The following is a 143,450-nucleotide window of genomic DNA, read 5'->3' on the forward strand; positions in this document are numbered from 1 at the left end:
TCACTTTCCTTGTTGCCTTGTGATTTAAATGTAGTGATTTCTGAAGGACTCTATGGATCATCTGGGAAATCGGGCTTCTGTGTGGCGAAATTAGTGTGTCTAGTGGGGGGAAGGGAGTAGGTATTTGTGGCAAATGCTGTGAATTTGTTCTGCTGTGAAGTTTCAAAGGGGTGGTAATGATGTGCAGTTGAACGTGCAGGGAGCTACTTTGCGTCAAGACATTCTTTGGGAATGTGTATCAACTGGAGCTGTCTGAGTTGACTCACTTACCTACAAGCAGTTTTACAGACTAGAGCTTACTAGCTTTGGCACTGCACTGCATGAATGTGGGTTTTTGCATCAGTTCTAGACTGTTCCATCTGCTTGGCAGTGTGTTGTGTGGAATTGTTGGCTCAGACTGGTTTTAGCTTTATTCTTCACAGAAGTGTCCCCTCAGTAGACTAATGTAAAGAATGGTGAATTCACACTGTACTGCATCACCACACAGATATTTTTGAATCTGGCTGGTTCCAGAGGAGTTATCTGTCTCTACAGCTTGCATAACCTGGCAGCACATGTGGGTGTGGTTAATTGCCACTATGAACTACTCACAGTCCCCAATGACATAGGGTGTTTATTTAGAGGGAAATTAATTTCCTGAGTCATGGACAGTCTGTATTTTCATGGTAGCATAAGGCTTTATGTATTGCACTGCAGACTCAAATCTTAAGCTGCAGTTGAGACTCAAACTAACAGTTCCTCGATACTTGGTGAAAAGAGAAATCAGGAGACTCACAAAATATCTGTTAAAGATATCAAATTCTTATGGTGGCTGATAAGTTTCTGTTGCAATGCCTTGCAACAGCATTGCTCTAGGTAAAAAAAAAAAAAAAAAGTATTGGGAAATATAACAATTTAAAATAAACATATAAAAGATAATTTCCCATTTTTGTAAGGAATGGAACCACTCTTCCCAAATACTCTGCCCATATGGAGTACATAGATACTATAATTCAGATTTTTAGTCTTCAGCAAAAAGGTTTCCATGCATAGCTCAGCTAAAGCAGACTCTGCAGTTGTAAGTTGTTTCTCTACAGGTAGGTCTGCTCTCTTATTACTGTGTAGGTTTAGGACTGGGATACTGAAAGTGATGTATCAGTAATGGAATTTATGGTACCAGCTCAAGTCGTTGATTGGTCAGATCTGAATGTGATGCCTTTATTTTGTAATAATGTACTGGTTCTGTGTAAAAGCAATTTTGCAGACTACCCATTCAAATGTTTATTTAAAGTAATTTAATAGAATATTTTACTAATTTCTTGCATTAGCCATTACTAACAGACTAACATAGAGACACTTGTCAAATTCAAAACACAGAGTGGGCAAGTTCTGTCACTCAACCCAGAGATTGATTTACACCTGAACATACATGTTGCAACACTTAAATTTAATGAGGATGTGTAATAAATGCAGAATAAAGTTGTAGGAGCATAATACAAAATATGCATTGTCATAATTTTCATTTTACCATTTGCTTTCATTTGATGTGAAAAATTGCAGTTTGGTTGCAGAGCTCTTACTCAGCTGATGACTGTTGAGGAAAACTATGTATAGACATTATTAATAATTTCTTCTAGGGAAGGGGAGCAATGGCTAAAAATGAGAAGTGTACTGAGGCAAAAAATTCTGAAACCCAAAGATGTGGCTGTTTACTCTGAAGGAGTCAATGAAGTTATCACAGACTTAATTAAAAGAATCCACACCCTCAGAAGTCAAGAGGAGGATGGGGAAACAGTGACCAATGTTAACAACCTTTTCTTCAAGTATTCAATGGAAGGTAAGCCCAGGTTGGATGTGTAAAGAAAATGGGTGTAAATAAAATGGGTGTAAAGCAGTGTGCTTCTGGTTAGGCATGTTTGCCAAATGACTATGCCCTGTTGTGATTAATCTGAAAAGGGAAGTTTGATATTCTGCCTTCATGTATCTTTCTAGTTAGAGCAGTGGCTATCAGTAGAATTTCTTTGCAAAGTCCAAAGACCTGGTACCTTGTATTAAGGAGCAATTCCCATGGAAATGTTGATGGATAGGTAAAATGTTCAATCAAAGCCTTGAACAGTCTCAGTACTCAGTATTTCTGTGTTAATTTCTCAAGAATAAGGGTGCTGACCCTCTAACAGGTGGCTTCTAAGACTAATTTCACAATATACCAGCCAAGTTCCAATGAGGAATTCTCATGTGATGCATCTAAATTCAGTTCATAGCTTAATGTGGAAAAAGATACTGCTTTTCCCTGCCTACAGATGTCAAGTATGGGATTGTCATGCTTGCCTTATGATCATCTGCCACTGGCTACCATTAATGAGGCAATGCTGAATGGAACCCTGGCCTGAGCCTGTATGACATTTCCTGTGTTCTTACAGAAATCTCATGGTGATACATATGTAATGTATTTCTTCTGACTGCATACAACCCCATCTTGTTATATGTAATGCCTTTTAAAAACATTGATACTCTTTGCTGACAGGCAGCTGAGTAATTTGGGATTTGAAGAATTTCCAAATTGCTCACTTATGAAGATGTTGTGTCAAATTGCTGGCTGCCTGCTTGGTCTGTTTCACATTAATAATGTCTAAAAATGGCATTTAACTACCAGTTTATAGAATTTCAAACTGTGAGCTTACAGATTCACTATAATTGCTGGGTTAGTTTAAATTCTTCACATTCTTTTCATTTTTAATTTATAACTTGTGCCTGGCACACACTTATTTTCTATACGACTTGCTCTTTATATAACTTACAGTGTAACTGTTCAGGGAACCAAGTAAGATGTAAGATTTCTTTGAAGGGACCATGTAAACAGCAAGAAGGTGTAAAAGAACTAGCAGTTTCTGAAAGAGGCACTAAAGAAAGAAAAGACACAGAAAAACATCTTCCCAGAAAGGAAAATTAGGAAAGGAAGAGTGAGTTGAAAATAACAAAGTTTTAAAATTATTTTTCTCAGTAAAGATAATTTCTAGTGAGGGGCCTGCAGAACTGCAGAAAAACATCTGTGAAAAATTACATCAAGTCAGAACAAGAGACAGTCAGCTTTGTCACTTACAAGAGTGTCACACTTGATGTTTTTCAGTGCTGGGTCTAGCATGGTGTGTGTAGTAAGAGCACTGTCTGGAGTGCAAGATTCTTATCCGTTTATACAGACTCAGCATTCATTTGTTACCAGCTGGTGACAGACACAGCCTCTGGTAGAAACTCCTGCATTTTATCAGAAATGTCTTTGGACTTGTGTGTCCCTGTGTGTTCAGAGGCCAACAGAGCAGGCTCAGGATTCTTAGTGCAGTGCAAAACGCAGCGAACAGGCTGGAGGCTGCTCTACTCCTGGCGGAATTGCTGGCTGTCTTCTCATGTTGAGCATTATTGACATAGCAACTACTCTCTTGCTGCTATTTCACTGTGCTTTGAATTTCTCTTTTTTTTCTGTTCCCCAACTGAAGTAACAATAATAATAATTTCTTATAAGGTAATTCCAATTTATGTTAGTTAATTCCTTAAATTATTAATATGTATTGTGTGTGTATAGATGTGTATAGACTTTTCTTTAATTTTTTTATGTGCAGGTGTGGCGACTATTCTGTACGAATGCCGGTTGGGCTGCCTGGAAAACAACATCCCACAGCAGACTGTGGAATACATTGAGGCTCTGGAATTGATGTTTAGCATGTTTAAGACCACTATGTATGCAGGTGCTATTCCCAAATGGCTTCGTCCACTTATTCCAAAACCCTGGAGAGAGTTCTGCAGATCCTGGGATGGACTCTTCAAATTTAGTAAGATTTAGTAGTAGAAAAGTTCAGCTGTATTTCTGCAGGTTCTGTGTGTATTTGAACGGGACAAGCTGCATTTCTCTTCTAAAATTATAAGAAGACATTGTGGCAGAAGTAAGTTTCATATTAAATGCAGACTGGCCAGGGGAACTGTTTTAAAAAATATTCTACTGAAAACAAATTTTACCAGTACGTTTCAAAACTCCTCTATTTTATACTGCTCTTGATTTATCTTCATCTGTTTCAGCACCCACTTGTCACTCCAGGTCCAAGTACTTTGCCAAGGTTTTATCTTAAGCCACTTCAATTTTAATGCCACTTCAGCATAATTTTAATTAAGCACCCTGACAAATAATCGTCACTAAAACTGACTAGAAAGTTAATAAACTAAACTCTGGCAATTAATTAAACACTTTGTAAAGTTGATTTATATATATACAAGTGTATAAGTTGACATCAAAGTACATCGATGTACTACAATATGGGGTCTTTTTGTAAATAAAACATTCTGGGCTACTTTATGAATCAGTTTTCATGTAAGTAGCAAGAAGGAGTTGTCTTTGCAATTTTATTTTTTTAATGTTCTTGAGTGCTAAAAAAACTTGAACACTTTTTCTCTCTCAAACACTAGAAAACTGCATGCATTTCCTTTTTTTTTCTAAGCTCATTCTGTGAGCCATTACCTTTCAGAGGAATTTTTCTCTTCTTAAATCCCTTGTTTGACCAAGGATGCTGTTTGCAGTCGCTGGGGTATACATGGAACTGTGGGTGAAATTACTCAGCGTGCCATTCACAGAAGTTCTTGAATTTTTGTTGTTACTTGATGCTCCTCATCTTTGTCTTCAGAGTAATTATATTCTGTGTCTTTGACTTTGTGGTTGCTGCTAGCACCTTGTAGCAGCCTCTCTGTGCTGAGTTGCAGCATGCTCTGCAGAGTTCACCCCTTCTTGCAGTCATCAGGAGACAAGCCAGGTGGGCATAAAAACTTGGCCTCGAGCTTCCCTTGGGGAAGGGAACTGAAATCTCTTGTGCCCTTTCTTTGTGCTCAGCATTCTCATGCTGTGAGCTACCAAGGTTCCTGTCAGCTCAATCTTTCCTTGCCATGAGTACCCAAGGACTTCCACCACCACTCTAGGATTTTTCTGTAAGAAAAAAAAATTTCCCTGAATGTGCAGTGTGGTGTAAATGAGAAATGTGATTACTGAATGGAACCAGCAGAAAAATCAAAATGGAGGCTTAACAATTTTTTTGAATCCCAAAGGTCAAATCCATGTTGACAACAAATTGAAGGCTATTCAGTCTCAGCTGGACCAAGGAGAAGTAGTGAATGGTGGGCTACTTACACACCTCCTAGTGAGTAAGGAACTTACTTTGGAAGAGATCTATGCCAATATGACTGAAATGCTTCTGGCAGGAGTGGACACAGTAAGCTTGTTACCATTTTTCTTGTGCATAGTTGTTTTTGTAAACCAGTGTCACTGGCAGCTTTCTTTAGAAGGATTACATTGTTTATGAGGATGTAATTTTAATACATTTAAGCCATGACACCTTTAAAGTGATAGAAAATACTTCCTGTACTGTGTAATCTCTCCGTTGGAATGAAATCAATGTTCTGATCTAGCTGTGGTTTTCAAGAACTCATCATTTGGGAGTCTGTTCCACAGTTTATTAAACAGATAAAATAGCAATTGTCTTTCCATTCTGCTTGTATTTCACACATTCGCTTTTTAGTAATTTGCTTATCAGGTTGGTGTTTGTGCTGCTTCAGGTACACCACAATAGAAAAGCTAGCTGAGAGTTAGCCTGAAAAAAACTGATCAATAAACTCATGTGTAGAGTTTGGTAAAGGATTTTCATGTGTGGCTAATTAAATCAACTGGGACACACATTATGGATCAGATACCTGCTTTCTGCTGGAATCCATTAGGATGCTGGGCCAGTGATGATGTGGATAAGGCATAAGTTGACTCTACCCCTTTTTGTTCTGGCAACATAGGGTCAGGCTGAGGCAAAGAGCTGTAGTAAAGACTCAGGATTAATGGGGCTGGTGTATCCAGTATGTTAACACCTAGGAACCCATTTCAAGGGTCTCTCATTCTTCATTCTTCTGATTTGCCATTCAGACCATTTGAAGAAACATTAATGTCATGTGTGTTTCTTCCCTCTCATTCCTATATGTAATGATATGTAGCTCAGTGTAACTCAGTACTGGCTGCAGCATGACAATTGGAAGAGCAAGGAAAAAGAAATATGAGTAATTTTTTGCACAGTGTATACAGAGTTATTTAGAATATCAATGAACACAGCTACTATAAATGATTGTTACTGAAAATATTATTTTGAAGAAATTATATTAATTTAATAAAGAAGTGCTATGTAGTACTTAAATAGTCTCACAGTAGAAAAGTATAAAATAAGTAAAAAAGTAAAATGGTCTTAAAGGAAAGAAAAACTCTCTGGATAACTGAATTCAGATTTTTTTTGGCTTAAGAAAGTTTGTAAGGTTTCTAAATAAAAAAAAAAAAAACCAAAACAAAACAAAAAAACCCAAAACAAAACAAAAAAACCAAAAACAACAACAAAAAAAAACCCAACAGCAATCACTTTTGAATTCCAAAATAAGGAGCATATATAAAACTTCTTTATGTGCTGAATATTACTCCACTGGTTAAATGTCCCAAGGGCTTATGAGTTTGCAGAGCTTTTTGATGTTTGGTCCTTAAGCAAAACACAGTTATTCATCCCATTCATTTTCTAATCTTTCAGACCATTAATTTTCCATTTTTAGTGTGTGACATTTTTCAATAAAATAAAATTACAATGTTCATGCCAACAAGAATTTCCCTTTCCATTTGGCTCAGCTTTCTCGGCTGGCAACAGACTTTTTCTGAGAGGATGATTCTTCTGACTTCCTCATTTTCAAGTACAAAACAAAAATTGAAGGAATCTTTTTTCCTCTAGCGCTGTCAATTCAGATCTCATTTTTTCATAGAAACTGAAAGAGGTTTAGAGGATTATAAAAGTATTCAACAGACTTGTGAGTCAGTTGTTGGCTACAAGCATTTTGTCAGTTGCTGGAACAGCCCTAATTTTTAAGAAGTTATGAAGGAACTGGGAAGCTGGGAAGGAACACTGTTTGTACCAGAGAAGTTCTGTACACAGCTGGCAGAATTGCCAGCTCCTCTGAGTGGAATAGAACTGGGTTGCATTGTAGAAGGCACAACCATTCAATATTGCAAGAAAAACAAGAAAAGCTTATGCAAATGGTACTTCTAGCATTATACCCCAGTTTGAAGACAAGACATAAAAGGTCACCATCATTATGAATTTGCATTCTAAATTGATCTTAAGACCAAAATAAGACATTTCCACAAGCTGATTTTTTTCCAGCTGTGGTGAAAAAGGATTAGATGATGAGTTTCTTAAAATCCTCTTATGCTCAAAGCTGAACTATGTCCTGCCTCGTGTTCTGTTTCTTCTTCACATAAAATATTTTTAAATGATAGTGGTGTAGCATTGCTTAAGGATAAAGCATAATCTTAGCAGTGATTATATCAATTCTGTTGTGTGGATGTTATGAGGGGACCACCATATGCTTAAAAGGGATTGGAAATGTTCTGAGCAGTATTTTCTTATCTTGTTTCCTGTGAAGTGTTTTTGTTGGAAGGAAAGGTGAAATGCATATTGAAAACTAAAAGCTAACTAAATCCATCGCTGTTTAGAGTGTTTATGTTTCAATATTGCTTACATAGTTGGGTTTGCATTTGGTTTGTCTGTTGCTTTTTATATTTCACTGGGAAAATATCAACATGGATTGTTTTGATATGCAGTGGACTTCTAGAGGGAAAAGGGATGAAGGAGGGGATGGCAAAGTCTGGCAACCTCCCATTGAATCCAGATGTGAATCATTGCCAGCTTCTTTCATAACTTTAAACTTATAAAACACATAGTTGAAAGCTGATTGTTTTTCTTGGCTTGAAATTATTTTTAACGTAATCTTGTTGGGCTTGATGATTGTCGTTTTTTCCTTAGACTTCTTTTACTTTGTCCTGGGCAATATACTTGTTGGCAAAACACCCAGAGGTGCAGCAACGTGTTTATGAGGAAATAGTCAATAAGCTGAGGAAAGATCAAGTTCCAGTTGCTCACGATGTCCCAAAATTGCCTTTGATTAGAGCTGTCTTGAAAGAAACCTTGAGGTAAGTGGCAGACAACTAAAAAATATAATTCCGTTTTATTCTAATGAATTTTGAGTCCATTTTAGCCTTTGTAGTTTATTGTTGCTACTGCTATTTGCTGTTTCCACTGTTATTTATTTCACCAGTATTGTGTCCAAGGATGCTCAAGCAATGAATAAGGTAGATTATATAATGTTTGATGTTTCTAAATATGGTAGAAGTGGTATCACATATGTAGGACATGTCTGTTAAGGTAAGAAATGGAAAGCTTGAATTTCCCTTTAGTCTGTATGATAAAATATAACAATCTCCTCCCCTACACTGATACTTTGCAGTACTGCTTCAATAATTTCAAGCTTTTTGATTTAAATTAAAGGCATGTGACATACTTTAAAAAAATATGTTTATACTAAACATTCATGATGTGAAGAGAGTTAAAGGATTTTAGAGAAGGCATCAATAAGGCTTTTTCAGCTTTAGCAAGCTAAAATGTCTCCAGCTTGACCACCTTCATGATTGTACATGTGTAAAGTGAATAAATGCATGGACCAAATAGCTCAACCTTCAGTTGCTAATAAATAACTTTTCTCAGATGATGGTCATATTCTCACAGATGATTCAAGGTCTTTTGAAGCTCCTAGGTGTTCTGTACTCCTGAAAAACACTTTTGGTGTGAATGAATATGGCATTCATCCTGCATATTTGTGAATACAATTTGGAATCTAAACATTTTTAAATTGTATTAGTTATTACTGTTGAACTTCAGATAAATATTTCTCACTAGGTTATATCCAGTATTGCCAGGAAATGGAAGAGTGACCCAAAAAGACTTGATCATTGGAGGATACTTGATACCTAAAGGGGTAGGTTCTGTTGCAGTCCTCTGCAGAGAACAGTTTAATTTTTTGCAAATGAAATATGATCTGCTACAACATATATACACTTCATTGATTTTAAAATATTTTACCACACTAGAACATTAAGAGGAAAGTATTTCAGTAATACCAATTTATATGCCACGAATAGATTTTATGATTGACTTGTTGCTGTTGTTTTGATATTTTTTTATTTGGGTCCTCACCTGGAAATGAAATTTGTCATCATGGCTTCTTAATATTCTTGAGAGTGGAGCCTGTTAAAAACATATCTGTGTAATGGTACAATTCAATTAGAAAAGCATGAATTTCATTATTCTTGCAGTTTTCTAATTCTTTGTCTGTTAATTCACTTTATACAAAGTTTCTCCCTTTTTCTCATAGCAACTTCATGAAACAATTCCTAATACCTGTGACTTGTTCCCATTTCCTTCCCCACTGCATCTTCTCTAATATATCCAGCAACTCTGAAAATAATTTGAAGATTATTTCATTTGACCAACTGAGAAAAGATTTGATTTTTGAGGTGTCCTTTTGTCTTTGGAATTACTCAGAGTTGCTTAATTTCTGTCACCTCTTATTGCAGAAATTACAGTAATTGCAAATGCTTTTAAATTTTGCTTAGTGCATTGGAGTTAGCTGAATATAAATATCATTTATTTCCTCAGACCCAGCTGGCACTTTGTCATTATACTACTTCATACAGTGAAGAAAATTTCTCAGTGGCAAATGAGTTCCGACCTGAGCGCTGGCTGAGGAAAGATAATTTGGACAGAGTAGACAACTTTGGCTCCATCCCCTTTGGTTATGGCATTCGAAGTTGTATAGGAAAAAGAATTGCAGAGCTGGAAATTCATCTTGCACTGATTCAGGTTAGAACTGTCTGACAGCATTACAAGAAGAAAAGTGAATTTATATATTTTTTTTTATTAATGCCATTTCTGGGTATCCTACAGTGCTCAAAACCTTTGTATTGGGGTGTTTTCTAACTTGCTCATGCTGCAAAGACTTAAAAAATTGAAAATAATCAAGCTTCAAGTGTAGCATAGTACTTAAACTACATTGCAGATGGTATGGTACACATGATGTAAAACTAAAGGTAAATTTGTTAAGGAAATATACAGATTTGGCACAGAAGGCTTTTGTAAGCAAATCAGAAATCTTTCTTAATGTATATTAGAATGGCTACCTAATCAGTTTCTGTGCTTTATTTAGAAGAATTCAGAACTTAGAAAGATCTAAAATAGATTTTATATCCATGTACTGACCACAGTGTGATGACAAACAGTATAATTTTTCTATGTTCTGGGCTTTTCTGTCTCTTCTTGTTCTTTCTTCTAACTCATCATCAGTTTAGCTATACATAATTTATAGTTATATAAATAGTACATATTGAGATACATTGTTTTTGATTAGTTCATATCATAAAGAAAATGTTCTCAACAGCTGCTACCTTTTTTGTCATTTACAAAACAGCCTATAGCTCAGATAATGAGTCCAGATTGTGCAATCAAATAATGAAGATTTGGTAACTATAGTTACTTAACTATAAAAATATTTAGATCCATTTTATGTAGTTAAAGGAAAGCTTGATTGAATTTGTCTTTGAATTTCCTTCAGTAAACTTCTAGAGCAATCTCTGAACAGTTAGAGCCTGTCTTTTGGAACTGAGAGTCAGAAAGCACCTGGGAGCCTGGTAAAAAAAAATCACACTTCCATCTTTTTGAAAAGGAGACTCAAGGAAGCAATAGAGAACCTGCTTTGTTTTCTGGAAAGAAACTAGAACAAAATAGGACACAACCTATTTACAAACATAGAGGTGATATTTAAGTGAGTTAAAATTAGAAACACACAGAGCTTTTCAAAGAGAAATTCAGACAGGTCTGATTTCTTTCTTTGACTTGATCACTCACCTCATGTGGGAGTGTAAAGTAAGTCATACACTCTGACTTCAGGAAGTATTTTCACACGTCTTTTATGTTTTTCTCTCTAAATTAATAAAATTTGTTCCAGATGGAAGTGCCCATAAAATGCATGCACAGCTGGTTGGAAAAAGGAAATAGCTGGAGGCACTAGCTATCAAATATTTGCTGTTGCACTGGGAAAGCATTTAATTAAAATTCTATAAAAGTCTGTCCTGCTTTTGATTTAAGCTGTTATTTTCATTAACAATGTAACTAATGGATTAGAGAATACTTTTACAGTTTGCATGGGATACCAAGCTGATGTCAATTAAATTAAAATCAGGGGATGTGAATATAGAATTCTGAAAAAAATGAGAAATGTTCCAAAAGCAACACAAAATTATTCCCTAATGACAGTTGCAAGTTAGTCCCCTTGAGAAGAAATAAATGCATAAATACAAATTTATTAACAACTGTCTGGGTAATATTAATACCATAGGGACAGATTGGAGGGATATAGTAAAAAAATAGTCAATTCTGACAAAGCAATGTGATTCTTACATAATCTTAGGAGCATTAACAAGCATTTTGTTCGTCAGAAAGAGGAGCTAAATTACTGTCTTGCCAAACACTGAGTCCTCACCAAGTAATGATAAACAGCCATCCTCATGCACTGCATTTTAAGGACAAAATAGCCAAATTCAAGGAAATATGGAAGATAAAGATAATAGCAGGAGGGATTTTAAAAAGAGAAAAATTAGATTAAAGTTTTGTCAGATATCAGACACTGAAAAATGTAGTTACATATAGGAAATTAATGCCTTGGTCATCAGTCATACTAGGAGAAGGATAAGAGATAATTACTTAATTTATAGAAAAAAGTGAGATTTATTATTAGGTAAAATTGAGGATGTAGCAGTACTTCTCTCTCAAAAGTGTAAAAGTAGATAGCTGAGGTATTCTTCATTCAGAAAAATGTGTCTGATGGGATTGAGATTCCTATAGCTTTCTTAATAATTTCACGTATTGATTGATATTAAAAGAAGTGAGACAAAAAACATAGAGGAGAACCTCACAAAGTCAAAGACCTTTGTTTCCTTGACAGTTCAGACAGTTTAAGCTGGTTATGTGGAAGTTCTTCAGAAGGGACTTGCTCAGTCCTCCCTCCATCAGAGGAGGAAGATTTCCTGGATGGGAATCATAGCACTTAAACTCTGCCTGATGGGCAACACGAATTTTGCTTGTGATAGTCTGTTATGTTCTCTTCTTTAAAGGCTACTCTTCATTGGTAATTTTGCAGTTTTTCTAATACTTATCCTGCTTATGTTCACAGCTACTTCAGAATTTTGAAATAAAAATTTCTCCCAAAACTGAACCAGTTCATGCCAAAACTCATGGACTTTTGACTCCTGGAAACTCCATCAATGTCAGATTTTCTGACAGGAAGTGAAACTCAAATGTTTTGGAAGTACTTATACAATTTTCATGGAAACAGGTTTGCATTTTGTGGAAATTTAGAACATGCTTGTTCTCTGGTTTGTAGGTTTTGACAATATCATGAAGTATTATGTTCTGCCTTGATTCTAGCAGTACATAAGAGCAATTACCTCTCCTGTAACAGTTAATAACACATATGAAAATATATACCAAAAAAATTCCTTCTTGCACTGAGAATCTCCTTTCATCTAGGAGAATTCCTAGTAATAACAACACATGCATTGAGAAAAGCCAACCAAAAGTAAATTCAGACACGTCAGTATCATTCAGTGGTTTTGTTACGCTGCTACTCGGTGAGTGCATTTGAGAGCAAGGGGATTATTATATAATATGTGGAAATCAGCTGCATGTATAAGTTTGTATTTTCCTGTTTCTCATCCTCCAGTGTTTTTTAAAAGTTTCCATGTAACAATGAAATTATGAGATCATTTTTTAATATGTAAAAACATTTATTCTACATGTATTAAAAAAAAAAATCCAGTAATATGAAAAGTAAGGATAGAAAAAATACAACTTACGTCATGTTTGTTTAGACTTGAAATACAGAACATATACAAATTTATCTAAACTTAATCCCCATAAAATGTTTCTAGATAGCTTAAAAAAATAAAAATCTTAAAAATGAAAGTTTAAATGTCACAATGGAGAGTTTGAAGCCACGCATTGTTCTCATCACCAAAGCACAAGCCACTTTCATTGTTCTAGCTAATATGCCAAACCCAAATGTAAATACTAAAAAGAAGTAGTTGTTACATTTTTATCACTTAATTAAAATACTACTTTTAACTTTATTCCAAGTTCTTCAACAGTAAGAACTGGAAATTTCCCATTTTAACTTGCTGAAACCATAGCCAAATACAGAGTTCTGTAGGATGGAAATGTGACTACTGAAGTATTCAGAGAGGTTTTTTTGCTATCTGGTGCCTAACAGAAAGAGTGGACACCTGGAAATTTGGGCTTTGGGGGTTGTTTTGTTTGTTTGTTTGGTGTTTTTATTATTATTATTATTATTATTACTTTTCCTATGACAGCAAACAGAAAACTCTCTCTTGCATGATACTTTGGATAACTTTAGTATCACTGCAGTAACCTTCCATTCTTATTTTTGAGAGCAACCTTGTACCCTGTATCCACCTTATGCCTTGAACAATGTTGAAACTTGCATATCCTAATATGATACATATGTAATTATATACAGTTAACTGTTTACATGTCAGGCTCTGACTGGTTTGGTGAGGTAGTTTACATACTGACAATCATAAGTATTTCAGCTAAATAAACTTTAAAATTTTGCAACTTAGTTCTTAAAATTACAAAATTTTTCTTTGGTTGTCTTCCCTTTGTCTAGGAAGTCAAAGACAAGTTAGAAATTAAATAATACTGTTGTTTAATGGTGTACACGAAATTTCACATTGCTAGCTAGCTGTTGCAGTCACATGGTTATAGTATTTTGATACCTTTTTGTGGTGTCTTTTCAAGGTTTATACAAAAGAAAAACAAAATTTCCTTTGTATGGATCTCATATAAAAAATAATAACACTAAACAAAATTGATCTGATCTATGAGAGGATTAAATGCTTGTCATAAGGACTTTCAAATGTTCTTCTTGTATTGAGCACATATGTCTATTTTAAGAAAACTAGGTATTCTGCTAGGAGTATTTTCCTTGAACAAGACTGCCTTCTGATTTTTCTGGGTCTTCCAATTCCATCTTTCTTATTTTTTCTTTTTTTCCCATTGATATTTTCAATTGTCTCCATCTTAAATCAAATTAAGAGATTTGTATTTGCCAGAGCCAGCTGACTTCCCAAAGGAGATGTTTTGCAAAATCTGTTTAAAAGTCTATGGACTGAGTATTTGACTCCATAACTCTGCCTGGTTTTGTTGACTTGGAGACAAAGAACTGCTGCCTCGAATCCAAATTTGGATGCCATATGGTGCCTTCCTTTTGCTTTGTCATAGCATCATTAGAAACATCAACCACTGATATGTTGCAGTACATTTGCTGCTTGGTATGAGTCCCTAAGTAACACATCATTGCAGAAGATGGAAGAGACATCCTAAAATGCTTTTTATAGCATTTGAATCTTTTCATGAAAACAGCCAGTATTTTGTTCTAATAGAGCACCTATCCATGTAAGTTGTCTTTTATACATTATAAAATATTTATACAGAATTTACAAGTCTTGGTTCTTATTTTAATGACTATTTATATTTGCATTTTTCTTTAGCAGCTTAAAGTCTTTAACTTCTTGTATTGAACTGAAAGATTCACTACTCCATGGGAAATTAATAGTTCAGCTAGAAAATGTGAGGATTCTTACAAGAATTTAAGGTGTGTAATGACTTGGCAGAAGTGGAGACAACATTATATTAAGAATACTGTCGTTGTGGAGGAAAGGTACTGGCAAAGCTATCAAAGAATTACCCAAGGACAAACCATGCTATGTTGTCACATAATGTTTATAACTTTAAAACATGCTGTCATATAATTTGATATAATTACAAGAGATTTATGTCTTTGTTAATGCCAAACTTTGCCAGTGCATGCCCAGAGAAAGACTGGGAAGGGCTGTAACAAACCACTGATTCTCAGTGTTCAAAACAATGTTAGTTTGCACTGGCAGGCTCCCAAGGTGGCAGATGCATAGGAGGGTTTTTCACTTCCTGAAGTGTCACAGAAGTGTCAATAGAGGATTTACAGGGGCAAGTGAAAAGCAGATGGTAGGATGATTTAAAATGCTGTCAAGTGATGCCAAGTTCACCCAGTACTGTACAACCTCTGAGCATAGATTAGATATAAGTACACATGCCAGTACCATCACTGGGGAGGGCAACTGGTCTTACACATTGGAGCCTTCTGATGTTTGCAGTGAGCACCTCTGTCAGGGACTATATTTATTGAAGCAAGGTAAACTACAGTTCCCTGGAATGTGTGTTGGAAAATATTTGGGAAGTGGTCCAAAGTTGCTAGATATTTCTTATTTGTGTGTAGGTTTTCATCTAAACCTTACATGTGCAGTAGTAAATAATAAAGTTGGATGAAAAGGTGTGAATAGTAATTATTTTGGTACCTTATAGTTTAAAAATATTCTACATATATGTACAAATATTTGAATATATTGTACATGTATATCTGTACAATAAAAAGAAAAATATCTGCTGTGATTAATGCACATATTCACTTCACTTTTTCCCTTTCAGAGGGTACTTACAATAGAAAGTAAATATATACATATATATATGTACGCTAAGAGCTTGCAAATATCTATTCATGTTCTTGCTGGAGAAAAAAAAAAAGATCAAAACATGTAAATGTTATGTGGATATTTCAAAAATAATTTCAGCTCTGTTTCCCCTGGGTTTCCAATCGGATTTTCTTCAGGAAACCACTGAAAATACTTCACTGTGGTTTTGGTACCACTAGGTGGTGCTGCCTTTATAGTATTCCTTAGTGAACGTCTGATCATGTATTTATGGAAAAAAAAATTATATAGCTAAGAGCAATGCACTTATTATGGCTTCTTAAGGATAGAGGAGTTTGGTTGCACCTGTTTCACAAGGACTCTTAGCCCCTGTACATGTAAACGTTCTGAATTTCTGTTCATCTTTTGCATACCCTTGCTCAAAATGGGAATTTGAATGTGGGAAAAAGTACAGTATATCCAAAGTTTCACATGGGAAAAGTTTTGTTAGAGAAAATCCAGCATTTGTAGTGCTGTATGGCTTCTGCTGAGATTTATCTTTAACAGTTTGTTAATCATTGAGCTTTGACACTCTACCTGTTATCATGCAAAAATTCAAAATAAAGCCAGTTTTTCTCAGAAGAGATCACAGTCTAGGTGAGATACTAGTAAAGGAGACAGGAAACAATTAAGGGGGATATTTGTGTGGTTCAGACACTATTGCAGTAAACATTGCGGTAAACAGGAGATCATCTGACATCATTTAGAGGGTGTTGCATCAATCTTGGCAATGTTTGAAACACAGTGTTTGCTGTCAAATGTTTATCTAGTTGGGAAACAATTACATTGAAGTGTAAACTCACTGAAGCAGCCCACTTTACTCAGACAAAAGGAAGGCTGGAGTCAGGGATTTTGGAAAGAGCGCCCAAGGGATAAAGGACTGCAAGAGAATGTTTGCCACCACAGTTAAGTATGGAACACGAAACATTCAGACAAGCCTTTCTTACTTTCAGCAACTAACTTGTGAAGCTCTTTGTCTCCTTTATGCAGACAGGGTGAACATTTGAATTTGCTTGAAGTTTCCCACACAATGCAAAGACAGTCTCATCCCAGATGCAAAAAAGAAACATTAAGTCTAATTGATTGGAGAATCAGAAAGGTATGCAGGGAATCATTTACACATATCTGGAAGGACTTGGCAAAAAATCTTCATTTAAGAAGATACCACTGAAAAGGCAATCAGTATTTCAGTATCACATTTATAGATGCTTTCTTATGGTCACAAATTCATAAATAACAAAGGCATAGTAATCATGATAATTCCACCAAACGCCTGTTATTTTCAGATGAAGTTGTATGAAATTATATGCATTTCTTTTCACAAAGAATGAAGGCACTAAATTTATCCAAGAAATATTCATTCACTGGTTGCTAATCAGCTTAATTTTGCAATATAAATAGATATGAGCTGCAGAAAGTGTGGGCAGCCATTCATTTCACCGCTATCCTACGTTTTATTTTTAAAATGGTTACAAAACATCCCAACTTTGCAGATATCCGAGACATAAATCTCAGCTGGCAAAGCTTTCTAACTCATCCTGTGATGCAGAGATCAATCATCACCTCTGCAGGGAATGGCTACACTTACCCATCCACTGGCTATGTCAGATTAAATTGTGGCAGGAAATATCTAATACAGCCATGCTGCTCTATCAAAGCAGATGTCTATGTTGTTTGCATGTTTTCAAGGCTGTAAATTTTAGGCCCATGCTGAACAGTTTCATTGTGTTGAATTCCTCTTTCTGCATCTTCTGGGACTGGGTCATCTTGATTGACAGTGCTTCATTTGGCAAATGCACAGAGATTAATGTTTTGATCTGTCACGATTCTGGGTCACATTGGAATGTGAGAGTACTACTTGTAATTACTGCAATTGTGTTGATGTATAAATTGGCATTAAGTACTTTCATTATTATTTTTGATGTTGGCATTTCACCACACAATACTATAGGCAAGACCAAATGGAATTTATGCTATTATTTGGCTAGTAAATAATTACAAATAGCACATTGTCCTTTTTCTACTGGAACAGAAAATAGCGGGCTACTAATGAGTTTCTGCCATGAGAAGTAATGAAATATTTATTGTGCAATTCATGTAAAATTAAAATTAATTAAATGACAGAAAAACATATAGTGGATGGGGGATAACCTTACATTTCCCAAATGCTGGGTTAAGTCAGGGGCCTCAGGCTTTTTCACTGAATTGGCTACTTCTCAGAGGAGAAAACCTTCCTAGGCCTTTCTTTGCTTTGTTTCTATGACAATTATGTAACTGCATAGTGGTAAGAAAAAAGAGAGGAGAAAAGAGTTTATTATTTTTAGATGTCTTGAGGCAACAAATGGAAGCATTCCTTTTATTGGTTATCATCATGTACTGACATCTAAAGTTTGGAAGTTTAATGTTGAACAATTTGACTGGAAAGAGGGATGTTTAGCGTTAGCACAAGGGAGCAATGAAAATCCATTATTTATTTCTCCAGGATCTGTAAAGAAGGACTAAAACAAGGAAGGCTTGTCATGCTTTAATGTTTTATGAAGTATTTTTTAAGGAGATGGCAACTCATAAAAGGTAAAGAACTGCTGGCTAGAAGATACTTCCTTTGGGTGGTTTTTGTGATTGTGATTGGGTTTTTTAGTGACTAGTGGTTGTAACCAGGGGCCCAGAGAAATACATCAAAGACAGCAGTGAGTCAATAAAGTCTTTGTGATCAGCTTGGCATTCCTGTGAGATGAACAGCAACCTCTAATTGCAAGATAATGTGGGACTAGTATCTAAACAACTGCCTCTAATGTTACCTATTAACAAACAGGAACCCGTAAAACATTTTTTTATAAAGAGAGCATAACTGATCTGATTAGCTGTATCAAGACAGTTCCATCCTATACAGTATAAAGCACAAACTGTGTGCATTTCCATTTATATATTCTGATATTTATATAAAAAGATGAAGACTTGTTTGCTGTGATAATGGATAGGATAGGATATAGGCTAGGATAGGATAGGGTAGGATAGGATAGGATAGGATAGGATAATGAATAATTAAATATCTCCAGGAAGCATTTCATTAATGGCAAGGTCAAACCTTCTTGTTCTCTCCCATAAATAAAAGCTTTCTAAATACAATAGAAATGTGTAATTTCAGCATGAAAGAACTTTGTGCTTTCTAGGATTACTGCACCCTTATGAGGCTGTGAGTTGGTGTAGTGTTGGTAGGATTTGCAAGTGGATTGTACCTATTTGTTGCTCTGTCTAGCAAATGTGGGGTTGTTCACCATTCTAAATGTTTATTGTGTAAGTCTTGGTAAATCTGGATCATGCTGGCATGCTAGGAGGGGATATTTTTGCTTGTTTGGTTGATTGTTTTAAATCTAGGATCTCAGAAGATCTGACAGCACACATACAGCCAGAGGATAATGCTGTGCAAGATTATTCTTATCCAGGCACTTTGCTTTGTTTTGCTGTGATGCAGCTCACTGCTGTTATGTAGACCAAAAATACTGTTCTCTTCTGGTAGCTGCCTTTTGGGTTTCTATTTGCTACTAGTTTCTGAAAGCTTGTTTTACAAGCAGCACATTTCTGCAATATATATAATAAATTGATCTTTACCTCCATGTCCAAGAGATAAGCATCACATTTGCTTCTTCCTCAGTTTGTGACTCAAGGCTGTGGATACCTTAAAATATATGAAAATGTTGAAGTGGTGGCTTAATTCTCCCAGTCCTTCTTTGGTCTCCAGTTTTTGTGATTCAGATTTCTACTTTTTTTTTTTTTTTTTTTTTTTTCCCCTGTCTGGACCCCTATTCATGTGTCCTATTCACCTGTTCACCCCCACCAAAAGGTGGGGTTTTGAGGGAACATCCTCTATTGAAAAACTCCTAGTAAAGATGTTCATATGCTGCAACATTTCCAGACTTGTGCTTTGGCTTGTAGAGTACAGTAGTAGAAATAAAATATATATCCTTCACTTGTGCAGTGACATGTTAAGAAAAATTTTCACAATTTATTATGTTCGGTTCATTTATCTGGTAGTGTTGTCTTGTTTCAAAATATGGTTCCAAACAAAGCAGAAATTTAGCTTGATATTTATCTATATTCTTCTACCATGCTGATGACCCTGATATCTGTATACACATGGCTTTTTGACTCATTAAACTGTAGAGGGTGCTTGCTTTAGGACTCTGAATGTTCTCTGCTAAATTTGGCAGGGAGACTTGAAGATGTCACAGCACTGAATGATTCATTAAGATGTCACATAATTTGGGAAGAGAAATATATTAATTCTAACTAATTCTAGCTATTTGAGGTGTTCACTGGTTTTTTTGCTGAATCTTTATGAAAGCCTTTTTATAGAGTCGATAGAGTTGTTACAGATAAGAATAATTTTGCAGTTTTCTGTCTTGCGTTTTCTCCAGTTCAGTCCTGATCCAGGTCAAGGAAAATGTTATTATAAATGTCAGTAATTATTAAATAGAATAGATTGTATGATTAAATTGTATCCAATGTTTTATTATGTATGTCCAGAAAAACAGGATTTGCCCAGACTGGACAGTTACCATCCTTATTTTCTGAAAAATCAAATCCCACACCTCAAAATTAAAGAGTTGGATAATTTTGAAAACTGCAAAGATTTGAATTGATAGTAAGCTTGCAGTAATTGAAGGAGAAATGGCTCTTGGAAGTAATGCACAGTGAATAAGTCACTCTATTTCGTTGCCAAGGAAATAAAATGGGGCTCTTGGTAAAGAGAAGCAAGGAGGAAGGCATTGCAACTGGGACAACTGTTACCATTACATAATCCACCTGGCATGGTTTTCACAAGTGTGGAACCTTGTGGTTGTATGTTTGACAGAAAATATCAAATACCTCCTGCATTTCAGTGACAGTTTGTGCTGTTGATATGGTATCCTGGTAAAATGATATCCTTTGTGTGATTCCACCTGCCGGGCCATGTGTTCTACTGTAGATATAGATGGGGATAAAGTGGTCTGTCCATTTGAGTACATAATTATTTCTGGTTTTTTAGATATTTCAATAAATAGTTGAAGGCTTCCAGAATTCTCAGAATATTTTGCAAAGAAAGAACATGATTCACTTGCCTGTTCCTTGGTGATTGGTGATAATTAAAAAGTAAAACCAAAATTATTTCATATTTGCCAGATCCCTTAATTTCCTGCACAATAGGGTACACAGAAATTTTGATAAGCTTCTTGGAAATATATTTGTGCAAAGCTTACAGACCATTTCAATTCTTTACTCACTTCATTTAATAGCGAAGTGTTGCTAATCTGTCACAATTTCAGGGCCAAAGATCACTTTGTGATGGCTAAATCCACACAGGCAGAGAAAAAAAAAGTTACATGCAGATGTATCAAGCGTCCAAACAGGTATGTGGATGGAAGAGAAATATGATCTGAATTTTGAAGTTGTGAAAAATCTGCCAAAGTTTGGAGGTCCCGGTAAGACACATCATGAATACCACATAATTCCCTGGAATTCAAGCAAGCTTGCAATCATGGAACAGTCTTCAGTGAGACATGAGACAAAGTTTTAATGCCATTTTATTTCCTCCCTCTTCCTGATTCTGAACAGATGAGTCTAGACTACACAGGCAAAGCTCTCAGCTTTGGAGCCTTCCCAGCGCTATAGTATTAGGTTTTTTGGTGGGTTTTTCGTGTGTTTAGAGCATGAGAAGAGTAACTTAGGTATCATCATCTTCTGTTCCTCTTAAAAGATAATGGAAAGATCCAACAGGAATTGAGTGTTTGAGATGTGTGGGAGGAAACACCTTCGGACACTATTTTTAAATCAAGGTTCTTTCATGTTGCTCTTGTTTTAAAGGACAGAACATGTAATCAGCAAGTTCTTATCTATTATTTTTAATGCAGAAACTTCCTGATTCTTCCCTGCACCTTTCTGTGGGAGAACAAAGGGAGAGAATACAGTCAGTAAGAAAGGAATTCTAAGGCAAACCAGATAATTGATAACCAAATTATCCCTGACAATGTTATCAGGTTAAAAGAAAAGGCAGAAGTCACCTTTGCAAGCTCCTCTGGAATGCTGTCCCAGAAGAATGCATGATCTGCAATGGAAAGAAAAAGGCAGGGAAGGTTTGAGTTAGAACTTGATTAGGTTTTGCTACGTAATATATTTAGTGCAATTTGTTGTTCTCAAGATGTTGGATTTACTGTCTCAAATTAGTCCTTCAACTGCCATCACTGAAGCAGGAGAGTGGTGCTGAAAGGGAGTGAGGCAAACTGACCTGTACTGTTAGAACCAGAATTAGTCAGAACAAAACTACAGATCCAAACAAACAGGTTGTTTAATATCTGAACTTCAGCTTTGACTACTACAAGAAATTGAAATAGACCCGTCTTGCATTATACAAGTACTTGGGGTGAAGGGCTTTAGAGTTCTTCAAACGGCTTACTGCAAATATTATTTAGTACAAATATAACATTTAAAGAATTAAATAATTCCATTGACATTTAATTAACTGAACTCTACTAAATATTTTCTAAAAACTGTAATTATACACTTAAAATCAGAACTCCTTGCTGAAAAGAAACAAAAATCAATTTAACTAGCTTTTAATCTTCTTTGTAACTGGACTAGAAAACATATACTTCTGGTTCCATGAATGGTAGAAACCATTACTACTGTTATTTTAGATTTATTTTATTTAAATTAATTGGATTATATATGAAAGAATTTGCCATCAGTAGCAGGGAAGATAGTTTTAAACATATGTATGACAATGAATAGGTTCAAGTCAGAAAAAAATAAAAATAATAATGGATAAATTGCTGAAATCACTCTCTGAAAAATAAATTTTTATACAATTTAAATTACTACAAATGAAGAAAATATCCTGCTCCCAGATGGACAAAACTGGCAGAACAGGAGTACTAACAATAATGAAAAAAAGAGCTGGAACAACAATTTGTGCAATGAAGGGAACAAATTGTACCTAAGCTACAAAATAATGGACTCCAAGCCAGTGAGCATTTAAGCATATGTTTAATTGTAAACAGGTGAACAGTTTATCTCCTTTTAATGAGACAACTGAGAAGTGAAATGCACTTACGGGGCTGAGGCCTAACATAGCTATTATTGACTAGAGTATTAATCAATTAAGAAAACCATAAAAAAGCAGTGGTGGGTATGTACATGTTAAATATGCCTGTTTGTGCTAGAGCGTTTGACAGATTTGCTTCTTCCCTCTGAACTGTGGAAATGAGTCATCCTGTCACCAAGGAGATGGACTACAGGTGGGTTTCATAACCCATCTGGCTTTCTTAACTTTAGCTATTTAAACTATTCAGCTAATCTCCCTCTGTAGCTAAGGGGGAAGGGAGACATTTCTGGTTTACCTTTTATCAGCTTTGGAGATAAGGATTTCTCTCTTTTGACTATAAAAGGAGTCAAGGTGACTCAGCTTAAATTAAGTATGTTTAGCTGGTTACAGTAAGGTGAAATGAACTGTTCAGGAGCCCAGTGTTACAATAGATTAGACAACTATGTACATATTGAATTTAAATGAATCTCATTGCAGGAGATACTCATAAGCATTAAGTTTGATTTCTTTTAACTCCAGTTGTGCAGAATCTGTCACAAGTGGCTCCCAAAAGGTTTGACATCTCTGTCTCATGATGCCACAAAGCATAAACCAAGCACTATGTTGGTAGCCTGTATATTCATTACTACATAATTGCACTGCAGACCAATTGAAATAATTTACATTTATGAGCTTTTAAAACACAGTAAACTTGAAATAGAAAAATGGTGGATAGATACGAGACTGAAGCCACTCTTGTTCACAAAGCAACAACCTCCTCCATGTATTATCTGACTGAAATGGCTTATAGGGTCATTCAGTTGCGTGACCACTCACAATACATGGGTCATGCCAGGGAAATACCTTTTGCAACACACCTGGAGCCCAGCAAATGCTTTGCAGCTTTGGTGCTGATCCAATCAAGCACAGAAATAACTGGGAAATGACTCATGCTGAGATGTGGATGCTTGCTGTTAATCCCAGCTTTTAAAGCATACACAGTTTGTCATCATTTTTCATTGTTGTGAACATGCATGTCTGGCTGCTTTTGTTCATGACTGTCTGATGTTTGCTGTGGACTCTCTTTTCAGCTCATGTGCTGCAATCATTTGCTTTTCACTTGAAGGGATGTAATCAGACAAAAATCCCTTCAAAACCAGTTCCACTGAAGAAAAGACTTAAGCAGGAGAAGCAAATATATGAGGTAGGTTGGAGAGGAATGTGTTCTGACCCTGCAACATCTGCTCTTTTGAAAGTGATGTTACAAATGTTTAACCACATGTGCATCTTTCAACCTTATAAACTCAGCTAAGGCAGGGGAGGTTGGGGTGAGAGAAAAATCATAGATTATACCCAAGAAGAATGGTAATATAAAAATAACTATTAAGGCTGAAATTATGGAAAAAATCAGATGCATTTGGGACAAATACTACAGAAAACAAATGCTAAACTAATAGTAAACACTCATCATACAGATAGATAAATACTAAGTGTAAAGCCAGGAAGGAATTGAATAAATCTGCAGTTTGCAATACAGGTTGGCAAAATGGGTACTCACACAGTGAATATATCTTGTATCATTGTACTTTTCTCATACGCAACTGAAACATATGCCCTAGTATTTTATTAAATGGGCATAGTATTTCTAATAACATAATTGAAGTATACCATGGATTTAAACTGGATTCTGAATGAAGGTTCTGTCATTAAAAAAAAAGCCATTGTCAACACAGGCAAGAAATGCACAGGCACTGTCTCATGAAGCCTTACAAAGAGGTGTTGGCAGGTTCTCTGCCCATAGTTTCTAAGGGCTCTGGCAAGACAATTGTTTTAATTGTTTTTATATTTATTTTCTGTTCGGAATGAACAGAAATAGTACTGAAGCAGAAATGGAAAACAATAAATGACATATAAATTGGAAGACCTGCCCTAACTCTCTTAAGTTATCACCTTCAGCATTATCTATTGCCTTACACTGCAGTAGTGCATGCTATACTATTACCTGTGTGTGTGAAACTGGACATAACAGTCTTCACCCGGAAAAGCAATGATTGTGTGAAATGGTCTGGGGACACAGGGAGGTTTTGGTCCCATCGTTTAATTAAAATGGGTGTTGCCATCTTAAACAAAGGTAAATGCAGGTTATATATCTCAATTTTCTGCAGAGCACTGGATTGGTTGGTAGTGTACAGGATAGTGAGGGCACATAGTCCCAAGCTCCCACAGAGATCTGGGATGAGTGCAGAAGCAGGATAGGAAGGAAGGAAGCTTCCCCACCACTCACCCAAGCCCTGGTGTGTGGCACTGACGGAAGCCTGGGGGCCGAGTATTAGGATGTGAATGACAGCACTGAGGTGACTTCCTGTATTCCAGGAAGCAGAACATTGTCCTGACGTGTAAAGGAATAAAGTTTCACAAAAGGTATTTGCCCAGTAAATCTAGCAAAGCAAAAACAAGGCCAGGTGGCCAGGAAGGCCAGTGGCATCGTGGCTAATGGCATCAGAAATGGAATCAGTGTGGCCAGTACCTGGCACTGGTGAGACCACAGCCCAAATCCTGTGCTCAGTTTCTTGGCTGCTCAGTTCAGGAAAGACATTGAGGTACTGGAGTGTGTTCACAGAAGGGTAACAAGGCTGGTGAAAGGTCTGGAGCACAAGTCCCATGAGGAACAGCTGAAGGTGCTGGGAAGATTCAGGCCTGAGAAAAGGAGTCTCAGGGGAGACCTCATCACACCCTCTACTCACCTGAAAGGGGATTGTAGCAAGGGGGAGGTCGTTCTCTTTTCCCAGGTAACAATTGACAGAACTAGAAGAATTGGCTTCAGGATGTGCTGTGGGAGGTTTAGATTGGATATTGGGAGAAATGTCTTCACTGAAAGGGTGGTCAGGCATCGGAACACGCTGCCCAGGGAAATGGTGAAATCGCCACCTCTGGAAGTGTTCGAAGGGTATGATGAATGTGGCACTTGGGGATATGGTTTAGTGGCGAACACAGTGATGCTGATGTAATGGTTGGATTCAATTACCTGGGAGGTCTTTTCCAACCTTAATAATTTTCTGATTAAAGGATGGAATCTTCTGACATTTCACGTCCCCTTTTAAAATCAAGCGTTTGATTCGCTTCCAGGTACCCTTCCTTAAGGAATTAAATTTCCCCTTTGTGCTTGTGAAGACCCAGGAGTAATTTAAGAAGTACCTTTGTCCTATGAATTTGGACAGTCAGAGATAATTAGCGGTACAGATTTCTTAAAACAAGAGTGCCGTTTTGCTGCGGGATGAACGACGACAGCAAACCGATTTCACTACCTAAGATGAATCCCTTGCGATGCTTCCCACACTTTCCCACCGCGTTGGCTTTCTCTGGGACAGGCGGCGGCGGGGGCCCCGGAGGAGGCAGGAGGCAGGCAGGGTGGGGGAAATGCGTCCAGAACCGGCCCCCGTCGCTGTCCCTGTAAGGCAGCACTATCCCTTTAAAAGGCGGCCGGCGGCGGCCGGCGGGCGGGAGCGGCGGTGACGGCCGGGGCCATCGCCTGCCCGCCGGGTTTTCCCCCCCTTCCTGCCGGTCCGTCGCTCGCAGCCCGTTAAAAAAGAGGAGGCAAGATGGCCGAGCTGGGCAGCAAGGGGGTCACGGCCGGGAAAATCGCCAGCAACGTCCAGAAGAAGCTGACCCGGGCGCAGGAGAAGGTAGGGGAGAAGGGGGGCATCCCCGGGATGCGGGGCTGGCGGGGGAAACGCGGGTACCGGCGATGACAGCCCTCCCCGGAGCAAGGGATGCTTGCGGGGGGTGGCAGCCGCCTTCCCTGCCCGCGGAATTAGGGCTCCTGTGCACCCTGAGAATGCCGAGAATCCCTGTCGGAGCGGTGAGGGTTCACCGTCCGCCCGCGGAAACATGGATTCGGCCGGGAGCGGCGGGGAGACGGAGCGCCGCACGGCTGTGTGGATCCGCAGATGCTTATTGTTTCAACAGGAGGAGACCTTCCCGTTGTGGCATTTAGGTTGTGCTTTATGCAGCATTTTCGAGAGCAGTTCTGTGTTTTGTGGTAGCGCTAAATGCGTAACCTCAAAGATGGTGAGGGAGAGGAGATGGACACTTGGCCCTTATCTTCTGATAGCATCGCGTGATAGTCGCTACTTGCTGTGCTGACCTTGAGCTCCTCATTTTGGGATGGTGGTTAAGCCAGAGCCATAGGGCCTTTAAAGACTGTGCCGATCTGCTGAGAGAGGGGGGGAGTTTTGAATCCCGGGAGCCCTTTCGCTGCTCTCCGCCCACCGCTGTGCCAGCAGAAGGTGCCAGGAATATGCAATGGATACTTTTCCTGTTCATCTCTCTGGCATGCTGCAGCTGATGCCAGATGCCTGCTCTGTGTAGGGATTATCGGGCGTTTTACGCAGGGACATTGATCAGCTGCTTTTAATGCAGGCACGCTCGTCTTGGTTTTCGGTGGTTTGCTGTGAGATGACATTGACTGAATAAGGACTGGTGCATCTTTGAAGGAGGGCGGGCGAGCAGATCTGCCCACTGCTGCTCGTATTCCCTGGGAGTTATCTTTAGCAGCTAGATTTAATCTAGGAGGGTTGGGATTAAATGCAGTGCAATCTCTGACACTGCTCAAAAACGCTGCTGGGTCAGAATGGCAGCCCAAGCCACTTGGATTTAATGTTGTACATGCTGCATCCACTACTTTTAGCTCAGTTACTGAGACTAGGAGCATCCCTTGAACGTGTCGGACAGCTTGGAAAAACCCCAATGACTGCCAGATCCAGTATGGAGCTGCAGCAGCAAGGTCCTGGCTTCACTCTGTGCACAAGAGTGAGCATGGCCACATCTGTGGTTTTCTCTACCCTCCTGTTGTTCCAGAGGGGACAGGACAGGGAATCTGGTCCACCTTGAACTCATCACAGATGCTAACTTCACTCAGGGTTAGCCACCAGATGGCAACCATATTTGTAGTTCGTATTGGGGTGGGTGTAGAGGCTGAGCTCCTGGGCCTGCCGGTGAAGTTACTGTATTTAGTGGTGCAGCTTGGAACCAAGGATGTCCTGCCAAGCCCTGCCATGTCTCTTATCGAACATACACAGGTTCTTTTCCTAGGGAGGATTTCCCACAAATTTCTGTCAACTGTTGATCTAGCTCATTTCCTTGCTCACGCCCTGGTGGTGTTTGGGGATGTGGGAATGACAATAATAATCGAGAGTTAGCTGTGTATTGCGGGTGATTTGCACGATCTGAAAACACTTGTTTCTGTCTTTGGGAAGAGAAAAGCATTGCTTGTTTTCCTCTGAGGAGAAAAGGAAAACAAATCCAAAGCACTTGCTAGCACAAATTCTAGACTCTTCACTGTTGTTATCCTGATGCAAACAGTACGACTTTAATCTTTGGGCTCTCATAAAAAGAAAAAAATGGCATTCTTTGCTTCATTGTCTTACTTGCCTCTACGTACTGCTACAGGATTGTCTGTAACAATTTCTCTTTTGTGGAGCATTCAGTATTTTACCCATAAGGGACAGACTTTCACTAAGGAATATACATTAGTGTTAACTTTCAGGTGGTGAGGAGAGATACAGCTGAATATGAAGTGATGTGGGAGCACCAGTGGTTATGACACTCTACACTTGTGGTATTTAGTTATAAACTGAGATACTGTGTTTAGCAGGAAGGGTCAACCATGTGTCAGGAGATAAAGATCAGGTGTTGAATAATTTTAAAAAACCGGTAAGCAGAAGTGTGCAGAGTTGGATCTGGTAACAACTTAAAAACATGTTAGATTTTTGTGAATATATTTTGGCTAGGGTTGAACTTTTCCTTTTTGAGCCTTAAACAAGCTGACTGTTCCTTTTCCATATTGTATTTTGATTTGAATCAAGGATAAAAAAGTTTTTCTCTTGAGAATATCTCCCTCTCAACTTGAGCCTTGCAGCTTTCGCCTCAGCAGTTCTCTTCATGGTGAATTTCAGCCTTGTGTTAAGGAAAGAATGATGTCTTTTTGTTCAGTGCAGAATTTACAGTGAAACACTGTGCACATCCTTTTCCCCTTCTGAGATGCCTATTATGTAAACTATGTAAGATATTCCTTCAGAAGTGCTATTTGTTTTGAGCCTTTCAGCAAAACTATTGGCTATTTTTGGAAGGCGCTTGAGCAACTCCACAGGAAATATACGATGGAATGGTTGGCTGTGCTTTTTACAGATGGGATGGACACCCATTTAACCTCCCTATCTATTCAGAAGTAGTCTCAAGTACAGTACTTGGCAATAATTTGCCAATTGTCCAGTGAAATGTGTCAAATAAGTTGATGCTGCTATCCAGAGAAGCACACCTTACAGAAGGAACTCATGCAACTGTTTCTAACTCATATCACCTTTTTCAGCTAATTAGGATATTTCAGCTGGAAGTAGTGATCTGTTAATCCTAAATTTAGATGAAGGATTTTCAGACTGAGATGGTGAGCTTCTGGGCTTTTTGTAATTCTAGACTTCTTAAATATGAATGAAAATGTAATGTATCTTAGAGGCAGCCTAGTGTTTGCAGCTGTTTTAAACTTTTCCAGTGGGGCTGTGAAGTTTTTTTACTCTTTATGTCTGTAATCCATCATCTTGGTTAAAGTTTCTGTTTCTGCTTTGTGATCAAGTTTTATCTTCACACTTTGGAAAATTTTAAAAATCTCCCCAGTTTCCACAATTCCCATTTTCCACTAATAATATTCTGTTTCTGAAGGTGTCTATCTGCACATGCACGTCTCTGCTTTGAACAAATTCAAACAGCATTTTGGTGACTGGACGCAATCCTGGTGTGAGGGTAACTCCTCCGTGAAGTTCCAGCAGGGAGCTGAGCTCGGTGAGGAAATGACTTGGGGTTTAGTAGCTTGGCTGACAGTCAGGCTCCTTGTCACAGGATCAGGCTCTTTGCTTTTCTTCAGCATGTTAAGTTCAGTGTGGAAAGATGTTTTTGGTTGTACAGGCACCAACTCTTCAATTAAGTTGCATACAGATTAATAGCTTTGTCTGAAGAGATGAACTGTGAAATTGACATCAGAAAGAAAGATTTTATTTTTTTTTCCTTTGGGAGCTTTTTTTGTGTGGAAAGGAATGAACTTATTTTTGTTTAGACTGAGAGTGGGAAGTTCTTATCCCATAGTAGTGATGGTCTCTCTCTTTTTGTTCAAAGCAGGGCAAAATGAGGAGTCTGTGTTCTATGACACGAACAAACTGTTGTATTTTTGTTGTTGTATTTTGTTTGTATTTTGTCATGGGTTTCTTCTGATGTGCCAACAAACCAAGGCATCCCCTTTTATCCCTCTCCATCCCTAACCAAAGGGGAAGGCTTTGTTTTCCACACAGGACCTGGCAAAGTTTAGTTTGGACATCCAAACTCCCTTGTGTTAGAGGGTAACATTTAGGTCATAGACTTCCATTTATAGTCATAGACCTTGACTTGTTGTGTTGCCATGAAATGTCACTTGTGCTTTCTGCTCTTGGTTTGTTAATTCCACTGAGATTTACCCACATTTGTTTGAAGTTTTCCTGGTTAAACTATCTGTGAGAGCTAAGTTCTGCTCTCTGGCTGCACAGTCCAAGGAGGCCGGGCTGTAGTCTTGGTCCCACAGATTGTGGTTTGGGTGGAACAGGGTTTGCAGGAGGCATGGTTTGCATTTTGAGTTTGCCCTGATAAGACATTTTTCCTCCTTATAAGTCAAGCTCCAATAGGTGGAGCATTGCAGAAGGAGACACCTGGAATGAAATTTCAGCCCTGTTGAAGCAGGGGAGAGTCCATACTAATGAGCAGTACCCAAGAACCTTAAAGCAAATTTAAATACAGCTGTTATCAGGATTCACCTGTCAGAGGCTCCCTGCTCTGTAGAAACTGCAGACAGGAGGGAACCTTTCTATAAAAATGGTAGAGGCAGAAAGCTTTCTTACTGAGAATTATTAGGTCTGCCTGCTTGACAGAAGTTCCTAGTTGGTTTTCCTTCAGGATCCTTCTGTCTCTTCAAAGCTTCTATGTTTTTTTCTTGTCTTTGCATAGGCAAAGGGTAGGATGGTTTGGTGGCAGTCTGCCTTGTGCCAGTGAAGAACAAATAGCCTAAAGAGCTACAAGTATTGTTTGCCTACTGATCTGGCAGGAAAATTGATGTTTTGTTTTTTTCTGGGGACTCCCCAGATGACAAAGACAGGGCTTTTTACTTTATGTCTGTTAGCTTGCTTTCTTAAGAATGCAGGGCTTAGGGGATGAGTAGAGTCTCAAAAGGACTTCGTACCTAAAGGTTGCTGGAAAACAGGCACTGGATACAGGGGGAAGATCTGAATTAATGTCCCTAACGTTCAGATGATTCCAGTATGAGCTCAGACTGTATTACTGGTATCAGATAATCTGCATGGTACAGGGAGGAGGTGAAATAGGAAACCAGGCTCCACATGTCTCCTTGCCCATGGAATGGTTTGATTGGCAGAGCACTTACAGTGCCGTGCTGAAGGTGCCCTTCTGTCTGACTATTGGCAACAGATTTCTTATATGAAGGAGAATCTCATGGATGGATGAGTTTTCTGATTGGAAAAGGCCCAGCCCTCTTCCTTGTCAGTTTGTCTTCCCTTTGAGTTCTAGTCTTGCAAACAGTCCTCTTCAGTGCAGTTCTTGTGAGATCAGGTTTGTACTGCAGGATGTGGAAGATCTCTTTTCACTGCAGACTTTTAAGGAGGCCATACAGAGTTAGTGTTACAGACCTCATCTCTCAGGAGTTGACATCAAAGCTTGTCTGGCCTCTCCCTCCATTCTGCGTGCTGTTAGGCAAGGTTTGTATTTCCAGACACAGATGTTTCTTTCTAACATCATGATTGCTCTTTGCACATGACATGGCTCTAGCCAAGCCGTTGAGGAAAGCTGGGTGCAGCCTGAGATGTTCAGCATCTAACTGGACTAGGGTCTTTGGGAATAACACAAGTTTTCTTTTGTTCATGACTGTTTAGACAGAGACACAAGACCCTATTGCTTGGGGTCAGATGTATAATAAAGCTCTGGTTCTAGAAATGTCTGGAATAACAAGAGGGTCCCTTAGGCTAACAGGTATTGAAAGTGGCTATTTTTTCCACTGTTATGATGGTGGCCAGACACCTGAGCTGCCTGTTGTGCGAGTTCTGCAACTTTGGAAGGATTGTCTCACAGTCCTGGCTGTCTACCTGTACACAGAGGGATCAGCCTGTCTTCCCAGAAGTTCTGTGCTGGCAACCTGACATGATCACAAAGCCAGAGCCAATCTGCCAAGCAGAACAGGCAGGTCTGTCACCCTGGGCTGGCCACAGCTCAGCCCCGTAAGTGGGCTGGCCCATTCAGGGTGTGCAGACCAGCAGTTTCTAATGAGGGATAAGACTGTATTAATATTGACAAGGAGACTGTGCATTCTCTACCCCGGAGCAATGAGATGGGAACAAATATTAAAATACGAGTAAAGCCTCCTTGGAGCACTGCTGGCAGGTAGAATAGTGCAACAAGGTCCATTCTGACTTCAGGCTGTGTTTTAGCCTTCTCTTGAGGGACTGTGTATTTGAGTTTCTCCAGCAGCTGCAATATTGAATGCACGAGTGCCAGCAAACCTGTACCATTCTGGCATTCCTACTGCTGAGCTAAAGGGGAACATTTCTCACAGGAGGGGGTTGGGAGAGACAAGAAAGTAATTTCCGTTGTCTCACTAGTCAAAATCAATTTTAAATATGCTATTTGTTGAGTAGTTAACACTGTCAGAACATGAGAGAGGAACCTCTGCAGATTTGCCTGAACTATTGGCATAAGGGATGAATAAATCTTGTCAGGTGTCTTTTCAGCAGGTGCATCCAAGTGGCTGGTGGACCTCAGACAGTTCAGGTTTCCCTGGGCACTTTCCTAGCCTCTGGAGCCGTTTGATCTTCACAAAGTTGGCAAGGACTGCAGGGTAGGTCCTGTGCAGCATTTCTGAAGAAAAACTTGAAATGTATTTATTAGCAGAAGATAGGATTGATGACCATTTTTTGTTTGTTTTGGGTTATATTTTCATCACGCCAGCTTGCTTGCATAGCTTTGTTTTGGCTGCTACTCAGAAAGTACCTCTCTTTAGATTTGTAGTTCTCTTTAGATTTGTAGATTTGTGATCTGAAGGAACAAAAGGGAATATAAATTCTTCAACCTGCTGAAGTTGTACAGTTGTTTATTTTCTTCTCCCTTTTCTCTCTTTTTTTCCCCCCTGGGTTTCTCCTTTATTATGTTGGGAGCTTGCATTCAGGAATGGTTTGCCAGAGCAGAGAGTTGCTTTTTGTGAAAAACTTGGAACCCAGACCTTGGGGCATTCACAGACCTAGACAGAGGTCTCACAAAATCATTATGAAGCAGCTTTATGAAATGAGAAATAGGTACAGTGTTTGGTCAGAACTCTGCTAGTACACATGTGCAGCACAGAACTTTCTGCTGTTTAGGCTGGGTTGGAGTGAACCTTGTTCAGACCTGTGGCTGGGAGGCTGAAGTTTCTCAAAGTCGGCTTTTCTGCAGAAGTGCTGTTGGGAGAGTCATGAAAGCCAGACAGTGTCGCCTTTCTTTTTGTCCCATTCTTTACAAGAAAAGAGAAGTCTGGGTGTCAGTGTGTTCTTAATATAGGCTGCCAGGCAGGATGGAGAGTGCAAACTTCACCAATAAGGAGGAGAGCAGCATTTAACAGCCACTAATCCCTCTGTGAAAACCATGGGCTGTATTTAATCTCTTGATAAGAAGTGCTGCCCTCTCTGCAAAGATTTGACAGGCATTTTCAGAAAGCTGGTAACCTGTTCTGAAATTCTTTAATTTTTTTTGTAATTCTGCATTGATCGTGTATGGTTTGTTTATTTTAAATAGGTTTAGAACTTTTTGTTAAACTTGGCTTAAGACCCATATTAGTTTCTCAGTTGTTTTTGAAATTAGCTCTTCAGGAGGGAGATTATAGGTTGATACAGCTGAAGAACAAACATTTTTTCACTGGGCTATTGCTAATACTCTGCTTTGGAACTGTATTAAACAGAGCTGAATGCTTGTTTGCCAGCAGGGATGGAAGGGGAACTTCAATGGTACAGAAACTACAGTGTTTGAAAACACAGCTAAAAGTGTTTACGCTTTTGGTTTTTTTTCCTTTGTACTACTTGGCTTGACTGCACATTTTATCAGGCCAGAAACAATGTGTGACTTAACCAACTCAAAACTGACTTGGATGGTATTTGCTGAGTGAAATAGCAGTTCTTCCCATTGGATTTACTTGGAATGGTGCCAGCAACAGATGTAAACTTATACTGAGGAGGTATAAAGACTGACATTTGAAGAAAATTTAGATCTCTGCATCTTTTTATTTAACAGATATGCTGGTCTTGTAGCTCTCCAATACCCTTGTAGGTGAGGTTAACCATTCCTGTAAATTGTTATAAGTTCTTTAGTCTTGATCTGGTGAACTCCATGAGTCTTGAGTGTGGAAGGACTAACCTTATTTCCATTCCTTCTTCAGTCATTGGGGAAAAAATGGGCAAAACCTTGAGGGAAAAAAAAAAAAAAAGGATGTTTTAAAAAAATGCAGGAAATTCCTTTACTGGAATTTGAACGTTCAGCTCATTAATTTTGAATTTTCAGGCAGTAAAGTGTTGTCTTGAAGAACTACTTTCTTTCCCCACTGTGGGTACAACATGACCCCTTGGTCCAAGTGTTGAGTCTGACACATGAGACACAAAAGGGGATTTGAGTTATTGTATGGAGGGGCAGCATATTTCAAAGGTTGCTTGAAAACATGTTTTTGGAAAAATGCTCTTGAGAGAAATGGCAGCTTCTGTAATAGGAACAGTGCTCAAAGAGAGTGTAAAATTATTCAGATGGAGAAATACACTTGCGTTCTGTACTGAACCCCTCCTTTAGGTACAGTTTCCTCAGCAGAGGAGTGAAATGGCTATTCTTCAGTGTATTGAACTGACCTCTGCAGTAGAAGAATACTAGGGATTTTTCTTTTTTTGTCTGTTTAGACTGGACAGCCATTGTGAAAGGCCAAGCTTAACTCTGTGTTTATAAACTTGAGCTATTACAAGGATGTACTCACTCTGATAATGCCTCCTACATCATGCATGCAGTCAGTATGATTATTTGTTAGTATCTGCAGTGTAATTGCATTACGTATTGCCAAAAAAGGCCATTCCGTCTTCTGAAACAATTCCAATATAAATATTGGACAGTCCCAGTTAATAAAGATAATTCTGGTTTGTTTCAGTAAAAGTGTATTCCAAAAGGCTTAAAAGGGTTTTCAGCTATTTTTACAGAAGTTTGTTATGGATTGTTTTGTAGGCAAAGGTGCAGGACTGTTTTTGAACAGTAAAGTAAAAATTTTGTAAAAATCGCTGAAGAAAGTGGAAAAAGAGGTTATCTTTCTTTGGAGAGGAAGAACAGTTTATGTGCAGGGCTGGGAGGGGAGGGTTTGCAGACCTGACTGTGGTGGGAGTCAGAAGGTCAGAGAAGTGATGTGATCCATCAGTCGTGGAGCTCTGGAATGATGTGCTGCACCCAATTGCTCATGGTCTGGGACTTCTCTATGAATGGATATCAGAGTCAGTTGCCAGACTAGAACTTTTTGCCAAGCTAAAGGATTTTGCTCTCCTTATTCCATGACCCTTGGTGGCCATAAATAATTCAGAGAGGAAGTGTGCGTTATCAGGGCTGGATGCCCTTACCATGAGGCTGTGGAGAGAGTAGGTTAAAAGAGCTGCTTTGTCATGCTGGATGAAGGTGACTTAGAGCTGGGGTGTTGTAGCTGGAATGTCTTCTGTCCCAAGTCTCCAGCTGAGGAGGCTTTTGGGGAGCACTTTGTGGTGATTTTTTTTCTCCAAAACTAGTGTGGCCCAGATTCTTAACAAGTGCTCTGTCGAGAAGGTGATGGACTTAACACTCATTCACAGCCAGAGGACTCGCCCTATCAAGCCTGGTTCTCTAATTTGCTGTTCCTCACCCTTCAGCTCTGCTGAAGGAGAAACAGACCTTTTGAGTGGAAAGGAGAAGAGCTGTTCAAAAGCTGCTACGAAAGAGCTAAGAGATCTGTTGATCCATATGTTTGCACTTTGATGGGACAAACCACGTTCTTTAACTCAACCTGGCCCTGGAGGGCACTCTTCCTAAATCCCCTATGGCATAATCTCTTGCAGCTATTGCCTTCCAGTTCAGGGAGTTCCAATAGCTGATCCAAATGCTCGTGTCTTTTCTTTGCCCCATTGTGCGTGCCAAATCTGTCCTGCATCTGAGAAACTCTCATCGTTGTTCAGGAAGGTGGTGGTGAACCTGTGAAGGAGCTTTCCTGGCCTCTTAAGGGCTCTGCATCCAACCTGTCCCTGCTGGAGTTCCCCTCTAGCGTTGTTTCGCCTTGTTAAGAGCTCTTTGGCCCCTCTCCCTCTGAAGCATGCACCTGCTCCTTTGTCTCTTTCTCCAGCTCAGTCATGGCCTCAAATGCCTTTTATGTTTTATTCCTGATTTGGTTGCTTCATTTTGCATCAGGGCCTGTGTAAAAATAAAAATACTTCTTGCAAAAGTATCAGCATTTAAAATGAGTGTGGCAGAGGAGGAGGCAGAGGAATTGAGAAGGGGAATTTGTACAAACAACACTATTTATACTATCTATTCCTCTTGCTACTGTTACTGTTGGCTATAGATAGGGTTTAATTAAGCTATGTTAAATGCCCACCCAAGTAATCGACATTGATGTTGTTGAAGTCCTGTTGCCTGGAATGTCACATTGATGCCAACTGAATTAAATGATGCCATTTGGCTTTATTAACAGCAGAGCTATAATGCAGTAACTATCCAGCTATCTAGCTCCACAGTTGTGCCACTTTTTTTGGCCTCTGTTTGGTGTCTGCTTAAGGCTGGGGCAGACAGGAGGGAGGCTGGAAATTTACCTGCTTTGTCGAGACTGAAATTTCCTCCTCCTTTATTTTCAGGCTGTTATTAGATACATATTCTCTCCAGTTTCTGCTTTTTGAATAGCATGAACTCGGGAATACAGTGTTTTTAGCTGCCTGCTTTGAATAAGAGCAAACTAAGTAGGAAAAAATTGCCCCCAAAGTTATGAATTAGGTGTACAATTGCATATGGTTAAGATGGGCAGGTGTGAGCAGCACACTTGAGAGCTGGGAGGTCAGTGGTCTGTCTCTGGGGTAGTTATGGGGCAGAGTAATGGTAGAGTAGTACCTATGTGCAGTTTGGCACCCCAGACTTGCCAGACTGAAGCTGACCCTAGCAGAGCCTGTGTCTCCTGGTGAAGCTGTATTTGCAGCACCTCAGGATCTGGGCCATCTGCTTAAGGTGTCAAGATTAAAGCATTCAAAGTCTGAAAACTGTGGCTTAAGCTCTTAAGATACTTTATCTCCCACGCTTCTTGAGGCAGGTGCCTGCTCCTGGCAGGGGATTTGTTCTGGTGGGAGAAGTGACTACTTCTGAATGGTTATCTTGCTGCCCTGTCTTCTGCTCTGTGCAGCAGCTGCTGGAGCACTTTCTATGTGTCTCCATCGGCTTGCCTTAGATAAAGTCTTTACAGACTGAAGTTTAAACCGACCCAGCTACTGCTGAGACAGCTGATTCACATCACTCTTAAACCACCACTGTCACCGAGATGTGTCATCTCTAGCTGCACCCTTTTCCTCCTCTATTCTGCATTCTGCTGCTCCATTATCAGCCCTCTGGTTGTGCTGCTTTACCTATTTTTCTTTCAAGTCGCTCCTCTCATAGGTGGATTTGGTGGTAAATTCTGGATGGGGGACTAGAGGGCAGCAAAAATATGGGAACAGGGAAAAGACTAGCAATCCACAGGACCACAGGGCAGTGGCATGGTGCCTGAGCTGGCCCATTGGCCTCTGTCCCAGCTCAGCTCAACTAGACCTGTAGCTAGCACCCAGCTTCTTAATTTTATGTTCTCTTTAGCTTATGTTTTGACTGCCTGAAACCCCTAACTGAAGGCTATAATACAGATGAGGAAAAAATTGGAAGTCAAGTTTAAATCACATTTGCCAGGATTTGTTTTTGTTCTCAAAAGCTTGATTGGTGAAAAAGCAGGACATTTTCATGTCCCTAAAGATAAATGGGGGGCTGTGAAGAGTAAAGTGTAGAAGAAGAGGGAAATACCTATGCTTTCTTTTTAACTGCTAAAAGCTGTAAGGAAAAAAAAAACACACCATTTTTTTCCTAATAAGTTTTCTATTTATCAAGGCAAGCTCGTGCATTTTTAGAAGGGAGGAAAAAAGTCCACTAAATAACACAGTGAAATAGACTGGAGAGAAGATGATGTATCAGTCGAATATTTGGGGATGCATGGGGGGATGGGAACACAGATATATTTAAGAAAGAAAAAAGCAAGGAAAAAAAGCATGTTTCAGTTTGTTTTATAATATTGGTTATAACTGAGAACCAACCCTTGAATTCATCCTAGAGTACAAGCACAGTGCTTGGGCTGTACCTACAGGGCAGGCATAATGCAAAATGACCTAAAGAAATGAGAGAGAGGAGTAACATAACAAGATAAATCAACTAACGTAGGAGGAGCCTTTAAAAGGAACCTGCTTTTGAAGGTGCTTGGATGGCCTCGGGGTAAGCAGACACTGAACTGCATTGCAAGTGTGTGTGTAGCACAGTGTGACTGCAGAGACCAAGCATCCTTCCAGGGAGGAAGAGAATTGCTTTTCCGTGCTGTCTGTCACAGCACCACTCCTGCTGTAGCATCACTTAATTTAGACTTGGCTGACGATAGGAGCTGAACTGCAAAAACTGTGGGTGAAGAGGGAGGGAGGGACAACCTAAAATGTTGATCAGGGTGAAGGGACTAAAATCTTCATATGAAAAAATCCAGGAATGTCAGGACTTGTCAGTGCTAGGTGCACACCAGGGGTCCCCAGCCAGTTCTGCATCTCGAGGCTCATCTTGTTTCTAAGTGCCCTCTGTGGGAGAGGAGATGCTTGGTTTGAGCCTGTGGTTATGTGGGTAAAAGAACCTTTCATCTTAACTGATTGGCCATGTGCAAAGGGTGCTTGCAAAACATCCGGAGAACCGGGGATTTATTTGTATCTTTTTGTAAACATGCTGTAGATTGCTTTGAAGCAAATAACTGTTGCATCCTGGAGATCTGTTCTTGTGTTTTCCTAAACTGCCAGAATGGCTGTTTTCTAGAGGAAAGTGATCCTTACAAAGGCTGATATTAGGCATATAGAAGGTGCATTAATTTTCTCTTACAACAGTGAATACAGACTTTTAAGATAGGTCTTTGCTTCTACTCAGATTTCAGTTTAGGTCAAACAACTACTGTTCACCTATTTGCAAGGCTGGCTTTTTGTTGTAGTGCTGTTGGGCCCATCTCCCACTTGTACTGGCCTTTTTGTTGTTGCTGCAGCAGTTTCAGAGGTTAGTGCTACATCTCAGTAATTTCTGAAAGTCACTTGAGGGATTTTAGGTAAGAAGCCACATCCTTAATGTTAGTGTCCTCACCTAATTCGTTTTGGTTTGTTTTTAATGTTAAGTGGCAGCAAAAATCAATTTTTACTGTCCGATGAAAGACTTTTTCTTTGTCCTTGGTTGTTGAATTCACCGAGTCTGAGCTCCTCAGGCTGGCAGGAATGGGTGAAAAAGCTGCCCTGCTTTCCAGCCTGTTCATGTACAGGGTGAGCTGACTGTGACTTACTGCACAGAAGGGAGAATGAGGGATGAGGATACAGCTGCACCAATTAGTGAAATTTAACTGGCTCTTGTCTTGGGACAAAAGAGAGAATTAAATGTTACAGTTCCTTGCCGCCTTAATTTCAAGGTATTTGATAGGTGCTAACAGCAGCTTTCCATTTCTGCTGGTTCGTGGTGCACCAGTTTGGTTTCTCCTGCAGTGGGTACCAAAGCCTCCTTTTCAGTTCCTGCTCCAAAGTCAGTGCTACCAGGGAGTCAGAAAAGCAGATTGTTGTGATGGTGAAGATTCCCAGTGTCTTCTCTTTTGGTGTTCCAATGCACTGACTTTCTGACAGCTGCTGTATAGTATGGATGCTAATGACCTGGACAGTTTACCAGGAATGAGGGGAAAATCGTGCTGCTAGCTCTTCTCGAGATGATTTTCTTTCACACAGACAGAAATGATTCATCCAATGTCACTCTTAAATCAGGTGAGATGTCGTCCAGGAGGTTGGAGGAGGGGAGGGAACACTTTGATTTAGGACTGCAGTAAGTTGCTGTCTAGCCAGGTGTATTTGAGTGTGCCAGGACACTCAGCAAAAGTGCCTCTTCTGCAGTACTCATGTCCTGCTCTGGGGACTCCTTTCCATAAATGGATTATTTGGAGGATCTGGAGCATAATATTCCCCGTCACGTTACCTACAGGGTCACCATGCCCTCTACCACACCTTGCAGAGAGAGAGTGGCTTTGCCCTGTGTTTTGTGTTTAAAGAGCATTACTCTGATTATCCAGGAGGGTGGATTAATGGGAGTTAATGGATACTTGAGGAAGGAAGGAAGGGAGAGGTGCTCAGGAGGTGAATTTGAGCTGGCAGACTTGTTAGCAAAACAGTGCAGCCTGCTTGGGAAAAAAATCAACCAAAGGAGCAGCTCTGGGGGAACTGCTCTGCCCTGAAGAACTTGAGGAGACAGATAGTAAGTAGGGTGCTTGTATGGGGAGTTGGGTCATTAAAACTGTCACTAGTGAGTTGTGGTGATGTTTGAGGCACCTGGTAAAGTCTTCTGGAATAAAACAGGAGAAAAAGAAAAGATCCTTCTGTCATGCCAAATCTTGGCAGCTAAACTGTAATTTCTCTAAAACCTAAAATGTTTCCTAGCTCCAGCCCTCTCTCCCATGGTGTGAGGAGCAGAGTCCCACCTGGTGGGACACTAGGATCTCGATGGAGGCAGTTGGATGCTGCACAGATCTCTGCCATCCCTGAGTGGGCAGGCTTGGTGAGGAGCTGCCCGTGGCTGTGGTGGGCAGAGAAGGCCCTGGGGCAGAAGGGGGTGAAGGAGTGACCTGGCCATCAGAAACCTTTTGACGTTCCATGTCTGAGAGCAGGACACTGTGCTGGGAGGAAGGGAATGGAAATGTGCTCCCTGTCACAGGAGAAGATCTGATCGTGTGAAAGGAACAAATGTTTTAGGGAGCTGAATTGAAGAACAGGGTCCAACAGCACCAGGAATAATGAAGAACAGGAGAGAGTGAGGGCTGGAGTGGGGCTTCCAGGGGAGGAAATGAGGCTTTTTTCTTTAGGGAAATGCACTAGTGCCGGCTCTTATCTAAAGAAGTGCTACTTTAGAAGGACAGGAAAGAAAGGGATTGCCAAAGAAATCCCTTGAGCGTGATGGTCTGCCTTTCTTTTCTGCAGCAGGTGTTGATGGGGGCTGAATCGTGCTCTGAACGGGTTGTTAACATCACTGCTGCCCTTGGCAGAGGCTGCCTGTGCAGTGTCCCCGTGCCTATCCTCACAGCCCTGCAGACACAGATGCTGGGCACCACACTCAGCAAGGAACAGCAACACAGTTTGGTTGCCTGGGTGAGTTAAGGTTTACCCATCATGAATGGAGCTGTGAATGAAAACCAGGATGGGACAGTGGAAATAAAGCCCTCCCTGAGAGCCTGCAGTATCTGCCTGCCAGTCTGCAGTGATGGGCAGTGGGAAGGAAAGGGACAGCTGCCCTCTGTGTTGAGGGAGGATCCCTGCAGCACATTCTTGGAGCCCAGGGATGGTGTGGGCCCAGAGCCAGTCATGCTCTAGGTATGGAAGGGCATCAAAAGCATTGATGGATATTTTTAGCCAGAACAAGTAGGGGCAAGGGTTGAAGGGGCTAGAAAAAAAAACAAATCCTGCCTTTTAAGTCTGCTGATGCTGAGGAACCAGGTGTCCTTTTAAAGGGATGACTAATTCCTTGTTTCGTGGAATGGAGAACAGAAAGAAAAACATTTTTTTTCCTCATCAGATGAAACAAGTACTTGTTTTTGGAGGTGAATTTGTCATGTTTGGAACCTGCTGCCTTCAGAGCTTCCTCCTCTGTTCTTCCTTGAGCTGTTGGTGGGTCTGTGTCACTAAGACATGTCTTTATAATGTGAACATCAGCTACCTCCCACATGGAAAATCAAAAGACTTGAGTGATGTCCCTTTCGTTTTTTTTAAAAAGTAGGGTTAGAGTTGGAGGGAAGGCTGTTGAAGCAGACAGCATTGTTCATTTGCTCTGATCTGTTATTGTAGGGTTGGGCTGTGCATAAGTCCCAAGTCTTTCCTGTTCCCTTGCTGACTTGTCCCCCCCTGTTCCTTCCTCCCATCCCTAAGTTTTTTTCTGTGGTGAAGCTATTGGGGAAGATGCAAAAAGGGGAAACCTGGGGTCTGAAAGATGTGCAGACTCCTGTGCCATGCTCAAAGCACTGACCTGTAAGGAGTATCTGGATGGTGGGAGATAAAAATGTGGAAAAGAAGGTGTGTGTTGAGACAACTACCTCTTTAATTTCTTCCTCCTGTGGCTGCCTCTCTTAGTTTCCTGACTATAGTAGCCTTCTGATGATATTTTTATTCGCAGGATATTGTCTCCAGTAATCATGGTAGGCCTGCTGCTCTAACCCCATGTGCATGTACCAACCCAGACAGACTTTTAGTGTGTCGTCCTGAAACTGTGGCTAGGATAAACAGGGATGTTAACAAGTGGTTGGAAACATGATGAAAATGTATGAAAACAGAATCTGTTTTCATGGTGACGGGCTGAGGCATGAAAATTCATGTATAGTGCTTTCTGCTGCTATAGTGCTTTCTGCTGCCTTTGCTGTCTGGCTCTACGGCTTCCTTACCAAAGTCCATTGATCTGCTTTCTGTTTGTTGCCGTCATTCTCTCTAGTGTTCCTTCTAGTTGTCAGTCATGCTTCAGTTAGTTTTGCCATTTTTGTAAAGAAAAAAAAGGTACAAGTCAGGATATCCTCTGTTCAATTGACTGTGACTGCTCTGGGAGGTCTTGCTGGAGTGAGAAGAGGAGGAGGAGGAGATGTTGTGAGGTCAGTCAATTCCCCTGTTCTTGTGCTTTGTCCTTGGGGCATGTGCAACTCATTTCTTTGGGCTTCAGAACTAGTTCTTGCTAGTAACATGTGGCTGCAGGAAAAAAAGAGGAAAAAACCAGCTACTCCAACCTATTTACCTGTGTTAGTATATCTTGGGACCAATATCTGGATGCTTCAATCCCTTCTTACCCAAGCAGTAAATCTCACCATGAGCATGACCATTTCAGAATGTTCTTTTGAACCCTTTAGACTAGTGTTTTTTTTTTTTTTTTTTCACTTGATGTCCTTGCTTTTTACAAGGAAAAAACCCTGTGTGGCTGAGATGTAGCCTATGCAAAGCTGACTCAAGGTTGCAGAAGTAAATAGTTTTTTGTCCCGCCCTCAACATTAAAACCCAGAAGGCTGAAAGAGAGCCAGGAACTTAATCAACGTCTTTATCTCCTTCAGCAGTAGCTGAAGAAGCCAACTGGACTTGCCTACCTGTCAGAAATCTTACCTTGCAAGAGTATAGTGCTACTATACGAAATGGCGCTGGCAGTGGTAAGGGAAAATGCTCAGAGTTGTTAAATTAAGCACCTGATTTTTTTATATTGTGCTTCCTCAGGGGCTATTAAGAATACTCACCCCATTGTGATAGAAAGGAATGGTAATGATACAGAAGGACATCATGGTTTGTACAAAACCAAACAGTTTTGTACAACCAGTGCCAATTTTGCTGGGTGTGAAGGGAACTGTGGCAGTTTCTCCATTCCTTCTGTAATAAATGTTACTGTTTATTATTCACCTACAAGTAATTTACGGTCGTTTTGTACCGTACTCCTTGTGCATACTCCTTGTATAGCTATGGCCATGTTGCTTGTTCTCTAGAGGTCTCATTCTGACATCTTCAAATAATGAAGAGGAAGTGGTTCTGTGTTGGGGTGAAAAAAGTCTTTGAGCACACGTGTGTGCCAAGCCTTTGCACATAACCTGCTCTCCTCCTGGCCGTGCTGCTGTGGTGTGGGTGAGACTGCCGTGCTCTCTGTAGCAGAAATGCACTGAGTTTGTGTTGTCTGTGCTGGTGAGGATTGGCAGAGACAGACTGCCTGCTTTCAGTGAGCGTCTTTGGTTTATTTGTGTCCCTGCTCTGAAGTCAGAGAGGAGAAAGAAAGTATTTTGTGCTTGCACTGGGGCAGTACCAGTGCTTTTCTGTGATGTGCTTGTTTCTTTTCATACAGAAGGAGGTTCTGTGTTTGTTTCAGAGGAAGATGTCCAAGCATTTTATGCTTGCCTGTAGGTGCATGTGGAAAAAATTGCTGCAGCTGGTTCTTCCCCTTCACAAGAAACTGGTGGTCAGCACTGATTCTGCGTTTATTCCTTCCTTTCATCTGCTTAGCAAAGCACCTAGGGCCTAGATAGCATCAGCTGTGCATCGTTGAAGTTCCTACTTCCACTCCCACCTTCCTTTCAATCCCACATGGTAATCCCCAGCCATCCCCATCCTTGGCAGACAGCCAAGTGCTTAAGGCCCGGGTACCCTCCTCAGCTACTGAGAAGGGCTTTCCCCAGAGAGATCCAAGGGAAGCCCTGGGAGCCTGGTCCTGTCTCTGCTCCCAGCTCCTTTTTGCTGTCAGAAATAGTGTCCCTGATTTGACTGCATTTTCTTGCTTTTGGAAAACCTGGAGCTGTCACATCAAGCAACTCTTAGAGCTTTCTGTCCTCTAATCATAGACCAGCCAAAACACAGGCAGCCCTTCCTCTTCCAAGTTAAGACTTCTTTCTCAGGACCTGTGGTGTTCCATAATAATATCTATTTAGTTGTTGTTCTAGATCCTCCTTGTTCTATTTTTTTCTTTATCTTTCTGTCATCTTCAGCCTTTGCCTGTGGCAGCTGTGCAATCAGACCAGGACGCTGCCTCTGATTCTAGCCTGCATTTAATAATATAGGGCTTTGGTTTTTACTGAGGAAATAACATTGCAAGGTGCATTGGCTCTTCTTTCATTCAAAAGTTTAATTAATGATTCGGGAAATATAAGGTTATTTTAAGCTCTTAACTGCCTTCTGAAGTTCATCCTGAGGGTAGCTACCACAATTGCAGAATGGTTTCATCAGCCTGAAAAATGTCTGCAAAAAGCTACATAATTTTAAGAACAGTTTAGATATAAAAATAATTTTGTAGTACTTTAGATGGTATCTCTCTAAAAATCTGATAGTAATGAAGTCTCAGAAACCCAGGATTCAGTTTCTTGGAAGGTTTGTCCTGAATGGACAGCAACACCTACCCCAGAAGTTACATGAACTGTGAAGATATGTGGTAAAGTTGGTTTGGAACTTTGCCATTACAGTTTTATCTCCATAATACTGGGTCATACTCTGTGTGGCTTAGAACAGTAGATTCACCTTTTTTTTTTTTTTTTTTTTTTTTTAAACACTGGAATCAGTGAGAGCTTCAAGTGTTATAGAAGGTGTGTAAATATTGAGGTTTGGAAATTACTCTTGGTGAGCAAATCCAAAGTTTTCAGTCAATAAACTAGCTGCTAAACCACTGAATTTGAATGGGTTTGTCTCATATTGTGGCTTATCTACATCTCCCTTGTATAATTAAGAGCTTAAAAAATTTTGAAACGCTGAGACCGGAATTCAATATCTTATCTTGAAAAAGAAAAAGGCTTGGCAGTGATTCTCCCTCTTTAGGAATGGGTGGAAAATTTTTAGTGTTGAAATACAGGTTTATACAAGTTTAGCAAGTCTAAAGCTTGGTGTTTTCCAGAGTGGCATAAACAGGAGACATTGTGCTGAAATAGCCCAGCCTTCCTAGTCCTTTAGCTCAAAATCCACCCTCACTGGGGTGACTTAGTGAAAACAATGGCCCAAAAATTTACAATAGGGCCTAAATTCATCAGTGGCGCTTGGAAAATCACTTCCAGCCCTTGTGAGCCAGGCCGGGACATCAGAAACTATTGGTTACTTTCAACCCAACCTGTATTGCTATTTTTAATTGCGGTTTGTTTTTCAATCCTGTTTCAGCATTTAGCCCCTCCCATTCTGGGGTTAGCACAAGGAGGCACAGTGATACAGAGGCAGGAGAGAGAGTGGGAAATGAGGGTTTTTCAGTGGCCTTCTTGGGAAAGCTTTTAAGTATTCATGAAACTGTGGCCTCTGCAAAGACTCCTCTGTGCTTTGGGAATTTCTCCAGTCCAAAGCAGATTTTCTCTCCATACCCTGAGCAGGATAGTTCCATTCTGGAATGAGGGTGGAGGGGCTCCTGTATCCATCTGTGCTGGAGAATGTACTTCAAAGGAAGATGCTACTGTTTCTTGCAGGAGATGCATTAAAGCACATCTTTCACTCTGGAAACTGCTACCATCAGGTCTCCTGGAAGTGATTAGGTGGCAGTACTTTTGAATGATTTGTATATTTAAGCTGTCTACAGAAGATGGATCCCACGTCCCGCCTGGAGGTTTTTAGGATGGTACTTCTTAAAAGCCAGGTCCCTTTGATATGCAGCCCCCCGCAGTGCGAGTCAGAGGTGCGCAGAAGGTGGGAACAGCCCAGCCTATTCTTTCCTGCCCCATCCTGTTTCCTAGCGCTGCTGGAATCGATCCCTGTTGATTCTGGCACCGTGGTGCGAAAGCCACCAGGGGACAAAGGCTCCTTTTGTTGGGAGCTGCTGCCCGAGGCAAGGACGTGCTTCTCAGCACTTGCCTCTTGCTGGGGCACCACGCTGCGATTCCAGTGCGATTTCGGAGCCTCCTGGGATACGTGTGTGTCTCGGCTTACAGTCGCCACACTGACCAGAGAGTGTTCCCTGTTATCCTGTCCTGGGAGAGGAAGAGGATAAAAGGCATGGGCGAGGTCGAGGTTTGCACAGAAGGAAGCTAAATATTGGGTGAATGTGACCCTTTGTGGCCAGGCGCAGGTAACAGTGAATCAACAGACAACAGACGTCGTTCCCTGTTCTCTTCTACTTTCACTCTTAAAGATACTTTATGCAGTTAATCTCAGCTGCATGTTTGTTTTGGGGTTTTGTTTTGTTTTTTTCGTAAACCCCGTGTTTGTTCAGTACTAGCATTTAACACCATCGAAACTCTGCAGGCTGCACATCACTGAAACTAATGTGTGATGGCTGGTGGGGAGAGGTGTTGGAGGAGCAGGTTGGGACTCCCGGACGAGCTGGGGAGCACCCACCTGTTAAGAGAAGTTCTCCTCCCTTCTCAGGTTTCTGTTCCCCTCCATGGGAGCACTCCAGTTCCTGTCCTTGCTTGGCTCTGGTCGCACAGAGCTGTTTAAGGAGTGGGAAGTGAAACCTGTGGAAGGATAGGATCCATCAGGAAGGTTTTGTTCTGTGCCCGTGACTGATGAGGAAGAGTCAGCAGAACACCTCTCTTGCCAGAGAGAGCTCAAAGGCTCATGTTTAATCTTTGCCGCAGATACCTGATGGGCACGAAACACTCTTTTATTGTCCAGTGTGGTGGGGAATGGAGCAGCTGCTGACAGCAGCCTCAATGCCTACCCTCAGTCTGGCGGGTGATAGCAGAAGTATTTAGGTGATGGCACTTGCCTCATGGGCGTGAAGGCGCAGAGATGTGCGCACATGCCGTTTTTGTTTTCCTGAGCCATCAGTGTGGGCAACCGCAGCCACAGAACATTTGCTGGTTGCTGTCATGACTCACTTTTTATTAAAACCGTGCTGAGCGAAAATTAGTGTGCAGGAGCTGCCCAGGAGGCTGGTGTGACTGTGCTGGAAGGACAGCCGTGTGAGCCAGCAGGCGCTGCCGCCTGCAGCAGCCGGGGCTGAGGTGCCGCGGCCGCAGCCATGACACTGCTGTGGCTGAGGCGGGGGCCTGCCTGGGTGTGTGACTTCGGACAGCTCTGCTGGCAGGCCTGGCACGGCTCTGTGTGTAAACACCAAGAAAGTGATATTAGTTAGTTCTCCTTTCTTCTGTTTGGGAATTACAGAAAAAAGAGAAGCCATTATAAGGTTTTTAGCAAGGAATTTTATCGCTATTGTTCTTTTGTTTCAGGCCCCCCCCCTCCCCCCCGCTGACTCCAGGTCTTAGTCTTTATTCATAATTAGAGTAGACTGTGTTGTGTTAGTCTTAATGAGGTGCTCATTCTTTTGTCAGACACACCAGGTACTGGCTCCTGTTGGAGGGGTTAGACCTGGAAGACTGAATAGTGCCTAAGGTGAAGGAGGTGTTTTCTGTTCCCATAGCTGAGTTGTATATGAACGTGTCAGTGGTGTTGGAGGAGGTTTACTTAAAACCATGGGGAGGAATGTACCTTATGAAAAAAATCTCAACCATGTTCTAGATGAACTAGACCAGAGCTTCAAACCTTTTCTTGGGTCATGGGGCCTTAATTTTCTTCTCTAGGGATTTGGCCTTCTCTGTACATGCCAGATATACAGCTCGCTTTCCATACTTGCTCTTCATTGGCCTTGAAGTCTGCAGACCACATGCTGAAAATCACGCGACATTCTTTTGTGTTTATTGCCAGATCTGTAATTTCAACCCAGTATCTTCTGGCCTTGCTGTCTGCTTAACTCCCTGTGCTCTTACAGTTGGGGAAAAAAAGTTGAACCACTATCCCGCAATCTAGCATGACTGTTGCAGAGTGAGCGCAGACATTTTTTTTTTCCCCTGGTCTCCTTTATCTGGAATCCTATGTTGATGTAACAAATTTGACTGTGGAGATGGTCTGAAAACTCACTGGGGTTTTCTGTCCATTCTGAAGAAGCTGGATGAATGACAGTGTGCCTTTCATGTGTCCTTTGTATTCTTGGGTTACTTTTTAAGTAAGCCCTGGCAACCCCCACTCATGCTGTGTTGAACCACTAGAAGCACAGTGTGTTGGTGGGAGCTGGACTCTCCCATCCAAACATGAACAAAGCAAAATTGCCTGCTCAGATGTGGCTCCCAGAATGGTGAGATGGCTTTGCACTGAGTGCCTCCCTCATTGGTCCCCTTGTCTCTTCTGAGAATGATGATTTTTGGTAATTTATGGTGGATGTTGGTTGGCTGATGCCTGAGTTTGCCTGGCTGTCACTGTTCATCTCACTTCCTGACTGACAATTGCTTTCTTTCATGGATATTCAGAGAAGCAGTAACTTCTATGGCAGCTCCCATGTATCGTCTGTGGCTGCGTTTTGAAGTTTCCTACGGTGCCAGATCATCTGTTGTGATTTCTGCCTTATTTCGTATATTGAACCTTTGCCCTTTCTCTTCCCCTTGGGCACAAATCTAGACTCTCCTTTGCAGGGTTTGTTCCCTGGGAATTTCATTTTCTGTGTAGGTGAACAAAACCTTTCATTTTCTGTGTAGGTGAACAAAACCTCTGGTCACTGAAATCTTAGCTCCCTTCTTTTGCTGGTTCTTGCTCTTCCCTGACTTCAGCAGCAGCAAGAACAGAAGCAGGCTTGGGAACCACCTGGATAAGGGGGTCTATGTAAAAACAAAAGTTGATCTTAGGTTACCTATGGAAAAAGTCCACTGCAAGGAACTGGGCAAATGGAAAAAGCCTCTGTTGTATTTCATGTGTGGGATTAAGAAGGGCAAAATTGCTTGCATGTGATTATCTGGAATAAAAATGCTTTAAATGTTGACTTTGTAGTAAAGATTCAAACATGTCTCTGTTCCAGTGATAAGCTTTTCAAAAAGCTGCTTGAGAGACTGATCATTACACTGGACTGTACATGACTGTCTGGAGACAGTTAATGTTTAAATGAGGCAGGTTTTAGAATAGGTAACTTGCCCTGTTTGTTGTAACAAAGCATTTAAATGTATCCAGTGGGACAGAAGTAGGAAAGCTTGTTTGGTCCTTCTTTTTATTTGGCTTTCATGGTAAATTTTGTGCAACAAAATGAGTTGAATGGAGTGCTGGCATTTAAGTACTCCTGCAGTGGTGAATCTACCTGAAGGTCACAGCTTGATGCTTTTATCACTGTGGTGGTGACCTGTACTGACAGTAAAACTCAGAACACAGCCTGGCTGGTTACTGGACAGGGTTGTAATGCATCAAAGTTAGTGAGTTAGAAAGTATATTATGCTGAGTTTGCGCTTGTTCCAGTGTGTGCAGTCTGCTCTTTGTGTCATTTTACAGTGCCATTGAGTCTTGCAGCAGCATTGCACAGCCAGCAGTGAACAGAAGACGAGTCTGCCCACTCTGCTCTGAGGGCAGAGTTGGTGCAAGGCTGGGACATACGTGTCTGTACTGCTGCAGAGTGAGTCCAGGACTAGACATGTTTTAGGAGGCTCTTCGGTCCAACTTCTTAAGTGGATTGTGCACTTGAGTCCTTCCTGCTCATCCACTGTAGTGCAAGGGTGTCTATTACATGTCAATTCAACATGTTGAACATGAAATGTAGTGTAAGAGGATGTCAATGCTCTTAGATACTGACAGGTGCTTCTCTGGTCTCTGTGTGTGACTTGAAGTGTGTAAGGTGGGGTTTCAAGAGACTGGCCCTTGGTACTGCAGAGGGAATCCAGAAAAAGTTTGTGGAATACAGAAATCTTGGTATAGAAGATTTAGTGGCTTTAGACATAAAGATGTCCTGATGGTGTTCTTGCAGCCCATGTTGAATATTAGAGGGGACTTTACACAGCTGTGCAGTTGGTGGTGGCATAACCAAAGGTGGACAGCAGTGAATGTACATGAGATGTAAGCAGGAATGATGTGGTTAAAGAAGCTTGCTGTCACCCAGAGACAGCTTGAGTTGTAGCTGGACTTGCTGGCTCCTGGGAACCCTTACCAAATAAGCTCTTGGCTAAGAGGAGATAAAAGCAACTAGATACAGTTCTAGCCTTCCTTTTCTGAGTGCTGCTGGCAATGGAATAAGTGTGCTTTAACCACAGAAGGTCAGTGAGGCCTTCGGGCTCCAGACAGACATGATTTTATTGTTAGGCTGTATAACAAGATTAGCACCAAACGACTTGCAGAACAAGCCAGGTGGTCTTTAATCTTCTGTATCTGGGTTGGTATGAAGATGTTTTCATTATCATGACAAATGTTGTGGCTGAAAACTTTGACAATATCAGGTCTTCAGTGACAAGTGTTTTCTGTGGGAACTCTCAGCTTTAATAAACAAAACGTTGAAAGAGTGGTTGAGTTTATTTTTTTAATTTTTTTTTTTTTTTAATATGAAAATTCCCATTGAGAACCCATGAGGTTTTTGAATTTTGTGCTGGGAGAGAAATCTCTGTGGTGAATCCAGAGGTGGTGCTGAACTTCCTGACTGAGGGGGCAGTGGATATCACATCTGAAGCTACAAGTTAAATGAGATTTCCTTCGGGAGTGCAGATTCCTTTCTGATTCCTGGGATGCTTTCACTTCTGTACCTACAGATTGCAAGCTCCTAGTGATTGCTCCAACATGAGGATGTAATATTCATAGTATTAAAAAGCAGGTGAATCTTCATAATAAATGAAGTCTATGCTAAATAAAGTTTGTGCTTTAACAACGCAAATATTCCGCTTCCTATTAACCGTTCCTGTGATCATGGCTGACCTTTATGGTGCAAGACCACAGGGCACAGCAGCTTGCTCCCATGCAGGAGTGAGCTCAGATCTAGACTAGAATATCTTTATTTTGTCTCCATTTCAAGCCTCCTGTCAACAACACAATTGACTAAGTCAAAGGAATAAATCAGAACCACCCTGAAAATATCAGTTTGTATGTCATGATGAAACCATTCTGGAGTTTTCCTTATGTCGAAGTGAAGCTAATCTAATTCTCTTTAGAATGAGGAACATTAATCTATGTAAATACTGGGTGGGTTTTGCTTATCAAATACTGTGATGGCATGGGGAAAGGAGTTGTATTTTAAAAGCTGAGATCCTGGGTTGATAATGAAAATGCAATTTGAGTTAATAATTTCTGGCAAGATGACTTGTCCTCCTTGTAACTTCACATCTTTCCCCTTTTGCTTATTATCTGGGCACGGTAATTTTATGGTTCTTCATTGTAACTGCTCAAGAAGTTTGCAAAGGACTTTGATTTGCACAACTTTTGTGGGAGTGAACAGAGAAGCCCAGACTCTGACCCCTGAATTTCCAAGAGGCCCCTTAAACACCTTTTGAAAGTGTGCTGAGAGGAAGTGAGGTGTGCAGGAAGGGTGAGAACTGTGTGCTGGACTCTTCTGGCAGGAGTTGGTGCCATTTGTACCAGATGTACCAGATGTATACAAAAACCATGTGAAGATGAACAGAAGAATGAGAGCAAGAAGAGAGGCCAGGACAGAGTAGCAGGGTCAAATATCTGACCGATGTTTGTATCATTTTAGTTATGACTGAGGATTGAAGGAATGGTGATGATGTTTGTAGACATACTGGTGCTTTTTAGTGGATAAACAGAAAGAGAAGTAATGTGGTGGGCAGGGAGTGCTCAGGCACTGGTGGCTGTATTTCCAGTGATACACATGCCTAGGGACCAAGGTGAGGGATGTAAATCCCCTCCCTTAGGTACAGCCCAGCTTTGCTCCATGCAGAAAACCACAAATCATATCTTCCTTCTGGTTACTCTGCTTTTCCTATAGGTATTGTCTCTGCTCTGCTTTAAAAGGTCTGTACTGGAAATGTCAAGTCTGTTGTGTGTAACATGACATCCCCTTCTTTACACCCTTTCATGTCCTAGATGCAAAACAAAATGAGTGGGCCCACTTCTGTGCACAAGCACTGCCACAAAGCTGGAGTCAAATAAAAGCAAGGGGGTTTGCTCCAGGTTACTGAGTATCCATCCACATGTTTCCCAGATAATCTTACATTCTCAGTGAGCCTTTTTTGAGAGATGAGAGACTGCAAGTACCAGGCTGCCTCCGTGTCACTCTGTAAGGGGATGTGAATGGGATGGTTCTTTGTGACGCCTCCCTGAGTGATGAGGCAGGTAAACTGAACATGTGCTTGGCTCAGTCCACTTGTGTGCTGCTCTGCAAACCAGGGGCAGCTGCATTGAGTTATATATAAAACACTTATTTTCTATGAATCCACTTGAAATTTCAGGCCTTTCCAAGTGAGGCTGTAACATGAAGTGGCGGCTGGGCTTTGGGAGAGCTGGAGGTTGTTGACAGTTCCCCTGGTTATTAATGGCCACAGCAAGGGCTCGCAGATTCTGAGAATAGACCCTGTGTTTGCTTTGGGGGAGACAGCTGACAATGATGTTTGATACAGCAATATGTCTCTGCCTGTCCTTTGATTGACAGTAACACAAACTTGTTCTCCTCCCAGCCATGGCTTAAACCTGGTGACATTTACAGCAGAGTTAACTTCTCTGGTCTAAGTTTAGATGGTGATTTTGTGTTTGTCTGCATGGGTGTGCTTAATAAGATAGAAAAACAGGGGAGGCCTTCTGCAAATGAAAATGTAACAGGAATTTAAAACATGCTGAATGTGAAAGAAGGAGGTGTTAAACCTTCATGGATTTTCATGGACTAATTGCTGTAGATTCTCATTTAAGATACTGGAGTGTTGAAAGGTTATTACCTATTTTGGCACTTTGGGTTTGCTTTCATTAAATGTGTGGTAAATATTCATAACTGTGGGACTGTCAGTATGACTGGGAGGTTTTGGGTTTTCTGGGCAAGCTGAACTAAGAATTGGCTGGTAGCCTTAGCCCCACCTGTGCACAGCTAATGACGTGTTTCGTGGGTGTATGTCTGTAAGCCATCTGGAAATAGCATGTGGTCTTAGCTGACTGCTGAGGTTTCATTTCTTGCCTTCCATCCCTCTTACTCTTTAAGAAGAGTCTCCTCTTAATGAACCTTGTTGCAAGAAATTCTTGCCTCCCACAGGAGGCTAGACTGAAAGAACAGGACTGGCCTTGAAGGATGAAGAAACCTGTTCTATTTGAATCTTCAAGCAGATTGTGCTGAGGCACAGTGAGAGAGGAGCAGATCCTTGTCCAGTGATAGCTGAGGCAGAAATGTCCTGAGCTTATACGTAATTTGACACTGTTAAATGGTGCTTGAGTTGAGAGTACCTTTTGGTCACTATCGCTTAGAAGGCTATTTCAGATGAATTACCCTAAGATGAATGGTTTTGCTTTCCTTTACAGACCTTTGTTAAGCTTCCATTCTTTCAGGAACATGACTTTCTTCGAATGCTGTCTTCTCCAAGGCCTGGTCTGGCAGCAAGTGTTTAACCCAAATAGAAATATCTGTCTCTTTGACTAGGCCCTGATGCTCTATATCCTCCACTAGATGTGTGAAGGATTTGCACCAATGTTCCCCTGACATTATGGTGAAAAATGTATTATAAAAGCTGGTGGAACTCCTCAACCCTTTGTGAACATTGTGAACAATTTACTGGCCTCATGTTTCTGGAGAGTTGACCTGTCACTTCAGGCAGCGCAAACTTGGGCAGAAAGGTGTGGTTTCAAGTGGTGTCCAGAGAAGCCATATGCATAAACCACATGAACTGAGAACAATGCCAGCATTTAGAGAAGTGATTTCATCCATTCTTTATAAGACAGGAAAGCTCCTGGGTTTGGCTCCTTTTTTGTCTAAAATGAGGGTGCAAATGTACAATCAGGGTAGAGGGACTGGGTTGCATCAACCCCCTTTAGAACTCCTCTATAATGTTTGCAGTCCACATGTCTTTGTATCCACCTTACCTCACTTCTGTGTTCCTGGTCAGAAACAATTGGACGCTTAGGACAGGTGGCAAAAATTTGCTGGAAAGGGTTTCTTATCATTCCTTTTCCCCTCTGTTTCCACTTCTTTCAGTCCTTGCTCTTCAAGTTTGCAAAACTACGCTTACGTAAGCAGTGCTAGCAGTGTTACCCATTGTCACTTGATATTTCTGGAGTGAACTGCATCTTTTATCTGTAGGAGACTTAAGGATTTTCAGTTACATGTGCTTTGCAACCCTTCTGCCCTTTGCTAAGCTGGACACATGGTCCAGTTTCATTCTTGTTAGTGTGATAGTGCATTAGTACTGCAGCACTTCTGAAGAGTAAAACTCCAGGGTTGGGATCCCACTGTAAACAAAGCTGGAACAGGAAAGGCCTTTTGCCTTGAGGTCACATCTGATGAACGATGATGGAAACAGACCACGCTTTTGCAGCTGCACTGATGCTGTAACCAGCAATCTTGGTTGCCTGGATTTGGGATTTTCTAGGGCATAGAGTACCAGGTGAGAGAGAAGAGCTGGTCCGTCAGCACTCCTGTGAATGAAAGGTACTGAGTTCTGCTGATTGAGGAATCCTGTTATTTCAGTAACTTAGTATGGGATAATACCAAAATCCCATGGCATTCCATGTGGCGTCTATAAAGATATGAGTGAAAAGGTATCTAGATCTATAGATACAGATATCTACACTATCTATCTATGTGTCTATCTGTAAAGGTGTCTACAATTGGTACTGCCTTTCTTGGACAAGAAAAGAAGAGGAAATACTTTTTCTTTCCACCGCACTTCATCAAATAAAGAGATGTTTTGAGCCATTTCTAGCTATGTGATGCTCTCCTTGAAATACTTTGCAACAGTTTTGTCTTTCCTGTGTCGTTTCATGGACCTGTTTTAATGTTGATGAACGTATATTGCACAGCAGGAATAAAAACAATCTCAGGATCTTTTAACAGACTCCCCTCCAACTGATTTTTAGTGACCAAATTTCCTCAGTGTGCCTTTTTCTTCTTAGGGAGTGGCAGCTCATGTCCACTTGTTTGTAATATATTCAGCATCTGTCGACACCCTTCCAGCATGAAGTTGAGCAGAGCCATCTTGTCCAAGGCTGGTAACTGAGCTCTGAGACTGCTGTCAAAAATAAAAGCTGCTGAGCTCGAACCAGATCTGGATATCTGAGAACTGGAAACTGTGAAGAACAGAAGTGACTGGGTTGATAACTTATAGCACTGCATGCTTTGCCATGTACCATGTTTAAGGATTTAGCAAACAATTGCTGTTGCTTTAGCTTAAGAAGCAGCCCTCTCTCTTTAAAAAACAGAAGAAAAAAAAAGGGGCCAGAGCACCCTGAGGTGCCTCTCCCACTGTGGCTTCATCTCCCAAACTCACAAGATGCGGACACTCAGCTGTCCCTGGTGTCTGGTGTGAGTGTGACAGAGCCTCAGCACAGCACCCTTGCCCTGTTCTAATGTCACCTGAGCTGGGCTCTCTCAGCAGCTCTTGGCATCTTCTTCCATGAAGGAAAAAGACACTTGAGAAGTCTGCACAGCTCTGTGTTGAGGACATAGTTGTGATCCTTTGGGGAGAGGGGGCAGCTTAACTCCCATGTCACTGTCTGCTGTGAGAACATACGTGACTGGTAGTGTGGAAACAGCATCTCCTTTCACACTGCTGGGAAATCCCTACCTGCTGTAGGCGGGGAAATGTGGAAGGGCCCTCTTCTCCCCAGATGGTGCAGTCAAGAAATATCATTTATATTGTACCTGATACAGGTGTGGGGAGTGTCCTTCACCTTGGTTTGTGCTTTTAGGAGAAAACAATGAAGCATTCTGGATGTGACCTTTTGCAGAGATGAAAGCATTCGCTGCCAGGCCAGCCATGTCTTGAACCAGTCTCTTCATGGTATCTTCCTTCTAAAGATCTCCCAAGTTCAGGGTCCATCTTGCTGGTATCTAACAGAGCAAATCTGCTTGATGCAGATGTGTTCACAGTTGTTGTTGGAAGGAGACAGCTTGTGCTTGGCAGCCTGTTCTTAGATGGAAGAAAATCTGGGGACTGGTGATATGACTTTGAAAACCTGCTGATTTGTTCAGAAATGTCTTTTCACCTATTGACCACTGAGATGGTGTTACTTTAGAGTCTTGAATATAAAAAGGCTCTTACATTGCCAGTTTTAAAAATTCTTGCAAGCACATCTTAAGCTTTTCCTAGGACTGCTAATAAAAATTACTGGATGTACTTCTGTTAAGGGAGCATTTCTATTTGTGACTTTTCTCTTTTCTTTTTTAAAAACATTACTTTGAGCAACATTTTAGATGGAACAATGAGGTTGGGGTGTAGCTTTTAAATATATCCCAGTGATATTGGAGAGTTCGTGAGTTTGAGGTTTTGGCTTTAAGTTTGTACTTTTTTGTTTTGTTGTTTTTTTTCTTAAGAACTCAACTGGAGCCATTCAAGAGTAATATGAACAATTTCTTTCCCACTGAAAATGCTTATCTGAAGTAAAAACAAGGGAGTACAATAGAGCTTGCCCATTCCTTCAAAGAGCTTGTTATTTATAGGCTTTTTGCCAGAGCTGATGCCAAAAAAAATTTGACTTAGCCCCTGAGCTTTATGTACTTGAATATCATCTTTATCTTTTTCCTTATTGAGTCTGTACAAGACTAGATTCAGCACAGATTAGCTGCACAGTACTTACTGTGCCTTTTGGTTTAGAATTCTGACCTGCACGAGTCCCACTGCTGTGTTCTGGGAAGCGGAGAATGAACCCATCCCACTTGGATACTGTAGCCCAGTTCTGTGAGCCTTGCTGTAATGTAAAGGACTATGAACATTTTTCTTCAAGCATGACTTGATGACAATATACTACAGTTAGAGACACTAATAGCACATAGTGAAGGCTTCCCAGAGTGGGAGTGGCATTAAGGCAGGGAAATGTCAAAGCCCATTTTAGATAAGTGATTTGATCACAGCATGGAAGTTGAAGGCAAAGTGTTCAGTATCTTCTTTGGGAAGAGTTGAGTATGATGGGAATGGCCTGGGAAGAAACTGTCATAGATTCTACACCAAAACCAAAGATACTTTTAATGTGGATTCTCAGGGACATTGGTTTTGCTGAGACGGAGAGCAGGGTCAGCAGGTGATATTGCAGATTCTGAGAGCAGTACAAATAGAGGAGGTAACCAGGGAAATTAAAATCATCCTGGCCTTTTTCCGAGCGCAGAAGATGAACTGGGCTTCTGGCCCCATATCCAAGAGGACATTTTATCTTGAGCATAGGGTATGCCTATGTGTATAGCAATTTTGACCAGCCAGGCAGAACAGGAGTTCTCCAACAAAAGCATGGAGGACAGTGTCTTGAGCTCCAGGTGCAGGAACAGCCTGAGATACAATAAACCCATGGAGGTAGTTGTGGGAGGAATGTCCAAAAACTGGAGTTAGACCTGATTCTTCTCATTGTTGTCACCTAGGGTCTTAGGACACTTGATGTCCTGTATATTTTAAGATGCAGACTCCAGCCTGGTGACACTTGTTACCATGAACTCTCTCTTGAGCCCTTTACATTTTCCAGGAAACACGTTTTCCAGGAAATGATTGAGTGAGAAAACTGGAACTTTATTTTCTTCTGTATTGACTACAGAGTATGAGAGAAGGATGAAACATGAAAGGCATTGCAACATGATCACAGTGAGTCATGCTAAACTTGAGAGGTGTGTCCTGAAGGTGGAAGTCATGGTGAGGCTGCTTTTAACATCTGTCAGAGGCAAATACTTGAGATGAGCCTTCAAGGCTATGCAGCATGGCTGGCTCCTACAGAATTTTTTAAATATAGTGCTATTTAGGGAAGTTGATGATTCTTTGACACATACCTACTGTTTCTTTGGATATGCATGCTGTTAATATCTAGTCACACTTAGGTTTATGTTGCACTTTGTGTTATATAGAGGAAGGAATGCGATCTTTTTGAGCAGGATGTTTGTTTGGAGATGAAGTGATTAACCTTCACTGAAGCTGTCATCTTCTGTATTTGGGAAAGAATAGCTTTGGAAGGGCCTTACAAGGTCTGACCCCTTTGTAGAGTGGGACCAATCTGGCTCAAATTACACTTGAGATGCTTGTCTTGAAGTCTTTCTTTAGCAAAGGACTTTTCATTCAAGCTATCCTAATTATTTAAATTCCTTGCTGTTAACATGTTTTGGGGGATATGTACAGAAAATTGTCTTTTCAGTCATTTGTGGTTTAGAATATGGCTCTAAGCATGCAAATTCTCACATAGTTTAACTATAGGACACCTGTGAAAATCCAGCTCAGTTTAAAATCAGACTTCAGCTGAGCACCAAAATCTGGTCATCTCATCTCTCCGTTTCTCTTTTTACCATTTGCCAGCTGGAAATGCCAGGGATAAATTTGGTGACTCTGTGACATACTGACCAAACACTCTTCCTTACAGCTGGATGGATGTGACATTAGACATGGCGTTTCCAGGTCATTCAGGAAGTCTCTAACAAAATGCAGTATTGGACCCTCATTTCCCAACACTTAGTTCTGTAGCAGAGGCAATGTCCTGTCGTTGTGGGATCTATTGAACCTTGTTAGCAAGCAAGAAGCAAACAAGAACTGCTCTGTCTGTGCCAAGTTTGACATTGCCCTTTCCCATCTTCCGGTGATCCAAGGGTCTTGGTGATTGCTCTGCTATGGGAATAATTTCCTCAATTTAAAATGAAGCGTTCCTATGTTTGGAGTTTCTTCCTTTCCACCCCCATCTTTCTTTGTCCAGTTGTTTGGAAGAAAGACTTAATTGTGTCAGGCTTGCATGAGGAAAGCCAGGCTGTCCCCAAAGCCAGCCTGAAGTCAGGCATGGAGGGCAGGAGGACGTGCCCTTCTCCTGGGGAGGGCTGGAAGGGGAGCAGATTCCCACTGCTGCTCATGCTTTTCTCCCCAAATCTGAATGCAATAACGAAAGTATTCCATGAGCACAAATATACTTCATTGAACAAGTCACATTGCATCGGGGCATAGAAGAAATGAGGTTTAAAAAAGCTTATGAAACTTCCTTTGTTTGTACCTGATTAAGTTACATGGTTTTGTGCTTTCCATCTGACTTGGACTTTATTTTCTTCTCCTCCTCTTCCGGGTAGAATGTCTTCCGGGGAATAACAGGCAGCAGCTTGAGATCAAAGACTTATTTGTTCTGTTGCTAGTTGACCCATTGGCACATGCCAATTTATTGCAATTCAAAATTAGTCACAGTAGTTACTGGCTCAGTGCCCGTTTGGTACTTGGAGATTATGCACTGGAGTTGGCAGACACAGCAGCAGTCAGAGGTGTTGTTGAGAAGGGATGGAGAGGTCAGGAGATGGAGTGATTTAGGGGCAGTGGGCCCCTGTCAGTCAGGTGTAAGTGCAGCCCCTCTCTAATACTGTGTGGATGTGGATTTGTAGGGCTGAAGTTCCCTGGCTGTGGGCTTAATGACTTCCCCTTCATCAGGGCTGGACCACGCTAAATTCAGATGTTTCAGAGGCAGATTTAGCTTTGCTTGAGATGCACAAAATAAATGCATTTATTCTATTGCTTTCCTGCTCATTGCTTGCATTCCCTAAACTGTCTTTGACCAGGGAGACCCATATGTCATGGAAAGTAGAGTTTTACTAGGTTATTGGTTAACATAATGAGTCTACATGGGGTTTGTTGAGGATATTTGGGGTTTCAGTTAATATTTAGGCTTTTGTTATATTTGAGCATTGATATATTAAAAGGGAGCAAGAGGAGGTGCTGACTGAGAACTGTGGCTGCATTAAGCAGCTGGCATATATTTCTTTATTAGAAAGCATAAATGTGGTTGCAGTTGCTTTTTTGAGCAAAGCAGAACTGTGTTTTAGTTGGTCTGATACTGCTTCTTGATGCTGACAGCTGCTGCACTGCCAGCATGTGTTTGTCCTTCCTGGGGATTGCTGCTCTATATCAGAATTTGATGGTTGCAGAGCTGCTGTCCAGATCTCCATTCCCTTCCCGCCCAGTGCTTGAAGCAGAGCCCTGGAGACCCTATGCTAATCAGTGTGGGGGCTTGCCCTTCAGGAATATTTCCACCTGTACAAACCCTGGGAGAAAGAGGGCTAAACTGCAGCCAGAGAAGATGCTTCCTTTTGAGTTGAACAAAGTTGTGGTGTTTAGGTAATGATCAGTCATTGTGTGAATCTAATGGTTTGAGGAGAACCTGCAACTTGGATAGGCCAAAGCAAATTTTGAAATTTGCTAGGAACAGCTATTATTTTTAAAGGCCATTTCATGTCTTTATTTTTCTGATCACTGCTAGCAAATGCCACATCTCTGGTATGAGGATTTTCTTATTTCCCTTTCATTTCTGTGTTACCTCACTTCTCGAAGTGTAGCAATTTCAAGTTTACTGCAGATGGTTCTGCCCACAACAGCAGATTACAAACACATCCATGATACGAGAGGAATGTGATTGTTTAGTGATTTGTTAATAGCATCTTGCCTACTAGCTTCTTAAAGTGCTTTTAAAACTTCAGTTGAACTCTGAGTTTCCTTGTTTTGTTTGTTGCTTTTATTCAAATGCAGGAAAAACTGAGGCTCTGTGGGTGGAATTTGGCTCTCTTTGGAGATGCTACAGTAGCTGGTCTGTTCCTGTTGGTCTTAGTGTATGCAGAGCATTTGCAGGTCTAGCTCTAATTATTAGAAGAGACCTGGTTTCTAAAAATGCTGGAAATCTGGTGCCTGAGGCCAAAAACACTGGCTAGGATGACAGCCCCATCCTGCCATAGTAAATCAAGACTCTAAATCAATAAATCATAGTAAATCAATCTACTACTGTCATAACCCACAGCAACACTAGAGCCTCCTCTGAAATCCATTTCATTAGGTATTTTGTGGGATTCATACAAAGCATTCCCTCCTTCACCCTATCTTACACCATCTTGAAATGGTCCCTTATCCTTATGCAGGGCCAGGACTCCTGAGGTCAAGGGCAGACCAAGGAGCCTGGCCATGGTTGGTGCTTAATCTTTGAAATGCCAGATCCATGCCTGCTCCTGGTGTGGTTTGCCGCCAGACAGCAGCTGACGCATCACACCATCTCTGATCCACCCTGAGATTTGGGAGCTGCGGTGGAGCCCTGTCTCCTACCCTGGTAAATCTGCTCCATTAATAGCTATCAAAGAGCCTGAAGTTTCCATCTGAACTTTATCTGGCTTTGCAGTGAGCTGGGGGATTAAAAACTGTCGCAGGGAGGGGAAGGGAGGGAGCAGCCGTGGCTCACCCGGAATAGCCTGACCTATGACGGCACATACCAGCCTGGGGAGGGGAGTTGTCCTGTGAGCTCACGGGTTATTAGCAGTGAGCACAGACATGTCTGCAGTCAGCAGCACACTCAGGGCCAGCTGCTCCATCCTTGCCTGCTTCAGGGAGTCCAGAGGGATTTGTTAGTACAACTTGCCAGTGCAGCTCTTTGATGGGGGGCTGGGAGTAGGTTTGAGGACCAGCGATGTGGCGCCATCCTTCTGTGCTGCTCTTGGGATTTGACCTCTGGGTTGTTCAGTGGGGCAGATCTGGTTATGAGGGAGAGCATTATGAGGAGATAACCACTGTCCTGAGGCAGCCCAGGGCTGTTGTCTCTCTGCTGCATCATAGCAGGTTAAAAAAAGGATCATTGTATGACTGGGGCTTGCCTATAGGGCCAGCAGACATGGGGCACAAGCCTTCATCTACCATATGGGGAGTAGTGTAGGAAGCAAAAGCAGTTTGTTTTTTTTTTTTTTTTTTGTGTAGCCATGCATTCACTTCTCACAGCCTCTCTCTTGTACCTCGTTTTGTTTTCCTTGCTTTATTTTACCTGTTTAGGAAATCTGTTTCACCCACCCCTTGTCACCTTGTGGAATCACCCAGGGTTTATTCTTACTTCTTCCCTCCTCATTCAGAGCTGCTCCTCACGTGAGCTTTCCTGTTACAGCAGGAGCTTTTTCGTTAGAGACAGGCTGGGAGTTAGAGCCCTTTTTCAGTGCCCAGTGTTTTGCAGGGATTGTGCAGAGCAGCTCAGCACAGTGGAACAAGATTTTCCCTGCTGGCCAGATGATCCCAGACTAAGTGTGCATATTCCCCTAGGGGCAGTAGAACTGGAAATTAACTCCTTGGATATGATGCAAGCAGGCATGTGGCACCGTAATGAATAGTCTTTGAGTGCTGCTCAGTGTTTTACACCAGGAAGCACTGAGGCTGTTTTAAACCTTTGACCCTGGCGACATACTCCAGATTCCTCCCAATTAAATGGTCTCCTTACCTCCCCTCCAGGCCTGAAAGCATCTCATCTTCTGACTAGCCAGACAGATGCATGGCCCTGTAAAAATCTCCTTTGTATCCCCAGTAATTCTATTGATCTGCACATTGAGAACATAATTCTGCTTTGGAATTTACAGCTTGCATACTTTATTGTTATCAGTGATGGGTGCTGTTGGTGTGCCTGCTCTTTGAATACCTAGAAAGTCATCCAGCAGGTGGGAAATCCCTGCTCCATAGATCTGACAGCCTAGGGGAGTGCAGCTGAACAGTATCTGGAGGAGATTGCCCAAACCGCCTGATAAGAATACCACCTGAATCCTTCTCTCCTGCTGGTGTGGCAGAGGAATGTGTAACCTCGGAAGGAGTGTTGCTATGGGATGTGCTCCCCTTTGCTAGAGTGGATGAGCACAGGAGACACCAGTGTCTGGTGTACAGACTCTGCCAGTACAAACAACATTGCCTCTTGTCTCTCCAGCAAGCTCTTATGTGACAAGGGTTTGTGAGGAAGAAGGGAATTTTCATGCTGTCTATGTCCTGCTGTTTACCAAGCACATTAGGTATTTGTAGCTGCAGTGTTTGTTGCTGGCATTTGAGCTGTAGAAAGTTTTACTTCGAATTTTGGTGGTTCTTGATTCAGCTCTTGGTGGCAAGGAGGGCGCTCTTTGTCTGTGTGTCCTTTTCCCTCCTTTTGCTGGCCCTGGAATACCTCAGCAATTTCTGGAGGTGAAGAGAAGCTCTTAACCAGAGGGAGAATGAAAAACAGTGGTTTCCTGCTAGACATTTAATCCCAGATGAAATAAGGGGATTTAGGAGCTGGACGCTGAATAACTGCACTGATTTATCATGTCTTCCACTAGAGTCAGTTACTGTGACCAGGAGTGAGATGGGAACATCCATTCATGTATGGGGGAGAGAGGATCTCAGATTAGCCAGATAGGCATAACAGGTGTCCTCCACCTCAACAGTACATAAAAAAAACCCCATGAGAGTGGGCCAGTAGGTACGTGTCCAGCTGGACAAAATTATTGTTGTAAGTAACTTCAAATTGAAAATATTCTGTTCTACATCTTGTTGCAGGATCCTTTTCAATTGCGTTCTGGGGACTGATCATGAAAGATTGATCCCTGCCTTGCAGGGGGAAAATTCTGTGTATGTTCTCTGAGAAGATCCATGGGTAGCAAAGGCAGCTGGAGGAAACTGGGTTGGATGACTGTCATGGCTCTCTGGCAGTCCCTCGGAGTCTGGGAGCACTTACTGATGGTCTGCCTGAAGACCTGATGTCAGTAACAGGGACCTGCTTTATTCAATTTAATCCCCTTCTCCCCAAGAGGGGCTGAACATATGATAGCTGGGGTCTGCGGGTGAAGGGCTGTTCTGCTGTGCTCAGAGCAAGGGAGACTCCATCTTTCCAGTGCATTCTGCCTCTTGGGCCGTCATACCCTTTCAGACACGGCTGCCTCACTTGTTGAGGTGCTCCCTCAGCTCCCTTTCTAGAGGCTTTTTTTTTTTTTTTCTTCATTGTTAGGTTTTAGTTTTGATTCAGAGAGATGATATAATCAGCCTTATCCAGTTACAGGGTATATCCCAGTCTTCCTGCAGCTGGAGTCTAGACTTTTACCCTGAATTGCTTGGGGCATGGCAAATAGCTGCTGCTCTCCTCCTCAGGTTTGCCCAGACTTCTTGTGATGAATGTACCTGCCAGCCCAGAACATGAAATGCTGTTTTGTTCTAAGCCTGGGAACAATCCACTTAGCTGCATGGAGAGGGAACTAAGAGAGAAGGGTGATAAGAGAAGTAGTCTGATAAGGATTTTTTTACAGGCTGTGGGGAACTGGGTTATGCAGGGAGGTGGCTGTTGACACTCAGAAGTGACACTTGGACTGAGTGTCACACAGATTAATGGTGTAAGGCCCCCAGTGGCTCTCAGCAGCCAGCTCTTGCCAAGCATGTGCATAGTGAGAAAAGGTGGAAAGAAGGTGGGACTTTCACTTCTCCTGCCACTCTCCCTCCCTAAGATCTCTGCACAGCTTTCTGTGTTTGAGGACCATCCTGGGAGCAGAACCCCACCCTGTCTGGACTAGAGACTGGTGTTAAATCAGGGTAAGTGTAATTGCACAACATGAGGCTTATTAGGGATGTGGTTTGTGTCTTGCTGGTTCAGGAGATAACTGGATTGCTATTGCCTTGTCTGCAAAAAGCATTAGATCAGTGAAAGACAAGCCTCAGTCACGCTCTTCAGTACAGCAGAATGTAAGAGGTCTGAGTTCTTCATGACTCATCTGTAAATATGTCTTCAAACTATGACTGTGTGTAAAAATATTTGGAAAATTTTGAGCACAAGAATAAGGGTGACTTTCAAATTTTTCTTCTCTCAACCTAAGGACCAAAAACATGTAACTGTTTCTTTGTCTCTGCTGTATCTGTGTTTGAAGTCTCCTTTCTTCTCTTTCTCCACAGGTCCTTCAGAAGCTTGGTAAAGCAGATGAAACAAAAGATGAGCAGTTTGAACAGTGTGTGCAGAACTTCAACAAACAGCTGGTAAGATCATTTGCAATATCTAATTGCACCCTGGGTATTTGGTATTAACTTCCAGTCATCTGCTGCAATATGTAATTAAAGGCCTTTAAATTATACAATGACATAGGTCTATTGAAGTGACCTATGCCAGTGCCCAGCCACTCTCAGGGTGAAAAACCTTTTCTTGATATCCTACCTAGATCTCCCCTGCCTCAGCTTCATCCTGTTTCTTCAGTCCTGTCACTGGTCACGAGAGTGAAGAGATCAGTGAAAATAATACTTGTTCTAGACCCAATTTTAGAGAGATAAATAGCTCAACCAGAACACTTTCTTCAGTTAGCAGCTGCTTTGTAACGTAATTTTTGCTGCTCTGCTGGAAGTGGAGATATAAGAGCAACGTTGTGTCCCTGAAAGACAGATAGGGTGGGAAACAGATTAGATATAAAAAAATAAAATGGAACAAGGCAGTTTCAGTTTCCTAAGCACAGTGAAGGGCAGAAGACACAAAGAAAGCAAATGGTGAAGAAGGAACATCCTTCCATGGCTAAAATCTAAATCTGACTTCTTCCCCATGCTTGCACAATCACTGCGTCAGGCCTGAGTCATTATTCTTCTGCCTGTCTGCCTTGTCCCCAGTATTTTAGCCCACAGAAATATTTTAACAGTGTAGCAATTTTCCCCCACTCTCCTACTTCCACAGCAGTAGGTTTCCACCTTCAACTGAGTGTGTTTTATTTTTTATCTGGAGGCTTCAGTCTCCCAAAACGGAAAATACCAGTTATCTTGTGAGTTTTGTTGTTAGGAGAAGCATTGCTTTTGTTTTGTGGCAGGAAATGTGTGCCACAGCATAGCTTAGGTAGTGCTGAAGAAATCTGTTGCCCTTTTGTGGCCTGACACATTTAGGACCTTTTTCTAGAGCTGTTAGTGGCAGCTGCATCACGTCTGTTGAGACTCAGCAGATGTGGTTATGTGTCGCAAAACCAGCTGAGTAGGGATTTGCCACAGCTGATTGTAATGAAAATCCTTCAGTCTGGCTTTGACTTATGTGTAACCTGATTGCAGATTCCTGGACACTAATGCTCGTTTTCTTGGCAGCAATAGGAGCTATTGCTCCAGAAGTTCATGCAGCATGTCCAGCAATGATATTTTCTTGTACACAGCAGAATACATTTAACTGCTTTCTGACAACATGACATTACCAGATGTAGCAGAACTTTTTTGGTATAATTGTTAAGCAATTAAGAAATAACCTTTTTAAAGGAGAAATAAAAAAACCCCTCAAACCCAAATGTCTAGATGTGACTGTCTGGGATGACTTTTTCAATTTCCAAAGCCATGAGTTCCAGTGGTGCAGTGAGGACTCTGGTAAAGAAGCACTGCATCTTGTATCTCTTACATCTGATTTTTTTCCCTGTTTTGCAGAGCAGACCATGAACTAAATTCCACAAGTAATTAATCAAAGAAGCGGAGGCTGCTCTGCATTTGCTGTTTTGCTTAGGCCCTCAGTTTCCCTATTACTAAAATAAATGCAGACAATGCCTGTTTTACAGGGCAAATGATGAGTGTGAGTTAGCTGGATTCTTGGGATATGCAGAGCTGAGGACTAGGGGAGTAAAAAATCAGCTATATATACATACATGCACACTTGTTTATGTTCTCATATGTATGAGGTGTGTGTAGCATAATTATCTTTGAGATTTCTATGACCTTTCATTACAAGGTCTGCTCTAGTGGGGAGTGGAAGTCTGGAGGAAAGCTGACCTTTTGCTGCAGGCTGCTGACAAAACAGCACTGCTTGCTGGTGGAACTGGCTGGGGTGTGAGCAGGCAGTGACCTTGTTCACTGGCTGATTAGAGGCTGCTCTGACTCTGATGACTGTTTTGGACCACTTTGACACATGTTTCTGTGTGTGGTCTCTTGAGGAATGGAGTGCAGGTCTGAAAATCACTTAATCGTTTTCAACCAAGGTATTTGTGGTTCTCTCAAATAGTGGTTGAGTGGAGATGAGAGAGGGTATTGCACTTCCTTACTCTCTGTCCATCTGGTTCATTTAAGAGCACCACTCTGAGGTCCCTGAATGGTATGAACTTTTTAGCTGAGATGGATTTGCTTTGTGACAAGAGAACTGGACACGGGTGCAGGGCTTGCCTGTGTCTCCTGAAGGCTTGACTATCAGCAGAATTAACTCTCATTACTCCCTTGTGGAGATTCTTTGGCTATTAACCTACCCAAACATCCATCTGAAGACTTGCTCCTCCTTCCCTTTCCCAATGTCACTTATGTTCAGTCACTGGCACAAGGATCTGTCCCAGATAATGTCCTTGCTGACCTGGGAGCAAGAGTCTTGCTGTGAAGGTGCAACTCAGCCCCTGCCTGAAGTGTGCCAGGCTTTGGCTTCTCTTGCCCTGTGCTGAAGTACTCACTCGAGGGACAGTGTGAGGCTGGTGGCAGCTCTCACACCTGGCACTGCATGTGTTTCTGCCTGGCAGAGCAGCTGGTTTTTGGTACCTTTCATGAGCTGCCACTTGTGTGGAAGTTCTGGGCTGGTTTACAGCCTTTCACACCAAGCACATGAGAGGGAAGCTGCTGCTGGCACGGGCTGCATCCCTCTCTGCTTGCACCACACTGTGTTGGGCACAGCCCCTGCTGTGAGGCAGTCAGTGGGGACTGCATCTTCCCTCTTGCAGAGCAGGTTCCCATTACAGTTGGTAGCTCAGAGAGAGGGTTTCATCCCAGACAAGAACCTTTTATGCCCAGCACTTTCCATTTCAGCCCCACGTGGCAAAACAAGCTTAACAGCCTCCCTGTGGTACCCCAGGGTGGAGCTTCTCACCAGTTTTTCATGCTCTGTGTCTTAACAGTTCTAAAGTTCTGCTGAGTGGGGGCTTACCTGGAGCTGTTGTTTTAATGCTTCCCCTCCCTGTAATTACACAGTCTGCTCTTCCAGCCTTGCATTAATCTAATCTGGAACAGGACATTACCTTCTGCCCCCTGAGATGTTGAACATCCCTGCTGATAATAAAATCCTTCCCACTAGATCTGCAAAACCAGAGAAGTTATGTAAAGGGGTTGCAGTCTAATATTAGGATGAAATAATTCCTTTTTAAGATTGGGGGAAAAGAGTTTTAGGAAACCTGTCTACTACCAAGAACAGCTCTACAGAAAATCACATACTTAGCTAGGGCTGGGTTTCAAGATAAGAAAGCACAAGAAGATATCAAACCACTTCTGTGCTTTTCTTTCATGGAGCTGTAAGTAATACATGGTTCATTATTAGGTCTTTGGAAAGAGAGATAGGTCCTCTAGCCTTCCAAGCATAGCACTTTTATTTTTAAATATGCATCTGTACGCTGTCCTTCATGCTATACCTGGTTGTGTTATAGGCTCATGGGCTTGAATTACACTGTGATGGCAATATCTGCTTGAACAAGGTGACACTTGCGTGATTAAACATCTTCATATTGAGCCATACCTCTGTAACTTCCCTCTGCTTACTGGTATCTTCAACTATTTGATAACTGGGAAGTGGATTTATTTTTCTGATTCCAGTTTTACTCTTTTCCATACTTTTTTTACCACTTGGTTTAAGAAGCATCTTTTAAATGTGCACTCAAGAGTGTCGAAAGTTTCTGTTTTGTATAGTATTTGACAGTGTCTGACTGTGTTGTGAGAGGTATTTTGGAGAGAGCATTGGAGCAGGCTCCTCAGAGAAGCCATCCCTGGAAGTGTTTGGAAAACACATAGATGTGGCACTGGTTTAGTGGGCATGGTGATACTCAGTCAAAGTTTGGACTTGATGATCTTGGAGGTCTTTTCCAGCCTTAATGATTCTATGATTTATGCAGAATTGTGGGAGTACTTGACAGCTTACTGTAGGCTGCTCATTGAAAGAAGGTGCTGCATTCATAGAGAGAAAGCAATGGTCTTAAGGTTACCCCAAATTTTTACTGGAAAGCACTAATGCTTAAAATAATTTTTAACAAGTCCTTATGGCAAGGAAGCTGCTTTACTGATGGACGAGCAAAAACAACAGAAACGCCAGAGAGGGAACAGATAGGAGCCACAGGTACCCAGGGGAGCTGGGAAAACAGGATTCAGGCAAAACTCTGAACAGGGGTCACTCACTGAAAATCTTTGTGCTTGCAGATCTTACGGGCTGTAAAGTCTGATCACTCTCTCTGTCAGACTTTGTACTTTTAAGAGACTTAGGTAACTCCATAGTGACAGAGATCAGCTGTAACTGAGTTTAAACATCAGCAAGGGGTGTCTGAGACTGCTCCAGCTGCAGGATGCAGCACCACATACTGGTGAGGATGCCTGGAGAACACAGAGGGCTGGTTCTGCATTGCTGCAATTGCATGCTCCAATTTTCAGCCCTGGCTTGTAGGTTTTTCCTGTGGTCTATCTAAAAATATTGATTAGACATTTATTTGTGGTGTCAGTTTTCTGCTCAGAGAAAGATGTTTGTCTCCCTGGCTTTGGAACTGGGTATTGAGACTTGAGGAATTCTGAGTTTGGCTTGTATCATTTGCTGCTGTGGCAGGATTAGGGCAAACATGGACACGATTTTAGAGGTGACTTCTGATTCTAGATGCCACAGTTTTGAGTGTTACTACTCCAGACACTGCAGAGCCCAAGTGTGTAGTGGGCAAGTTCTGCAGAGGACTTTCCCTGATGATAGTTTTTGATAACCTCCAAGTTACTTGGAGGTACTTACTCACTTGTGAGTTCAAATTTAGTTATTCTTAAAAATGTTACAGCTGCAGGGTGATAATGTATCCGTTGGTGGGACTTTGCATATCTTTTGCAAAGCAAGAATGCAGAAAAGAGACCACTGCACCTCACAGCTTGCTGCCATTCTTCTTCTTTCCCAGTTTGTGCCCCATTGAGGGAGGACCCCAGCATAATGAATTTTGACAGCTGAAGCCAAGTCCAGAGACAAGGGAGCTCACAGGACATCTTCAACAGCTGCCTCAGAGCTACTGACTTCAAAAGCAGATGTTTCCCATCAGCTCTCCCCACCACTCAGTCACCTCTTGTCTCAACTGAGCTCATGCTGAGATCCTTTGTGCTCCCAGTGCAGCTGTGCTCTCTAAGCAGAGGCTAAATCTGCCCAGCTGTTGAAGTGGCAGTGATAGCATAACTTTGTGAGAAATCCATCTGCTTCCAACAGTATGGCCCAAATTGTTTTCCATGCCTCGAAAATTCTGGATGAGTTCACATTTGTTCTTTTCCTACTGCCATCAGCAAAGGAAATGAGGGATTGGAAAGAGCTGGCCAGTTTTACAAACAAAGTCTCCTAGTCTAGTGAGGCGTTGGGAACTGACCCAAAGAGAGTACAAGAGGAGAGGAGTTATGATTACATTTGCTGCAAGAGTCCTAAAAGTTCCTAGAACACAGAGCAAAAAAATGTAAAAAATGTGATAGCTTGAAGTTTCATGTGATCATAGGACTGGTGTGTAGCCCATCTGCAAGACCAGTTTTCTTTAATTAGAAAGGCTTGAGTGCTTCTTACACTCTCTGTAGCTGAAGGAATAACTGATGATCTCCTTATGTTCACAGTCTGAAGGCACGAGGCTGCAGAAGGACCTCCGGACTTACTTGGCTTCTGTCAAAGGTAAGGTCTGCATGAGCAGAGGTTTGTTCCCCTCTAATGCTTACCTGCAGTGTGAGGTCTCCCCAGGCATGAGTCACAGGACAGGTCAGCTTTGTCAGGGGAGGAATCTTTCAGCATCTTTTGGGACCAGCTGGGATGGAATGGGGTTGTGCTTTGATGCCAAACGCGTGATGCTGTCTTAGCAGATGGACCTTCACATGTTCCTCTAGGGGAGGATGAACACAAAGGGCTTGATGCAACTGCACCCTTGGTTCCTTTCTCCCTCTGGTTACCTTCCACCTCTGTATCATCAAGGGTCAGACATTTAGTAAGGAAGAGCACAACATTTGTAGTAATGCTCCTGTGCCTCCATTCCTCAGGATAAGGGTTCAGCTGTGAGGAACACGTTATTTTCTTCTTTGTCTGAACAGTTCCCTCTTCTTTCCTAGCTATGCACGAGGCCTCCAAGAAGCTGACAGAGTGTTTGCAGGAAGTTTATGAGCCAGACTGGCCTGGGAGAGATGACACAAATAAAATAGTAGAGGTAAGACCGTCCAGGATGTGGGGATGTCCAGATTTGTTCTGTCAGCAGAGATGAGCTTTGGAAGCTATGTCTGTGCACCACATTTCTTCGGGCATGTGACTTTGCAGAAGAATTGGAGACAAACTCAGCACTGTGAAGAAAGGAAGATTGAAAGGATGTGGCCTGTATTTTTGTAGGAGATTTTTGCCAGACGCTTGTACATTACACAGAATTGTACACTTATGCCCAGAAGCTGCTTGTTCCCCTCAGAGTGGCTACATGGGGACAGAGGATTCCGAAACAAACTCAGTAGGGTCAACTGGGTGTGCTGCTTATGTTCTGTGTAGGTGAAAGGGGCAGACAAAACTATGGCTAAAGCAGTCAGAGCAGCCGATGGTGTAGCTGCAATGACCCCTCATGGCAGTGCCTCAGCTGCGTTGTTTCAGTTGCTCCCTTGTTTGTCTGAGCCATGTGTCACCCCAAACTGCTGTTGTTCTCATTCCTTGGTGGAGTGATGCCTGTCCAACTTGTCCAGGTGTTTCTGTGGAGCTTGGGACACAGCCTGTCATTTGGCAGCATGGATCCCCCTTGGCCTGTGCCTGTGGTGGGTCCAGCTGGAGGCAGCACCCTCTGCTCTCTTGCTCAGCTGTTCTGCTGAGCAGCAGCTGGGGCAGTTCAGCTCTCTAGATTCATTTGCCATGAGGCTGCAGGGCTGGGCTCATCTGCAGCTGTCTGTGGCATTGGAGAAGTGGTGTAGGAGTAGACAGGAGAGCAGGAGGAGGATTCTTTCTTTCCCCTGCAGAAAATCTCACCTGAAATAACATCTGTGTCTTGCCTAAGAAATAATGACTTCAAAGCAGGTAATTTAAACAAAACCTCAATGTTTCCAGGTCAAATTTGTCATTAACATGGAAACTTTGCTTTCGGAAGTGCTGTTGCAGTAAATAATGGAGTTGCATTTCAGCTGGTTTAGCTTCAGAGTCTCTGTTGGCCTTGTTTCTTCCTGAGCCACTGTGGTGCCTCCTGAGAGACTGACCCTTCAGAAAATTTGAGCCAGAGAAGTCAAAGGGGACATGAATCCTGAGAATTAACTGTAGCTGCCCTTTGGGTTTGCAAGAATATTTCCATTGTTCTACCTCCCCCTTTAATTCCTTGTTTATATTTTGCTTGTGAAAGGACAGGTGAGAGAGAAGAGTTATTCCTGCCAAATAAAAAGCATAAAGTGGGAATGTTTCATGAATATTTTAGCCAAAACCCTTTGTTCAAGTGGAAAAACAGGAGAGAGGGATAATTTTCACCTAATCCAAGGTGTTGAAATTACTATGCCTGAGCTAAGGTCGAGGGTAAAGTGGGCACAGCTCAGGGTGCAAGCCTTGGCTGTAGCCTCCGTTGGGCTGTGGAGGCAGGAAGTGTGAGGGCTGAGGACTGCTAGTGTAGCTTTCTGTTGTTCATGATTTTCTAGAAAGCTGTACTGTAATGAAAAATAGAAAATGATGCCTTGTGGTGTCAGGTGTCCCTTTTGTGTAGCTGCTGGGAGAAGGAGGCAAAACCAGCCTGACAATTATCTTCCGTTGTACAGAGCTTGAGTTTAATATTGCAGGGGAAAGATAGGGCTTCAAATGCATTTTATCCAGGGAGCAGTCACTTGAAGTAGCAGCATCAGGCTTTCTCATTTCTGCCGAGATCTCTGTTACCATTAGTTTTCCAAAGAAATTACTGTTTCTTAAGAGCTCTGAGTGCCCAAGAGTGTTTGCTGTAGCACTCACAGAGAAACACAGAAACGTGGAGAACTTGTTCTTAATAGTTAACTCATTACTTTTGTTTTTTAGAACAATGATCTCCTATGGACGGATTTCCATCAGAAGCTGGTGGATCAAGCACTCCTTACCATGGATACATACCTTGGCCAATTTCCAGATATTAAAGTAAGAGTCTCTTTACACTCTTTGATCTAGAGAATCGCAGCATATAAAAGCTCTGAAGATCAATTTCTTACATACCTACCTTCTTTAGGAGAATGTGTGCTGCACTTTTCCAAGGTCTTCTTTAAAAGCATCCAAGATCTCTGCAGCTCTGGGTTAATTGAAAACGTTTTTTTCTATTTTTGGGCTTAAGAGTGAAGAGTTCAGGGGAAGAATGCTGAAGAGAAAATATACGTGTGAAAGAGGAGGATCCATGAAATTCCCTATTGCATCAGAGTGCAGGGGGCAGTGTCAGCAAGAGCTCAGAAGGTCTCAATCTCTCTTTTTGGTCCTTTTGTCTTTAACTACCTTGTAAGCAGAAAACATTGAGGAAGCAGTTAGTGGCAAATGTACTTTATGAGTACAGGTTGGTGTGGAAGGCAGATTTCTGTGAGTCCTTGAAGTCTTGTTTGTGTGTGTAAGCAGCATTTTTCAGGGAAGGGAGAATGCTGGATTGGTGTCTTTTTGGGAGACAGGGCCCTAGGTTTGAGTGATGTCCTGTGACCTTCCCTTTCCCCACAGCTATCTCCTCTCTATTCATTTCAAGGTTATGCAGGAAATGTCTTCACCATATGGAAGCACTAGTGATGATATCACCATATGGGAAGTATCAGCTTGGCTACTTTCCAGTGAAAGCAACCCTTTCCCCACCACATGTCTCTTAAAACGTGTGTCAATATTTATTGCTTCAGGAGGATTGTGCTGTATCAAACGGGGGCAGGTCACGGGCTTGTAAAATCATCTCTGAACAGCAATGTCCTTGTCTCCTGGGACTCTCTGTTTTTGCTTCATTTTTCCAGCCTCTTCTGCCTCTGGAAGTCTGAAATGGGGAAGGGCTGTGGCTCTCTACCCACTGAAGGCTGTAGGGCTGATCTCTCTGGGATGTGATGCCATGTGCCTCAGTCAATAGCCCAACCATCACACATGCCTGAAAATGCTGGCCTTTTCTCTCTGAATTAAACAATCATGTTTGTTTATATTAGAAGAAAACGTTATGATCTTTGTACAGAAGTTGTAAGTATGTCTGCAAACTAGGATTCTTGCTCCACCATTTTCTGACACTGATGGTTTCACTCTGTTGACGTCACGACAGTTGGCCTCAGCAGCCTGAATTTCAGCCATAGGTCTGAAAAGTATGGGAACAAACAGGTATGCAAAGATGAAGAAATATTAAAATATTGCTAGTGGCAGCTGATTTCTGAATGGGTCACTAAAGTGCTTATTAATGTTCTTTCTCAGTTGTCAGATGATGCCCTAGAGAAGGTGAAATTTATATTACTGCATAAAAACAATTTCATGCGCAATTCAAGTAATGTTTTAGAGAGCACTACTCATCTGTTTCCCTTCCTAAAACAAGTGGCTTTATGTTGGTTCTCACAGTAAGATACAGATGTGTTTTGCAAGAGTTGACTATTCCTTTAAAATGGACTTTAAGTGGCATGAACCCAAAAAGGTCAGTATGTTTTTATTCAGCTGGATGCATCATCCTCCTTATGCTAGAGCAGTGCGAAGTGCTCAAATCAAGTCTATTTTTGCAAAGTCCTAGAAATGCAGTTGTTGAGCACTGCTGTGCCTGTACAGAAGTATGGTTAGGCCTCACATAAGGAATTAGCGTTCTTGAGATTGGCAGGAAAAAGAAGCTCCAGTCTTACGTAATTTGCAGAATATTTGAGTTGGTTTTTGTTGTTGTGATAATAGTTTTCTGGTTTTTGTTTTCCACAAAATGATATTTTCTGCTTTTCCTGCAACTGTGGCATTAGTCTGGTAAAATAAGTTGACTTACGGAGAGAAGAGTATTTTAATTTAGTTGTGAAAAGGCCTGCTTTTATTAATGGCCCAGTAATTAAAATGTGTGATGAGTTAGATCATGCATGCATTAATTTTTAGTTCATTCTAACATGTTCTAAATCCATCTTTACTTAAGGGGCTGTAAAAATTCCCTTGGATATTTTGGAAGTGGGAAGGGATCCAGAGCAGGAATGTGGAAACAGAGTATGCCTATTGTAAGGAATTTCTGTGTGTTAAAGAAAATAATTTATCCGATGTTGGATTTTCACCCCTGAACAAGGCCTCTCCATCTTCTCTAACTTGACAAATGGGAATGCAAAAAGTACTTTAAACTTTCTTTGCAGCTCAGCATCTGTACTTCTTGGAGTAGGACTCTTCTTGCATAATCTTTACTATTTCTGAGTGAGTTTTTGGTTGGTTTTGCACAGTGCGCAATAAAAATACAGTCCTCTGCAGTGGGGCCAGAGAAGTTAAACTATAGACCAATTCTGAATAGTTGTGGAATTGGGGATTTTCTGTCTTGCACTGAAACTTGTGCTCTTCTAGCTGTAAAACCAGATAACAGTAAAGAAGGGTGTGGAGGGCAAAAGTTTTTTGTGATGGCTTGGCTTTGGTTTGTGTTTGTTAGTTTGTTTTTTTTAAGGATGCTCAAATTAAGATGGATTCATTGCAAAGTAGTAAAGTCTGTTGGAGTTCAGGTGGTGGTGGGTACCTGCAACTGTTTTGGAGTCATACAAAGGAGCCCTGCAGCCTCCCAGGGCTGGGCTAAATCCTGTTAGTGCCACCACAGGCAGCAGTGTGGTCAGTGCTTACTCCAGGAGGAGAACACACACCCTGTGTGTCTGTACCTTGCAGTATTTCCCTGGGCTCCAGTAGAAACACGGGGATGGGTGTGTGTTAGAGGTTTTGGAGCTGCATAGACATGGAGGAGTTACTTTATTTGAAAGATGGGTGACACTGAATCAAACTCCCTGGTGGAAAACCTGAAGTGGATGTTTGCCATGTCAGAGGTGGGGAAAATTCTAGCTGTCTCTACCAGGCTGACCTGAGGCAAAATGGTATCTCTTAAATTCCAGATGGGGCCATGTTTCCTCTAGTATAAGATCCATTAACTTGCATCTCAGATTGCTGTGCAGCTGGATGCCTCCTCCAATACCTTGTGTCCTGGCTGGCAGTGTGACATTTGGGAGGTGTTTTCTAGTGACCTTGACTGTGGGGAGGCTCAGCCTCTTCGTGACTCCTCTTGGAGTGAACTGAGCATTTAGAAGAGACTTTGGGTGTGCGTGTGGCTGAAATCCTGCAGATCTGCTGTGACTCACCCGGAGCTGCAGCAGCATTTACTGGAAGTGCAGAGGAGCCTGTGTGGGAGATGTGTGAGCTGCTCCCAGCTGGTCTGGCAGAGCCATCAGCCCTGAGTGCGGTTTTGCAGCATATCTGCAGGAGCCTGGGGAGAGGAAACCACAGCTCCCTGCCAAATGCAGGAGAGAAGGGGATTCTGCTTTTGCAAGTAAATCCCAATGCTGATTCCTCATTCTGCACTTTCTCTGTCGCTGGGTTTTGTGGTTAGTCAGAAATCCTCCTGGCTCTTTGCCATGCCTTTTCACTCTCTTATCCAGCCAGTTGCTGGACTGCTGATTACTGACACTGGTCCAGGCTCTCTGACCTAGGGGGGAAGTGTTATCGTCAGGCTAGGAAGACTGTGCTCCAACCCAGATAATCTGGGGTGTTTGCAGACAGTGTGGGAGGCAGGGGGGCTGAGGAGATGGCTAGTTCCTAAAACAGGGAAGCCCAGTGGGCTAGAGCCTCAATAAAGTGCAGCTCTGCTGGGAGAGAGAGCCTGAAGCTCCTCAGTTCAAGAAGGGTAACACAGGATCAGGCCACAGGCTTGACTGTCTGTCCTGGATTCTCAGCCATGGATTTGTCAGGACTCCATTCCTGAATCTAAGTCTGGTACACAGTCAGCTCCCTCCTTGTATTTTTTTGGCTTCAGTCTTGTGCGTTGGTGACTCACTGCTGCAGGTTTTCCCTTGCACTTCCTTTGCATAAATGATGCTGACAGGGGACCTCTGCCTGTGGCTGCAGTCACTACTGTGTGCAGCTTCTGTCACAGGGTCCAAAAGGCTGTCCATGGCAGATCCTGAGCATGTGGATGAGTGCTTTTGCTGTGCTGGCAGCAGAAATGCCTTCTTTTGTTGAACTTAATCTCTCAGGCTTCCGCACAAACTAGCGAGCTGATCAGTTAGAGACTGGATGCAGCCCTCAGGAAGCCTTGAAAATAATGAAGCATTACCTGTAGGATGCAGGCACATTGTGGGGTTTAGGAAGCAGTGGAGCTAAAGTTCTGAAAACATGCATATCACCTAGAGGTGGGGCCTGTTGGCTGGACCCCTTTACCTTCCTTTCATGGGTCCTCTCTCCTCCTGAGCCGCTCCCTCTGGAATGGTGCTTGCCACAGGTGGCTCCCAGGGCTTCCTCTCTGGGCAGCCTGTGTGAAGGATCCAGGGAGAGGAGTCCTTGCATGGGCAGAGTGTGGGGTGTTCTGGAAGCTGGGTGAAGAAGAGGGTTTTTTCCTGGGAGGTTTTGCAGTTTTGGCTGCTGGGGAAGGTTGGTGTGACTCCTCTCTCCATCTTTCTAGTCTCGTATTGCAAAGCGAGGAAGGAAGCTTGTGGATTACGACAGTGCCAGACACCACTTTGAAGCCCTGCAAACTGCAAAGAAGAAGGATGAAACTAAAATCGCAAAGGTAAAGCAAGCAGGAGGATATGCAGCCTTCCTTTCTTTTTGGGAGGTCTGCATTTGCTGACTGAGCAGCTTTAAAGTTCACCTGTACCTCTTCATTGTGTTTTCATAGAAATCATTCATAATTGGAAAGGACCTGTAAGATCACTGAGATGTTGTGAACTGGTGAGGTTTTGCTAGGTATTTCCTTCTCATTTGTTTAGTTTTCCTGGAAGGCAGGATGACCTCTGTTGGGCTGGTTCAGACCCATCATCATCAATCTGCATGTCTTGGTGGCCAAATACTTGGGTGTGGGTTTTGTCACGTGCCCAGGACCAGTAACCTCTGGCAGAAAAGCCAGTGTGCCCCTTGAGGAAGCAAAAGTTTGCAATGCTCCAGAAAAATGTTACAGTTTGTCTGTTTCTTTGGACTCTGTCTCCCTATCCTGGAGCAGCAGTAAGAATGTTTGACTGTTACTTGAGGTTGGTTGTGTTTGTGAAGTCCTCTGATATCCTAGGGGAAAGACCCTTAGGAGTGTGAGTGACAAGTACATTGATGGAAATGCACTCTGTGCAGAGCTGATGAATGTATTCTGTTGTCTATTGGTTGCAATTACTGGGTAATAAATATGGCTGAAAGCAGAAAAATAAAGAGTTTTGTCTTGTCAGGTTTCTTTCCTGCCTGTGAACAGCTTGATCCAGGGCTTGCCTAATATGCAAATGAAGGATTTTATTTTTAATGAGATTTATTTTAATTAAAAATAAAGTTTACATTTTTTTAATGTAGCAGAAGAAAGATAATAGGGCTAATTTCGTTCTAGAGTAGACCAGTCAATGGATTGAGTACTGCCCCTAAAATGAGCTATAGATCCCTCTTGTACCCTAAGTGTACTTGAACCCGTGTGCTTCCCTTCACAGGACACTTCTTGACACAACAGAATAGTCCAGGACTGGGGAGACATCTTTTATTCTCTTTAATGTGGGCCATGGTAAATTGTGACTTATCAGAGTAGAAGCAGTACAGGAAGGAAAGACCCTGAATCTGTAGTTTTTAACCAGGCTGACAAGAGTTGTCATCTTTTGCTTAGGGTTATTTCTGGTAGGAGGGAATATGAGCTATGTAAGAGATGTTGTGTTTTTCCTGCATAGAAGAAATTAAGATGCATCTCTACCCCAAATGAAAGATGTGCGTTTAGTGGCCACAGTACTTTCATTGTTGAGCTGCAAGTCATCAGTCATCTACACTGCACTGCATGCACTGTGATTAACCTTGACAGACAAAAGGGGAGAGAGATTGATGGCCCAAGTGTCAGTGCATCACTTGTGTGGCAAAGCAAGTCTTGATTCTGTATGCAAGGCATGAGGCCCAGCTGGTTGTGCCTTCAGTTCAAAGAAGTAGTTCATTGTGTTTGGGGTAAGAACAGACTTTCCCTGGGGCATGTTATTTTATTGGTGCATGCCAGTGGGATCTTTGCTGCAGTGGAAATGGTTTTTGTAGGAATTGATCTACTCAGGTTGGTACCTGGTGCTCTGCAGCAGAGGTTGGCTGCCTTTTATCACTGCTGGATTCACTGTTGCCCCAGATGCTCAGCTAAGATGATACAACAGGTATGGAAAAAAGTGCAGTTTGAAGAGTGAGATATTGGGAGTTAGGAGCTGGTGCTCTATTCATGATTTAGCCTGTCTAAATCAAGAATAGGGTCACTGAGTACCTGATCAAACTCTTCTTGTTAGCCAAAATGTGCACTAGATCAGATCTTTCCATCTTCTGTAATCTAGGCTGTAAGCTCATGCACAGGATAATACATGACACATTGCACTGTCCTGATTCTGCAAAGATGGGAGCAGCAAGTCCCAGGGAGTTAGGTATGTATGTGTTGGCCTTCCCAAGTGAGCAGTTTCCACTGGCATTTGCAGTCACACAGCTCTACAGGGCTGTGGGCAGCAGCCGGGGCTCAGTGTGCACTCAGCTGCTGTAGGTAGTTCACCTCTCCTTTTCTGTGCTGGGAGTTTTGCTCCTGTGACCTTTAAGTAGGGTTGTTCCGGTGTAAGTTACTTTGGAATGTGATGACAGACCCCTAGGAAAGAGAAATCACGTTTCTGACACAGGGTACAAGTGGGAACTGACTTGATTAAGGTTTCATGGTATAGTAACAGCAACAGCAGTGCAAATACTTTTTGGCACTTCATGGTTTCTTTTATTCTTCTCTAATGTTCCTTTCCCACCCAGGACCCCTGCCACTTACTGCTAAACTTACATCCTGCTATTAAAATAAATCACTGTGGACTTTCATCTGTTGCATGCAAATAATTATGATGGTTAATTAATCCTGAACTCTCTTTAAGGAGCTCCAGCTTCACAGCCATTGCCTTGGAGTAAGGTTGTCTGTGTGCTAGGTCACTAACAACTGTATCTGTTGCTCTTACAGCTGCCTGGCTGGTCTGCAGTATCCAGCCCACATGGGAACATTAATTACTGCTAAACTTGGCATGCTTCAAAGGATTCATAACTGATCAGTCCCGGGATATTTGTTTTTTTCTCTCGCCTTGGTGATACTGGTTTGGCCCAGCCTCCAAATACACTCTCTGTTGTGATTTTAATTTTTTTATCCTAAAAGATATATGTTTGTGTCTCTCTTGTTCTCTGTTTATTTTTTCTTTTTTTTTTTTCCCACTCAAACATGCTCCCTCCCCCAGCCTGTTTCGCTGCTTGAGAAAGCTGCGCCTCAGTGGTGTCAAGGGAAGCTACAAGCTCACCTCGTTGCACAAACTAATCTGCTCCGAAATCAGGTGACTGCTGATCTACCTGGCTCTAACCCTGCATGCGCTATTTTGGGCTCTAGACTGTACCATGCAAGTAATCTCTAGGCAACGTTCACTCTAGTCCTCTCTGATAACTGTGTCCTTGACACTCCTTAGCCACAGTGGAAGCTGCTGACCAGTGAATGAATCTGTGCCTGCCCAGCTGATTTCTAGTCAGGTGTGTTAACACTAGGCTGTTGTTTTCTCCCCCAAAATGAGATGTGGATGAAGAAAGGCTGTAGAATAACTCTGAGGCAGAGGGTGATGTTGTACACAGTTCCTCCAATTACCACTTCCATTTTTCTCTAAGAGAAGCAGTCAATTTTTATTGTTGCTGTTTCAAAAAAAGGAAAAAAGGGAATACTGAAAAATTGGCCTATGGATTCATGTCATTGAGTAAAGCCACAAAAAAATAACATTACGATTTCTGTGGCTGGTGAGCTAGCTTGCATCATTCTCCTGTGGTAAAGTCCATGCTTCCCAAATGAGCACTATCCTGGCTATTGTGGTTTAAAAGAGCCATTTTTAGATACAATTTCGATCTGCACAGAAGAAGAGATAGGGTCAGATCAGGCAGTTTGCACCCTGTGTGACGTATTTGAACAGTTCCAGACTGAGTCAAGGTGATGTCATCTGGCAGAACTTAGGTTATAGCACCTTGGGGAACATGAGCAGCTCAGAGGAACTGCAGGGAATAAAATTTCAATCCTACTTGCATAGAAGTATGACTTACTGATGAAATCTCAATCAGTGTTTCTGTTGGAACACCTTAATGGATAAGAGGGAGTTGTTAGAAGACAGTCAGTGAGAAGCTTCCCTGTGCTTTCAGTGAGCAAGGGATAATAAATTCTTACCCAGACTGGGAGAGCACCAGTTACCTGCTCATAAGCGCCTGGTGAGTTCATCTGTTCTCATTTTAAAGCTCCTGTGTCTTCACATTCCTTGTCCATGGAATGAATTGCAGTTTAGAAACTTATACCTCTCACCTTATGAAGCTCCTGGGTTTTTCACAGTCACTTTATGACTCTGGATCAGGGAAAAGACTCCATTACCACATCAGTAAGGCTTGGGGAAAGAACAGCTGTTAGCAGCCCTGCTTAAGATGCAGAGCAAAGGGAGGAAATTTGTATTCATTCTTGATTGAAGGGAGAAGGATATGTGTCTGGCTGCCGGGGGCTTTTCCTGTGCCTCACTGGCCCCGCTGGGAATTGTGTACAGTTGTGGTTCCTGACTGGTCTGTTTGACTTGTGGTATTTCTGGAGGACTAGAAAACATGTATGGGAAGTTTCTCAAGTCACAAATAAATATATAAATCTATCAGTTCTTGGGTATTTTTCCTCTTCTCAGACTTGGCTGTGGTGACTGCTATAATAGCTGCATGCACAGACTGGCCAGAGAGGCAGTACCTGTGAGTGCCCCCTCATCCACTGCCTGTGGATCTTTGGCTACCAGGAGTCACTCCATAATTTCACTGTACTGAGTGACTTTGCCCGGCAGCATGTGCAAGGGACTGTGTAATCTTTCCACCCACTGCGGTGCAGGGGCAGTAATCTCCTAATACACAGCATTAATATTTTCAGTGACCACAGATATTTTCAAAACAGTCCCTTTTATTCCTCTGCTAAGTAATGCTATTGCCTACCCAAATTTTCTGTTTTTATTTGTGTAAGTATTTGGGTTTTTTCTTTGTTTTTTCTTTATTTTAATTTTACTTTTGGTTGGAAACTAACAAACAAAAACCCTAATAAAGAACATTAGTTGTGTTTTGAAGCTGTACGTTTTCCAGCTTGCCTACACAAACATCAGTAGGTAGGCAAAAAAAGGCTTCCGTTTTTGCACTTGTGTGATTTCAAGACTGAAGGTGTTAATGACAGCCCTAAATCTCATTAACCTCTTGAGAAAACCAAGGAGGGCTGATGACACTGGATTTATTGAGGAGCTTCAAAATGTTAAGCCTAAGAAAAGTCTCCTTTTACCAGCAGCTGTGTTGCTGTCTCTTCTTGCCCGATGATTTTACAACCTCCATGCAAAAATGGGGTCAGTGAGATCTGGTGTTTCTACTGTAAAGCAGTCCCTCTCTCCAGTGCACAAACTCTTCTGGCTCTTTAGGCCTTTAGCAAATAATAACAAAAACAACACAGTGGGGATTTTTTGTGAAGTCTCCTGTGGGAGTTGCTATTGCACACTCCCAGTTAGAAATGTCAGTAACTGCTTTTTGAAACAAAGAGGAAAATGGCTTACTACAGCAAATTCCTGCCTTTTGACTAAGCTCTGCTGACTTGTTTAATGCAGACTAAAAAGCAACATCCTTGGTGCTGCAGTGATAACAGAACAAAATCTCTGTCTGTAGGAGAAAGTCAGCAAGCTGAGAGGCAGGTCTGGTTGGCACTGGTGGGGCTGGGGCCTGGAGAGAGTCTTACTGCTCTGATCCTTATCCCTGCCTCTTGGATATCTAAATTATTTACTGAACAGTGCCTAATTACCACAGTTCACAACATTGTCTTTGAAGTGACATGGTCACCAGAACTGCCTGAGGGCACCAGGCTGGACATAACCAGACACTCAGGAGGGCTGAGATGTGTGGTAGTAGCAGAAACAGTGTGGAACAATTTCTCCCTACCACAACTGAACTGGTTGTGCTTGACACTGACCTTTGGCTAGGTGGAATGTCAGGAAGGCATTTGTTGTCCATCTCCTGCTCAAACTTTCCCCCTTTTAGGCAGGGAGAGGAGAGAAAGATTTTCTGAGATTGTATTTCATGGGTGTGGGCATTAAGTCCTTCTGCCTCGGTTTTTCTGAGGGTGGTAAGGATGACAGCTGAAACAGAAAGTGCACAGATGTGGCAGTGGGCTCTGCCCTGGAACCTGTCTCTGCATTTCCCCACCTCACTCCCTGAGCCAGCTTTTTCTCTAGAAGGGCTTGTGACCAGGCTGATGTCTGGCGTTGGCTCTGGCTGGAAGCAGTCAGGGTTATCAAATGCCAGGATTCTGGCTTCCAAGCAAAATAAATTCCACTGGTGAAGAAGATCCCTGGGCTGACTAAGGACTGAAGAATTAATTCAATACTCTACCTGGGAATGAGACTAATAGCTGAGCCACAGGTCCTGGATGGTCCTGGATTCCTGCAAATACTCTAGAGTGAACGTTGCCTGTTGCTGATTTTGTCTTTGCCTCGGGATGTCACAATATTCACGCATTGCTTTCTAGGTTCTTTGACCTTATAAACAGGTAAATGAGAGAGGGAAAGAATGTTGTTGATACTCACCACGTCTGAAAAACTAACAGCATTCAATGATGCCTCATCTCCCAGCTTTCACATCTCTTGGGTTAATTCTGGTTCCAGTATAGTTTGGAAGTTAGAATAAGATAAATCCAAAGGGTGGACTTACTAGGATCTTTTGTTTTCTTTTTTTTACTCCCTTTAAAATGGTTGCATTAGAAACATTCATTCATAAAGGTGTTTTGAGGCAGAATGAGTCTTTGTGATCGTTGTCTCTCATTCAGCATAAATTGTGTCTCTGTTCAAAAGACTTTTTGTTTGTTTTGTGCAAATCCTCTTGGAATGTTGAGTTTTTCAGTGAGTGTAGCAGCGAAACAGGAGTTTCTGGGTGGAAGCATCATGACCCCCTTCTCCCCTTGCCTGTTCCTCACCAGGTTGTCTCAATTTCTGAATACCTCCCGGATGTGTCTTTTTACAGGGGAAACTTTTTCCCCTGTCTTGAGTACAGAGCCTTAGCCTTGCCTCTGGCAGCAGTGAGCAACCCTTTGACAGGTGGAGCTAGCTGGAAAGTAGGAGCTCCTGTAGTTTGCTCTTGAGTCAGGAGAGAAAGGGAGAGTGAAAAGATCCTACCCTATATAATGGAGAATGATTCCTGTGAGGAACAGGATTGTGAACTGCAAAAGATTTTTAAGCCCTTTCTCCCATCATTCCTATCGTTGTATATAACTGTCACTAAGGAGCAGTAAGCTGGATTTCTTTAATTAAGCTGACACAAAGAAGATAAAATTCGATTTTATAGAAGGTGTAGGAGTCTGACTGCAGGCTGGTAGGGAGATCCAGCTTCCATAGCTTGTGGGCTCTTTGCAGAGGCCTGTGGTGTTGTAAAATTCCCGCTGTTGTTGTGTATATAGACACTTGGTGCTGACCTTCCAAGTTGCTCATGTAGGAATTTTTCCATTCTACATCCCACTGCATGGCAGAATGCTGTGCTGCTATAGATTACAGGATAGAAACATTTTAATTAGAAAACTTTAAGTCAGGGCGCTGAAAAGAGAAAGAGGTCACTTAGGACAGATGTAGAAAAGGGCATGTGCTTGTTGGTGGTGTCTGCTGTCGGCAACAGAAACCAGAAGTATCCACTTTGTCACTGAAACCTGACAGAATTCATCCATCAATGTTGAGATCTGTCAGTGTCTAGGTCCAATGAACAGATCAAATTTAAATTCTCACCTGGGAGAAGGAGATCCCTTTTGGTGTTGGGGCTAACAGCCAGCCAGGGATTGTGCTTGTGTGAGACCACTGGAACCAAGAGGTGCTGCTGAAGCCCTGCAGCCTGGCCTCCTGGCACGACTCATGCTTTGCATACCCTTCCTTGCTTCTCCAGTCAGCTTTGTGGGAGAGTTCAATCAGCCAAGGGTGCAGACCTCCTCTCTTCCTCGTAAGAGATGGGGCTTTGGCATGACCTTACCTCAGCAGAGAGTCCCCACAAGGGAAGATTCTTCTCTAATGCCATTTGGGATGGATTTCAGTTCCTTCTGAGATCTGGCAAGGGACAGAGGCCCCTATTACCTTCATCTATATCCAGGCTGGAGGCTGAACAGCCTGACCAGCTCCATTCAGTTTTTGAACTCAGGAAAGTTTAAAGAACTTGAAACACATTAGTGGTTGTTTGAATTACTTGCTGAGTGTATAAATGGGGAAATCCATTGAGAGAACATGAGAGGAACACATTCAATCTGAAATGAATGTGGTGCAACCCTGGTTCCTGGGAGAATCATTTGGGATGCTGGTTACCTCATGCCGGAATTTTGCCTGGTCTCCCAAAGAAGTCAAAAGAGTCACAGTTGTTCCAGCCCAGCAGGGTACTTGTCTGTGCTGGAGCTGACAATCTCCCTTCTCTGTTACTAAGGCTGAAGAAGAGTTAGTAAAGGCTCAGAAGGTGTTTGAAGAGATGAATGTTGATCTGCAGGAGGAACTGCCTTCACTATGGAATAGGTGAGTGCTGGAAGTTTTCCCAAGGGCTTGTTGGAAGGAAATGAATATCCAAGCTCTGGGATCACAATTCTTTTTAGCCTGGGCCAGGTGTCTGCTCTTTTTTTTCTGGATCATCTCCATCTTCCTAGGATTCCCCCCAGCCATAGGTTCTCTCTTGTGCTTTACTTTGTGATTTTCCTGAAAAACATGATTTTACCACAGAGAGAAACTGTATTTCTCTGCTTTGTCTGCTTAATCCTTTTGCCCTATGAACTCTGCTAAACTTCCTTGAAAGACCTGAGACCATGGGTTTGCCATACCAGTGGTTGTGATGATGAAAAGGCAACTGAAACAAGGACCAAGATTTAGCTTGGGGGATGAACTGTAGGGCAGCTGAAGCTGATTTATGGGGATGACACAGTGGAAAACTGGCAAAATCTTCCTAGCAGTGCCCCAGTTTCTTATTTTTAATTGCAGTGGTCATGTCCAGGTTGACAATGCTGGTCTGTAAGGATTGAGAAAGTGGGCAGCAGCAGGGTGGGAAAGCAAAGTGCTGATGTCTGCCTTCACTCCCCTTTCCACCCAGCCTGAGTGCAGGCCTGGCTGGAGAAGGAGCTGGGAGGGATACAGGCATCTGGGTGGTTCCCTGTGCAGAGTCATGACACTGCTGGCCTGGGACAGCCTCTCCCTCCTGCTGTTGCTGTTGGGCTGGGTGCTGGTAGAACACTCTGTTGGCAGCTGGCAGGCTGGTGACAGGCAGCTGCTGGGATTTTAAGGTGCCATAGGTTTTTCACAGGCTTCTGCTTAACAGCTGATCATTCTGCTTCCCTGTTGCTCTTTGTGCTGTCCTTTGCTGTCTTACTCTTTCTGCTCCTGCAGCAAACAGTTATTGCTTTTTTGATACCCTAGTGCTAGGGGACTTCTGGATGAATTAATATCTGTCCCCCTGCTAATTCCCCCAGCACTGTCTGCATCACAGCCTCTATCCTTTTTTCTTTCCATCTTGCTACTGCCAGTGTAAATTCAGATCCTGCTTTACTTGGTCTCCTCTCCTCCCTGGACATGTTTGTCCTGTGCCTGGCCTTTGCTCCATTGTTCCATTTCCTCGCTACCCTCTCTTCTTGCATGTACCATACCTGACAGAGTTGAGTTTGCAGGGGAATGGTGGTTGGGAGGTAGCAGAAGGGGCAGGATTGAAAATTTTTGAGAGAACATTGTGTCCATTCAGTTCTTCTGTCTTGCTTTTTATTTGGCAGTCGTGTTGGTTTCTATGTCAACACATTCCAGAGTATAGCTGGTCTAGAAGAGAACTTCCATAAAGAAATGAGCAAGGTAAGGCAACTAACAGCTTATCCACTAACTGTCTCTTCACTGTTAATAAAAGAGAAACAAAACCCAAGATCTAGCAAACAAACAAAACCCAAGCAAAAAAAACAAAAACAAAGGAAAAAACCCCAACCAATCAACCCCCCTCCCCCAAAAAACCTCAAGCTAAAAAACAGCTGGAGAAAATGGCCCAATGTTGGAGCATAATACAAACCCTTAGTTTTTTGCTGAGCCATTTGGGACAAAGGCAGACTGACATAGTAATGTAAAGGGATGGAGCACAGGGAAGAGACCACAGGGTCACAGGCAGCAGTGGGGAGTTCATGTCACTTGGCAGCACTCATTTGCAGATCCACAGAGGAAAGAGCAGCCACTCTCAGACCTATCTCTTGCTGCCTTTTTCAGTTCATCTGTATTATAGATCTGTAACCTATAACCTGGTCAGGATAAGCATGGTATCTATTTTCCTCCCCTTCTGCTGCCTGGCAGCCAGTTGCTGTGTACCCTCATTGTTCCCAGGTATGGGGTTAAAACCAGCGGGGAGTCTGCAAGTTGGCTGAAGACTGAGACATTCCTCACTCCAGTCCCTCAAAAAGGCTCTCCTCCACAGTACCTCTCTGCTTTGGCTTCTTTGCTGCCCTGTGACCCAAAAGAAGGCATGGTAGTACTCAGCATGGGCCTTATATGGGCTACCAGTGTGCCTTGAGCTGGGAATCACAGCAGAAAGCAGTGTTAGCAAGTCCAGAGGAGACTTCAGGACCAGTCTGTGGGAAAGTCCCCATTGCCACTGTCATTTACAGATATGTTACTGTTCTTTCAGTTAAGCGCTAGAGAAATCTAGAATTCCTTAGGTCTGTATGCTGATTGAAAATGTAAATGTTGCACAAATCCTGAGGTGGGACTGAGAGCCCAGCTGGAAAACCCTTGTATTCCCTCTGCTCCCTAATGTCATCCTGACAACAAAACAGCCACTAAGCAACAGGAAACATTATAGTCCTTCAATTCCCAGCAGTCAGGGGCCCTCTGCCTTTGAGTAACACATCAATTTTGAGCTTTGCTGACGTTTTATGGTGTCTTTCCCAGTTAACAGCCTGCTTTTCTCCACTGAGGGATGAACTAAGTGTTAAGAAAAGGGAGGATTGTTACAATTACTAGATTGTTGCTGTTAACTTAGGTTCAGCAAAACATGGGAAAGATGTTTGTTAGACAGGAATTCTCTTCCTGTATGATTTTTCTTGTCAAGATTTTTTCTTTCTGGAGGAATTTTGTATAAGGGCAGGGCTTTTGCTTTGTTCCATAAGAACCATCTGTTTCTTATTACTGCTACAACATCCAATTAATTGCTGGTGTTGTCTGAATAGTGCCTCCAACCTTGACTTCATGGGATCCCTCCTCTTACCAGTGATAAATCCAGCATCTTGTCTTGTTTATGGATTGGCTGTTTGAGAATAGGAGTGTCTGGAGTGACTGTTGCAGCCTTCGGTATCAGGGAGAGTTTAACCCCTAATATTGCAATTCTGCAAAGCCATCCAGGTTCTGCCTAAGCCTAGATGGCGCAGGCAGCTGGTGAGGTTAAGGGCTGTTTACCTGAAGACCAGCTGCCTTTGGCTCCACAGTTGAAATGGCCATATCCCAAGCTTTGGTAAGCAGGCCTGAGAAACAGCTTTTGGCTACAAATCCAGAGTGAAGTTCCAGCTGTAGGACACAGATCTTAGGTAAATAATCAACCTGCTTCTGCAGTGGTAGCTGGCAGCACACTGGTGGGCCCAGGTGATAGGGGAGCAAAGAGGATGATCTGTAAGGAAGACAGAGCATTCCCAGGGAGACCAGCAGCTCTTCATCAGCTCTGTAGCACTGCGTACCCCACAGAGAAGTGGAAACAGATTTAGGGCTGTCCTGTCTTGGGCTAGCTGAAGAACTGTGCATATCCTGCCACAAGCCTGTGTTTGGTCAATCTGTGCAGGCCAGCCCAGCCTCCCTTCTGGCATCTGAGCTCTTCTCTCATTCTTGTTCTGTCTTTTGTTTTTGTATTTTGCAGTTGAACCAAAATCTTCATGATGTCCTGCTGGGTCTAGACAAGCAGTACTCAGGCAATGCCTTCCCCGTTAAAGCACAGCCCAGGTCAGTAACTGTGGGTAGTGTCTTTCCCTCAGCAGGGGAGGTGGGACAGGGATATCTCTACCTACCCAGAGGTATTGAAACCTCCAAGCTGTCAGTTGCAAGTGATTTGCTCATCTGCCAGTGCCCTCCTGAGACTTCCTAGAGCCATGCTCAAGATTGCACTTGGCACTGGGTGGTGCAATGCAATACCTCTTACCTTTCTAGGATAGCATCTGGAGGCCTGAACTTTCACTAGGTGCTGATATTTAGGCAACTGACGCTCAGCTCTGCTTTTAAAGTCTCAATTCCAGCTACTGAGCTGCCCTTTCTTCTGGGTCCAATTGCCCAGCAGCTGTCCTGTTCTTTCCCTCAAAAGCTCCCACCATGTACCTGCAGCTTGTCAGCTGGAGCACCAAGAGCCCATTTCCCCAGCCCCTTCTTTGGCCCTCCAAACTTGGAATCACCATTTTGCCAAAGCCTTATGCCCATCCTGTGTACCCAGCTGAAGTGTGTTTCTCCATCCTGTTTGTTGTGGAAGTAGTTGCAGCATCACTAATACGAGGCCTCCTGAACTCAGAGCACTTTCAGTCTGTGTGTGTGCAAGGAGTGAGTGTCCTCTGGCCTTCAGTTTTCTTTCCTCAGCTGGGTCCTGTCCTGTATGTTTGAGTGCAAGTCTGCACATTCCCTAGCACTGAGAAGGGAGAGAGAGGTTGGGCTCTGGATTAGGCTGACTGGCTCCCATCCAAGTGCACAAGTGATGAAACAGTGTTAGGCTCTGTCCTCCAGCTGCTGCTAATCCCACGTGGTGGGTGAGCAGGAGCACTGCCCAGGTCCTCAGCTGGTGTGTTGATGGAGGGAGGTGGTGAAGTCAGCATGAAGTAAGGGCAAGCTGTGGTCTGAGTGCATTGGTTTAGAAGGGGTAGATCAGCTGTTGAGACCTCTGTTCTCCCTTGTGTCTCCTCCCAGTTTAACCTGTTGCAGTCATGCATAGATGGCTTGCATGTCTTCTTCCAAAAATTCTTCCAATGTGGTGTTTGCCAGCTCTAAAGAACGAGGAAGTTTGGATTGAATTTGGCCTCTGAATTCTGGATTGCTGACAGCAGACTTCAGTGATGTTAGCTGGAATGCTACTTGTGAAAACAATGTCTTCTTCCCAAGTTAGCATGTGGTGTCTGTTGATCATCACAACCCAACTAGACTGAAACCTTGTGAGGAGACTGTAGTGCCCATCCTCTTGCTGCCATGGGCTGTGTTGTCTCTGTTAGCAGCATTCTCCAGGGTCCTTGGAGGAGGATGAGGTAACAGGAAAGATGAAGGCTATAGCTATTGCTTTGCCCAGCTCCTTTTTCCTCCTTTCTCAATTCCTTGAGGAACTGATTGTAGGCAGTAGTGACAACCTGGCCTGGAGATGTTAATTGCTGTTGTGACAGAAAGTTTCTGGCCTTAAAGAGCTTTCAGTGAACAAATTATCTGTTTTTACAATTCCTGTCCCATCTCTGTGCAATTTCTGCCCCCTCAAACTGCTAGCTTCCCCTGGGGCTTTAGCAGGTGTCTCAGCTGCAGTTCTGTGCCCTCTGGCTGGCCCTAGAACCTAAAGCTGAGTGCAAGCACAGGGATCCCTGTGTGGGCAGCAGTCTGAGTGCTGCTGTTTTGTCCCCCATTCACTGCATCTCAGCTGAGATGCCAGACCTGTCCCAGAGCAACTCTTCCTCCGGAGCACAGTGAGGCAGGGTGTTGTAGGAGGATACACCAAAGGTTTGCCAGGGTGGTTTTGCAGTGACCAGGAAATGCTGTGAGGTACCTGTGTGTCTGCTGCACATCTGGCCTCTTGTTGTGGCACAGGGCTGGGGTGAGAGTGTCAGGAGGAAACAGCCCTCACTCATCTGATGGCTTATTGTGCTCTGCAGTAGGAGCAGATGCTTCCCTAACCCTTTTTACTGGGAAGGGGATTGGAGATTGATACAATGGCAGGAAATGAATGAGGTGTGAGAAGAGAGGCAATTATCTGTGCATATCATTATGGCATTCATGGGAGGCCCTAAAGAAATCCTACTATGGCTGATGTATCTGGTGCTGGCAGTGTAGCACAGTAGCACAGAACAGCTAGTGTATTTCTGGGATCCTCAGATGTATGTTTGGTATTTGCTTCTGAAAGAGTTCGAACGTTCAGGGCTCAGATGCCTTGAAGACTGAGGAAACCTGTGGGATTATCCTAGTGTGATGGGGCAAACTGGGAAAAGACATGGTAGGAAAGCTGCTGATGAGGTTCCATGTATAAGACTGCACAGACTGCATAAGAAAAGAAGAATGGGGAGCTTGTTTCTTTTGCAGCAATATTCACAGGGGAGAGTGAGGAGCTGTGAAAGGATGTTTACAGTTTTTGTTTTCTTCTTATCCATTTGCATCCTGGCCCCATATTCCAAAGTGCAGGGAAAGTTCTAGTTTGCTTATACATACATATATATCTTTGACAGGGTTAAAGAACCTTCTATTACTTTCTCCAAACCTTGCCATAGCTTTCTAGTAATGAAGGGAAATGTGTAGGTGTATACATGTGTGTGTGTGAGTGAGAGAGAGGAGATCCTGTCATCTTGATTTCAGCAAGTTTTGTGGCACCAACTAAATGGGTGCTTGGAAGCTTAACTTTTCCTCCCTGGTTTGACTGTGCCATCCTGTAACTGAAATGATTTGCGTGCCATCCTCAACAGAAAGAAAACTAAACTGTTCGCCAGGCTGAGGAAAAAGATGAGCAGGTACCGGTATGGAGAGCAGCATTTCGATACATGTTTGATTTAGTTCCTAAAAACTGGAGAGGCTGTTGATGGACTCTAACAGCCTGGCACGTGTTAACCCTGTGGTGGGAGAGGGGTCCTTTGCATGATATGGTGTGTTTGTGGCCTGCTGGGTCCTGCTGAGATTTCTCTGTGTCTGGATAATCCCATTAACTGCTTGTGTGCCTGGTTTGAATCCTTGCTTCTTTTCCTATCTAAGAAGGCAGTGTGAAAACTCAGGCATTGTCTGTCCAGTTGTTTTTGTGTGATGGAAAATGCAGTGCTGGGTTTTCCATGGGAAATATAATCACTTTTGGTGCTTAACAGCTTCTAGTTTTTCCTAGTGGGTTTGTCCTTTTGAACAGGTCTGAAATGCTGCATTCTCATCCCCTGCCTGGCTAGGGAGGACCAGTAGGAAGGTCTTTCACATTCAGAAGTCCTGTCCTATCTACCGGTTGCAATTGGGAGAATGATGAGGTGGGAGAAGGATACTTCAGCTTTGCTCCTTACTTGCTCTGTTCTTGAGGATCCTCACTATCTTGCTCTGTCCATTTAAAATTTTGCAGGGCTGGAGGAAAAGGTAGCCTCTTGCCTTGTATAAAGACTAATGTCTGCATCTTGCCTTCGAAACAGTGATGGCATTGATTACCTGGGTTGCTACAATGCCTGAAGTTACTGTAGGTCAAGGACTCTGACAAGAGCATGTTCTGGAGGAAAGTGGGAACTGCTGTATAATGGCATGGAAAATTTCTCTAGTTTTTGTTTTTCTTACTTTTTATGTTGGTACTCCCTCCATGGGATCCTTACAGGAAGAAAAAAAAAAATTATAATCATCAAGATGGTGTCCTGCCAGCAATAAAAGAAAGTGCTAATGGATTCGGATCCTTGTTTTTCCTGATCCAGTTTCCCACTGACTGGGGCAAGTCATGCAGCCCTTCTCTTTGTGTCTGCTGTGCCTGCTTTGTAAAATAGGAGGTTGGAGAATGAAGAGTAGTAATTTCACAAGGAAGCTGACGGGCAAACTTAGATATTTGTGTCTTCAAATGCAAGTAGTAAAGCAATATATTGTGTTGTTACTATTCTGAAGTTTTCTACTGTAGGAAAAAGGAGGATTCACTGGAGTGTTCCTCTGGATGTCTGTCTCTGGTCTTGGTTGGACTGGTGTTGTATCTGTACCAGGCAGGAGGTCTCATATTTCTAGTCACTGAGAACGAGTATATCTCCCTTTGATGAGCTCTACACACAATGGGTTCCTGCTCTGCCTTGGTAAAAGTCCAAGTGCCCCAGCAGTTAAGGTGCCTGACCTGGGCTCTGCTGAGGGTTTCTGCTGTCAGAGCAGCTGCTGGGGTCACAGAGAAATGTGCAATCCCTAGTGCAGAGAGGGAGGATCTGGAACTCAGTCAGTCTTTGATCTGCAGCAAGAATGTACATTTGTGCCACCATAGGTTTGGTACGTAGGTTCGATTTTCTTTCTTTTGCCCATCTTCTCCTTTAATTTTTTTTTTTTATTTCTAAATAATTCTCCAGCATGCTCTGGTGGTAAAAAAATTAATTACCTTTGGCTAAATGGCCCAGTGCGAGCCTTAACTGAGATGCCAACCTTTTTTTATTTCTTAACTTGAGAACTTGGCAGGACATGACTGATCTGTTTTTAACATATTGGAAAGAAGGCTTTAGCCTCTATGTAGGATTGTTACAAGTGCAAGGGAAGCTCATCTGCAGATGTTACTCTGCCCTTCAAGAACAAATGAGGCAGCATGGAGTGTCTGGGATCTCAGCAGCACTAAAAGAGGCTGGGGGATTTTGACTTTTCCTTCAGCTGCATTAGACCCAGCGCTCTTTCCAGCTTTCTTTTTGCAGAAGAAAGTTGACACCCCTTTTCCTTCCCTGCCTGATATTCCTGGAATTGGCATCACTTCCCATTTGCTCATGAGAAGGAAAAAGACAGAGCAATGACCTTGTTCTTTTGGCTTGCTTTTACTGTGATGTTCGTGTTTGGTCAGTAGGTAGAGTCCCCACACTTGTGCTTTTTCCGCTGTTTCCTGGAGTAATTATTTAGCTGGAGACAAGACTTTGCTCATTGTGGACAGTGTGTGCTCCCTGGGGGCATGTGAAGGACAGAGGATCCTGGTGACCATCTCACTTGACTCTGGTTGCACTGGCTAAATTCAGCGAAGTTGCAAAGCAACAAGTGCAGGAATGAAGGTGCCACTCAGGGGGCTGAAAAAGGCTTGGCCAAAATTAGCATTGGCATTTTACTAGGGGGACTGGCCAACACATCAAACAAGCTGTAAATAGTAGTGACTTAATGAAGGCTTTAGTGTGGGGCCCTCACAGCACAGTTCTTCCCCTCATCCTACATGGGCTGACTCACATGGGAGTCTTTTACCAATATATCTCCAAATTAAGTCACTAACAGGCACTGGAAATAAGTCACTACAAAACTGATCCATGGCCTTTAGAAAATAAGCCCGAACTCCTTTCTCACTGGGAGAACTGGCCTTTCCAGGTCTCTAGAAGAAAAGTCTACCCTTGTTTTGGTAGGCCAACTGGTTGCCAGTAGTCCCAGTATTCCCAGTGTAATCTGGGCATTTGGGAAGTTCTGGCACTGTAGATCACTATGTCTCCTATCTTCTTCAAAGAGCTTGCAACTCCAAGGGAGGTAATACGTACTTCCCCCCCCCCCCCCCCCCCCCCCCCCCCCCCCAAGCTATAGCATTAGAGGATGTTTTTTCATGTTTCCTGGTGACTGACTCCTGTTTAGGTCAGGACTTCACCTTCACCCTCCAACCATTACTACTTTTTACTACTTTTAATCTGTTGCACAACTTTGCAAACTTTGGAGAATTCTTTACAGAACCCATGTATTGAAGTGATTTCTGGGAACTTCTGAGGAAGGACACTGTTCAGTCAGACTGAAGAGCTGCAGGGGTTGGCATATATGTTTTTAGTCTCTCCTCTTCCCTTTTCTTTCTTCATGTGTCTCTTTCTCCATTGGTGTGTGTGTGTCCCTGGTTGAGACCTGCTGGCAGAGAATGTCACTGGGTTTGTTGCATCATGTTGGTGGGCTGTTGGCATCAGTGTCATCAGAAATATCCAACCTGCATGTGGACCTGAGAAAAAGTGCTTTGTGTGTGTGGGATATGGGGGAAGAAGGTTGGGGGAATGGGTGAGGGTGAAGTGAATGAAGAGGGAATGGGATGGGGAGCTTGAAAGCTGGAATGCTGAGCAGGATGAGATGCTTGCTTGTAAGAGGAGGTTTGTTGAAATGCCTTGCTATCCCTTCTTCCTCTTGCTATCCCCCATTTGCAAACAAATGTTTAGGAATGAGGCCATCATGCATGTTGGCCAGTGACCACCACAACTCAGGCATCCAAGTGTGAGTGGATGTGTTTGAGGCTCTGGGCTCTCTTGAGACAGAGCAAAGTAATAAATTACTTGATCTCCCTGCAGAATCAGATCTGCCTTGCTTTAGTGCTGGCTCTGTGCCAGGATTTAGTGCCTCAAGTTGTAGGAAAGGATCTGTTTCTTTTAGCTTCTCTCAAGGCCTTGAATTTCACAGGAACTGTGACTTTACTTTATAAGTAGAGTCAAATATCACTCGCTGTAGATGAGGTTGCACAGCCCTTTTGCAATATGCTGTGATATTATATTTTCATCTGTGTATGGTTTTTGCCAAACTATAACCACTTCTGCTAAAATATCCCCCAGCAGTGAATTTTCCCTGTCGACATTCTCTGGTAACCAACTTTTTACTAAATCTCTCATGATTCTGTATTTTGAAGCAGAGACTTGACACCTAGCCAGGGCACGCCTGTAGGGAAAGGCATGTGTCTCTTGCCATTCCTTTGAAGAATCTGCCCAAATCTCTCCAAGCTGTGAACCAACAAATGCCATTGGCATATGCTTTTTGCGTCTTAATTCCCTGAAGAATCCCTCTTGACTATGTGTCAGAAACAGTCTTGGAATAAAGACCAACTAGGGAGACCTTTCATAATAGAGAAATCTCTGTTAGTAGCCAGAACCTCACTGTTCCTTTGCTGTCTGGAATGATCTGTGGAACCTCTGGCTGCTTTGCCTCTCTACTAGCTTAATCAGTTCATACAACATCAAGGAATAAGATATTCTGTAATTACAGCCTTAGTTCAGGTGCTGTGAATGTATTAGTCATAACCCATGCAGATGTCAATATACCACCACACAGAAAAATTCTAGTCTTGTGGAATTTAAAACTGAATGAGGAGCACTGAGCTCCTTTCCTCATCTGCTTCCCCAGTATTAAAGACTATAACTTAAGGTCGGGTATCCCACAGTTGGGCACTTATATTAAAATCTAGCAAAATTAAGGATGCCTGGTTGTTTTGTTTTTATTTTTCTGTGTTTGAGGCAAGTGTATCAATTCTGTAGGCATTTAGTGAGTAGCCTGCTGCAAAGTAATGCTGCTGCAGTGTGTTGGACTGCGAGTGACTCAGCAAAGATGCTTCTCAGAAGCTCCAAATGTCTTCATTGTTTATCTGGGCAGTGAAGCAAAGAGATAATGGAGGCCGCTGATCTGTGCTGGTTAGCACAACTCCTTCTAGGCCTGGCTCAGACTTCTCTCTCTTTTTCTTCCCCTCTCTCTCCCCCTCTCTCCCCCTTTCTCTCTCCACTTCCTTCAGTGACAGCACCCCAGCGAAAGCAAATAAAAGCCCCTCGCCTCCACCAGATGGATCTCCTATCACCAGCCCTGAGACCAAGACTGTCAACCATGAGCTGGAGCCATCCACTTTGGAAGCACCTGGGGCAAGCATCCCAAAGTCACCGTCTCAGGTAGTGTCCCCATGACATTGACCGTGTCTCAACTGATGGCACAAGCTCTGTGAGTCAGACATCCATCAGTTGCTTTTTTAGACCTCATCCTGAGCACACAGAATATAACATGATGGTTGTTCTCTTCCACTGGTTCCTGAGAAAGTTCCCAAGAATGCGAGTTGCTTATTTTCCGTCTTTATATTATAAGAACTGAGTGTCTTTGAATGGCTTCACAAGGGGAAGGCCAGTAAGACATTTTGCTGTCTGAAAGGGTGGCCAAGAACATCCAGGGACGATGGAGCTGTAGCTAAGTGAGGAAGCTTGTTCTCTACGTTTGAATTAACCTGTGAAATTCAGTGGTCCAGTTTCTTCTCAAGAACTTCTGTAGTTCAGAAGGGTTAAAATAAAAAAAGCTTACTATTTTAAGGAAAACACTTTGGATGATGTTTCACTTTACTATCAAGATACAGTATTATGCTAAAAAAGAAAAGGGATTATATTTCAATGCAATGAAGAAATTAGGTGGCTTCCAGGAAGAAGATAGTCTACTATATGGAGTCTGATACCTTCCATATGGCCTTCATTAGGCCTTTCCTTACACAGGGAATATCCAGCAGCATGTTCAAAACAATAGATGTAGCTACTCAACATATCATATATGTTTTACTTTGGGAAGATGAAACACTTACTGCATCTTCTTGTCCTTCTGTTGCTGAGTGGGGGAAAAACTTAGTAGGGAAAAGTAGTAACTAGGCCAAAATTACATTGTATTCCAATCTTTGTATCTCAGTAAGTGGGACACTAGCAGTAGACTTCCAGGAAGAATTAAAGCTAAGAGGGGTTCTGGTCAAACTGGTAAGAAAACCCACTGCCTCTGAAAAGAAATGGGTGCAACCCAGAACTTCCTTGCTGTTCTCATGCATAGTAGTGTGATTCCAAATCCAAGTGTGTGGGGTAGTTTATCTCCTGTTTCTGGATAGCCTCTCACAATATTTTTCTCTCCACTGCATGTTTGATTTTTAGGATTATTGAGGGACAGGAAGGGGACGTGTGGCAAAATTTCTTTTCCAGCCCTGTGAGATGTGTGGATGCCTGGCAGTGTCTTTTCAGGATTTCTCCAGGGTCTCTGAACACCAGCTGTGCAGAGCCTAACTATGGCTTCACCACCAACCTGGTTAGGACTTTTGGAGTAGGCTGTGTGTATGAGGGAGAGAAGATGGGATATCCAGAATTGCCCTTCTGTTGCATGGGTGTTTTTTTTGGTTTTTTTTCCCCAGAGATTTCCAGAACTTGACTAAAATTTGGAACAAGAAATCATAGATTAATTAAGCTGTTCACAACAGACTTCACTAATCCTGTCTGTGGACTTATCTTGCTGAGTTTGGTTTCTTCCCCTTCCTTTAAATAGCTCACATAACCCTTGTTTTTGCCAGCCTGCAAGTGCTTCCTCCTTCACTTGCAGTCTGCTTGCCCACAGGAATGGGGCCAGAGGCACCCCTTGAGGAGGCAGCAGGATATTCCAACACAGCCCGGGCTTGGATGGCCACAGGCAAGAGTGAAATGACATTTGCAGCGAATGCTGCCACCGCCTGGCAGCTCTTTCCCAGCTGTGTTTATTTCATTCCCCCAAGCATCACTACAGTGAAGAGCAGGAGCTCCACTCCGTATTCACAGTAGCTGCTAAGAGGTGGAGTTGGCTCCAGAGGCAGGGAAGACAAAGGCAAGAGTTTCACACTCAGAGCCGAGCCTGAGTCTGTACTGATAAAATCTAGAAACCAAGTGTGTGTCAGCTTGCCAGGCAGCTGGGAACACAAGTGTCTGCTCCCTCAACAATGCCCGACTTTAACACTGAAATCTTCACAGGTATCATTACTTCTGACCTATGGGTAAGTGATTTGCTCAGTGGTCCTCCAAGGGAGGCTGAGGGGCCGCACCCTCTTTGGGAAGAGGGAGCATAAGGCAACAAGCAAGAACAATTCTCTGGCCTCTTTGTGTTCTGAAATACCAGTGCAGAGTGTAAGCAAAGGCTGTGGAGAGAATGACAAGACCAGGAGTGATCAAATAAATGTTAACTACATTTTTAACTGTTCCCAAAACAACCCCAAACTCTTTACTGCTATTTAATTTTTAAAAACAGTTTATTTCTGTCTTTTGGAAGAAGTGAATGCTCTGAGCTCTCTGCAGAATAATTTGATGATGGCACAAGACTTCAGGGTAACTGTGAAACTTAAAAGGTCAGACTTCTGCTCTCAGTTACACCACTGAAACTCTGTAATGAGACTTTTGAAATCAATGCACCTGTGTTGAATTTGGGCAGGTAAAGCTCTGTGAGATCCAAGTCAGCAGAGGAATTTTAGAGGATTTGTTTTATTTTGGGCAACAAAGTTGTTAGTGCATGATGAATTTATGGGTATAGCCCAACATCATTGTGCAATCATCTTGTCTTCGAAATGTGGTTTTAGACTGCTGTTGGAAGTAATGCTGGATAGTGTGGAAGTGGCGATTTCCAAGATGTTATTGCATTGGAATGAAGGAGGCTGACTATCCATATTAGAGAAATAAATAGTAGAAGAGTTGTGATATTTTAAACTTGAGAGTAAGTAGTTGGAGCCTTCCATTTCTGCAGAGGGTGGTTCTGTTCTGAGAACAGCATTTCCCTGAAATTTCTGGTCTCATCTTGCAGTTGACAGACAGGGGGTTTTCAGGAAGGGATTGTTCTCGGGGAATATGGACACACCACCTTCTGCAAACAGTGAAGAGTTGGAAATGAACAGGCTTCCATTATTTCCCCATGCTAGCTATTCAGGGGAAAAATAAAAGTGTGTTTTCATGTACAATCACTCTATCTAAAGTAGGTTAATCCGGTGAAAAAATGGGCATGTCCTTAGAAATCTGAATAAAAGTTTTGTAGAACTCAGTTATGTGCTGGAGGAGTGTGAACACAGGCCTAGGAGTAATGGATTTCTGTGTTTCATATCTGAGCTTGACACTGATACACTGAGTGCACCTTGTCAGGTCTCTGAGTCTTGCTGCCTTGGATCCAGTAAGAAGATCAAGAAGCTGGAAAACTTAATTGTAAATGGAAGGCATTGTCATTGCTGAGAATTGCTGTGGTGCTGGGAACTTGTATGGCTGATTTATTCCAACACAGCGGCAGCTCCTCAAAGTCTGATTTGATCTAGAAATGATCATTAAGCCTTGTGCACAGCAAAGTATGAAAAGTATGTGGATGGGTTAATCTAGGCAGGATCTACCACGAGTTCCATGGGGTTGTGGATGCAGTGTCAGGCTGAATCTTTAGCATGATGAGGGGGATTAGAATGGGTTAGTTAGAGTGACAGAGTGAGGTGGTTTTATGTATTCACTGGGATCTCCATTTGGAAAACATGACTTCATTACTGTCAATGTTCACTGGTGGAACTGAAAGCAGAGTTGGGCTCACAGCAGTCATTGCTTCTCAGGAGTTTGAGTTGTTCTTGCCTAAAGCTGAGATGCCATCAAGAACTCCTGCAGACCTTTCTTACAGCACACTGAAAACCAGTGCACAAGGGAGCCAGTATTGGGCAGGTCAGTCTGTCCTCATGGCCCCCTGCTCACTGTAGGACAAAATGGAGTCTGTTCTCCCATTCCCTATGGGTATGGTAAGTATGGCAAAGGGAGGCAGTGCTGGCCTCTTCTCTTGGATCATGTTCTCAGTAATTGGTCTGCTCCCTTCCCAGTGGTTGTTTTGAAGGTTGCACATGCTTTAATTATGTATGCATGTCCTGTCGATGCATATTAATTGTGTTACGCTTCTCCTCTGCAGAGGGAAACTTGCCCACGGCTGAAGTGTAACTAATGATGCCAAACCTTCTCTGGAGGCGTGTGGTTATTTACTTTGTTTTGTTTCAGTTCAGCCCTTCAGTCCTTCCCCTCTCTCTTCAGATGGATTTGATTGGACCCTGCTCTGTGCCAGTGGTTGTGATTTCCCTCACCTTCAGTTTTTGTGACTAACCTGGTTCCTGTCTTTGGTTTTTTTGGGTGTCGCCGTCTGTGCTGTGGCCATGTGCTCACTTGCATGCAGTTGAGGAAAGGGCCTCCGGTGCCTCCGCCTCCAAAAGTCACCCCCTCCAAGGAGATCAAGCAGGAGAACATCATCAGTCTGTTTGATGACAATTTTGTCCCCGAGATAAGTGTGACAACCCCCTCGCAGGTTAGCTGCTGTGCCCTGCCTAATTTTTCTCTGCCTCTGAACTCTTCCTTCAGACCTTTCTTCTCTTTGGAGGTGTCAAGCCATGAAACCTGGTCAGGTGAAGGAGGAAAGCAAGTTCAGCATTGGATCTCAGAAGGCAAAGCATTACTTAGGAGCTGACTTAGAGGGGAGAGTACCTAAAAAGCAGTAACATGTTGCCCTTTGAGAGCTTTCATTCATAGAAGAAACAGGAGAAATGTACCTGGTCAAGATACCAGAAAGTGGTCACTGCATTTGTTCAGCAGCAGTGCATGTGGATTATGACTCTCTTCATATCCTGTGGTGTGGTTTGCTCTCTCCAGACCCACTGATCCTGAGTGTGGATGAAACATGTTTTTTTCTGCTCATGTACATCCTGAACTGCTTACTTTGGCATCTCTGCCAGTTCTGGGAGAAGACACTTCTGTTCTCTCTGTGCCTTCACCCATGAGCTTTGTGGTTTAAAGCCCACATCTGCACAGGAAAGGCCAAAAGGAATTACCAAAGTTCTCTTTGCAAAGAGCAGCTCATGCAGTTAGATGGGCAGGACTGTGCCTGCATTTAAGACTGCTGACACAGTCTGTCAGTGTTGCCAAGTGTCACCTTCTGAAGCCCTGAAAAAGGAAAAAACATTTTCAAATTATAGATTTTCTTCTTCACTTTCCCTTTGATTTAATGTCACTGCCAGAGAGGCTGTCCAGGTGGGAAGTTTTCTGTTGGATCTAGGAGAATGGCAATCCTTATGTATATAGGAGCCTGACCAGATTTCTGGCCATGTCATGACATACCTGCATCTACTTTTTTTAAATATATATACACACATATATATACATGTGGATATATATTTTCCCTAAATGCTTGTTAAAGCACAAGCCATATCTCTATCAGTGCTCATCTGTGATTCATTCCTTAATTTCTCCTTGCATCACGCTGCTCCCTTGCCTCTGGTTTGCCACCTTCCACCCAGCTGCTGAGGAGCAGAGACAGAGTGGGGAGGGAAGGAAGTCTATATTAGATTCGGCGCTGCAATAGATGAAACTTGCAGAGTGGAGAGATGATTTGACATCATCTCTCAAGGTGGAAGGTGGGGACTGCAGGCAGCTGAGCAAATCTTTATCATTTTCTCTGCTTCCTTCTCCTGTATGGTTATGGACAGCTCTGTCTGCCCCATGGTCTGTATCATGTGTTTCCATGTGAATGCCAGCCCTTAGACATTATTGTTCTGCACCTGATCAGTGCTCTGAGCCAGGAGGGGATCTGCTGTGACTTATGACCAGATGGGAGTTCTGAGGGAGGACTCTGGTTTCCAGAACAATCTTCACTGAAGGGCCCAACAGCCCCTGGCATTCAGTGTGTTGCCCAGGGCTGTTCTGTTAGATGTCTCAGTTCCAGTGAGCTGTCTTGTGGGAGATTTGGGTAAAGGTAAAGGGTGTTAGCCCTTGCATTCAAGTCTTGAATGACAGGTAAGACTATTCCATGGCTACAGCCTTTGATATCTCACTACCAAACAAAGCTAAAGATTGGGGTTGTAACCTCTCTGGTGGGTGGCCTGGATGTGCTGGAAGAGCATACTAGAATTACTAGAATGCCAGTTGATTTTTGCATGTTGGTCAGGGCTCATTACTGTGAGATGAGAGAGTTTGGTTCCTTGTCCTCATCCTGTGGATCTCAAAGTTATGTTCATAAGGCAGAGAAAAGTCTGTAAGAAATTTGGGTAAGAGGAGATTAGAAGAGGTGAAAATCATGGTGATGTCAATGGTATTCAGAAGACTTACATTAAATGGTGTCTCTTGCTACTTTCCAGAAGTAGGATTGTGGGATTTTGATACTACTGTGGAGACCAACCTGCCAAAATTTGTTATTGAAAAGGTGGCTGAAGCAGTAGGGCCAGTGAGCTGGGAGGTCATAGGAAACAGGGGCAAATCTTCCTGACCTCTCAGAGACAGCAGCTTCCTCTGAAGCTGAGTAGAAATCAATATCTTCTTTTGGGTAGATAAATCTAAATCACCAAAGTGATAGTCCAGCTTTAAATTCTAATAGCTTGTGTCCTTTGTCATAACGATTTATTAATGGTAATCAGCAAATGTGATATCACTGTCTTCAGGTAGAGCATTAATTGCTCAAAGGGAATTATTCTTCTGACTTTGAAGAAAGTAGCAAACCATCTCAAATTTATGTTTTTTTAGAAGACTTGTATGTGTAAGTTTATGGGATGCACAGAAATGAAAACAGCGTTTTTGAACTGGAGAGGGATTCAAATCTCTTAGCTAGGGAGATTTGCTGTATTTTATGTTTCTGACTCAGAAGGTGGGAGGAAATGAAAAGCTTTAGCAGTTAGCTCTGAGGTCTCTCAGACTTCCCTTACAGCAGTTTGAGTGGTTTTCTGCCTGGATTTATGTTCCTGAGATAGGTTGTATGGATGGCAGCTCTTTTATCTGTAGCTGAGGAAGTCAGTCTTGGCCTGTCAGTATAAAGGCAGCTGGATGAGCTGTGGGGGATAGATACACATAGAAGAGCAGTCCTTCTGACTCGTCAGTGGCAGTGATCCTTTTGACCACAGCAGATCAGGTGCTCACGCCATGTCAGCTCATTTGGCCAGCTGGGAAGATGAATGAGTGCTGCGGAAAAGGCTTGGCTTTGGTTTACAGGGCCCCCGTGAGAACTGCCTGTGCCTGTGGGCACCAGGCAGTCAGGAGTCACATCCAGTGTTTGCACTGCCACCATTTCTTCTGCGCTTGCAGCCTCAGCTCCGGGATCTCACACACCCTCCCTGCACTCCGCACGCGCGCCTGTGTCTAATGCTCGTACTACTTTTCTCCCTCACTGCTGCCAAGTTTGATGCCCCTGGGCCCTTCCAGGAGGGAGCCAGCCTGTTGGATCTGGATTTTGATCCCATTAAACCAGATGCCACTGTGGGGAAGACCCCCACACCTGCCTCCCAGGTTGGTTCTTATCGCCGTTCCTTCTCCCTTCGTAACTGACTTGCGCCCACTGGAATGATAACGTGGGCCTTGGGTGTGGGTGCCCAGGATGGGGACCCCTTGGTCTTCTCTGCTGGATATGCAAGTCCAGGAGGAATCAAATGGCTGCTGGCCTGGCCACAGTCTATCACTAGGTGTTTGTGGGGTGCTTGGGCTTTATGCTGATGATCCACTTAATGTATGTTCCTCCCTAGAGCAGCATCCTCTGTATGCTGTATGTATTTAAGTTATTATTCTGTGGATGGAAATTCAGCCTGAGCTCTGTGCTCCTGCTATAAATTGCTCTCAAATGGATTTTTCAATTAACGGACACTTTGATAATCTGCAGTTACTTAAGGTGAATAAAGCTGTAAATAGATATTCAAATGATATGGGGCCCTTCTTTTTCTGTGTATGACACAGCCTGCATCCATAGATGAGAAGCAGTTTCCTGCCTGTCACAGTGTGGTATCAAAAAGGAAGGTGCCTAATTCTCTTCTGGCCTGTACCTGGTCCAGTCCTCTGTCAGAGGCAGGTGGACTGTGCCTCATTTTATGTCTAAATGATTGGAGACTTTGAAGTGCATCCTGGATATGGTTGTTGTCCTCACTGAGACTTTCCATTTTATATGTGTGTACTGATTATTTTTTGCCTGTGGATGCCACTAAAATTTGTAATAAGCATAATTGTGTTGTTTATTGTTTGTCTCCAATATCATCACATTAAGTAGGTCTGTATGGCACAGATCTTTGTAGGAATAAAACTTATTTTGTCAGAGAGATCAAACATTAGATATTTGATTCTCCTAAATTAAAATACTGTATCTGCAAGATACTAGTTATTATTGTAATTTGATACACACCAATGTGGCAAAGCTATATTTTTTTGGAACTTTATGTGGAGACATGAGCATTTTGTGTCTACTTGCCTTCCAGAACAAGCTATATGTCAGGATAAGCTATTAAAAAACCCAACTTTTTGCTTTTTTTCTGAGTCACCGGTTAGAACTCAGATAATTGGTTGAACTGACATAGGATACAAGTATAAATTTGACTTAAAATGGAATTGTTATCCTTCCAGCAAGCAACAAATATTACGCTAAGTGGATTTTCCAGAAGTGCTCAGCAGTAGCATATTTAGTGTTTTATCCCAGTTATTATTTGCTTCAGAAGTCATTAAAAGAGAGTCAAAAATCGATAATTTCTATCTGTAACCAAACTACAAAATATAGTGAAAACCACCTAGTTATCAAAACAGTCAGATTTATTTCCTATATGGTGGGCAGTATGGCGAAGTGCTTGAGCTATTTTACTACTGATCCAAGACACCACAGAATCATAGAATGTTAAGGGGTTGGAAGGGACCTTAAAGATCTTCTGTTCCCAGGGATGTATAAATGTACTAACGGATATTTTCAAAACGTGCAGTGATAAGTGCTGTTGAATGTGTATGTCTGCTTTAGTCTGATCAGTGTCTGTAATGTTTGTACTCACTGAAATAATCATGTATAAACATGTTTTTTTGTTGCTCTTTGACATGCTTAGTCTTTACCTTGGGATTTATGGGAGGTAAGAAATTCATACAGCTTTTGTCTCTCATCATGTACTGTTCACATGCCAGTGCCATCCCTGTTCACATACCTGTCTCCTTTCCTTCACTGCTTCTCTTTCCTGCACATCCCAGACCAAAGTTGCTTTGTGTGCTGCTGGACCCACTTTTGCACCTTGTATGAAGCCCCAGGGCAAACCACATGTTTGCAAGTCTGTCTGGCACTCTAAGGCTTAAAATTCTACCAGTGCACAAGCCCATTGCCTTTCCCTGCTAACCCACTCATCTTTCCCTTGGCATAATGCTGTGACCTTCACCTCATACCTAATACTGCTGTGGCATCATCCTCACTCTCGTCAACACAGTATTTCCTAAACTCTCTACGTCCTGTTGGTCTTGCGTGCGATGCATAAGTATCTCAGCTGCCTCTCATCATTACTGCCTGTGCCATCAGATATATATGCATCTGGAATTGTCTGTGGTGTTTGCTGTTCATTGACCATCAGTGTCAGAAAGGCTGATGTGAATTAGCTCACCCTGTGTCTACACTGGAAATTAACTGCAGGCCCAAGACTTGCCTGGCATCTGCCTCAACCTCAGCTTTGGAGCTTGCTGACAGGGAGACCCTGCACATGCCCTGCATCTGGACAAAAACCTGACCCTCATTTATGCCCTCTTCACATATCTGGCCTGGACAGGTCTCAGGTTACTGCAGATTACCCCCTTGAGAGATACTTCAAGCACAACTACTTATGAGTCCCTCCGGACTGACAGCCAGCAGTGTGGACAGAAAATGTTTGATCTGGGTACTCAGGCCTGCTGCTGGAGCTGGCTGTATTCACTGAGTAAGCTCCTGGCCTTGGCTCATGTTGGGGAATTGAGTCCTGCCAACCTTCCCATTCCCGAGAGCCAGACCACCCCTGGAGTGACTGCTTGGGAGGACATGAATTTGCCCTGGCCTGAGGACTCACTGTAGCTACTACTGTCCTTCACATGGGCGTAGGTGATGTCAAGGAAGAAGGTTTCCCCTGTGTGTTTTATCAACCATCAGTGTTTAACATCTGTATGTGCATTGTCAATCTGTCTTCATAGGGAAGAAGAGACTGGCTAGGAAAAATCTCATTCCTTTCAGGTGAATGGGCAGGGGTGAGGTATGACTGTATCTGACTGGGCTGTGCTTACAGTCTTGGCTGGTAAAAGTTTTTTTGGACCACTTCTTTCATTTTGCAAACTGATTTTACCCAAAGGAGAATTTGCTCAACCAGGAAATGCTACCAGTCAAGGTGTTCACACTCTACCAATTCCCATCGTGGCATACCATACACAAAGAGCAGAGCTTCCTACAGCTGGGGAATCTTCCTCCTCAAGTCTTCTGAAGTGTTTTTGTTATAAATGTTCTTAGCTGTTGATGAGAGGAGGTATGTTTGTGGTTCCTTAGTCCCATAGGCCATGAGGTTAACAGCTGCATAGAAACTTGAGTGCAGCACAGCTGACTTAGTTCTGCAGACTGGGAAATGTGCGTTTGGTGTGCATGATGCTGCTGTTGGAATAAGCAAAGCTTTTAAACCTGGTAACAGCAGTGAGCAATTCTTCCTCTCCCTGTACTGTCTTTCCATGACTGAAAATGATTTTATAGGCCTCAGGATGCCCCACAGGTATATAAAATAGAAAAATTGGTAGCTGAAATGTCCTTTGTTGAAATCCAAGGGATTAATTTAGATCCAGTTTCTCTAATTATTCCATACTATTTTTGCAAATCATCTGCTTAAAAAAACCCCACAAACCGTCACATTGAGCTTCTTTTCATTTGTCCGTATAAAATTCTTGCTTGGTCAGATAGAGCTGGCCTGGCATTTTGTCCCAGTTCCAGTTTCACTGAACCCAAATAAAAACCTGGGAGTGAATCTAATTAAACAGGAGAATCCTTTGTAGCATTTCATATGCATATATTTACCTTAGCACTACCAAAGCTGCTGAGGGAATCCTCTGTAGGATGGGAACAGCTCTACTCTTAATAATATCTTCTGGCAGTATAGGCCTGTGGATAAGGTGATGGGGAGACATGAGGAAGGATGTGATAGGGGAGGATTGCATGTGTTATGTGACACCACTGGAGCAGCTGAAGGTAAAGTAATGGCATTTTATTAAATCAAGCATTTATTTATTTATTGCTGCTTTTATTAGAATGCTGCTTGGAGCATTGTGCTAGTGCATGGCTAGTAGCCAGATGGGTGTACATTTAAGGTTTACCATGGTGATTGCTTTACTCTGGGGTTTTGTGAGGTTTGGACTATGAGAACTGCAAACTTAAGGAATCTGGACAATGCCTTGTTTTGAGTATGATTGCATTCAGTGATTGATTTAACTGCAGCTGGCAGCTAAGCACCACACAGCCACTCACTCATTTCTCTCCCATTAGTGGGATGGAGGAGAAAGTTGAAAGGGTAAAAGTAAGAAAACTTGTGGTTTGAGATGAGACCAACTTAAGTAAAGAAAAATAATAATAATTGTAATGAAAAGGAAAATAACAGAGATAAATGAACCCAAAAAAACCTCAAGAGAGGCAAATGAAAAACAGTTGCTCAACACCAGCTGACTGATGCCCAGCTCATTTCTAACCAATGGTGCCTGATCAGCTTTTCCCCTAGTTTATACACTGAGCGTGATGACATTTGGGACACCCCTGTGGACAGTTGGGGTCAGCTGTCCTGGCTATGTCCCCTCCCAGTTCCTTGTTCCTCCCAGCCTCCTTGCTGGCAGGGTAGCCTGTGAAGCTGAAAAGTCCTTGACTTGGTGTAAGCACTGCTCAACAACAACTACATCACCAGTGCCGGCAACATTATTTTCATCCTACATCCAAAACACAGCCCTTGTACCGGCTATTAGTAGGAAAATCAACTATCCCAGCTGAAGCAGCACAACAGGTGTTTATCAAAGGTATGAGGCATGTAGGTATGCTGAAGCTGGGTATTCCCATGTATTAAAAATAGCAAATCTTGGGAGTCTTCCCAGACACTGCCTGGCCAGTCTCCCAAGGGACTGATTTGCAGCCTTGGTGCTACCAGATCCAACATACTTCCTGCCTTGTTGCAATTTCTGGGAGGAGCAAATTAGTATCTTTAATTTTGTGTTTAAAAGAGTTAACCTGGCTAGACAAGGGAGAATAAAAACTTGAACCACTGGAAGCCTGTCACAGGTGTTTGCTTGGTCTTTTGTTGTGCACAGAAACCCCAGTCCCCAGGCTTTTTAGAACAGTCTTTGCCAGGCAGTGATTTCTGGGTGATACTGAATCTTCTTGGTGGTGGCAGTTTTTGTGCAGTAGAAACTTTCCATCAACACAAATGCATTACACATTGCATGTGGAATATTCATAGAAAATTCTTAGTAATAGAATATTCACAACAGAATCCAAATTCACAACTCTTTGGGCCTGTCCAAAATTGAAGGGAGTGAAAGTTGATTCAGTGCTAATGTCATTGATGCTGGGTCTGGACTAAATTCCGTATCTGGACGCATTATTGCCGTGCTCTTTTGTTTCTGGGAGAAGGCGAGTACTTAAATATTCTTGATTGTTGATCCTTGGAAGTAGACTATGGAGAGATCCTTGCTCTTTTGTGTGCAAGAGAACTTGTATTCTCTTACAAGTGGGAAATATAGATCCAATCATAAATACTCTGTGTGTGTGTGTGTAAAGTAGGTCTGCAGTTTAGATCGTGAAGAGAAAGAGGCACACAGAGGCACTGTGTGATCAGAAAGAGGCACTCTTTGGCATTTCATTGATTGCCTCTGAATTACTGCCTACTGGGTGGCTGGAATTGAGGGATTCTGGCTTTGTTGTGATTTCCATGAGCTAGAGAGAAAGGGGGAGACAAAAATGTAGCAGATCCTTCGGTGTCTCACTGTTAGTCAGCAGATGTCTCAGACAGTGGCACAGAGCACTTGGGCAGGCTGGGCTGCACTTTGCTGCACACACGTGTGGCTGGAATGAGAGTAACTCCCTACCGGGATGACTTTTGTATTGCAGCCTGCAGAAGCAGCCCGTGCAGGAGCTGAAGCAGCTGGATCAGAAGCAGCAGCTGGAGCTGAAGCATCTAAAGCTGAAGCTGACTCAGGATCGGTAAACACCTCAAGGGACAGCATTCCCTTTTGTCCATCCCTTTGTTACACAGCACATGTGGGAGGCTGGGCTGGGAAAAGAGCTTTGTTGCTGCTTGGAAAAACACATTGCTGCCACTGGAGGACTTAAAATGCTCTTATTCAGGGACCAGGCTTACTTGTTGCATTTTGTCTGCGTAATGTTTAGGGAGAAGTTCTGTTGGAAAATTCAGTAAAAGAACTGTCCCTTCACCCATGTTATGAAGTCAGCCCATAGCTCATGCTTCCTAAGCTGTGTTGTCAGCTGGATTATTTACCTGCCCTGTCCTCTGGGCTCTGGCTGTGTCTCCTGAATATCAAGGCTTCCTCTCTTTTTGGTGACACTGCTGTGCTTTTAGGGGATAGGGGTACACCCCATCTCATGGCAGCTTGGTTCCTACAGGCTGTCACATTTGAGTTGTCTGCTTCAGGAGGGCTCTATGAGATTGCATTGTGACCACAGCAACGGGGAAATGCCAGGCGTTATGGTCTCAGGAAACCTACAACTCATCCCTGCCTTTCTGCAGCCTTAGGCAGAGCAAGACAGCAGTCACCAACCCTGCCTTCTCACTGCTGCCTCTGCTGTCTCTTGGGGTGTTTTTGTTGCTGACTGGTGTGCTGGGAAAACCCACTGAAGCCATAGGATGGTTGGGGTCTGGATCTTCCAGGGTGGACTTGGAGTTTGAGTTTTGGATTTTCTTTTCTCAATGACTTTTTTTCCCTTCCTTCACTGCCAATGCCTACCAGAGCTCTCTGCCTGCTGTTGTTGTGGAAACTTTCCCTGCAACCGTCAATGGCACTGTGGAAGGAGCTGCATCATCTGAGAGAGCTGACATGCCCCCAGGATTTCTGTTCAAGGTGAGTGTGTGGTTGTGCAGCATCAAGTTCCTGGTGACGGTTTTTTCCTTCCCTGTAAGGCATTAACTGCTTTCACTCAGCATGGCCATGGGCTAGGCCACGTAGAAAGGCAGAATGGAAGTTGAAGGAGAGAGAAACTTTCCTGTCCAGCAGTGCAGTTTCATGGACTTCCAGATGTTTCAAAGGATTATATAAGAGCATCAGCATCTAAAGGTCTCGTACTGTGCAGCAAAACCTGTTCTCTCTGCTGCAGTGGTTTCTGTCTTGGTGGTGTGGTGGTGTTGGTCACAGACTCTGAATAGTGGATAAAATGTTGTGTTCCTGACAGGAAAATTAAGCTTTGGTGCAAGTGCCAGACTGAGAAGAGTTGGGAACACCAGCAGGAACAGAGAACTCTGTGTTTGGAGAAGTTAGAAAGCCAGGATTAACTAGAGAAAAGTATTGGACTAGACAGGGAAGTTTGGTGCATATTCTGAATATGCCAAAGATTGCTTCCAGCAGAGGTATGGAGGAAGGAGTGATTTTGGGTGAGAATAAGCCACAAATTTAATGTGCATAAGGGAGTGTGGTAGCAAGAAAGCACAAATGTGTCATGCCCTGAAAGTGAGAATTTATACTATCTTACTATAGGAACACTTCTCTGCTTTAGTCATTCCTTTTTTTTTTTTTTTTTGTGGGTTCTGCTCAAAGTGCAAGAATGCCAGAGCCCTGAAGGAGGCTCATAACATTTGGTCTGGTTTGAGGTGGCATCATAGGCTGTAGTGCTCAAAGTGCTCCTTCTGTCCCTGCAGGTCCAGGCCATGCACGATTACACGGCCACTGACACTGACGAGCTGCAGCTGAAGGCTGGGGACGTGGTGCTTGTGATTCCGTTTGAGAACCCTGAGGAGCAGGTGAGTGGGGGAGGCAGGGTGTGACCCTGGGCCAGGTGGAGCCAAGGGGATTTCCTGAGCTGCTTCTTTCTTCACTAACAGTTGGCTGGCTGGATGCTGAGCCATTAGTTTGTGGCTGGAAGCTGTCAAGAGAGCCGGTTGTCCTTGAGCTTGGCTTCCTGCAGCAGAGGGGAGAGCTCTGCTTGTTACTGGAAAGTAGAGACATTATCGTGCATAAAGCATGTGGAGTAGCCATGGGTTCTTGTCCCTATCAGAACATTTGAGTCAATACAGTGGCTCTCTGGAACAGGGAGCCCAACAGAACCCATGCTTTGCCTCCTGGCTGCCCCTAAACTTGATGGACACTCCCTATGACTGCTACAGCATAGTCTGTGGCATTGAAAGAAGTGACTTATACCTTATAAAGTTTTCTTCTCTTCTGAGAAATGTTGGAGCTCTGAGAAAGCAGCTGGTGGTGGATGTCTTGCACTTAAGCACAGTAGTGGCTGTTTCCAAATGACTGTGTTTGGTCAGGAGATGGCAGCAGAATCAAAGGCAAGAGCAGGTCTCAGCTCCGGAGGACAAGTCTTGCTGCCCATCTTCAACCTGAATTTACTTGGTCATATTTTTCTTTAATTTTGGGTATTTAATGCACTTGAGAAAGTGCCCTCAGTTTCTTTGTTTGAGGGCACCCAGCTGACAATCTACAGCAGTTTTACTACTTTGACTGAGAGAGGTGGTGAGTTTATAAAATCTCCCATCTCAGGTTTCTGTTTGGAAAAGAGAGAGAATCCTCCAAATCGACTGAGTAGTTATCAGCTCTTTGGGTTTGGCCAGGTTCAGATAGGATCTGGATTCCCCAAGGGGTAAAGGGAAGGTGATGTAGTTCACTAACTCAGAAGATGTGGATCCTCTTTGTGGCCCAGCTGTTGGCTTTGTGAGTTATGGAGGCAGATCATGCTGATGCTTGTGAAATGGAACAATGAAATGCCAGTAATTCCCAAGCAGCTAGGGGAGGAAAGGTATTTGGGGAACAGGCACTGATTCCTTCTGGAGACAAGACTCCTCACTGGGTGGGGCTGCCCTGCACAAGCATTTGTGAGCATTTCTTTCTCAGAAAGTTTTCTGGATGGAAATGAGTGTCAGCTCCCCCAGTCTCTGTGGTAGGAGATGGCGTTTGTGGAGCAGATGACGTTTTTGGATCAGAGTTTTTCAATGCCCTGTGTTTGCACTTTAGCTGGATGTGGGTGCAACAGCCATGAACTCAAGACTCTCCAAGCTGCAGAGGGTGAGCTCTGAGTGTTGCTAACATGACTCTGTAGCTGCACTGAAGCCCTCTAACCCTTCTACAGTGTATCCTTTGCTACAGCTCATTTCCCTAACCTCAACCATACCCAGCCAGGAATTGCTGGCTGTTAACATAGGCATGAACTGTGCACGTGAGTGGAGGGAGCTAAGGATACTAGACTGATTCACGTCCCTACCTTGCAGCTTAGGTGTCAGTTTGTGGGTATGTCCAGGCCTAGATTCATCTCTCTTGATAGAAGAAAGGGTTGAGGGCAGCAACACTTCTAAGCTGGCACTTCTAGTGATGTGGTTTAAAATTGTCAAGGCCCCATCAAGGTCCTCATATCTAATCTTTGCAGCTGAGGAGACCCTTCATAGCAGGATATGATGGGAGTGATGCATGCTATATGGCACAGCACTGTGTGCAAATGGATGAGTTTTTGTGCCTGACATGCTGTGAGCTGGAAGCTGCCTTTTAGACACTTGGGTGCAGTGTCTTCTGCCTTGTTGTTTGTCTTCCTGATTTATGGCATGTCAATCCTTCCACAGCCCCTGCAGCTGGCTGCTGCAGATGGGCTCCCATCTTGTGTCATTCCCACGACATCTCCTGAATGTTCCAATCTAAGGCAGCAGTCAGGGCTAAGTGAGCCTGCAGGCTCTGGGAGCTGTGCAGTTCTTGTGCCTCATGCTGCACTCTAAATCCATGGGCTGCCCCACTGCAAAGGAGTGGGGTATGTACATGCTGAAGGGAAGCTTCTGTGGTGGCAGCTCCAAGGCATGCAGAAAATAGAGTGGTTGTACACCTGAGCTGCAAGCTCAGGGCAGCCCTTCCACCTCGAGTATCTTGAATACCTTGAATATCTCACTCATGTGCCTAGGATGGAGCAGAAATCTCAATGCCAGACAGAGGGCATTGGGTAGGAAGTCTGGTTCTGCTCATGATCAGGTTCTGCCAAGCAGGGTTCCTTTTTCCTGAGTGAAAATTCATCTGTGTTTGTAGATTTGTAGGTTGGAGGCTAGGAAAGACCTTAATCTAGAGACCTGAATCACATATAGCCAAAATTTGGGGAGTTTTGCTAACCTCACCTTGCATCAAATGAAACAGACTGCAGAGTTTTGGGAAGATGAGTTGGGTTCCTTAGCTCCCAAGTCCCATAGATGAGGATTTCAGGGTAGCAATTAAGACTAATTTTGCCTGTATCACCTCTAAAATGCCAGTCATCTGTGTGCTTTGACTGGAGCAGGGATGAGCACCTCCTGGGGCTGATTCATCCTTTCCAAAGACTTGTGCCTGAGATGAATGAGGTGAATTACATGCTGGAGGTACCTGTCTCTTTTATGGCTATGGAGAATGCAATGTGAAGGGTGAGACAGGTGATTCCCATCCTATAGCTCTGGAGTCTCTTTTGGCAGAATTTCTCCTGCTTCAGTGGGTATAAATTATGACATGTTTCTGTTACACTTGCTTATTTTTTACTGTGTCTGCACAGTCTGGGTCAGATGGAGCTTTGGTATGAACTCTGGTGGGATGTAGCCTTTTCTCTGTTTAAAAGGAAACAAAAGCATTTTTTCCTTCTCCCCTATACTCCTCCTGGATTGTCTCCAAACCAAATAAGTGCATGGCTTTGGTAGTGCCTTGACACCTCCTTGGCCTGCACTGTGTAAGAAAAAATCCCTGCTCACATCTATCCCTTAGCATCTGATCTCTGTCTTTTCCCGCAGGATGAAGGATGGCTGATGGGTGTGAAGGAGTCTGACTGGATCCAGCATAAGGAACTTGACCAATGCCGAGGGGTTTTCCCTGAGAATTTCACAGAACGGGTGCAGTGAAAGCCCAATCCCACCAGCTGCATTTCTGCTGGAAAAAAAGCAAGTTTTCTGGTAGATAATTGAAAAAGAACAACGAAAGGAAAAGAAGAGAGAATTTTGAAGGAATAGAAGCCTGAAAAAAGTCAACTTAAAGGGTGTGTTCTTCTCAAAGGGCAAGGTTTCAGAAGTTAATTGAAATTCAAAGTGTTATTAAAATATATACATATTAATAATAATAAGGCAATTCAGATACCCTCTTCCCCTTTGGTTTAAACAGCATTTGGATTCAAAGGATTGATGCAGAAGCAACTCAGTGAGGTTCTCCAAGTACTGCATTGACTGAATTGTCAGATGTCAATCTGATTCCTGGAAAGGCAGTACTTGTCAAACGGCTTGAGAGTAGAAGCTGCATTTGCTCTTGGGTGGGTTAATCTGTTTTGTCTTGAAGGTGGCTTGCATGGCAACCATAAGAATTCAGCCTTCCCTACATCTTCAACCTACAGTAGGCCAAACTTTCTGTTATGCTGTTGAAAAAAAAAATTTAGTGTATAGTGTTCACCACTACAATGTACGTGTGTGTGTGTGTATTTTATTTTCTTCCTTTAAAACAATGTTACATAAACTGTGATTTTTACATGTAAAGATAGAAGAAACTACATGGAAAGGGAATGGAGAAGGTGAAATCTGTGAAGCTGTGCTCAGTCCAAAGTTCTTTCAAATGTGGACCCCTAAATTCTCACAGTAGTGTTGGCCTGTGAAATCCGAAGGGGAATGGACAAATTCAAGAGGAGAAACAAGACAAAACAAACAGATGCCATTTGGATGTCTCTGAAATTTAGGAGAGGGAATCCTCTACCACACACATCCCCATCCCCTACACCCCCTAAAAAAACCAAACCCAAACCTATTGGTGGTTTCAGAAAAGCTTAGATTCGTGTAGATGGAAAATAGCTCTAATATCTACTGGTTAGAAAATTTGCTTTTAAAGACAGAGATTAGGGAAGAATTTTTTTTCTGTAAGAATATCAAAGAGGAAACACTGACAAAAAAGAAATTACTTTTTGTGCTTTTCACTGGCATTGTTTTTTGTGGAATTGTATTTCTTATTTTCCTTTGAAGAGTTCTGTAAGTGAAATATTGTTAGATCAGCTTTCTCCAGTGCTGTGCTGATGATCAAGTTAACCTCTATGAAAACTGGACTCTTGAAATGCTCGTTTAAAATGGCTATGTGACTTCATGCTATTGTAATGCGTTAGAAAGGAAGGCAAGAATATCAAAGTGTCAGTGTCAAGTAGACACTCTACAATCTAATACTGATGCTGAGTCCTTTCCTTTACCTTTCCTTTGCTTCTGTTTTTTGTTTTTTTTTTTTTTTTTTTTTTAGTTTATAAAAGCAGATGACAAGGCTGTTTCTAAGTGCATATTACACTTGTTAATATAAGCCGGTCTGACTCTCCAAGACTCTAAAGTCCCACAAAGGTACTTTATAAACTTTACTTGAATACTGATGCAGCTGGCAAGCAAGTCAGGCTATTTTAATTTTTTACAGCTTCTCCTCCTCCCCCATGATTGTTTTGCCCTGAAGGGATTTATAACAGTGAAGTCACACCATGCTCAGGATCACTCTGAAATTATCTTCCAAACTGGTAGGAGTTGGCTTTTGTCAAAGCTGCACAAAATGCTGACAGAGTACTGAAAATCTCACCTTTTCCAATCTGTTTAGATTATTTGTAGAACAACAGAAAAAACATTGTAGGACGAAATTTGTGGTTTTTTAAAAAAACCTTAGTTTGGTGGAACAGATCTGATTTTCATTCAAAAAGATATAGATGGAAGCATTGTTGGAGTTCCTTCTGCTTTCAGCTTGGGAGATGATCCATGGTAGTTTTTTTACAGCAATGTAACAGGCATAAAGTCTGTCCTATATAACCAAATCCCTTCTCCTTTTTAAAAGAAAAAATGTTCAGGAGTTTATTTTGCATCACTGTTAGAAACCCCAATAGTAATTAGGAGTAACTGCTCACAATACAGAAGGACTGGACTCCACAAATTATAGTATGGTGAGCTGTTGCTTTAGAATGCTGCCCTGTTTGACTTTTTTTTCCTTTTTCATCAGGGTTGTCTTTATTATTACTCTTTTTTGTTTTTCAAAATATCTATTTTTATGCATTTGTGACTCCCATTACTCCTTTAAAGATTATTCATATAAAAATATACATTTAAATATACATAGAAATATATATATATTAAAAAGCGGGTTGATCCAATTAACATAATGCTGTCAGCTTAAAGTGTTTATTTTTATGCAAAAACTGTGGATAATAGCTTTGGTTTTGTTTTTTTTTAAAGGACAAGATTCTGAGTTACCAGAGCTGTGATTTTTGTCTTGTAACTATTCTAGACCATTTAGAAAGCTGTGCTGATACCTAATTTATTGTGGTTTTTTTTTTTTTGTTTTTTTTTTTTTTTTTTTTTTTTTTTTTTGTTTTTTTTTTTTTTTTTTTTTTTTTGTTTTTTTTTTTTTTTGCTGTTGTTGTCCTCTTCTGTGCTTGAACCAGATGACTGTCCCAACAAAGATCCTTGTAAGGCCTTTTCATTTTATTGAGCTTGCAGAGCAACTATCCAGTACTGTATTGTCCCTGCAGAAGTGGTGGCACTCTGCAAAGAAGGGATGTTGTTTTCAGGTCACCTGAGTGATGCTCCAATGTTGCTGGTGGGGAGAGTGTTGTGTGTCTCTCTCTCTCCATTTGCTTCCCCTGACCCCGAAACCCCCAGTTCCCTTGCTTAGAGCAGGTTAGGGTGGGTTACCTGGATCTTGCATTGCTCACAGATAAATGGTGTCCAGCACATCTCAGTCAGGTTCTGAAAATGCAGGATCAGACCCACAGTTTATAAATTGCCTTATGTGAAAGTAGGATGGCACAGCAGGAAACTTGGAGATGGCAGTGTTCTTTAAAGCCAGGAGATCTGTCTCCTGCATTGTTCAGCCCCTTGTAAACAGCCATGGTTGCTCCAATTTTCAGTGTTTTTACATCTCCTAAATACCTTGATTCTGGTGGTATTACCTGGTGAAATGAACTTCCCCTTTTCTTTGGTTTAGATCTGATTCAAATAGAAAGAGGGACAGTAAATGCCCAAGTAGGCTGTGCCCACCTGGTTTTTCAGTTTGCAGGCTGAACTGAAAAATCTGAGAAAAAACGTAAGGGTGACCTGAGACATTTTTTTTTCCATTTTCTCAGTGGAATGAAAAAGGGAAAAACTGAAACAAACAAACAAATCCTTTAATACCAAAATGAAACATTAATTTCTAGGGTTGAATTTCAACTTTTTAACAAACATTATGTCTTGGGCTGTAACAAGTTGCTTTGAAGCAAAAATGTGAAACGTTCTGTTTTGAAAATGCTGAAAGAAAATGTTTTAATGTTAATAGTCTTTTTGCCTCAGCCTTTTTTCTTAATCTGATGACTGGTTTAACTCTAAACTGTATTTTTTTGCAAATACATTATCCACTGAAGAGAACCCAAAGAAGCCCCGTTCTGCTCCACTGACAGATACACTGGACACATTTCAGGGATTACTTGGTATCTGGCCCATCAAAGCTGCTGTTTTCCCCATTTAATAATCTTCCACTTGATTGTTCTACTGGGTGAAAAATAAAAGCATCTCTTATCCCGTGCCATTGACTGGTTTTGTAGCTGGGCTTAGACATTCTTGCTCTGTTGGCTTCAGATTGGTTAGATTTATGATACTACTCCAGTTTGAGCCTAATCCTAGTATGAAGTGGGAATTAATATTTACCCAACTGATAAGAAAGAAATCAGGCAATTCTTTCCCCCCCTTTTTCTATCTTAGCAGTGTCAGTAATATCTCTATTTGATGGAATTAAGGAAAGGTCCCAGGGTGAAGAAGTGTGTGGTGTTCCAAGTGAGACTCCCACATACTCTGCTATTTTCCATGGGCATTCCTCAGCTGTCTGCTTTTATCACCTTTGTTTTGCTTGGCTGTTGAGGTGATACAGTAAATGGGGTTGTGCAGGTTCATTTCCAGCTGCTCAAAGCAGGTACTGCTTTGTGTGAATTTTGCCCCAGTCCTTGAGGCTTTGTTCACTGTTGCAGAACCCTTTTCTGTCCCACTATCGTAAGACCTTGGCCAAGGCAGACAGCCCCAAGTCAAAGGGGGCCTGGAGCCAGGAGTGAGGGCTCCACATTCTACCTGGAACTGGGATGTCAGCTCAATTAGGTTTTGCAGTAGCCTCTTGGAGGGAAAAGGCCCAAGGCTAAGGAGATGGGAGACACTGGAGGGATGATCCATTATATTCTTCATCTTGGGTTGATGTACTGACTCTCTCACCTCTTAGTTCCAGGGAGAAACTGTATAGGGCTGAGAACAAAATGAGAATGGCCATGAAGTGTGTGTTCAATCTGATAACAGGTGCTTCTTGCCTGCGAATGGCACTGAGTTCAGAGCTTCCTGTTTCCTGCTCTCTGCCAGACAGATACAATGCTCTGCCACAGATATTTTAGATGCTGTGCAGTCAATGCTCCAAAACAGTGAATGTCCTTGTCTGAAGAATGCAGAGGTGTCTCTCAGCTCTTTCTAGGAAGACCTGTGGATCTCCCGCAGACAAGGCCTGTGTGCATCTAATAGTCACCTCTGCTTTCAGTAGTCTGGGCGTCTTTCAGCACTGGCCCCATTCTCCAGCTCTTCTCACTTCCCAGCCTCTCCCATGCTCTTTGAGGATGATGGCAGCGTTGGGCACGTCCCACCAGCCAAAAAGTGCAAAGCTGGAAGGTGCACAAACATGTCCATCAGCAAATCCTACAGAATGCAGCTTGATAATGCTGATATCAGGAAAACAAGCAATAGCTTTTCTTCTCTGGGCCACCAAAGGGAAGCCACACAGGTACTGTCACACTGGGTACTGGTGCAGATACCTCTGCTTGCATGCTCTGGTTCACACTTTTTTGCAAACTCCTGAAGGAAAATAGTCCTGGGTGGTGTCCAGAGCTGGATTGTGTCACCAGCCCTCACAAAGCATCGGGTCTAGTTGGCACACAGGGGCTGAGAATTGGAAGGCTCATTTGGGAGTTTTGCTTATGAAACTAAATGGAGAAACTACAGCTGTGAAGATTGGTCTGTATAAGCTTGTACTTTGGTGTATCCTATGGCTATAATTCCTTCACCTCCTTTTGCAGCTTATTCTGCTAAATGTGACCCTAGTGTGCATTTCATGTAGAAGGTCCCTACTTGAAACTTGCCGGATGCAGTCCTGGGCTTATTGCTTCTCTTTAGCTGAATTAAGTGGGAACGAATTTGGCAGTGTATTAGCAATCTCTTTTCCTTCTGTTAATTCAGTCTCTGAGTTTAATCACAATGACCTGAAACATGTTTGGGGGTTGAGTGGTTTTTTAGTTAATTTTTGTTTTGTTTAAACAAAGCTGAACAATTCCCATTGTATTTAGAGCTGTGATGCCCAGTTCCATAAGTACTAGATGAATTTGTCCCATCTTGTTTCTTGGTGATGTTCAGAAATATAATTTGTGTCATCCTAAACCCTGTGTCAGTTTCTCTCTATATTTTCCCCCTACCTTTATATTAAGAAGCTGAAACAGTTCAGGACTTTTTTCTCCCCACAGAGGTGAGTAGCTTCATAGATGTTTGTCACCTTTAACATTGGGAGTTCTTACAAATACGTGGGATGGAGAGGGTGATGCTGGTCCTTAAAACAGCAGAGTAAGCTCTTGTAGCAGCCATCAGTTCCAGTTTGTGACACCAAATGAATGTAGTGTAAGGAAGGACTTGAGATCTTTCCTTTTTGTTAGCTACTGACCCCAAAGTGATGTGGCCGTCCTCTAAGGAAAGTCTGTTGGTGGGACTGTGGCATCTCAAGGGCACTCTGTGCCTCCTGCCCAACCTTTTCTCAGCTCCCTCTGGCCTGTTGCCACACCAGTGTAAGCTCAGTTCCCAGGCTGGCTTTGGGTTCTGCTCTTTAAATGGGATGTTCAGTAGGTAGAAAGGGAGTCTCTGTACCTGTCAACCACAGGGATTGAGGGACAGGATTGGAGGGGTTCACAGGTCATAGCTGACTGTTTTGGGGGCCACTCCCTTGGATGCCTCATTCCAAACAGGCTTGGTACAGCTGCACGTGGGACTCAGTGTGTAAATAGCAAGTGCTGGCCAAAGGCCAGGCTGGGGTCTGATGTAAATTGTGCTGGTTAGCACTTTGATGGATGGACTGCCGGAGTCCACTGCTTTAGGATGCAGCTCCACAAGCCCTGGAGCCAGTTCAGTGTGCTGGCTAGGCTCTGCTTGCACCATTCCTTTACTTCCAGACAGTCTGGAGGGTTTAGGGCCTTTTAGCCTCTCACCTCTATGGCATTTGGATGGACCAGAGTCACATCTTGTGGCAGAGGGAGAGCAAGAGGCAGTCTGTGCCCCTGGGACTGTTGCTGCAGTTGGTGACTCAGGCTCTGCCTTGGCTCCTGTGAGGCTGAGTGGGGCCAGCTCTGCTGCGGATGGAGGCTCACAGGGCAGGAGCAAGGCCCAGAGGCACCCTGTGCACACTTTCTGCTTGTCTTGCCTCACACAGTTTCATTCCCATCACCTAGAAATACAAAGGAAATGGAGAGGAGAAGATGGACGACTCAGAGCAGTGAATAATTCATTGTCAGCATCTCTGCTCAGCTGCATAATTCATTCCCAGTGATGTTTTGTTGCTCCAAACAAGCAGCAGTTGGTGTCATTGGCCGTATGCAGGCTGTGGCCACATAAGCCCTGGCACCACATCTGGAGCAGGATCAGGCTCAGGGGGCTGTGGTCCAACCTCAGTGAATCTCATCGCGCTGAGGGAAGACTGGGCTTCCCTCTGGGAGCACAGCTGGAGAAGGAAGCCTCTAAGATGGAGGAGACACAACTGGTACCAGGTGAGGCTGGAGTGCTTGGGAGTGGGAAAGGTGAAGGCCAGGGCAATGGACTGACAGTGACTGGTGTCAGTCACTCCATGACATACCCACAGGAAGGGTCAATTTGGTACCAGGGCTGTCCTTCAGTAGCAGCCCATGGTGCTTAAGAAGACTGTGTGACAGGAAGCTTGAGCCCCATTGTGGAATTAGGAGTCAGTCTGCAACGGTAAGAGGATGGGAGTTTGGGGCAGCACTCAGCAATTTTTGCTGTTTGCTGGCTGGGTGAAGCTGGTGCCCTTTGCAGAGCAGAATTGCTGCTTCAGCAGGTGGAGGAGCCTCTGCTGCATGGCCCAATCCACAGAGCCATTAATAAGAGTGTGGGAACAGAAATTCAGCAAGTGCCCATGATTAATTAGCTCATCACGGGCAGTTAATGGCCAGGCTGCTGTCCTTGGCCCTGTGGTGCAGATAATGGAATAGGCATCACTTTTCACTGGACGAGGTGTAAACCCCTGCCAGGAGCGATGGGCAAACTCTTGTGAGTTGTTCTGAAGGGCTGCTGAGAGTTTTTGGGAGAGGTTGTCTTTTTGGATGCTGAGGGAATAGATCTGTAAGGAAACTTGTTAGTTATCAAAGTCAGGTAGGCAACTCTGGCACAGCCCCAATCTAATATCAGCTTTCCTTTGCCTTGCTCTGGTGTTATCATGTCTTGCTTGTGCTCCCTCTTACTGAGGCTGACTTCTTCATACTTACTCTGCTTGTCTCAGCACTTCCTCACAAATTAATATATAGAAATTCAGGTGCCACCTATGCTGCATCAGGCACTGGAGATGACAGAGCCTTGCAGTAACGAGGACATGAAAGCAAGGCTGCTTTTTGAAATCCAAGTGATGAGGAAGCAATCTGCTGCACTAGTGACCCTACCAGGGAGAGGGCTGAGCTCCACCAAGTGCAAGTGATCGCAGCTGCTGTCCCAGCTGCTTAGCAATAAGATAGGAGAAAGAGAAGGTCTAGCAGGTGTGCAAGGATTAAAAATTAAATTGCATGCATTTTCATCGTTTCAGCAACATGACAATAGCCCAAGGTGTGAAATGAATGTGATGGGGGTGAGACTGCTGCTGTGCCAGTAAGGAGTGCAAGCCTTGTTCTGTGTCCCAAAGGGACATGGTCATGTGCCCGTTCTGTGACGGTCACTATGATGGCTATTACAGCAGAAGTGAAGCATGTTCAGAAACCTCTGTGCCACAGACTGTAATTTCTCCTATCTCAAATTCAGAGACCTGTGAGAGCCTCCTGGAGTGACATCCCCTCTCTAATGTCCAGGATTGCCTCTGTACGTCTCTATTAGAGGCCCCCAGGAGAGACCTGACTATCGATTTTGCACAAAGTGCTGTATTTGCTGTTGAGGCCGATGCTGCTTTAGGAGTGAGCTGGCCACACGGAGGCACTCGTGACGTCCCTGAGCTCCCTGTCTCAGTATGAAACATCCCGAAGGTCTGAAAAACATCTACGTGCCAGACTTCTGGCTGGCTCCTCTGGGGAGATCTGAGGAAAGCTCAAATTGAGAGTATCTATGCTGGGAGCAATCACAGTGTTTTAGTGGCTGGGCCATGGCATTGCACTTGATAATCACATTAGCCAGAAATGCTTCCAGCCCTCTAGGAACTTTCCCCATAATGCACAGCAGCAGCAGCCTTTGCTCCTCTGTGACAAGTGACCACCTTCCTAAATTCTCAGCAAGTTTCACTTGGAGACATCTCCTGAAGTGTCATGTCCATCTTCTGCCTGCTAAACGTCCTTCCTGTGGGAGGCACATCAGGGAAGGCTTGGCCCACAGAGGCAGTGATGTACCATACCAGGAGGACAGGTATTTAATTTGCCTTGCTCTGCCCTATCTGGCAGCTCCCAGCATTGCTCACTGTGTCTCAGGCTTTCTGCTGTGGCTCTGACAAATTGTTGCTTTTTCCCATATGATACAGATGTTTTTGGAGGACTGTAAATTACTCCCATCCAGTAACTCTTTTATGAAGCACTTTTTCTCCACACAGTAAAGAAAAATGCAACTGAAGAGGTAATTAAATGTTTACTGTTAAGTACTTTATATATTATATACTATAGATCATTCCATCCATTAAACAATCCATTTAACTCCCTTTAACAGCATTATTGTCTATTATTAGGTTAATCAGCATTCACATCCTGTAACACTGCATTTCTATCTAATTAGCCCTTCTTTCTTACTTCATATTTCTATTTAATTAAGCTCAGCATCAGAGCTGAATTCCCTGTGCTCAGCACTAGCAGAGGGTTTGATCCTTTCAATGCGTGAGGGGCCAAGGGGCACTGAGTTTTCAGCAGCCTCCTTGGGTGTCTGCTAAAGTTTTCCTTCCACAGTCAGTCCCTGCTTATCTCCTGAGAAATTTGTGTCCATGTAAGCAGCTGTACGTTTGTGACCTTCTCAGTTATCTCAGATTATCAAAGAGATCCTGTAGGTGTGGTGGCTGGAGCTGGTGTTTCTGCAATGATTGCATGCAGCATCCAGGCACCAGCACGGCATGGTAATGGATAGAGATTTCCTTTATTTCCTGGCTGAAAAGGCAGGGAGTTTGTGTTGTGAGGGGCTCACACGTCACTCTGGATGTTGGGGTAAGGATCAACAACTGGGAATAGCTCATTTCTTACTTGATCAGGGCAAAAATGTACATGCTGATGCTCTTCCATGTGCTCTGGGGGTGGTGGGGCAGCACACAGGACCTGCCCGTGGGTAGGGTTTGTCAGTGTGCACCAGCTTTAGATGTAACTCTACAGGCCCCATTTGACAAACCTTTGCAGAGTCTCTCAGACTTTGATCTGCAGATCACTTGAAAATGGTGTTGGTGGGCTGGTGGCCCTGACCCATGAAGTGTGTGGGTGTGAGGACGCTGTGGCACTGCACGAGGCTGCCTGAGGCTGCCGTGTTTTGGGGCACTGCTGGGACCTGAGCTCACATCCTGCCTGCTGATAACACGCTCCTTTGGCATAAACATGTGCTCTGTTCTCTCAATCCCCAAGCCCTGGAGTCTGCTACAGGAGGCCGTCAATTATAATCTCTCCCCCTCAGACGTTTTTGGGGATACCCAAGGCACGCAACGTGACAGCATCACAGGAAAGCAGATTAAACAGCAGACAGGGAACACCTTACTTGTCACCACTTAGCATCCAAGCTGCAATGGCTTTGAGGAATTGTCTGGGCCCTTCCAGAGTCCCTGAGCAGCTCTTTTTGCTAGTGCCAGTCCAGAACAATCAGCAAATTGAGTTCTTTTTATTAACTTTAAAAGAAGACATTAGCCTCAGCCAGGAGAATAAAACCAATTTATGAGGCAATTAGCTCTGCAAAAACATTTCAGTCTCCCCAGAGCAGCCATCTGAGGAGCATCTTATTCCAGCTGCACAGCTTCTTCCGGCCTTGGGTTTACAGCACACTTCATTTATCATAAATAATAATAATAATGAATAAACAAATGGCTTCCTGATGAGTGTGTGAGACAGCCAGGAAAGTCTTCTCTACCTGAAATTAGACTATGTTTTTACTTCCTCCTTCCAGGTGTCATTCTTGTGGCCTGTTGCTTGATTGTGATTCATTTTGATACTCAAGCTCTTTATAAGCAGTATTACCTTATTCCTTCTTGTGGGATCTGCAACAGGGGTACAATTCGGAGGACCTGGACTACACAAAGGTGCCGTAGCAGCAGAGTCAGAGAGGTCTGTGTGTGTTTTCCAAGTCCCTTTGTAGAAATTGCACTTTTCCCAAGAACTGCCTATTAATGCTGGATATTTGGGCAAAAGCCAAGAATGAGGTCTTCTTCTGACATTATTGTTATCATACAATAAATTCTGGATGGTGAAAGCGGTGCAGGAATGGATGGGGATTGGAATTAAACAAAAGGTTGATTTTCTATTTCTGGACTATCCTCAGACTTCCAAATTTGCCTTAAAAGCAAATTGAGATTAAAAGTTAAAACTCAGTTTCAGTGAGTTGATGCATAATACCAGTCTGCCAAGCACAGAACTCTGCTGTATTTTCCTGTTCCAACTTTTCCCTTTTTATTATAAACATCTATTTCCTGATTTCAGTTACATAATGCTATTGTGGAAGTGAAAAGTAGAAAATCAAAACACTAGAATATAATATTTCTCCTACAAATATTCTATAAATTTTACAGTTTTGTTAATTAAGCTTTTTCTTTTGTTTTGATGTAAGGTGATACAGCTGTTGACCAGCTTTGTTTAGCTTATATATGAAGCACTCCCAGGCAGAGCCTTTGGCTTGCACCATTTTTATCTCCAGCAGCAGGAAGGAATCCTGTAGATCATTGTGTGTGCTAGGAAACTCAAGGGGAAAGAAAGTGCAACTGCTGTGATCTTATTAGCATATCTAGAAAAAGAAAGAGCTAAATCCCAAGCTCTTCAATAGGAATCAAGATGCCCAAAAGAAAAATTCTTGTGGAGGTTTCTCAGGTGTTCAAGTTGGGTTGCCTGTACTTCTGTTTCTCTCTGAGTTCTGCTTCTGAATCTCCAGAAATATGCATCCAGGCCTGAAATGCAACCCTCCTTATCATTATTAGGCTAAAGAGCATGAAAGGTCAGGGGAAATTGATGCAAGCCAATGTTAAGAGTCACAACCAGCAGCAGTCCTGTTGCTGTGACTCCTGGATACAGCTGTGGATATGGCACAGGATACGGTATGAATACCTTTGGATTAAAGATCTTCCAGGACCTCAACCTCAGGCATTGTGGCTGCAGGCCCTGGACAGGTGAGCTCCTTGGAGGAAGGCAGTGTGAGGGATCCAATGTGCTCAGGCCTTTTGCAGAAACTTCCCGTACAATTTCCAGTTGTGCGTTTGCCTCATGCTCCACAATGAAGATGGGATTTACAGCCACGCAGCAGAGATGCTAGCAGTAGCTTGACCAGCTCAAGTCTATCAAGACTTTAAAGGAATTTTTTTTCTTTACTTTTAAAAATCCTTTCCTGCTCCACTTCTTCCTCCATCACTGAGTTAAAGGTCTCTTAGCATCTCTTTGGATTAATTCTGCCTTTAAATTTTGATGAGTCAGTGAGTCCATGCAAAGCTTTTAAAAAGCTTTTAATTCTAAGCTTTGGGGGTTTTACACAGCCAGTTTAATCTGTAATTACTTTTCTTCGTTTCCACTTGAACTTTCTGCTGTTCTGGTGCTGTTCTGGTGCTCTAACTCCTGCAAAGCCTTACTTATGTTCTGTTGAAACACTTGTGTGGGGAGATGAATGGTTCTTCCAATACCCCCTTTTTATAAATGTTTATAAGTGATGCTGCCACTGAAAGGATTAAATGTAGCTTGAAGAAGACCTAACCTCCTCAAGTGCTTGCTGCTGCAGCTGCACCTTTCTTTGGGGAGTCTGTAGCAACTGAGCTGCAGCCTCTGTGTGTGTGTCTGTAACAGACCGTGCCTGCACAGCACAGCAATCATTCCTGCACCTCCCCTCCCTGGGCACAGTAAAGTTCATTCAAGCAGGTTTTGCATCTTAGGGACATGGATGCTTCAACAAACCATCTCAGCCTTCCAGGAAGGACCAGACCCAGCTTAGTTTTTAAAACTGAGGCGTTGGTTTTGTGCTAAGGGATGGTCCCAACCATCACACTTGCTGAACAGAAAGATTTCAAGCTGCAGGAAACAAAATTGGGCTTTCTATGGCTAAAAGTGAAAGGACACATTGGCACAACAGTAACAAAGAGAGCAATGTTTCAGTGGCCTTCTCTGCAGGACAGACAGCCAGGCCAAGCCTTTGTGACACATGGAATGTCTCACAGCAGCAGCACCCCTAAAGCACCTCTGCTTCACCTGTCTCTTCAGGTGTAAGACAGTCACTAGGCAGTTGCTTGGGTCGAAAAAAAAAGGAAAAATAAGCAAAGAAAATGAGGGAACAAAGGGTGATTTTTGTTGTACTTTGAAACCATCTTCTGTTGTCTGTGTTGTTGCATGTCTCAGCTTTGATATCTGCTTAGTTATCTTCTGGCCAAATGTGATGTACAAAAGCTGTCCCCCTTTGATACTCACTCACACAAACTTAGGCACTGCTGTAGTGGAAGCAGCTGTCAGCTGGGAAATTGCGTGGAGGCATCTGGGTTTTCATGTCAATTTTCATGTCAATTATGCAACTATTCAGACATCCTAGTGGGAGGTTACACTGTGATGTTTGGGCTGGATTTTCTACTGTGTTTAAGTACTGGAGGATTCAGATAAATACTTGTGGGGACTGACTGAGAAGCCTCCATGCCTACATCCTACAGAAATCCTGGGTGTTTTGCTGTCAGATGTGCCAAGACACTTCTGAGAAGTCCCATTTTCAAGTAGGAATGTTGATCACGTGTCACAGAGAGCTGGCAGCTACAGAAATACCCAGTGCCAAGGGAGAGTAAACAAGATTAATGTATCAATTGGTGTCCTTGCCATTGATAAAGGATTGCCTCTGCAACATTGAAGATCATCTCTAAATAAGGGTAGGTGGGCCAGGAAAGGAAATTCAGCTGGAACAGGCTTCAGGAGGGCTGGCTTCAGTCAGCCCCAGACTTGGTGCATAATCACAGGAGGTCCTGGAATTCCAAGGCTCTTATGAACACAGCAGCTGAGGCTAGTTTATAGGTCTCTCACCCTAAAGCAATGCCTTTTTTCAGCAGAAAGAGCTCACAAAGACCTCAGCCCTGCAGCGTCACAGCTTGACTCTGAGTTTAGGGGAAAAAAATCAGAGTGGGATGGAGGCTGTGGAGCCCCAGAAAGAGCCATGCTTCTTGCATCCTGTCTCATGCTGTGGCTAGAACTTGTCTTGCAGGTGTCACTGGTTGATGGGATGGGATGGAAGAAAGCTAGCAGGCCCCATCTCACCAGGGGAAAAGGAGTTTTCTAATTAGAATAAAGCCTTACAGCCGCCAGAGTTGTTATTTCTTTTCTGCTTTCTTACCACCCACTCCTCAGAGGATAAAAGTTCTGTTGTCTGAGGATGGATCACACCCAGGAGTGTGGTCCAGCCATCAGGTGGAGAAGGGCAGAGCATGATGGCAGCTGGGCAGATCTTTCAGCAGCAAATAGAAGACAAGGCCAAATTCTCTGATGAGAAGCTGTGGTGTGTATGTTATAGTTATCAACATGGACTTTTAAAGTACCAACAACTCCCTGTGTTTTTTTAAAAGTCCAGTCAGTAGCACTCAATAGTCCTGGCCCTCTGCAGAACTCCCTCAGCCTGTTTGTAGTCACTCCCAGCAGTGAGACTGGTAGATTTATATAATTTTACAGGTGTACAGAAGAGTTGCTTTGCAGCACAGCACCATTTCCCCTTAATGGACTTTGTGACAAAGCAAATTTTGGTGATGTAAAAGTGCCTGGGCTGCTGGGGCAAAGTACTTCATTTGCAATACCCTGTGGTGAGTGAAAGCCACAGGACTGGTTATAGCCATGCTGAAAGGTTGTGAAAGCACTGATCACACCAGGCACTTATAAAAGCCAGATTTATAGCACTGACCTGTGCATTATAAAGAACAGCATACTTTTTGCTCCTAAATTCACCCTAATGTTAAAGAGTCAGTGTGCTGAATGTCATACAGAGTGTTGCAGACAGGGTATCTCCATGAACGCTTCAGGGGAGTGCTGTGTGTTACACATGACATTCCTTCCTTCAAGATGGCTCAGCTTCCTATGAGGAAACAAGAGTCCCTGTGAGGTGGCCATGTCCCCTGGGAGCAGCAAAACCCCTCAGACATTGGAAAGCTGGAGGAAGCAGGTTGTGAACAAGAAAGGATGCTTGAAGGGTGGCCCTGGCAGAAGAATAGTACACTGGGGAGACCCTACAGTCAGGGTTGAACCATTGCCACAGTTTGCAGATAAATGTCCAGGTATGTAACTTTATGTCATGATGACAAGCAAAGTCTCTGTCCTTCAAAAACTATTTTTTTTTTTTTTTTGGACAGCAGAATTTCTCCCAGTGAGGAAGGCTGGGAGGCTCAGCAATGGCTCTGTTGCAGGGAATCTGGACTGATGGATTGGTGTCACAGCTGACACCTGACAGGCTTTTATCTAGACAGCACAGCCTCGAGTGCCATGCCTGGTTAACCAGGGCTTTAGGGATGAGATACATCTATGCCACTTCGGTATCTCGTCTGGCTGAAGCCAAAAGCAGTTTGAGAGCTTTCTTCATGGCTATGGGAGCTCCCGCCCAAACCAGGTAACACAAGAATCCTGTTGCCTTATGCAGCCACACTTCTTGCTGCTTGGCCTTGTTCCTGCCGTTGTGCATCTCCGCAGGAACAGCTCAGGGTGGCAGTGTTGCCCTGTGATTTGCACTGTTCCCTGTGCTCATTCCATTTTCTTGCTGACACACCGGAGTTTATCCCCAGAGGGAGCGTCGGGGGTTTCATACAAAATAGTCCACAGATGCAAAGTGCAGAAATCTGTGTCCTGGCATGCTGGGTTTAATTAAGGGCACTCTGGAAAAGTCCTTGTTCGGTAACATCTCTCTTTCTCCAGTCATATTGTGTTGGAATTCAAGTGGCTTTATGGCAAGGCTGAGTTTGGGCTCACATCTGGCGATATTAAATCACTGCTGCGTAGAAAGAGAAGGTTATTTGTATTTTCTCTATTTTTTGCATTTCAAGTGACCACGTATGCCAAACACACATTTCTGCTGTAGGTGGTAGAAAGGGAAAGTGTGTAACCTCTGCAGGAAGTATTGGAAAGGAGCACTATAAAATGCCACACCACTGATCATTAGCACTGTCTAGTCCCAAAGGAAAGTGTCTCCTTTGAGTGACAGCTCTTCATCCCGACATCATCTGGCTGAGAGGGAGCAGTGGCACATGAATCTGGAACAGACACAGCCTCGTGCTGCGCTGGTTGCTGTTTCATTTGTGCTCTCAGCACTGACCTGTCTCTTGGGGATGATTGACAGAATTTCATGGGTTTGAGAAACTTCAAGCATCTGATAGATGGATGTAAAATCTGCCTACTAAATATGCTTAATTTCTTTTCATGTGCAATTTGTTATCTGTCAAATCCATTTATCCCATATACCCTACGTACCTACCCAATTAGTTGTATAAACAAATATAAAGGCAATGGGACATTACATTTTCTCCTAGGCATTTTATTCACAAAAATCGTTGCTCAGTTTGATGTTAAGAATTTTCCTTGTTTTTTCTTGCATTTTCAGTGTAGTCTGACATAAGTACCTAAGCTGTACTGTTAGCTTTTCCCTAACAACATATCTGCTGTGTGGATGCTCTGTGCTTTTTATGTGATACCTGTGGCCCATGTACTTAAAAGCATGTATACCGGTCCAGGGGCTCACAGACAGAAATAAGGCAGCCTTCCTGATGTATAAAGAGATATAGAAATACATTTACCTGTCTATATATGAATCATAAATCCACCCACTGCTATTCACAGTGTCTTTCTGTCAATTTTGCAGGGGAGGATTTCAGGAGCCCTGGCAGGGAGGTGTCCTGTCACAGGCATCTTGCTGGGTGGCACAGCACACAGATGAGTACATGTGTGAATCGCCATGCTTCTTCTCTGTAATACATCACCCATGGTTATCCCAGCCTCAAAGGTAACATCCCATCCTGGTGAAGTGGCAGATTTAAGGCCTGAAATACTCTTGAAGCTTTGGTTATTTGGGAAGCAAAGCTTCTCCACTTGTTCTAGACATCACCAGAGCTTCCCCTGAGCTTTGGCATTGCCCAGGGCAGCTAGCTGGATTTCGAATCATTATTTCTTCTTCTCATCCAGCTGGAGGCTTCCCTCAGCAGCTCCTTTCCCCTTGCTGTGCTTTGGATCTGCCCCTTGTACAGTGAAGAAGTGACTCTGAGTCATGTGTTGTGCTGATACAGCAGTGCCAGCAGTGCTTGGGCAGAGCAGGTCACAGTGGTGGACAACATCTCCACTTGTTTCCAGATATGGCTTGTATATCTCTGTGGCTATGTGGAATCAAATCCTGAGCTGCCTAAGGGGAAACAGCTCCATCAGAAAGAGGATTTGCTTTCTGTTCCTGCATTCACTTCCCCTAAGCATAAACAGCAGGGGTATTTTACTGAGGTTATAGAGGCTCTTCAGCTGGAACTAGAAAAAAGGCAAAGCACAAAAAATAAAGAGAAGTAGCAATATGTAAAATGGAGCCAAAGTCCCAGGACTTGCAAACCCCACAAAATCTAGGCAGGGCATTTTATCCCTAAGAACAGGGACAGCAATTGCTTTTTTGGAGGATGAGTTATTCTGTTGACTGTCTGCAGCACAGGTCTCTGCTGCTGTGTCTCTCCTGCTGCTGCTAGAAAGGGAGCACAAAGGCTCCTGCTTAGAAGATACGGCCAAGAATTTCTCCAAAGCATCAGATGTCAAATCAACATGTTCAATCTCTTCTCTCTGCCTGAGTTACTTTTCCTTCATGTTCCTTTCACTGTTTTTCTCCTTCTAAATCTTCCCCCTCCTTCTCACTGATCAAACCCTTTCTCTCATGGCAAACATCATTACTTTAGCAGGTGAGATGAAATACGCCTCGGTCTACCTCAATCCCAGTGCAGACAGAAACCCAAGAGAAAAGGACAAAGAACAGCAAATAAGGAGGTTTGCAGAATGCCAACACAGCAATGACAGTGAGAAATACAAGACAAAGCAGTTAACCACACAAGGAAATAAATGCTCCTGTGGGAAAAATCATACACTAATGCCTATTAGCTTAATAGCCCTGTGGTTTAGGCAGAGGGCTGAGAGACAGGGGGTCTGGGCTCTGTGTGCTGCTGTGCTGCAGCCTGGCTGTCACTTGGGAGGCTGGAGCCTCACTCTGCCCTTGGCCATCTCTGCTTTCAGCTTTGCCACTTTCCAGTGTAAAATGGAATTCAGTTTCTCATGGGGCTGTCAGACACTGGCTAAGGCCAGGAGCACCTGGAAGAACCCGTGCTGCTGGATAAAGGATTTCACCAGATGTATGCACACACTTGTGCAAGGACCAGGTCTGTCCCCATGTGTGGTTCCTCACCTCCCATCTTATTCTCTATCCACAAGTTGGAGGTGTGTGAAGGTCTCCAGCACTTGTCTTTAGGGGCCTCACACAGTGTGCCCAACCCAAACCCCAAGTGCTCTGGTGGTTTTTTATTGGTTGTTGGGACTTTGGGAGCTGAACCTCAGAGCAAAAAGGTCAAAGCAAAAAAAAAAAAAAAATAGATTAAATGGAAGCTAATGGCAGAGCCAGTCCAACAGAGAGCAGGAGATAATCAGCAGCACCAGTTTACCAGGAAGGTTTATGAGGGAAGAAGAGCAAAGATTCCCTCGGAGAAAATATAAAGAGGCAGATTATGATATACTTTACTTCATAGTGCTTCCTGAAATGGAGCTGAGGGCATTGTTTTCTGCTTTAATATATTGTGTTAAACATTAAAGGAATGAAGGCAGGGAGTCTGAGTAGCAATGAGTTAATCTGAAAAGCAGACTTTTTTAGGCTGGGGAGTAGAGGAAAGAAGAGCAACTTTATTGGTTATTATTAGACTTTTCAGCTCACAATAGACAAGTCAATATTTTTTCTTTTTACTTCTGCTGTTTCCTCCTTTGATTGTTAAATCCCCTCTCTGCCTAGAAATACCCTGCTTTGAACAGTGTCTGCTTGTATTTAGCAAATGGCCTGAGAATGCTGAGCATTAAGTCTGTGGGGCACATGACTGGGGGAGGTATTGGGTTAATAAGAGATAATACCCTTGCTCTAGCTCTTAGCACGAGGATTTGGGGCAGGAATATATCAGCTCCCAGCATCTTTTTGTTGTGGGAAGGATAAGACCTTAGAGAGGATAAATAAGGGGATGAAATTCTGTGTTACAGGTTATGAATATTCTGGACAAGAAATTTTAAAGAAAAATGGTTGAATGGAGGTCCTACTAATAGTAACTCAAGGTATGAGACCTTTCTCTCTCTTCAGCCTTCTAAGACTGCCAGGAGTTGGCACAAAAATAATTGTTGGACAGTGAGTAGATGGTGATGCTTAAACACCCCAGGGGAAATTGAGGTCTCTAATGATGATGTTCCAAACACTGCCAAAGGTTTCATCAAGACAAATATTACAAATAACTGCTGTCAATTATTGCTCCTTACATTGCTTAAGAAGGAAGGACAAGGTTCCCTATACCTGGAAACTTCTACAGGAATGGGGATGAATTTTGAGTAGATATTTATAAAGAGGGTGAACTATTATATGTTTCCTCTTATGACTGTGCCACGTCAGATTTACTGCCTTGCAGTGGCTGGCAAGAAACTTATTAGGAAATAATACTGCTATCTCAGAGCTAGGATATTAATTTTTCATTGATTACTTCTTTGTGATGGTGATGGAAGTGGAATATCAAAGATGGGTGAATAGTGTAGCACATGCTCTTGCTGTTCTGGAAGCACATGCTAAGCCTCAAGCTGTTTTTAAGGCTTTCTTTTCCCAGCTGGTCAAAATAAGATGTGCCAGCCTTCTCCTGCATCCTGCTAGCTTGTGAGCATCTCCCAGGCTCAAATACATTCTTTATCACCATGCCACCACAGGTGACAGATGGAGAAGCAAGGGCAGGAGGAAGGGTTAAACCTTTTGGTTCCAGCAGGAATGAATCACTGAAAGATGGTTTATGATACTGATGAAAATGAATAGAAATTCCCTGGCAGAGGAAGGAAGCAGAATTTGCATCACTCCATGATCTGAAGGGGACAACCAAAGCATGACACAGGACACCCAGGCTTGTTTTGGAAGGGAACTGTTGTTTGTAAGTACCACCAGAGAGACATGAGCAGGGCAGCCTGGCTCCTGCCATGGCTTCTGCACTGGAAGCCCAATGCCACTCTAGGTGACACTAATAGGTGTCACCAAGGTCCAGCTCTTCTGTTTGAGTGTCTTCAGGCTTTCCTGTGAGGTGGGTACCCAAGGCTTTAACCAGCTTCAAACAAATGCTTCCCAAAGACTCCGGCTGGAAAAGCAGCTGCTCTTTCCCTCAGGCTGTCTTCTCTACCTGCAAATCATGTTATTCACTGTAAAGCAAAGCATCTGTTGCCCACACACTGAAAAGACAAAGTCTGAGGATATAATTGGAAGGGAAAAATTTGCTCCAGCTGTAGCTGCCAGTGGGGAGCAGCATGTAGTCAGGGAGGCTGAGAACCAGCCAGAGGAACACCAGCCCTCAGACCCTCTCTGGGTAAGGTCCCTGCCAAACCATATTTGACACAAATGGTCAACTGCCTTGCTTTTCAATATTCCACCCAAGGAAATGGCCCCTCTATGCCCCTAGCCCCTAAAGCTGCAATAATTTGGCCACTAATATAAGTCATGAATGCCATTTTCCCAAAGCAACCCGTATTTTTCCTTAGAGACTTCATGAAAGAGTTACGAAGTAACAAACTTTGGCTTTCAAAGAGCAGACACATCAGAGCTTCTGGTGGTGGGAGGACGTCCATGTGCATGCATGTGTGCACAGATGTCATTTACAAACAAATTAGGGCTTGTTTTCCAAAATGACTTAGCTCCTGATTTTGGTGTGTTTGGCTTTGAAGCATAACAAATCTTTCTAAGGTAGTAAATTCCCCCCAAATCCTTTCAATCCACCTTAATCTGACTCTGTGATCTCAGCTGCATAACAGTTGGGCCAAGGAACATGGCTTTCAGCCTTCTCTGAAAAATGCAAGAGGAAAGAGCTCATTGCAGCTGACAGGTAGAGATTGATATTTTGTGAGTTCATGTGTGCACCTATGTACATTTCAGCCCCAGAAAACATAGATCTGCCACCTGCTTGGAAGCCTGCTTGGAAGACTCAATGGGAAAGCAAGGAACAATGGGAAATGTGAAACAATTTTTCTCCTGTTTTCTCTTTTGGCCTTTCTGACTCTACACAAATTCTCCAGTGAATGCTCTTGAATTTGTAGAAGCTTAGTTGGCAAGGAAAGGACAAGTTAGAAGTAATGCAGAGAGTTGCTGTTGGAAACTTGTTTTATTCCTGATGGTTCTTTGCAATATCCTGGATTGCATGAACACAGTGTGTTTCCCAACAGGCTCACGCTGCAGTCTTTCTCCCTCAAAGGCAAATGTTGGAGCTCAAAGAAATCACAGATCCAGCTCTGCTCCCTTATTGCGGATGTGCATTTAAGGGTCACAGATGTAGGAGAAAGTTAAAGGTAAGTATGCTTTCACACCCTTCATCCACGGGGCTCGCAGTGAGCACAAACCCAGGCTGTGGCTCCTTGCCTGTTATGCAAAGCAAAAATCAGTGTGTTTTAAATTCTGTGCAGTCACAGACTCCCAGTGGGGCTTGTGACAGGCAAAAGGTCACAGCTGGGGGAACCAGGGGTACATTCCTCTGGCAAGGGTCCACCAGATTTGATTCCAACTGAAAAGGGACTCTCTAGGAAGAGGCAGCAACTTGTCACTTTCTGTTTTCAAGAAACACAGAGACGGAAAAGGCTTCCCAGTTCCCATCAGTTTTACCTTTTCATCTGACTGCTAGGTGCTTGTTGAGGGTCTTAAACCACAATGTGGAGCACCTGACTCCAGCGGGAGCTGGATTTCACTGCTCTGACTTAGTTGAGTTAGAATTTGTCTCCTAGAAACTGTCAGAGGCATCATCCATTACTGTCGTGTTTGGGTTTGGATCGATGAGCGTCATCTCTGCCCACAGGGACAAAGCTGTCACTGGCCAGCCTGGACCAGAAGAGAAAAGAAATCTTCTGTGATTTCAGAGAAAGGAATATCTACTTTCTGGAAACCAAGTCTGCTAGGCTCTTCAAAAAGTAGCTTTTTTTACTGATTCATCTTTCTCTAAAGGATAAAAACCAATTCAAGAACAAGAAAGAAGGAAAATAGAAGTAGGGCTTACAAGCAAAAGGAGTCTATTGTATAGCAGGACTGAACCCATCCTCAGGTTTACATTTCCCTGCTCATCTTGGGGCAAAATTCAATCCTGAGGTTTGCCTTCTCCTCTGCACTGAGCACAGTGATTATGTTCATCCTATTCAGATTTCAGACTCAATTTTCCTTTTTCAAAGGCCTGTGCTGTTATTTTCCTTCCATCCATTCTTACAGTTAGAAAATGTACACTTCGGAGGCTGACTTGATTTGCTCTTTCCCTTGGGGAATAATAGATGTCATGCTGTTTAGAAAAATGAAAAGAAAAAAACCCCTTTCCATGCACCAAAGGGTGTGGGGACAAAGCCCTATTAAAAACCTGCATTCTAAATACTGTTATCTAAAGCTGACAAAGAGGGTCATGGACTTATTTTCTTCTTCAGGCTCAACCTTCCTTAAACCAATATAAAAATTTCTTGTAGCTCCTGTCTCTCCAGGGAGTTTGACCAGCATTGTCTCAAGCTGTGCTTTCCTCACTATTAATAGGTAACAATTGTGTAAGCTCTGACTCTTTTTGTTAATATTCTAACAAAACAGATTTTCCAAACAACCACAACTCTTTTGTCCCTTTCAGTCCTGTCTGATACCTCATTGTAGGTGTCTGTGAAAGGCAAATAGACATCTGTGGAATCTAAAGAGGAGCTCTGGCAATTTTACAGTCCCCTACTGCCTGCCTCCGTAATCTGACAATAAAATTGGATTTTTGGTATCTCTTTAACACTCCAAAAAGTAAACCCCTTTCATAACGTGTATCATTTTCCAAGGTAATTTGAAGAGAGTACCTTTCACTTTCAAATTGCCCTTTGGCAGCTTTGAAGCCACTGTTGTTTTGTGAAAGCTCTTGGCATTTAAAACTGCTTTGTAAGGAGGAGGAATAATAATAATAATAAAAAAGCTCCCAACCCTGGCTACTTCACGTTCCTTCTGATCTGTCCAGAGCTTTTCAAGTGAATGGGAACACTCTGACGAACGCATTCTGAAGAAAATCTCATTTCGACCCTAAATGGTTCTTCACAATTTCCAATTCACGCTGTTGCCATTTTTGCAGGAATTGATGGCTGCCATTGTTATCAGAGCTGACAGGCCCAGGGTAGGTTGCACAATCAGCGCAACCTGCCTGAGTCTTTCATTATTCCCAAGTGGCAGGTTCTCATGATATCTCTCTTTTATAGGCATTGCTCATTGCTGTTTTGCATTCGACAGGGCTGCCCCGCTCGCTCGCTGCCGGGGCGCCCGGATAAAATGGCTCCTCTGAAGTCAAAGGAACAAAGCTCCCACATGTGCCCAAAGTGGTTGGCAGCTCCTGTCCTTCCAGCACATTCCAGATCAGAGGCTGCTCTCTTTATGGGAATTAGCAGTTGGGTAATTGCCCACTGCTCAGCTCTGGTGTTCCAGCAGTACTTTGCAGACATGCAAGTGCCCACTAAAAGCAAATCCAAATCAAAGGCTTGGGGAGCTTTTGTGTTTACAAAAATAAAGAGGACAGTGTTTTTGTTGAGATGTTTTTTCCCCCTAAAAGTCTCTCTCTCTTTATCTCAGCTGGAAGAACCTGAAAGGGTGCTGAAATATCCCCCAAATGACTAAACTGGCCATCAGACTGTGAAATAGGACGAGTGAGAAAAGAGTGCCCCAGGAGCATGAAGGGACCTGGATGGAAGATAAAGCTCCCAGCAGCCAAGAGCTGCCTTTTTTGCATGAGCACAATTCAGGCAACCTTAAGGGGTCACATCCCCCACCCTTACACATTTTCTAGTCTTTAAAATTTCAGTTAGAGGTTCTGCTCAAGTCTGTATAGGGCCTATGATCACACGAGTTTCTTGTGTGACAGAGACAGCACGAAAAGGAAAAAAAAAAAACCCAAAAAAAGCCTTTTGACTACACCTTGACGAACCTAATTTTTCAGGATTTTACTCTGTAAGATTTGTATAATGTCAAATAGACGCTTCCTGGTAGATCTGGTAGGAGATCCTCCATTACTATCTGAAGGGTTTGAGTTTATCCTTACCAGATTCTCACAGAATTCTCATCTTGCTGTGCTTTCAGCCTGATTTTTTTTTTCATTAAAATTATTTAGCCTGGAATTTAACTTCGAAGTTTTCCTTTATGAAGATAACTCTCTGAGAGGAGACTGCTGTGGTTACCAGCGGTGTCTGTCCTGCTCAGAAGTGCGGGATCTGACCTGCAGTGGCTTTCTCCCCACTGCTGGACTTGGGGTCAGCTCTCTGAAGTTAGGAGCCACCAACTGGTGAAGGGGACCAGCTGTATAAATGTAGTTCTGCAGCTGTTATGTGTTTATACACTTACACAATTTAGAGGCAATATGGGGAGGAGGGATCTCAGCTTCTGCACCAAACCAGGCTTCTCTAGATTTAGTTGTTTAACCCAGCCTCTGGTAAGTGTTTAAAGCTTAAATGCGGAGGAAATCACTTTTCGCCATAGGAGAGTGCCCAGTGGTTGCAGCAGTCGGTGAGCACCACAGGGATGCAAGGGAAAGGAGGGTACAGACTCACAAAAACTACAGTACCAGAAAAAGCAAAAGAAACATCTCCCCCATCTTCTGGCCTAACATCATGAAGGCAGCTGAAAACCAAGGCTTTTATGGTGTGACCCTTCTTTCTTGTTTCTGGTGCTTGAAACATAGTCATAAAAGAAGATCTATTGCTAAATAGATCTTGAAAAAAAGAAGGAAAAATCAGCCTTGCAGGTAAATGAAAAAAATATTATGAACATATAAATTAGTGAGCATATATTGACAGATAAGTAACTCTACAACCCCTGGAAACATAATCACCATAAATATTTGAGATAAAATCGGCAGACAGGGATCATATATTTTCTTATTAGATCAAGAGCCATATCTAGAAAAAAAAACCAAAAAACTGAAGGAACTGGTGGGCACAACTTTTTTGGGCCTAAAGCACAAGCAGCCTACTTCCAGGTAAATAAATGTTGGGGACAATTGTCGTACTTTGATTTAATTACAGCAATCAGTGAAACAATTAGAGTGAAAGGAGTTGCTAAGATCTCAGAAACAGGTGGGAACATTCAGGTTTGATTTCCCAAGTCAAGCATTCATGATGACACTGAGTCAGGCATCCAAACCTTTCCTTCCTCTTGCTCTTCCTGGTCTTACCTTTGCTGCACAGACAACACTGTCTGTGCAAAGGCACTGGAACAGGATTAGAGAACCGAGTGAATTAAAAAACAGTGAAAAAAGATTATGCTTTTTCCCCTCTTTAGGTCACAGGACATCTCTAGAGGTAGAAGGAAAGGACAGTCTTTGCAAAAATTTCAACTCATGCCCCCACTGCTTCCAGAACTTCTGCTATGAACAGCTGATGTCTATTTGGCTCAGCTGGACCTGACATCAATGGAAATTAGCAGGTAGTGGGAAAGGGCTGTCTGGCCACTGTCAAGAGTCGTAGGACACACAGTGTTGTGGCATGCTGTCCAAAGGCTGCTTGTCATGTGAGCTGGAACTTGAGCTATGCCCTAGAAAGAGCCTGAAGACAGGAGGACTTTTAATGATGGATGGTAGAGAAATAGATGTATTTGGTATGTGCGGGTGGGGTTTAGGATAGACACTATTTACTTTCTCAAAGTTGAAGAATAATGCCGCCCCCCCCCCCCCCGCCCATGTAATTGTGAGAGACTCAATTTTAATAAATGTTTTTGATATTGCTGGAGGCCCAGATGTGCTGTGAAGATAACGGGCTCTTACCATCTTGCTTCAATAAACCAGATCTTGGCCTTCGGCTAAAACTCAGAAGAAAACACATTCCTGATGAAGCAAGACATTGGATAAATTTCCTTTTTAAGCACTGAGGAAAGATCCAGCATGGGAGGAGTTCAGACTATTTCTCACCTGACAGGAAGGCATGTAAGGCATGTGGGTAGCAGCAACAAACACAGACTCAGAGCTTATAAACAAGCCAGGTGAGCAGAGAGCTCTATACCTCTATCCCCTGCCTGTTACTCCTCTATGGAAATTCTTGCTTGTAAATTTTCAAAGGACATGCTGGAGTCTCATAACCTGACAGAAAACTGGTAGAGGATGCTAGTTGCAGACTCCAGCTACCCAGGGCACTCTACTCACATCCATGTTCCCTACAGTTCCTGCTGAGAGGTAGCATCAGTGATGAATTTCACACTGTTCACCATCACAGAACAAAGTGACAGCTCCTTATTTGGTGCATAAATTATCACCTTTCATGACATTGGATGCTTAAACATATTACTCAAAGCTGCATTCTTCTTTGTTTTAAGAGGTTTCACTATTTTTAATGTGACAGAGAGGCTTATTTATTTATTTATCAGAGGATAAATCTCTTGTTTAGAGGATAAATCCACTGCAGTGCACGGTTATCTGGAAATGAGAGAAAATATTTTTTCATGGTTATTCATCCAAAAGTCCCCAACGGCTGTGAACACACATCCAATGTGGTTGCAGTCCATACACCATCAGTAAAACAAAGTGCCAGAAATCTATTGCTTTCATGGACATCTCACAGCAGCTACAGCTGTTATTCATCCTCTAAGTTTTTGGGAAAGGAAAACCTCTGTGCTCTGTGCTTTTGACCTGCCCCAAAGTAAAGCCCTGGCCCAATTTGTATCTTTAATTCATTTGTTGTACTGCTGAGATGAAGAAAGCCTTCCATGTCAGAGATTAGTTCTTCTTGTTTCCCTGAAGCTTTCTGCTCTGTGGGAAGCGTTATTTAGGTGAGTGACTGGAAGATAATTCAATGGCAAGTGTCTATCAGCTGTTAGAGGTAAGGACTTGAACAAGCTGGTGCCAGGTATTCCTTCTCCTGCACTGCTGGTCCTTGCCTCCTTCCTGGGGATTTGCTGTCATTACTGCTTGTCTTTTCTGCTTCCTCTCACTGTTAATGTGACTGATGGGCCATATATGGAGCCTGTTATCTCTTCCTGTGGTTTAAGCAGCATAAGATCTAGGCTGAAATCACCATCAAGTGATTTTTTTTTAAGGAGTAATTTATATTGGGTTAGAGGCAAAGTGTGCCATGCTCTCCTGCCTTCCTTCTTCCTGATACAAAATAATTCCTGGTTTGCCAGCAAATACCAGAGTTTTAATGGCACTTGTTGAAAAGAGAGATTATATTGGATGAAGTAGTTAGGGCTACAAGGTGTCATTCTCAACACTCAGGTTGTCCTGATGAGTCTGTTTCGTTTTTTTTTCCCAAAGTAGACTGGAATGCATTTAGACAATTTCCAACGTGATTCTGTGATGTCCCTTATAGCTCTCTGGGATTTTAGTCTTTTTATCTTCTAATACTGAAAGCTCCTAATACTGGTCATCACTACACAAGAGATACTTTTATGTGCAGATCCACGTTTGGACAAGGTACATTTGAAATATTTTGGCATTGAACAGAGCTCTTAAAACTGTATACCCTTGAGCTTGCAGCCAGCCATGGTGACAAAGGGGCTGTACTTGACTTTGTGTAAAATCCAAGAGCTGGAATGTTAACTCACATCTATCCCATCTCCTGCCTGATTTGGTATTTTGGGGAAGGTCTGAAAGAGAAGTGACTTCCAAGCTTTCTTCAGATACTTTTAGACAAACCCAGGAGATGTTTTTGGAACATGCTAAATAGCACACTTTAACAGTACTACTGTGTCAGTAGATTACAAATATTAGCCCTTTGTAGTTACTATCTTCAAAGTGACAATAAATGAGCCAGATTGGCACATCTATAAGTAATTTGCATTTTGTGTTATTTTTGTACAATTATGTGTTTGAAGAGAGAGATTTTTTTTCTTCTTTTATTTTTTCACCCTCCCCTTCCAAAACTCCCTTAATTACTTTCAGTTCAGGTTGACTTACCATCTTATTCTGAGTAATGAAAGTCAGATGGGAAATAGTGAAACTTAGTTAAAGTCAATCAGTCTGTTAAGTCGAATACAAAATGCACTTGTGGTTCATTCACTCTTGGTCGGGAAAAAGAGATGCTGACAATTCCCACTGAACACCTAGAGAAGAAAAAAATCATTAAAGCAAATATCAACACTGCAGATAGGAGAGGGAACAAACGCAATATGCACTCTGTCTCTGAAGCGCTACTGCATTACAAAAGCAAGGGAAACAGTTCACATGAATTTCAGAAGTTTCTACTTTTTTTTTCTTTTTTTTTTTTTTTTCTTTCCATTACAAAAGCATGGGAAACAGTTCACATGAATTTCAGGAGTTTCTACTTTTTTTTTTTCTTTCCTCCTGCCCCAGAAGCTCCATCAGCCCAGATTATGTGTGACATGAAGAAACGGTACTGTCATTGCAATTTGCATATTCCTGTGCATGAGACTAAAGTGAAGTCCCTATGACTAAACCTTTCTAGAGCTGTGCAGCACCCTTAGAAGGGAAAAGAGGAAAGGACTCAGCTCTCTCTCCTCTAGCACACAGGGAGGGATGGGAGAGGTTGTGATGTTTTGGGCTGTTGAAAATAACCTGTGTGTCCTTATGCTTTCAAGCTTTCTTCCCTACCCAGAGAGCTGTAATTGATTGATAGAGGTCTTGGGCAGAGGCTGGCAGCTGCAGCTGGACCTCAGCAGCTTGTCAGGCTGTTCTCACCCCCAGCATGTTCCTGCTTTTGGCAGACAACTTTCTAGGATACTTCTATCTCCCAGCTCCCTGATGAAGCAGCGTGGGCTAGTGGAACTGCAGACTCTGCCTCTTCAACCCTGATCAAGTCAAAACCTGTGTGCATGTTCTTCCACAGGTGGGACTCATAAGAGACCGATTCTAGTGCTACTGTGCCTTTCCTTTTGTGCTTCACTTTCCTCAGCTCTAAGATGAGGGAAAGATTTCCAAACTTGTGAGAGCAGGTAGTTCCAGACCAGCTGCATGTAGAGTGCCACAATGAGCTTAACTGTGCACTGGATTCCCTGACCTTCTCAACTCCTTTAGCTGGAAAGGTCTGTCTAAGCAGAGAAATTCTCATTTTCAATTTGCAGCCTGCATATTAAAGTTCCAGCAAAACTTCCAAGGTAGGGTGACATATGTAAAGTATTGTAACTGCTGATTTCTCTCTGGTTTGCAGGTGTTTGGTTTGTTTTCAGCTCATTGCCATTAATTGGAATGAATTTTAATGGTTCATGTGGCTTAGAATTGAGGCAGTTATAACTAATTCCATGTGTACATGCCAGATACATGTGCATGAGAAATCTCATGATGAAATAATTATTTCCTTGCAGGAACAAGAGCTGACAGTGCCAGCAGCTACCTAGTACCAGCATGGATTATGTAGCTTGAATTAATCTGAGGCATCAAAACCATCTCCAATTACTCCTAATCCCTGGGACCATGATTCACTTCAATTTCTCCTCTCTGCAAGGATGTCAGTGCCAGGAGCCCCTTTTCAAAAATGGTTTTTGAGATCACTTAACAAATAGTGCAGTGTGACCAAAACCAGCT

The 143,450-nt window shown here is 42.9% G+C and overlaps 2 protein-coding genes across 16 annotated transcripts in view; both read left to right on the forward strand.

Moving 5' to 3' along the window:
- CYP27C1 (cytochrome P450 family 27 subfamily C member 1) overlaps nt 1-13,220 on the forward strand; it is an 18,236-nt gene extending 5,016 nt beyond the window's left edge. Inside the window, exons 3-9 of the mRNA XM_066323018.1 lie at nt 1,617-1,816; nt 3,594-3,803; nt 5,062-5,225; nt 7,833-7,999; nt 8,763-8,841; nt 9,522-9,725; nt 12,091-13,220. Coding sequence (XP_066179115.1) covers nt 1,617-1,816; nt 3,594-3,803; nt 5,062-5,225; nt 7,833-7,999; nt 8,763-8,841; nt 9,522-9,725; nt 12,091-12,207 — 1,141 coding nt within the window. The 3' untranslated portion in view covers nt 12,208-13,220. The remainder of the gene's footprint in view (nt 1-1,616; nt 1,817-3,593; nt 3,804-5,061; nt 5,226-7,832; nt 8,000-8,762; nt 8,842-9,521; nt 9,726-12,090) is intronic.
- A 12,851-nt stretch (nt 13,221-26,071) lies between these two features.
- Nucleotides 26,072-119,758, forward strand: BIN1 (bridging integrator 1). 15 transcript variants are annotated; one of them, XM_066323020.1, is made up of 17 exons: nt 26,072-26,239; nt 64,900-64,980; nt 70,522-70,576; nt 71,005-71,099; nt 72,908-73,003; nt 77,463-77,570; nt 85,475-85,560; nt 86,796-86,871; nt 88,904-88,986; nt 91,674-91,724; nt 96,395-96,545; nt 100,591-100,719; nt 109,270-109,362; nt 110,127-110,237; nt 111,029-111,130; nt 112,347-112,397; nt 114,119-119,758. In XM_066323020.1, exons 1-17 carry the CDS (start codon nt 26,156-26,158, stop codon nt 114,224-114,226), a joined length of 1,560 nt encoding a protein of 519 aa, XP_066179117.1. In that variant the 5' UTR covers nt 26,072-26,155; the 3' UTR covers nt 114,227-119,758. The 15 variants fall into 15 exon arrangements, with proteins under 15 accessions (XP_066179117.1, XP_066179118.1, XP_066179130.1 ...); XM_066323021.1 differs by having other exon boundaries at nt 91,674-91,718; XM_066323033.1 differs by lacking the exons at nt 91,674-91,724; nt 112,347-112,397 and adding exons at nt 103,572-103,679; nt 105,242-105,265.
- Nucleotides 119,759-143,450: the final 23,692 nt, after the last annotated feature.

The sequence above is a fragment of the Sylvia atricapilla genome, chromosome 7 (assembly GCF_009819655.1).
Source record: "Sylvia atricapilla isolate bSylAtr1 chromosome 7, bSylAtr1.pri, whole genome shotgun sequence".
Lineage (NCBI taxonomy): Eukaryota > Metazoa > Chordata > Aves > Passeriformes > Sylviidae > Sylvia > Sylvia atricapilla.

Excerpts from the sequence above, each read along its gene's own strand:
- BIN1 (XM_066323033.1), top strand. The coding sequence starts at position 26,156 with ATGGCCGAGCTGGGCAGCAAGGGGGTCACGGCCGGGAAAATCGCCAGC. Across the intron at positions 85,561-86,795 it reads CTGCCTTCACTATGGAATAG|TCGTGTTGGTTTCTATGTCA; the intron begins GTGAGTGCTGGA and ends TTTATTTGGCAG. Across the intron at positions 110,238-111,028 it reads CCCCAGGATTTCTGTTCAAG|GTCCAGGCCATGCACGATTA; the intron begins GTGAGTGTGTGG and ends CTGTCCCTGCAG.